This window comes from Rhipicephalus sanguineus, chromosome 4 (assembly GCF_013339695.2).
Source record: "Rhipicephalus sanguineus isolate Rsan-2018 chromosome 4, BIME_Rsan_1.4, whole genome shotgun sequence".
In the NCBI taxonomy this organism is placed as follows: Eukaryota; Metazoa; Arthropoda; class Arachnida; order Ixodida; family Ixodidae; genus Rhipicephalus; species Rhipicephalus sanguineus.
The window spans coordinates 164,776,780-164,898,675 of NC_051179.1; the positions used below are offsets into that span (position 1 = coordinate 164,776,780).

General features: G+C 46.8%; 1 protein-coding gene across 1 annotated transcript; it reads right to left on the reverse strand.

The window, feature by feature from the left end:
- Positions 1 to 58,882: 58,882 nt before the first annotated feature.
- LOC119390875 (uncharacterized) lies at positions 58,883 to 121,606 on the reverse strand. The gene is made up of 5 exons (XM_037658580.2): positions 121,367 to 121,606; positions 108,777 to 108,886; positions 80,873 to 80,938; positions 67,476 to 67,517; positions 58,883 to 58,978 (listed from the first exon to the last, which is right to left on the reverse strand). The coding sequence occupies exons 1-5, from the start codon at positions 121,500 to 121,502 to the stop codon at positions 58,883 to 58,885; spliced, it is 450 nt and encodes a 149-aa protein (XP_037514508.2). The 5' UTR covers positions 121,503 to 121,606.
- Positions 121,607 to 121,896: the final 290 nt, after the last annotated feature.

Here is a 121,896-nt window from a genome sequence, read left to right on the forward strand (position 1 = left end):
CAGTAAAAAAGTTACGCCACAGTCACCTACCCGCCGCATGCTTCGCATAACATCGACTCCCACGGTACGTGGGATCTGCCGAATTTTTTTCTTATTTCGTTTGTGACGTGATTTATTGACGCGTCTTCAGGTAATGTCAGCAGGCGTCTAGAGTAGGGCGTCGGAGAGCGGCGGGCGTCAAGCAGCCAAAATCCGGGCAAGCGCGAGCTGGAGTCTCCTGCTACTGTTGACACTGCGGCTTGCTTGCTTGCTAGCTTGCTCGTGTGTTTCTTCGTCGTCCTCTCTTCACTACATTGGCCCCCGGGGAATAGCGGAGCCATCCTGGCGACTTAAGGCGTTGACAAGATAGCGGGGTCATAATATGGCTTGATGCGAGACACGTGGACGATTTCTCGGCCGCGACGGCGCAAGTCGCCAGATGGTGTCAGGGGCTCGACCTCGTAATTGACGGGAGAAGTCTGAGCAAGAATGCGGTAGGGGCCGTGGTATCGGGCTAGTAACTTGGAGGAAAGTCCAGGAGTGTTCGGCGGTACCCAAAGCCAGACAGACGAGAGCACCTTTCTTGAAAGCAGCAAGAGGTCCGTCGTCGTCGCGCCTAAGCTTCAGGCGACCTTGGTCTTCTGTCGTGAATGAACGGGCCAACTGTCGGCAATCTTCTGCGTACCTGGCAATGTCGGAAATTGGGCTGTACTCACATGCGTCAGGTGTGTAAGGAAGCATGGTGTTCAGCATGCATGATGGCTCTCGTCCGTATAAAAGAAAGAACGGTGAGAATCCTGTGGTGGCTTGCGTAGCAGTGTTGTACGCGTATGTCACGAAAGGAAGAACGGTGTCCCAGTTGGTCTGGTCGGATGCGGTGTACATCGTCAGCATATCACCGAGAGTGCGATTAAATCTTTCGGTTAGGCCATTGGTTTGTGGATGATATGCGGTCGTCATGCGGTGAACGATATTGCGCTGAACGAGCAATGCTTCAATAGCTTCGGAGAGGAAAACACGTCCTCTGTCGCTCAGAAGTTCGCGCGGGGCGCCGTGGCGCAAGACGAAGTTGCGTAGAATGAAAAACGCAACTTCTCTGGCTGTTGCTGTGGCCAAAGCTGCAGTCTCTGCGTAACGCGTGAGGTGGTCTACGCCGACAATAATCCATCTGTTCCCAGAAGTGGTCGAGGGCAGCGGGCCGTATAAATCAATACCAACGCGGTCAAAGGGACGCGCCGGGCACGGGAGAGGCTGAAGTGTACCGGCTGGTCGTTGGGGTGGAGCCTTTCGTCGCTGACAGGCGGTACCAGTGCGGACATACTTGCACACAAATGAATACAGTCCGCGCCAATAGTATCGCTGACGCAGGCGGTTGTAGGTCTTGAGAACGCCGGCGTGAGCGCTTTGCGGGTCGGTGTGAAAAGCAGCGCACATTTCCATGCGCATGTGGCGAGGTATCACAAGGAGCCACCTCCGACCATCAGACGCGTAATTACGCCGATAGAGGAGACCATCTCGAAAAGCGAAATGGGGCGCTTGGCGACGAAGAGTTCTTGAAGCGGGGTAAGCCGATGGATCAGCCAGAAAGTCGAGCATGTGGCAAACCCACGCATCCTTGCGTTGCTCCAACGACATGTCTGCGACGTCGATTGGCGACAAGGAAGCTGATAGAGAAGCGGTGTCGGACGCTAGCGGTGAACGGGAGAGCGCATCAGCATCAGAGTGCTTGCGGCCCGATCGGTACACAACACGAATGTCATACTCTTGCAGCCGAAGCGCCCAACGACCGAGGCGTCCCGACGGATCTTTCAGTGATGAGAGCCAACATAGAGCATGGTGGTCCGTGACGACGTCGAAAGGGCGGCCATAGAGGTACGGGCGAAACTTAGCCAAAGGCCAAATTATGGCAAGGCATTCCTTCTCAGTAACCGAATAATTGCACTCCGCTTTCTTGAGAGTTCGACTCGCGTAAGCGATGACGTATTCTTCGTATCTCGGTTTCTTTTGAGCCAGTACTGCACCAAGGCCGACGCCGCTGGCGTCAGTATGGATTTCCGTTGGCGCATCAGGGTCAAAGTGCCGAAGTATTGGAGGCGATGTCAGTAAGCGCCGTAGCGTTTCGAAAGATGTGTCGCACTCTCTTGACTAAGCAGACAGGCCATTAGAAGTTGTCAAAAGATTGGTAAGAGGGGCGATGATGGAAGCAAAGTCGCGGACAAATCGGCGAAAATAGGAACACAGCCCAATGAAACTTCGAAGCGTCTTCATGCAAGTGGGCTTGGGGTATTCGGCAACGGCCCGGAAGTTTCGCTTTTTTCTTATTTCGAGCGATACTGGTAACGGACACCGGCGGCGGCGGCGGACAACTACGGCGCCAAAAACGGCCGGTGAAATGATCTCATAACAGCTTTCGCTGTAAAAAAGTAATAAATGTCGAGGTGTGAATGCAGAATTTTAGCGACATCATCTCGTGATGTGTTGACGATTTAGAAATCCTTGTGATACCGCAAAGCATGAACTAGCGTCTGCAGACGATGGTTAGCGGTAAAAAAGACCTGAAGCCACGCATTTCTACAGCAGTACGCGTATTCATGCAAACAGCATAGCAGGGTGCACAAACGTCTTCATCTAATTAATCAGAAATACAGGCTCTCTTTCTTTGTAGCCGCTAGAGCAAGAAGTAAATACTTCATTGGCTCAGTCGCGCAACACAGTTTATATTGTGGTGTAGGCAAAATACAATTTAAACACATGCAAGTAAAGCAAGAAAAAAATATTGAGCACAGTGCAAAACAGAAATGTGACTGAAGGCCAGTACCCCATTGATTGGCAGATTGCACTTTTATCGCATTAAATAGGTACGTTAGGACGGCTGCCTGCATTGATGTGGCAATGGAGGGCGCACACATCACCATTAGGCTGCAGTCAACGCGCTTTACTCGCCAACAATCGACTCAAACAGCCAACGGCGAAACGCCGCTGCGTACGTTTGTATACGCGCCGCCGACCGCCTATCCACACAAACGCGGCGACGGTGCTGCCACTTATAGCCCGATCTCGCGGCGAATAGAGTGCTGCGCGTTTGTTAGCGTAGCGTCGCTGTGCCGAGCGTGCGCGCGCGTCGAAGTTACGCTGGAGTATATCAGCCTCTTAATTTTGCGCGCATACGCATACGTATCAGTGAGGGTATACATATAGCGGGGAGGAGGAGCAGGAAAAGAAAAATGGAAGGATAGGGAGGTTAGCCAGTTGGCAGACCGGTTGGCTGGCGTTTGCCAGTGTGGTATAGCCATGGAGAAGGAGAGCGCGAATGCTGCTAAGCGGCGCAGAAAAGCGGAGAAGCTTGACAACCAAGAAAGCTAAGAATAATCAGCTGAACCTTAGCTAACGCTACGTATATCGTGGCATAGCCGAGCTAAGCCACTGCAATTTTTTTCTTCAAAGTGTACTACATGGGCACAAAAGACCCTGTCACCTGTCGCACTGTTTGCAAGAAGAATATCCACAATGGCTGCCCGCGTGTTTAACGCTGCCCTGAAGTAAAAAAAGACGGCCGTAGCTTGCACTGGTGGCGCAAGGCTAAAGGCACAGCGGAGCTGATCGGTTCCTAGCTGGTCCTGGCCATACGAAGTAATGCCACGTTGTACGAAGTGATTGTACGAAGCGATGTCAAGTGATGCCAACTTCCACTCGAGTCCAGCACAACCGCCTCTCGCCGTTTCGGCCGTACTGCGTCGTGGACTACCTCGAACGAGTCGAGTCCAGCAGTCTCGCTTGGCAGCGCGCCGCCATGCCCTGTAAGAGGGTTTCTCGTCGGCAGTGCTAGCCTACTTCAGTCTCCCCATGTCTGCTTCTAGCTCCGCGCACCGCCGCCATGCGCCCGCTTTACACAGAGCGAAGACGCGCATACGCAGTTGTCCGTGACGTTACGTCTGGCGCGATTGAGCGGTTGCGCGCAGTGTCCAGGCAGGCAGGCTCGTGGCGGAGCAGTGTATGGGATAACGAAGCAGGCGCACAGCTGTGCAACCGGTTGCTAAGCAACGCGCGGGGACGTCTTCGCGGCGCGGAGTTTTTTTGTTTTTGTTCGCGTTGGACAGATTATGGCCACCTTAAAGAGCTCTGTTTTAAAAAAAAGAAGCGTGGACATAGCGGCTTACTTACGATAGGCGCGAATTAAACAAATAAGCGCTAACCGTTACACGAAAAAGATAAGCCAGCAGATGGTGTACGTAAGATGACATGCTACTTTTAGGGACCAGGCGTTGAAGTGGTCACGCTTATTAAAATTTCTCTCCTTAGCGGCACGATGCGTATTAGTATGATGCAACAGTGTCGTAGTCATTCCTGCTCTCCTACCATGCTCAAAGCATTGAAATTTCATGACGAAGATGTGTCAAGTTGTGTGATACTCGCGGGATTTATAAAACATTCGACTTTCATAAATTGTGACGTCGTAAAACTTTTGAGTATATACAGTTACCTTCATGCTGAAAAACTAGTTAGCATATTTCTGTTAGCTACACTATTTTCAGTGTAACTTTATGAGTGGCAAAAGTTTTTCCATCTCGACTTGCACTCTGCCTGCGAAGACAAGATGTGGTAGCACTTTGATGAAAGAGACTATATTTCAACCCGTTGCATATTTTACACTGAGAAAATAGATGAAACGAAATCGAGCTTTGCGGACTTTCTACTACAACGTCGTTCGTGGAGAAGAACGTTGAGAGCTAGATTGAGGGAGATGTCCAGAATACTCACTGTGCCTGCTATCAACTTCACAGTCCTTAATGTTGGCGTAGGCAGCAACGATGAGCGTAAAAGTTACGCATAACGTGCCAGCCATGGATAGTTTAATCGGTAGAGCCTCCGGTGCAACAGCCCGCTTGGTGCGCATTTCCAAGGTCAAAAGCTTCCGCAGCTTGAGCTGCAAGTGGCCTAGTGCCCGGTATATCGTTTACATTCAGCGGATTGTATGCGCCCCGGTGCTCTGCTGCATATCTTTATACGACTAAGCAGCAGAGAAATGAACCAGTCGTCTGCAGTCGTATCTGTCAAATTGTTTGGCTACCTTGATGGATATGCAACGAATGAGTTTCGCCAGGCATTACTAGGTGCCAGATGTCCAAATATACGCTGCGACTTGGGGCAAGATATGAAATCGTGCATTCCTAGTTGTAAGATTCCTGCTTTCGTTGCTTGTTATTAGTATTGATTAGCATCCTTAGAATACACATTAGTCGTTGCATTAAACAGTTGTTATATCATTACTGCACTTAGAGGCGTCGGCAAAGGCGTGTTGGCGACAGAGGGGTGTCAGCGTAAGCACGTGCTTGGTGGGTTACGGCACCAGGGTTGCCACTGACTTTCGAGCAAGTGTCGCCAAACGACGAGCAAAAAGTTGCCAAAAGTCCATTGTTCTACAAATTTTGCCAAAAAACGTCGCCATTCTAGATGCGTGCGGCATGCCTAGTAATAAAAATTTCCACTCACGTATAGCGCCGTAGAATACAGTACCACCCGAAACCTTAAATTATATTGACGTTTCTCAATGCCAGTCATATCGCCCTCTTCACCAAGGGGGTGCATGGTGCTGCTTCTCCGACTAGCCGCAAAATGTGCGTGGTGGCTATAGTTGGTTCTAGTTAGTGGTGGCGCAAGGGTGAATGAATGAAACGCTCATGATATCCTTCTATCCCTGTCCGCTCGTTTCAAAGGTAAAAGTGCGGTAAACCTTGGGCGAAAACCGTGAAAGCGTTGTTTGTAGACAGCTTTACGTACCCTAATATGAATTAAGAGGATTAAAAGGCTTATTAAAGGTAAGACGACGGAATTCTTACAGGAACCGATCATTAGTGAGTGTTACACCTTTTCAGTGTGAACTAATATGATACCTGACGCCACCGACCCTTTCTTATAGTCTTTTATATCTACACCCGTCAATCCGATGCGTTATAATGAACAGGTACACAATGTAAAATGTTATACACCAATTGTTTTCATTGCACGCGCTTAATCAGAACAGTGGAAAATGCCTCAATAAATATTTTTTGACTGCACAAATAGCCGCGTGTCCGCCTCTCTTCGCTATTCCAAAACAGTCTTTACGAGCTGAATTGTTGGTACTGCAACAGTGAATAAGTCGCCAAGCAATTCAGAACAGTTCGAGCTTTGGCAGGACAAATGATCGCAACACGCGGCCAACCATTCGTCTAGCCTCTTCAGAAGCGAAACTTTAGAGAAGTTTCAAGCACCTAAAACCACAAACTTATTAAAACGTATAGTCAAACACTGCCCTCTCGTGATTTGCAAGGCAGTCCTCTTACTTGCATTTTGCTAGAATGTCGCTGGGAGACGTTCCAGTACCTTCTGCATCTAGATGAATTGATGAGATACGCACGAGTTACAGGACGGACATACCGAAGGACGCGTAATGTGCACATGCTACTCGTGGGTCTAAAACCTAGAAAAATACAGAGGATGTTCCCGCTCATTCGTTGGGAAGAGACTGATCTTAGGATGTATAACACAGTGGAGACCTAAGCCGAAAATCGCCAAAAGTTTGCCATGTCGCCACTCATAATTTTAGGCCTTCACGGGCCTCTCAAATTCGCCAATTTGGTGAAACATAGCCACCACTGGCAACCCTGTACGGCACACTGACCGAGCAAATGAGTTGAACGTTTTCGTGTGTAACCACCTTCGCCTCGTTCAATGAGACAGACATCCTGGGAGTAAAGTGTATGCTCGGATAATGTGAGAATTATGACACTTCCATTAGCCTGGAACATTCATTTAGAGCACCTAATACAGTGGTTCTCAGCCACAAATGTTTCGGGGACCCCTTGTGAACCGGTGGAAGCGATGAGGGACCCTTTGCAGTGAGAGATAAGGAGGGGGGGAGGTCATAAATTAACACTACATGTAGCGTTAGATAGATGCCTTTAATTTCTTCCTGGCAAAAAAAAAAATGAACGAGGAAGAAGAAGTTGCGCGGCGGCTGTGCTGCTTCGCTTGTCTCTCTTCAATATTTCGATATATCTGCCTCCAAGTCACTTCACCATCTACACGCTGAACTTCGGGGCATCAGGTATGCTTCCGGCAGCGGGTGCGGTGCCTTCGGGGCCGCACCCTGTCAAAGCTCCTGAGATCCAGCCAGATCAACTTCTGAAGATGCATGCGTCGGCAACGAGCCTCGGGACATGCTCTGCCTCTGAAATGCAGCCATCTGCCGAGAACTTCTCGCTTCCACCGGCTCAAGGTGCTCCGAGCAAGAACATCTCCTGCCTTGACGCCGGGCTACCTGAAGGTCAGGACGATTTTTCGGACATGTCCGATTCCTCTGCCACTATTACCTACATGGACGCTTCCGTAAACCCCTCTGATGACTCAGATAATGGCAGTGTAGTACTGCCACCTAAGCGATGTCGTGGATCGAAGAGATCTCGCATGCCACTAAGTTCAGTGCCTGTTGAAAATATGGCGAAACCAAACCTCACTGTTATATTCAAGCCACAAAATCCTGAGCAAATCATAACACGCTTCAACCCCTCACATTGAAAGCAGCCTTTGAAGCGGCAGTACCAGATGGCGTGCTACAAGTGCGACCTAATGAACGTTTAAATCTTCTTGCTGTGGACACACGCAGTGCAGAAGTCTCCGAACGTCTTCTGAAAATCAAAAATATTGCGGAAATCACGCTTCATGCTTACGAGCCGCGGCCCAACAACTGTGGAGTCGGCGTCAAGGGAGTACCTACGGACTTTGATCAACAGGATATTTTGTCGGCACTCCTTCAAAGAGCTCCTGTCAAGTCAGTACGGCGACTTGGAGCGTCGGACAATGTGCGCATTGTGTTTGCCACAGAAAGTGCTCCTCAGCATGTTATATTGGGATACACACGTTATCGCGTGTACAAGTACATTGAGTCACCGAGGCAATGCTCCAAGTGCCAACGTTTTGGACACGTGGCTGGTACCTGTCGGCTGCAAGCGCGGTGCTCGCGCTGCGGAGGTAATCACGAGCGATCCTCCTGCGGAACTGAAGAACCACAGTGCCCAAACTGCAAGAAAAAGCATGAGTCTACGTCACCTCGTTGTCATGTATTGCGCAAAGAGAAGGAAATACAGAACTACAAGAAGAATAACAATGTTGGATACTCTTCTGCAAAGGCGGTCGTGTGCAAGCAACGGAATGCTTCCAGCAGGGATAGTGATGAAAAGACGCCTCTGAACTACACAGGTGCATCAGAAAAAGCATTTGAAACAACACCACGAATTGACGACACGGATGAATTCCCATCTCTGCCACCTCGCCCAACGGCACAATCATCGACTTTGACTACAACTGCAGATGTAGCTCCGATTAATGTTGCGACTGTTGGAGTTCAGCAGAGCACAGCTGGTCCGTCGACAAGACCACGGTCCTCATATCCATGGAGTCGACCGCGAGAGCGCAGCACTCGGCAAGGCAACGAAACCACATTCTCATTGTTATCTCCTCTTCTCGACGCTACTCGCAGCTTCCTTGCACCCATGTCTTCTCCGGTCGCAAAAGCCATCTTCACGCTGCTGGACCTTATTTTGCCTGTTCTGGAAAAATGGCGCTAGCAACGCAACAACTCAGCTTGAACAACATCCGAAACAACGCCACCATATTTCATTGGAACGCCTGCAGCCTCCGCTGTCGTCTCTCGGACTTCAGGTAATTTATACACAAGCACCGCTTCCCGGTAATCACAATTTCGGAATCCCGAGTGCGCACCAGCATTCGCCTTTCTGGATACATTCTCATTTTTTCGTCGACTGGAGTGGATACCATTAGGGTCATGTTGGCGGTACGCAACGATCTGACTTTTAATGCTCATTACCTGCCAGTTGACACGTCAAACGAATATGTGGCAGCGACAGTAAAGTATAACAATTTTACATTTACGGTGATTGCGGCATATATACCTCCTCGAAGTACTAGATGCGACACTTGGACCGTACATTTTAACAGGGGATTTCAACGCGCATCATCCAGCCTGGGTTGGCAGAAGGTCGTCTGCACGAGGTCGGCGTCTTCTCGAAGTAGCTCTCAAAAATGACCTGATAGTTCTCAACGCGGTAGGCCAACCTTCTACCAGGGAGATCGATCCAGTGCGTTAGACGTCACCATGATTTCCTCTTGCCTTACGCGGGCGGCAACCTGGTTCCCAGATATTGAAAGTCACGGCAGCGACCACGTGCCAACGTACATCTCTTTGGGCTGCCCTCTGCAGCATATAAAATACAAGATTCTTCGCTGCACTGACTGGGAAGTGTACAGCGCGACTCTCGAAGACTCATACTCACCTGAGATGACCTACGACGAATTTGTGGATGCTATATGTCAAACAAAACACAGTAGCACTAAGCATCTCAAGCCGCCTGGGAATCGCAAAACGGCTGACATAGAGTACGGGAGACATCGAGCAATACGCCGCAGATCTGAGAGGCGTGCTCGTAGAACACTATCTCTAGACGACATTCGCGAAGCCAGGCGAACGCAGAAACGCATTCAACGTCATCTAGGCAAGCTGGACAGGCGACAGTGGCGCGCTTTCTGCTCCAAGCTTGATCCCAGAAAACCTCTGTCTAGAATATGGAATATATTGCGAAGCTTGAGGATCCCGCCGACACAACTGCATCCTTTTAGTTCTGTTGCACTATCCCGCAACATCAGTGAGTTGGACATGGCGGAGGCTTTTTGCTACAAGATAACTACAGCAACGGCGATCGCAACCATACCACGATTGGCACAGAATGTCTCTGCTGCTGTAACAGTAGACACTAGTGTGACGGACGAGCCGTTCTGGTTCCAGGAACTGCTCGGCGCCCTGGCTTCAGTAAACAAAACATCGTCTCCTGGACCTGACTCTATCACCTATGCTGAGCTGTCGCACCTGGGTGACAAGGCGAAGATGCACCTTCTTGCTATCTTCAATGCCAGCTGGAAGAGGGGCCGCCTCGAACCTAGTTGGAAACGGGCTCGAATCATCCCTGTCCTCAAACCTGGCAAGACTCCAACAGATATAAACTCCTATCGTCCGATAGCTCTTCTCAGCTGTGTGGGGAATGTCATGGAGAAGATGGTGCTGATGCGTCTGGATTGGGTTCTAGTGAGAGCTAACGCCTATCCCCCACAGATGTCGGGATTCAGAAAGGGCCGCAATAGCATAGATAACGTCATCAGTCTTGCTAACTGCATTAGGCTGAACAAACTTGCACATAAAATTACAATTGCTGTGTTCCTCGACATCAAGGGCGCATTTGATAACGTGACACACGAGGCGATCTTACACACTCTGAGGTCTGCAGGAGTCAGTGGCTGTATGTACAGATGGATTTCTGACTATCTCACTGACCGGTCGGTGTGCATGACTACGAAAGACGGCGACACCACTTTTCATACAGTGCCTCGTGGGGTCCCTCAGGGTGGTGTATTAAGGAAAAATGTGTCCCTGCATCAGTTGAATATCCTTATATGCAGATGACATCTGCATATGGAGCAGTGGCCGCAACCGTCGAGTACTACGCGGAAGACTGCAGAAGGCCAGTAAATCCATTGAGACTTCTTTACGAACACGTGGACTATCCATGTCACCCGACAAGTGTGCCGCCATTGCCTTTACCAAACGGGATATGTCGCACTACAAGTTAAAGTTTGCGGGCTCTCACGTCCGATACGTGTCAATACAAATTCTTGGGAGTGATCTTCGATAGATCCATGACGTGGTCTCCTCACATTCGATCACTAAAAGAGAAGCTCGCATCATACGCGAACATCTTCCGCATGATGTCAAGCAAAGCTGAAGGCTGCTCCGTGAGTGCACTACTGCGAATGTACACAGCATTATGTGAAGGTCTCCTGCGGTACAGTCTTCCTGCACTACAGGGCCTCACCAAATCAAATATTCAGGTGCTCATGAGCATGCAAGCCAAAGCCTTGAGGGTGTGCCTAGTTTTACCGAAAAATACATCGACAGTAAGGACCTTGACAGAAAGCAAACGTCTTTCGGCTGCCCTGCTAATGAAGCAAGAGTTCCTCCGAGTCTGTCTGCGTTTTGCGGGAAGGGTACAAGATCATCCACTTGCTTCAGTCAGCATTTCTGAGGTGCGAATGTTACTCCCCCCGACGTATGAAAAGCCGTCGATATTGACGGCGCCTCCATGGCAGCTTCCTTCCTGGACGATAGTCACGACAGTGCCGGGGTTTAAGAGCAAGAGAAACACACCTGGGCCAGCGTTGACATACTTCGCTCTAGAACACATCAACACCAACTATAGAACCCGCCGTCACGTTTATACAGATGGGTCTGTCACAGATGGATCATCTGCTATAGGCGTGTGGATACCGTCGGCGAATGTCACCATCACAGCCGCTCTCAGCCACCGTACATCCGCCGCTGCCACCGAGCTGGCTGCATTGCGGAGGGCGCTTGCATATATTAAAGATCAGAGACCCGACTCTTGGGTGATATTCTCCGACTCACGAGCCTCACTGCAGTCCCTGAAATCTCCACGTACGCAAGACCAACTAGTCCTAGACATCAGGCGCCTAGGCAATAATGCTCATGAAATACGCCACGATGTAGTATTGCAGTGGCTGCCCGCAAACTGCGCCATCGAAGGGAATGTTCGAGCTGACTCCGTTGCCAGAGCTGCGCATGACACAGCATCTGAGGAAATTGAAATTCCTTTTTCAAGAAAAGACGCAGCGATTGTGGTGTCTGCGTTCGCGCGTAATCTGCAGAGAACAATATGGAGCGATGCCAACAACCAGTACGGACAGCTGCACAGAATAGACCCGACGTGTAGCTTTCATATGCCACGGGGATTAACCAGACAAGATGAAACTTGCATTCATCGGCTGAGACCCGACGTTGCCTACACGAAATACTTCACTTGAAGCACAATATCAGGCAGTCGGACTCACCCACGTGCACCACATGTAACACTCGGGAAGACATAAACCACGTACTCTGCGACTGTTCCCATTACGACGCAGAACGACAGATTCTGAAGGAGGCACTTCATTTGCAACGCGGCTCGAGCTTGGAGCTGCGGCACCTTCTCGGCCCGTGGCAAGACAGCAGTTGTGCGATGCGCAGCACAAAAGCGCTGTTGGCGTTTTTGAGGAACACTCAGCTTAACCAAAGCCTGTGAAGGACTCTTCTTATGTATATATGTGTGTTTGTGACTGTATGTACTATTTGTGTGTATATGGTGTATATGTGATCATTGTATATGCCATGATCACCCGACACCTGGAGTAGCAAGCCAGCGACAAACCAGGCTAACCTCTCCGGGCATTTCATTAAAGAATCTTATCTCTCTCTCTCTTCCTGGCAAAGAATGGTCAAACTAAATTGCCACGACAATTAGATATCAACAGCTTGTCGATAAGTCGTGCGGTCTGCATCCATATTCAATGTGTTTCTAGCTATGCTTGTTTTTCAAATATGAAAGCCTAGAAAAAGTATGCTCGCGTGCATCTGCCGTACAAAACTGCAACCAAAGCCTGACACCCATCTTATAGAGAAGGCGGAAACATAAATCAGCTCCGCCGCAATGCAAAATTGTTATGCGGTGAAGCACGCCAATAAAATAAGAATGGGCCGCTGTGACAAGATATAGTGTGCCTCCAAAAACGAATTTTTTTTTTCGAGGATGGCTTTCGCGGACCCCAAAAATGACTTCGTGGATGCACTGGGGCCCGCGGACCCCCATATGAGAACCACTGGCCCAGACGAGATACCAAACACCTTCCTTAAACGCTATGCTGAACCCATTAGCAGGTGCCTCCATCCCATATTTACAAAGTCAATTAGCGATTGCCGTCTTCCGACGGACTGGCAAATCGCGAAAGTCGTGCCAGCGCACAAATCTGGTGATACTTCTGTCCCATCCAACTACCGGCCAATTTCTTTAACTTGCACTTGTTGTAAAATTCTCGAACCCATTATCTTAAAATAATACCTAAGTATGTAGAAGAAAACAACCTCATCTCTCTTTCTCAGCATGGGTTCAGAAGTCGGCTATCCACTGTCACTCAACTCGCAGAGGCTATACATGACTTTGGGCTGGCGATCAACGAACAATCGCACATCGATGTAATTTTTTTAGACTTCTCTAAGGCCTTCAACCGCGTGTCCCACACTAAACTCATCACTTTCAATCAGTGTTTATTCAATCAACTTAATACGAAAACATGGTTACAAAAGTATTTGGACCATTAGCCTGTGTGGCTAGTTAGTGGTCCAATCTATTATATGAGTATTTTATTACATGTCAGGAGCAGAGGTGCAGTTAATATGATTATGAATCTATAAACAGATTCAATGACAGGGTAGCTTTTAAGGTATATTTCATATAATAAATACACATGACAATAAATGCTGAATTGCTGCAAATATTCTAAGTACACAAGTAATAAAGAATTAAAGGCATACATTGTAACAATGCAGAAGATAGTGATACCAGAGAATAATTAGCAAAATTTGTGCACAAAATTAACTGCGTTGAAGAATCAAAACAATCGAACTTACATCACAACTACAAAGAAAAAGAAAGAAAGAAGAAACTCAGCCAGGTGAGTCGTACAAAAGTGTGGCCGAGAGCTTGACTTTGGTTAAGAACATGAATTATTTACAAAATGCATTTTACAAGTCATTTTAAAGTTGCGGGCAAACTTAATTTCAAGTGGAATTGTATTCTAGATTTTAGCGCCAGTGAACTGTATTAACCGTTCGCCATGTATATTCCTACAAGTAGGAAGGTTGAAGTTGCCATTGCCTGCGTGCCTTGTGTTACGGGTCGGTGTAGAAAACGTACTCACAGGTAGTGGAAAGTTAGTGTTGATGATAGAATTATCAACACCGCGGTTTTATAATTTCGCTGAGACGTGATAGGCAGTATCCGCGTAGATGAAAACAAATCTGAGCTTGGGCAAGAAGAGGACGATGACGTAATAATCCTTAAGGCGCGTTTTGGAGATCGTATGATCGGTGCGCTATACGTTACATAAGTAAAGCCCCATATCTCGCTACAATAACTGAGTTGAGAGTAAAATATAGAGAAGTATAACAATCGAAGCACGTTATATCGAAAGTAACATTTGGCTTTAATGAGTGTGAAGCATGCGAAAGCGAGCTTTTTCGATATGCAATTAACCTCATCCTTCCAATTCAGGTTTCCATCTATTAGAACCCCTCAGTATTTAAACGCGGAAACGCGCTCAATGGGCGCGTTGTTAATTTCTAAGTTCAGATGACTATAAAGTAGGCTTTTTTTTCTTCTGGTGTGAAATATAACATATTTAGTTTTGGCTATCCGCGATGCGCAGCGCCTATAGGGGCGCCACTGAAAGCCGCGTAGCGGCGGCCGTTGGAAGCGCTGGTGGGTCGCATAGCAGACGCTTCATTTGCGCGCGTGCGATTTGCCGCTTGTGCGCGTCCCAGATAATTACTTTTGCGGCGATAGTGCGCGCAAAGGAGCCGCACTTTATAATAGTGCACATGTGTCCGATGTCAAAGCTGTGTGGGACGACAATGTCACCATACGCGCCAAGTGTTTGCCACAGACAAGCGTCAACAAGCTTCCCTACGAAGTGGAGTTCATCGTAAGTACACCGCCTTCGCTATAACGTCGCGATCAATAATGCCTGCATGCGTTGACATGTGAACCAACATTTCTTCTCGACACAGTAGCTTCGTTTACGTGCCATGTGTTTATGTAGTAGATTTTGAGGGAGCGCTGTCGCACCGGCGTATATATTTCACAGGTGCGGACACGCGAAAGGTCAGCGTTGGTAAAACTTTGAAACGAGCACGATAAACTTGTGAAAAAATAAACGATACACTTGTGGTAATCAGTGCAGAAGTGCACAGCGAACATTCTGCACCGATGATCGCATTCCAGTGCCATCAATAGGTAGAATGCTGCCGATTTCTTCCAGCACACGTGTGATTCCACGGGGCTTTTGTAAAGGAGCCGTCACCTTCCCCATATTCTCTGGCATTGCGCGTCGCGCCATTTGTTTTTCAAGAAAGCCTAGGCATCGCGTCTTATCGCTAATAACAACCTCATGTGCATTGTAGCGCCTACAATGCAGGCGATGCGACCAAGTGTAAACTTACTAGCATTCGCTGAATACGTAGCGACATAAATGGAGAAATAAAAACACGATATTCGTTCGAACGCTGCCGTAAACAAAGCGCGATTGCTAACTTTCTACGTCGTACAGCCGCAATCCACCGCCGCCTTCGCTCTCGCTCATGAAATAGCACCGGAAACCTGCAGAAGTGCGTTCCTGCGATTTTTTGTGTGTGTTTGAGCAGCCGACAACGCAGCAGTTATTTTTCGACATCGCTGAGGTCCGACAGAGTCGTTGAATCACGACGAAAACAAATTCATCCGTGCACTCGCGTAGACGCTCGCGGGAACACTGCTCGCCGGGACCCGTCAGCGCTTCCGAGCCGTGGCGGCAGATGGCGTCGTCGGCGCTTTGCGCATCGCCTATATTTAATGCGAGCTTGTTAAGGGCGAACCATGCGCAAATCTGTGCTAACTCTGCCGTGATTTGTTCTTTTAGCGTGCACAGAGAGTTGCCTCGGAAAAGCCATGCGGTGTCATCAGCGTACGTTATGGTTTTGCATGAAAGAGCACACGGTAGGTCATTTATGTATAGTGAAAACAACAGAGGACCTAGCACGGTTCCCTAGGGTATTCCGCATGTTATTTTTCTAAATCCTGAAGATATACGATCAAACCCAACGCATTGTTTTCTATCTGCCACATAACTAGAATATAACTGAAGTGTCTTCTCGGTGAAGCCATAATAAATTTGTTTAGTAGTATGGAATGCAAAACAGTACCGAATGCTTTTTTATATTCAAGAAACGCTGACGGCAATTTCGTTATCATGAAGTACTGAGTTTACGAACTGTGCTAGAGTAAAAAACAGCTGTGGTCGTTGACCTATTTGTAATGAAACCATGTTGTTCAGGGCAGGTAATGTCGTTTGAGCTTAGAAATCGGCAGAGACGGGGCCTAATTACCTTTTCAAAAAGCGTGTTAACAATGCTGAGCACCGAGATGGGATGGTAAACTGCTCGTATTTTCTCGATCCTCGGATTTGTAAATAGGCACGACTCTCGTTCCATTCTGCAGGCAGTTATTCATGGTGCGGGAAAGAGGCTCCGAAAGAAGGTCTACATTTTCCTTCAGTACTTTTGTAGTAATGCCAACATGACCGACTGCTTTATTGCATGGGAGTTTTAGGATTTCTGACCTAATTTTCTCAGTGGTTACGCTTGCAAGCTGAATGTCTTCCTCACATATTTTGTTTTGGTAAGAATGTAGAGGATCTGCTTGAGGTTGAGCCGGAAAGTCGTTACCAACATTGGTAAAAAATTATTGAACTTATCAGCGGTATTTGTTGTAGGATTATCCGGAGCAATGCGCTTTTTCACGCCTATTCCCGTAACTTCACGCACTAGCTTCCATACCTGCTTGATGTCGCCGCTCTGTTGGACTATCCTAGCACTGTAATACACTGTAATACTGCTTCTTGGCTTTCCTTAGCATCCCGACTGATTCGTTTCTGAAGTGTTTAAACTGCTTTTCATAGTATTCATTTGTTTTGTTTTGTTTCCGTCTAGTGAAGTATGTATATTTTTTCTTTATCACATTCAGTATGTCCGGCGTCACCCAAGGACATATTGCTTCCTTGAGTCTTCGACCTGTATATTCTTTGGTTGAGTGGCTAACTGCATCCATTATATGGCAAATAAAGTTTTCCCATTCAGTGTGAATATTGCTGTGGTACTAGGCTTCAAAATCCGTACGCTCAAGTAATTTGCGCACTACAGCGTAGTTTGCCCGCTTGACTCGTTTTGAGCTATTATGACGGGGAGGTCCTAAATTAGCATTAGGCATAAACAGAAAAGTGGGGCAGTGATCAGCAATAGTAACGTCATACACTCCGGCGAAGACAGTCATATCACTTCCACAAATATCATGATCAATGAGTGAGGAACAGTTGTCACTTATTCGTGTAGGGGCATTGATTACGTTCATTAGATTATACGACTGGAGCATCAATACGTAGTCAAGGTGTTCATCTTTAAGTAGATCGACGTTAAAATCACCACATATAACCAGTGGGAGGTTGTAGGCTATCAAAGGGTATAAGACAGTTTCCATAGTTGAAATGAATGTTGCTACAGACGAGCTAGGTGGGCGATAAACAGCTCCGATTATAACGCCACATTTCAAATGCTCAAACAAGGCTTCACATTCAGGTTGGCTTGTAAGTGGTTAGGCATGCAGTGGTAACCATGTTTTTTTAGGAACAGAGCAACGCCCCCACCTCGCGAAGTATTCTTCCTAGGTAGCGATAATAATGTGTATCCTGGAATATGCGCAGATTCTCCTTCTTTCAACGAGGTTTCAGTAAGGAAGATAACGTCGTGTCTAGATGAATGACGCGACAAATGAGCGCAGAATTGGTCCGAGTTTCTTCGCGCACTTCGAATGTTGCAATGAACAACACACAAGTTTTCGTACTCATGCCAAGCTTGGTCGGTGCTTGAAAAATCAAACATCATTGCTCGGGAAATTTGAGATAGATCTTCTGCGCATGTTATGTGCAATACTCTCGAATTTTCTGTCTTCCTCATGAGAATTTCCCCGCTGGATACCCAAGTGAATTTGTAGTTATTTTTGCTCTTCGCCTTTAATGCCTTGCCCAGCAATACTTTGTTAGCTGGACGTAGGTGATCATTATTATAGAGCGGGGTAGAACTAATAGAAAAACTAGGCAATAGTTGAATGGATTAGTGATTACCTTTCAGATCGCTACCAGTTTGTGCACTATAATGGAGAGAATTCTGACACTGTTAAAGTCCTTTCGGGTGTTTCGCAGGGATCTGTTCTCGCTACGCTCTTGTTCCTTTAATTCATAGATGACATTGTTCAATCAGTAAGTGTTAAATCAGGACTGTTTGCAGATGACTGCATGATTTGCAGTGAAATCAAAGAGATTGGCGATCGGGTTGCCCTTAACAATTCCATAAACAACGTGACCCACTTGTGCCAAGACTGGCGGATGGTTATCAATTCTGAGAAAACGGTCGTGATGAACGTAAACAGGAAGAAAAGCAAGCTATTATTTCCATACTCACTTGACGGTGTCACCCTTCACATAGTAACTCAGTATAAATATTTAGAGCTTTTAATATCATCTGACATCAAGTGGACTGCGCATGTACATCAGGTGACGGAAAAAGCAATGAACAAGCTGTTTTTTCCAAAACGGACGCTACGTTACCCTACCACACATACGAAGCGCTTATCTTACATTACTTTTATAAGACCGATACTGGAATATGCGAATATAGTGTGGTTTCCTTCAACAAATACTGACATAGCTATGCTCAGAGAGTACAGCGCAAGGCGGTAAGATTGATCTTTAACCGCTATAAGCGAACGGATTCCCCTTCCGCGCTTCTGCACCGAGCAGAGCTACCTACGCTCCGCGATAGAGCAAAAATACATCAGTTGAAGTTTTTTTACCAATTGTTGAATGGCCGCTTAAAAAGGAATGCCCTCCGCCTTCACTGTTATAAAAGAAAAAGGGAAAGTGCGCCAAAAACACGACCTAATCTTCAAAGAGTATTTCTGCCATAACAATACCGTCCGTTTTTCATTTTTCCCTCGCATAATAAGAGAATGGAATGCGCTTGATTCAGCTACTGTAGCACAGCCAACACCAAAAATTTCTAGAAAGTGTTGAAAATCTCATTTCGGTGCTCCCGAGTTCTATGTGCTGACCTACTTGCGTACGGGTGAAAGCATTTATACTCTAACGTTTTATTTTATATTCTTGATGTTTTGGTTGTAGCCAATGTATAGGGCCGGAGACTGGCTTCATTTGTGTCAGCCCATGAGCTCTCTTTACTTAATGATAGGAGTCCTACATTTATGCGAGGACCAAGTACAGCACCTGCTTCGACTTTACGTTTGTGCCACGTCGCTTCGCCACAAGCGTTAAGTGTTTTCTAGGCATAGAGACACATGCTAGCGACGACATCCCCAGTTATCTAACCACCATGAGCTTCCCTAGCAGTAAGCCGTCGAAAACCGTCCGGAGGATCTATTTTTCAGCATTCACAACCAACATTGAAGTCGCTTGTGAAAAAGGTTTATCCGCGACAACTACACAGTTGTCGCACAATGACCGCAATTTGACACGCAAGGCGCATACCGTGACGTAACAGTAGCAGAGTGGCATGTAGGTACAGCGTACTGAAATATTACAGAACACGTAGTGTGGGTAGCATTCTTTTCCACAATTCGCGCGGTGTAGCTCTAGTTTCTCAACTGAAGTAATCGAGCTGCCGCGACGCCAAGAGCCACTGACATCGTTCTCGAAAGACTACCGTCCGGTGTGAGGCCATCTTGTCTTGTTTCTTCGCACGACCCGCGTTGTAACGTATGTATACACAAATGATACGGCCGTACCGCATCAGAAGCATTGTCATTGAAGGGCTAGCAGTTAAACGAATCCATGGCTCATCGTCATACTTGTGGTCAACGCTTAAATAGAATGTGAACAGATGTCAACGCTAAACCACTCAGCGAAATCGACGCGACGAAGGCGACAGAATCTGAACTGCATGTTGCCAATGTTGCGCCCTCCCACAGTAACTATAGAAAATAAAGAAATCGGAGAGAGAAATTTGATCTGTGACCGCTGTCAAAGGTGGCGCTACTTCAAAATGTCGTCGGAATGGTATGAACGGTTCTCAATATGGTCGTTTTCGCACTAACTTAATCAACTCTGTAATTATATCGCTCATTATTATGCGGCTTTAGACTAACTGGTGCGCTTGGCTATGCCACAGTAACAATTTAATAATGTCTGCGTATATTGTGATGCAGCCACGAAACGGTAAAGAGTTCAAGAAAAATGACACATCGCTTGAGCCACCATGGTCCACTAATTCAGTGACTATATAAGGGCCTGCGCTTCATAGAAGGGTATGTGTAAACGTCTGTACGTACGCGTCTGTAGTGAATTGTTCATGTTATAGGTTTTATACTTGAGAATGAATTGTGTATGTATTGAATTCAGTGTGTGTACTGTGTGTCGGCCTAGTGAAACGTGTGCATATTAATAAAATGTGTGTCAACTTTCCGGTGTCCTTGAGTAATCCATGAATGGGGCCACCTTGCCGAAATGCCATAGCGTAGTATCAACGTACGCCGCCTCAGTCAGAAATAACTTTTATTGCGATAGCAGTTATATGGACAGTCTCGGCTGGATTTTGCCGTCACCGTCGCCGCCGTCATGCACCGTATATGTATATGTATATATATATAAAAGCCCTAAAGAAAAATAATTCAGAAAAATGCTTCCGAAGCGCGGAATCGAACCAGGGACCTCCTGCTCCGCATCGAGTGGCGCTATCTACTACGCCACGAAACGCAGATCCTCCACGTAGCTAACGGCGAGCGTTATATACACATGCTTTACCGCTGGACGGACTCAGAGACGGCAGGCGATAATAAGCGTTTCTTCATTACCAGCGAGATGGCGCTAGGAGCCCGACGGGCGCATTTAAAAGTCGTCGGCGAGCTCGCTCGCTTCTTCTTATATTTGCGCATGGGAGAACCTTGCCCTTCCGCTGTCTGCTCGCGCGGTTTTCTCGTGGTGAGGGGAAGAGGAATGTTTCAAGCTTTCACCGTGACGCCCGCGCTCATGTTACGGCGCGTACGAATGTCACTCGAGCACAGGGACGCCGCTAAACGAACAAACAGAAGATGAGCGCGAACTATCAAGTGTCACAGCTCGACACTTGAAGCACGCTAATTTCCTTCGCTGCTTCGGTCGCCTTTGAAACAGGAGCGCTGTTCAAACTGAGAGTATCCATTGGCGAGCCTCACTTCGTATAGCAATAATTTCTTGCTATCGCATTCATTGCTTCGCCCTTGCGGCGAAACTGTGACTTTTTTAAGTGCGAATGCACTTTATAAGCGACCCTGAATCCGCCGTCCCATAGCAATGGCGCGAGGAGCGGAGAGGAGCGTCTGTAGCAACGGCGCAGCGACGTCACACCCCACGTGACTGCGCGCGCTCCGCCTCCTCACCGAGGTTTGCGCGGGCGCGCGCCGGCTCCGCACCGCTCTTCTAGGTGGCATTGGGTGCAGTGCTTCGCTAGAGTCACTGGAAAATCAGAGTACCGCAAAGATAGGCTGCACGCGGGCAACATTGGGTGGCGGCGGCCATGTCCCTTCCAGACCGTCCGGCACGTTGCTAGCGTGTGTTGAGAAGTGACCGATCTTTTAGCCTCAGTGCCGTGTTACGCTCGGCAGAACGGCATTATGTGTGTGTTTCTTCAAGAGGATATTAGAAGTGATTTCGAGTCATCGACAGGTATGGATCGACTACGCGGTTAGCGGTGTAACTAATGAAACGTACGGCGAATGTTGCCATGTGCTCGCGAACTCTTTTCATGGCTTCATCGGTCTCGTTTCGTGTCACGCCCGGGCGTGCTGGCTAGGTCTGGATATGTAAACATAGTTGCATTAGCGCAGTGACATCGTGCGAGATACCATTCACTTCGACATTTGGTGAATCTTGACTGTTTGCGCTAGCTTTGCAGTCGGTGTTCAGGTTCACTGCACTCGAGAACGTTATCGAACGTCGAGAACATTCAGCATTGCGTCCTTCGACTGATCGCTGACGCATACCTTACTTGCGCACCGTGCTTGCTGTTCAGCTGGTTGACATGTGTAATAGAAGTTGTGTGTGTACGGTAATTGGAAGTTGTGCGCGACGTCTTGATTCGGAACGCCAGCAGCCGAACGCACGGGCGAATCGGCGTGCGGAGGTAGAGAGTCTTACGAAGTATTGACATCACTACTTAATTGTTTCATTTCCTATTTCTTGTCTCCTTAATATTCCCAACGTTGCAATGAATTTGCAAATATTTTGCTGTGTTCTGACAAACAGTTCTTTTTTTGGCATTGCCAGTGCGTAAACAGCTGGGGTTCGGTTTCTGCACTGCTGCACTTTTTTTGCATAATGCACTCTTATTAAAACTTCCTTGGCACGGTGCTTTATGTTCTTTCGATCAGAAATAGTACATCCCGGAATTTCTAAAGCGCATGCTACTGCAACACAGTATGTATATAGACCTAAGGCTCGCATAAAATCGACTCCCTCAATACGTGGGACCTGCTTTTTTTTTTTTTTGCTGTGACCATTTCTCACCAACTATACAGTATTTTAATTGTACGCTTGGTACAATGCAGCATTAGCAGCATTTTTTTTTTGCAACAAATGTAAAAATACGCTTCATAACATTGCCTTATACCGAGTTTATCAACAGAGTTCCACGCTTCTGTTTTGTACAGTGCCAAAGATCATGCCACAATTGCCTTCAAGGTATACCAGTAAACAGTTATTATTTTAAGAAATCTTCGATTTCGCTCTCGTGCGTGACACGCTTATAACTCGGATAGCATGCGTAATCTGTTCAACAGATCGAGATATAAACAGCCGAGCAACTAGAAAGGTATGTAGTTTTTGATATCGCTGACCATAGCGAACCGAAAAGGTGAAGTATCTTGTCGCATAAGATCTTTTCCAGCAAAGTGAGTGTAGTTCACTGCAGGAAGGAGTGTTATTCGAGGGGGGCGAATTCGTTCAGGGCAACTATGCAGCCACGTAGAACGGCGCTCTTTGACATTAATTTTTCCCATACGGCAAACGAGATTCCCAGAGTAGCTCACCAGTAACGTTCGATTGATGGTGAGCTACTCTCTTCTAACATCTGCATGCAGTGGCGTAGCCAGGAGGTGGCACACCGGGCCCGTGCCCCCCCCCCCCCCCCCCGAAAAAAATGTCTGCTTACGCCCCTGTCTGCATGACGCGTTTAAAAAAGCGACGAAGCACGTCTGGGGACTGTGGTACTGCTAAATGTCCGGCCACGCTTTGCATTCATCTGAAGCTATCACCTGAAGCTATCCCCCGAAAAATGCAGTGTAATGAAGTTCTCGAGTGCTCGCCTGCCTGCCAAGCCCTCATACACTATGCGCGGTATCCCTCTTCCCACGGAGGACTCACTGAAAATCTTAGGTGTGACGTTCACCAGCACTCTGGACTTCAGCCTTCAGGTTGCAAGCGTCGTTGCTAGGGCTCGCCGCGTCCTCGGCTTCGTGTCCAGAGTCTCTAAACCATGCGGTCCCGCTACATTTGCCCTCCTGTACACATCACTCGTGTTGCCTATCCTTGAATATGGCTGTGCCGTATGGTCACCCAACCAACAGCACCTTATCGCCCGCGTCGAAAGCGTACAAAGAAGAGCCTCGCGCATCCTTTACGCACGCTCCATAAAGTCTCCGCCGGCGGACTACGCTACCCGCCTGAAGATGGCCAAGTGGCGTCCTCTGCGACAACGTCGTGCTGTGACCCAAATGCGCCTGCTCTGTCGTCTACTCGATGGCTCCCTGGCGGACACCCCCTTATCGTCAGCAGTACGTGTGAATAAACGCTCGGGTCAGCCGGAGCCTCTGCATACACGAACTAAGCGTCACGGCTCCTCCGCCATCCCAGCCGCCGTACGCGAGTTCCTCACTCTTCCCATGAGTGTTCGCACACCTCCCCCTCGCACCAGCGAAGACTCCAAACAGCTCTGCTCTCTGTACAGTCGCCATTTGTCCAGCGATTCGTGATGACCTCACCCTCCCCCCCCCCTTTTTTTTTTCTTCCTTCTTTCTTTCCTTTTATATTTTTAATTTTTTCTCTCTCTTTCCTGCCTTCCGGTGACGGGCTAGCAGACGCACGCGCGTAAGGGTCTTTCCTTTCTGTCTAGCCTCGCACGCCACCGGAGGGCTCACATTGTTGTGCAAATAAAAATTATTATTATTATTGAACGCGCCTGCACCCAAAGCGCATGGAAGGGATATGGCGGCGAGAGGTCACGTGATGCGAGTAAGCCAATCGCGTCGGCGGCGGCGCGCGGAAAACAGATGCGATACTCTGAAATTTTTCCAGTGACTCTATGCTTCGCCGCTTCTTCTCTCGCCGTTCGCTCTCTCTCCTCCCTGCGCACCACTCTCCCGTCCGCTGGCTGGGCGCCTCTCAAGAAGAAATGTGTGCTCGAGACGCCGCTGTGAAACGCCAACGGCGACCACAAGGCTGAGATTATGGCCGTCAGGTACAATGACAACACAAACAGGTGCTGATGAATGTGTAAATAAATGATTACGGTACAAATCCTCGTCTCGTCATTAATTTACGCCATTAAAATTACTGCGCCGTGTACTCTCGGCGCAAGAAATGCATTCGCATTTCCTCACGATTCCCTTCGGGGAGGTGGGGGCATTTTTAGTATTTTTAATCCCTCTAGATGACGCCAGCTGTCACCTACTTTACGGCTGCGGCGCTCTTAGAGCTCCACCTACTTATATAAAGTTGAACATCTATCTATGAAAACTGTGCTCTGCTGCGCCGGGATTGTTTCGATGCAACAGAATGTACATTTTGGAGGCACAAACGCGTGGATAACGCCGCTACACCGTGTGATGCTTCGACAAATAAAGACAGCAAGCCTAACGTACAGTCTCCGGGTGAGAGCCCCTTTGCAGTATCCGTCTCCTTTAATGTGAACACCGTCTCGCTGGCCGAGCGAAACGTACGAATTCCGTCGTTCCGTTTCGCGAGGTTTTCATCACTACAGGTTTGTCTGCTTGATTTTATTGTCATATCGTTCGACATTAAGCTCAGAGGGACCGTTTTTTGTGATTACCAGTGCCGCATACTCTTCATCAGTAGAGAATCGATGCACTCGCTAGGCCTAAATCTATTGCTCGCTTCACTGGCTTGGCGTCAGCCATCTTGATTTTGAGAGGGGAGGAACGGTTTCTCCGTTGAAAACGAAGGAAACTTCCTCCATTTGAAGACGAACAGTGGGGACATCGCCGTTTCTCCCTTAAAGGAGAGAGGGTCACTCCATTTTTTTAAGAGTGTACCTCTATATCCGAAACTAGCCCAAGCCACCACCATTCAAGCTGTTTATTTGTAGTTCGCTAGTTTTAGTACAGCCACTATGTTGCTACTGCGGTTAATAATAAATTAGTAACATACTAAACATTTGAGTTGGTACTATTTACCTAATAAGCAGGTAGCGAATTTCACAAAGCTGGGTTTTACTACCCTGACTTATTAGGGGCTAGTGTGTTTGGTTAATATTTATGGCTAGCGTTAAATGGGAAGCATTTCTTAGCGAACCAAAGGCACTTTGAGCGTTTCTATTTTCGTATCTATCTATATATCCGCCTACGTCTAGGTGCTCTAGTGATCGCTGCCTCAAAATAGTGTAGACCAAAATTGGCATGGGAGGCTAAGAGGTTTGCACGAATATGATTTTCTGTTCATGACATCAATTAACCCGAAAATCATGTCGCCTACGTCGTCAAACCCTTTCCTCCAGACACGTGTGGCGCATACCCGTATACACGGGCTGCGGTAGGCGGGTGTGCGCCACTGGTGATTTTTTTTTCGAAAGTCTGCCCTTAGGCATAATATTTATTCAGAAATACACACATAAATTTGCTTCGTGTATGAAGTCCAGTAACGAGCGGTGGTGAGGTCCACTAATCCAGCGGTCAAGGTCGGGTGGTCGGCCATGCCTGAGGCCTGTTGCACGTAGGTGACGGCGACGGCTTAATTGTAGACCGGTGCATGTCCACAATAGGTGTGTGACAGTTACATCGCTGATTGGGGCGTCGCAAAATGGGCACGATGTACCGTACGAGCCGCGGTACTTTTGCGCCCAAAGGATGGTCACGGATGGGGTAAGCGCAACCCCAACACGAAGCCTCCGCAACGTAACCTCCTCTCGGCGGGTTAAACCACCAGGGAGGTCTCACCCACACGGAGGTATAAGAGCTCGTGTGGTACGTCGGAGGCTTTCTTTTTCCCGTAGCATCTGTCCTTGAGCGTCCTCAGGAAAATGCGGTAGTGGGTGCGGTGTGACTTGTGGGTGGGTTGCCAAATCAGCTTGGACAAGGTCCGGCGAAGCGGCCCGAGGCACCCACTGAACACGTATCCGCACAGATGCGGAGGCAGCAAGATGGTGAATACTATCCGAGAGTGACGTTGACCGATACACTCGTCGTATATCGTGGATAGCTTGCGTCGAGTCCGTACGAATGATGAGCTGAGAGCATCTCTCAGGTATAAGAAAAGGTATCAGTGCTGCCAATCCGTCACGTATGGCAGCCAGCTCAGCAAGGTGAGCCGGTGGTGCGGGATCCGCAAAATACGAGCATGTCTGGCAGGCCTCTGGTATTGATGGGCATACAAGAGCGGTGTGAATGGTGGTGCCACTGACACTGGCATCAGTATAGGCGACGAGAGTGGCGGTATCTTGGTGATCGGCACGAAGCAAAGGGGAAACTTGGGCGTTCGCCTGGCGTGGAACCGGGTTGTAAAGGCGACCAAGAGGTTTGTTTTCAGTGAGTTGCATTTTGTTCCACGGGGCAATAGTGCTCGTCTCTGAAGGGGAATGGTGAACTTCTTGGCCCATGTACCGCGCCAATGCAGCAACCGAACAGAACGTTGATGGCTTGAGGTTGCGCGCACAGCGACGCTGGTGTACTAACTCGTCAATTGTATTTAGTTGGGACTCCTGCTGCAGTACTGTTAACGAAGTGATACGTGGCAGTCCAGTTATGGCCCGCATGGCTTCGTGGTTAATCGCCTCTAGACGTGCCCACTCTGCCAGCGTGAGGTGATGAAACTGGGCGCGGTAGACGAGCCTCGGTTGCAATATCGAACGGACAAGGAGGCGAGCCATGTTGGAGTTAGCGCCACCAGATTTCTTCGCAATCCGTCGTATGAGATGGATAGTTTCTGATGCCTGCTGTTTGGCACTTTTGACCCAAGGTCCCGCAGATCCGGTGGCGTGAATTTCCAGGCCAAGCACGCGGAGATTCGAAGTTTCATGTAGCGGCTGCTGATCCAAAAGTAACTGCAGAGGCCGAACCCCCAATTATACTACGTCCATACTTGTTCGCAACCGACATAAACTTCGTTTTTTCTTTGGAGATTTCTAGCCCAATCTGGGTGCACCAGTTATGAGTTATGTCGAGGGCCTCTTGCAAAGCTTGTTCTTGACAGCTGATTTCAGGGTGCACGGACCAAAGGGTGATGTCATCTGCACACATGATGTATTTTGCGTGGTGTATTAGCGCCAGCTTCCATACCAGTGGGAGGAGGGCCACGTTAAAAAGAACTGGTGCTAGCACAGATCCCTGTGGGACACCTCTATTGGAAACAAACCGTCCAACTTGTTGACCTGCTAGGCGAATGGAAAAGCTGCGATCGTGGAGAAAGGCTTTCACAAACGCGCAGACTCGACTGGGGAATTGGAGCCAGTGAAGAATTTCCACAATAGCATCATTGCTCACATGAGCATATGCTTTGCAAATGTCCATAGACAGAATGGTGCGAATCCGTCGAGAGCGACCTCCAACAAGAACCATGGATGAGAGGTAAGCAAGGCCATCCTCAGTGCCCAGATGCGGACGGAACCCAATTTGGCCAGGGTGATACCAGGAGTATCTCTCGAGCCACCACGTGATGCGTGTCGCTAGCATACGCTCTGTCAGTTTGCCCAATGTTGAAGTGAGAGCTATCGGGCGCATGTGTGCGATATTTCCTGGAGGCTTTCCTGGTTTGGGAATGGGAACCATTTCTGCATGCCGCCAAGAGTCAGGAATGGCTGATGTAGACCAAGCTTTGTTTATGGCCTCTAACAGGACATGTAGAATCTTGCCTTCCGTGTTTTTGTAAAGTTCATAAGGTATGCCATCCGGCCCGGGTGCTTTGCTCGGTTTTGATTGGTCTATTGCTGCTAGGAATTCGGCCATAGTGAAATCAGCCTGTATGCCCTCAATATCGGCGAGCGTAGGAAGCGTACCTGCATACGCTGGCAAGCAGTTCTGAGCAGTGAATGGAGGCGGTGCCATGTCTATCGCAGGAAAGAATGTGTGGGCGACGATATCGGCGAATGCTGATGGAGTCTGGCCAGAGGCTAACAGGGCGCAGGCTGCGGGGTCAGGAGGCCGCCGACCGCGTTCCATGGCTCGGAAGGTGCGCCATATAGAGGCACTGGACGCCGAAGGCCCAAGTGAGGAGCACCAGTCCATCCAACGGCCACGTTCCAGGAGACGTTCGTGGCGGCGAGCTGCTGCTTGAAGGCGTTGGGCTTCCAACCAAATGGCACTTGCTGTAGGGTCACGTTCTGACGCTACTTCTGCTTGACGGCGCGAGGCCCATACACGCAGAAGCTGCAAATCTGGAGCAGGTCGCGATTCATCCACCCATGACACACGTGTTGCTTGAGCTAGTGCCGCACTTAAACAATCTGAAGGATCCGAAAGAGAGTGAGAGATGGTGCTTTCTGAAACTACCCTGTACTGATCCCAATCCACCTCTCGACAAGGCCGGCGAAGGCGGTCAGTTCCTCCCGAATGTAAACCGAGGTGAATTGGGTGGTGGTCGCTACCCCAATAGTCAGGTTGAATTGCCCAGGAGACCGCAGTACCGCCTAGCCACCAAGATAAGTCCGGTGAATGAGGCAACGCGCGAGGGTGATCACGGCGACGAGTGGCCACTGACACATCATTAAGAAGCGTAAAGTGTGCGTCCGTAAATGTATCCAGCACACTTACGCCACGCGCACTGCAATAAGCATAACCCTATGTTGTGTGAGGCGCGTTAAAATCGCCTGCTACCTTTATGCGGCATCCAGGATGCTGTCGCCTTAAGTGCACCAACCATCCAAGAGACATCCGAGCCGCACGGCCACTGTACGGACGGGCGTAGAACGAAACAATGATAACGTCGGTGCGTTGGAGGCGAACTAAAACAGCCACGACTTCCTGCCACAAAGTACACCATCGCGAAAGGTCCACATGAGTCTGATGAAGAATGGACCGCACATAAACTGCAACCTTTCCAGGGGGAACATCCGGCGTTGAACACCGGCGATCCAACATTGAAGGCGAAGAGTACGCCACATAACCTGGTATGGGTGGCAGGCCATTAGATTCCTGAAGAAGTAGAGCCCATGCACGCAGCTTCCCATATTTGAGACGCTGTCGTAGCTCTCCCACTTTTCCGGCAATACCGCGGCAGTTCCATTGTAAAATTCCTTCCGGTGAATTTGATGTAGACGCCATCATGGATTGAGATTAGCCACGAGGACCGATGTGAGATGCTGGAGTTGCTGCGCAACGAAGCATAGCAGTTCTTGGGGCGATAGAGGTTTCGACTTGGGTGCTGAGACAGGAGTTTGTGCCGTAGGGGCAGTAGTTGACGCCGACGGTGTATGCAACGAGTGCGTTCCGTCTCGCCGACGCTGGAGCAATGCACGGTGTTGCTTGAGACGCTGGATTTCCTTTTCAAGGCTGGCAAGGCGAGAATCTATCTCGGACTCATCATTTGCCAAGGGGAGCTGCACGTCTTCTAACACTGGAGGAGCACGTCGGGGTCGCGAACTTGACGACCCAACCACTGCAATATGACTAGAAGTGGCAGAATCATGTGTCGTGGTTGCGGCGCCACATGAGTATCGTCGGCGTCTAGCGAGGCTAGAATTGACACTGGTGATTGACAGTTTATATCTACCTAGGAACGGCGACAACAGATATTAGTAACTTAAATGCTAGAGCGTTAAGGAAAACCGACATCGGCAGTGTTGACCTGACGAATGCAAAAAATAGAAGTCAGGATCCCAGCAGGAATTGAAACCAAGCATTCTGCGTAACGATAAGGTATTCTCCCACATGAGCCACACCAGGTCTTCAAGCTGCTTTAAAGTGACCCTATCCAGGCGTAATGTTGTTGCAACGTCAATTTTGGTTACTGGCTATCTAGAGAGAGCGAGAAGAGGGAGAAAGGAAAGACAGGGAGGTTAACAAGAAGCAGTCTCCGGTTTGCTACCCTGCACGTGGGAAATGGAAAGGGGATGTAAAAGAACGAAAGAGAAAAGAAGAGTTTGTTACGACAGCATGCAACAAAATACTACAGCAACAATAAAAAAAAGTAAAACGAAGTCATAACCGCAGTCCAAGTACTACGCAGCAACATTTTCTTCCATCAATCACAGTTTGACATTGAGTCAGGTTGCTTGGAGAAACCGCAACCATGCCTTCAGAGCGGCTCGTGCTGAAGACCGGGTAGGCCAGGGCCCTAAGATTTTGTTCTGCGTGAGAGGGCGGTTGTCCAGCTGGCCTAGTGCGGCTGAGAGGGCCCCTCTTTCGGAGTTGAAGCGGGTGCACTCAAGAGAAGGTGCGCCACTGTTTCGCTGCACCCGAACCCTTCACATGACGAGCTCTCCGCCATTCCAATAATAAAGGAATATGCGTTTGAGAAGGCCACTCCCAGCCATAGACGGACCAGCAAGGAAGAGTCACGTCGTGATAAGCTGGACGGGATGCGTAATTCAAGATCAGGGTCCAAGCTATGCAGCCGTGCACTTGTAAATGTCGATGATTTCCACAAGTTCGACGTTATACGACGGGCTATCACACGAAGTTCTTTTGCGGCATCCGATCTTGAGAGGGGAATAGTGATACCGCTGACACCGTCGTGAGCGGATAGGTCAGCTGCGTCCGCTTGGGCATTTCCCTGAATGCCACAGTGACTAGGCAGCCACTGGAATATTACTTGGTGCCCTTTTTCTATTGCTGCATGGTGAATTTGCCTAATTTCCCCGACGAGCTGCTCATGTGAGCCATAACGTAAAACGGAGGGTAGACTTTGGAGGGCTGCTTTGCTATCGCAGAAGATAGACCACGAATTAGGTGTACTGCTCCATGACAAATTGAAGAGCAGCACGGAACGCTACTAGTTCAGCAGCTGTAGCTGAGGTTGCGTGAAACATTTGGAGCTGTATTGTGATAGCTCTTGCAGGAATTATTGCGGCGGCGGTTGAGCTTGCAGTCATAACTGAACCATCAGTGTAAATTGGGTGTGTAGGCAATGTAGGCACCATATAGGTGAGGATGGTCTTGCTGTAAGCGTATAGTTTGATGGCAGAGAAGTACTATGGGCGGCAATAATGCGGCTTAATGTTGTATGCGGCCTTTGTGCAGGTAAAGATGCCAGATAGTGCGAAGGTACCCGGGCAAGGTGTCAAATATGCGCCCTGAGGGTATCAGTGGTTACGTATGTTGACACAGGATGATCTCCTGCAATTACGATTGTTGCCGCTGTAGACGCACATTTCGGAAGACCGAGGCATGTCCCTAAATCTTGAGCTTGCAGGCCCTGGAGTGCATTCAAATTTGTTTTGCAGGTATTTCCAATCACAGGAAGACTGTATTTCGCAAAAACCGAGAAATAAGGCATTGTAGAGCTGTAGCCTAGACCTTACTGATGTGCCCCATGACTTTCCACACAGAAACGTGAGAATGTGCGCTATTGTAGTCAGCCGTCTCTTCATGTACAAAACGTGTGGCGTCCATGATAAATCGCGGTCGATGATTACGCCTTAAAAACGGTGCTTCCGGTCGTGGGCAACTGCGTGCCCATTGATCGTTATTGTGTACTGCCACATTGTCTTGCGTGTGAATGCGACAAAGCAGCACTTCTCCGGTGACAGTTCTAGATTTTGATTTTTCAAGTACAACGCGGTCAGCGTAGCTGCCTTTTGTAGCCGGGCTCGTATTTTTAGGCGTGTCACTGCAGATGCCCAGATGCAGATGCCGTCTGCATATATAGACACATGGACAGTATTGGGCAAGCATGTCGTGAGGCCAAGGTTGAATAGTGTCGGGCTTAACACACCACCTTGTGGCACTCCACGTCCTGTCTGATAGTAAGATGTGGCGCCTACCTCAGTGACCATGAAAAAACTTCTACCAGTCAAATAGCTGCGTATCCACTCGAATGTTCGGCCACCAATTCCGACTTCAGTCAACGCGTCTATTATTGCGCCATGTGCTACATTGTCGTTGGCTCCTATTGACAACGTGGCTAAGTCAATCACGTTGTCAATAGAGGAGCGCCCACGTCGGAAGCCTGTCATGGAGTCTGGGTAAACGCTGTACCATTCCAGATATGCGTGTCAGCACCATCCTTTCCATAACCTTCCGAATACAGCTGGCTAGAGCAATGGGTCGGTATGATGACAGAACTAGCGGCGATTTGCCAGGTTTAAGAAGCGGAACCAAGCGGCTGCACTTCCATTCTGGCGGCACCAAATCCTTCCTCCAGGACTCGTTGTACATACTTAGCAGCATGTGTCGCGCCTTCTCTCCAAGGTTTCCGAGCGCTGAATATGTCACACCGTCAGGCCCTGGAGATGATGAGCGCCTGCAGCTTGCCAGTGCCGCTTCAAGCTCCTCCATTGAGTACATGAGGTCCATGCGGGAGTCCCGAGACGCAGGAGTGGCGCATTTTATAGGTGCACATGTAGCCTGAGTGCCAGTTAGTTTCGCGCAGAATTATTCAACCACCTCAATCTCTCTTCGACTCTGCTTCAGAGCGAGAGACTTCAAAGGGAAACGCTGATGCGGTAGATCACGAAGTCCGCGAACGGTCCTCCATATTTTAGACAAACGCTGATGTGGATCCAAGGACTCGCAGAATACCTTCCATCTTTTAGACTGAAGTGCGTCAATGCGGCGATGAATCTTCTGTTGCGACTATCTTGCCTCTCTGAGGTCGGGTATTGATTTGGTTCGTCTGTACCTTCATTCCGCGCGTCTGCGAATCGCCCGTAGGCGCTGTAATTCGGCTTCAAATTCATTGTTTTCGGAAAAAGGCTGAAAGGTGTGCGTAGCCTCTTTTATGGCATTGCGAATTTCATTGTCAAAACCCGACGGAAGCGTACCTTCACAGGTTTCCTCCATGGGCAGCCGGAACGCCGACCAGTCAGTAGTTCGTCGGAGAACGGTAGAGGTGCCCTTGGATAGTTCCTTTATCTTCAGATAAGTAGGAAGATGGTCACTTCCATGAGATTAGATATCCGCGAACCATTTTACGTGACTTTCCAAATGGCAAGAGACCATGGTCAAGTCCAAGCAGCTGCTGTATGTAGTTCCCCGCAGATATGTCGGACTACCACCGTTGAGGCAGCATAGATTGTGCCGTGTCGCAAATAATGCACATCTTCTTCCCCTAGAATCCATCTTCACGCTGCGCCATAGTGGTTGATGGGAATTAAAATCTCCAGTGAGAATCCGGGGACCAGGCGTTGATGTTAACACGTTATGCAGACGTTTGAAATCAAAGCGACTTGAAGGAGATATACTGCAACAAGAGTGAATGTAACTTCCTTCGTTTTCACTGTTAAGCAAACGTACTGGTTGCTATTGTCAGGTGGCACTGGGTGCTCCACGTATGCAAGTTCACATCTAATATACACAACAACCTTGTTTCGTTCACCGCTGGTCGATGACAAGAATGTCTCATAACCAGATATGCGGAGAACGGTCTGAAAGTTCGGTTCACAAATTACGAGAATCGGGAACTGATTCTCGAAGACGAAGAGCCTAAAGTCAGATATTCTGGGTTTGACGCCACGGGCATTCCATTGAAAAAGAGACGCTTTCTTGCCTTCACTACGGAAACACACCGATGAGTGGGCCATGGCTTCAAACGATGGTCTCAAGCACTGGGGTCAGAGCATGCAGTACCTGTAGAGCGCCGCGAGCAGCCGGAGTATCCATGTTCGTCAGTAGTAGGCGCATGACATTTGTGAGAGACCTTAGCATGGTGATCACTTGTGAGTCTCTCTCTCTCGCATCTCGTCACCAGCCGCGACATTAGAGTTCAGCGGGCGAATGCCCTGCTGTGTCTCCGATGCTTGACATGTCTGCGGTAGTGCTGGCCATACCTCACCTGACGAAGCCGCGGCGGCATAACCGCTTTTCGTACGGATAGTCTTGTCTATATTTGGGTTGGTTGGAGGAGGAGGACGTGGAGGGGTGGAAGGAGTCGCTGGAGGACGTGACCTCTCCCTTACGCCAGACGATGCCCTTCGTTTACGTGGACGTCGACGCCTTATGGCGGTGGCAGCATCTCTGTCTGATGATCCGTGTGACGATCTTCCTCAATATCTGCTGCTCCTTCTTTAGCAGCGGGCACTCTTTCGAGGATGCAGCGTGAGGACCCTGGCAATTGGGGCACTTGAGCTCTGTTGCACAGCAAGTGTCAGAGTCGTGTAACTCGGAACACCGTGGGCATACGGCTGAATGTCCACATACTGTGCTGACGTGTCCGATCTTCTGACATCCTCTGCATTGCAGGGGCTTGGATATGAACGGCCATACCGCATGCCGAAAGAGGCCCACCTTGACATGGGTTGGTAGGGAGTCACCCTTGCAGATGAGTCTCACACAATTCGAACTGCCAAGGCTTCGAGTGTGTAGTATGGTAACGCCATCTGTCGCTGGCTGGATCAAAATCGGCAAGTCGCTGCCGATAATTGATGCGTCAATGTCGTAGACATCCCCGGCGGTGGTGCCGTTGCTCTGTGGAACGACGTAGTGGACGTTAACATCGCCGAGGGTTTTTATTTTCATCAGAGCGTCGAGTGGCTATCTAATTTTATAACAAAGCAATGGACATCAAATGTGCACCGCTATGATACAGGCGTCATGTCGCGTTAACGTCAATTGCGGTTCGAGTGTTAGCTGCAGTGTTATAGCACTCTCATAAATATTATGTTTGCATTCCTATGATTCAGCAAGCTATATTCAAGCGTTGCTCGACCCCTGAGGAGTGTGCTATCGAAAGTTACCTAGGATATTCACATCAGCGCACCCCAAAGTGCACTTCGTTTTCATAATACTGACGTACGCGTTCTAACGTGAGTGTTGACGATGTGTCAAACCATAAGTTACCCTTCAAACGCCAGTGTAGTAGACGTGCCTGGTAAGCCCACGATTAGCACAGAACTACTACACCCATTAAAACACGTCGATCAACCTCCTAACGCTTGCCTCAACGCCAAAAATGAAGCATATATAACTACTAGCTGACTGCTTCGCATTTCACCGGTTCTGACGAGGCATGGGGTCTGCCGATTTTTTTATTAGTGAATATGTCCACCTTTATTTCTAAGAGTGTGGATAGGAGGCTGGAGAGACCGGTGGAAAGACGAACAGGAAGGGGAAAACATAAAACAGCCGGTGCCTTTGGTGTATGGTAGAAGTGCACTATATGGCTAATGAAGGGCAGCTTGCCCCTCTGAAATCTTTTTTCTTTGTCTTATTGCTCTCTCGAATGCGAGCCGTGAAGGCGAAAAAAGAAAATCGCGCATCTATTAAACGCAAGAAAATGAGCAGAATCTTATTTTAAAGAAGATATCTCATAATATGCTCGACGCCAATAGCGCTTCCGGTTGCGACGTCATTTTTGTATTTGTTGCTGTTGTCCCCACGATACGCAGGTTGCGACGGTTGCAACGATCCTCCTCTGTCAATTGACATCTGGGTTTTTATGGCAGCTTGGCTACCAGTTTGCATATACCTTGGCCGGAACAGCTGCCTAGCGAGGAAGGATATCCAGGAAACGCTTGCCTATTGGCCACGCTTGAAGGAATGGATAGCCGGGTGTGTTGGTTCTGCATAATTTGAAGTGTAAGGCGCTGACGACCACAACGGACAGGGCGCCCCGTGTGTGTGTCGCCAAGGTCTGTGTGCACGTAGACTCTTCTCCGTTGTTGTCGTCGCAAATGACACTTCAAAATAGGCTATGCTTGGTTATTCAGCCCTGGGATATATTGCGCCAAAACAGACGTGTTTTCCTATAGGTAACCACAGAACAGAGCTGACGCGCTCGCTGGTTGCCATTTGAAAAATGACCATACTGTTACCAAAGCGGAACACCTTTATTGTCTTCCGTAGAGCTGCTTCAACTCCGATTCCTGTAGCAGTACTGTCTTTGTACCAAACTTCATCTTCCTTAACTGTAAAGAGTCAGACAAGAGTTCTTTTATCAGCCGAATAGTTACATGTAGAAAATAGCGAAGTGAAACACTGAATACCTTTCGAATGATCAATCTTTCTTCGACAACAGTGCTGAACTATTGATGTTAAGTCGCTATAATAGATTTGTTAAAACAAGAGAAAGTAAAAGTCACTGTTTCATTTTTAATGAGGCCACAACCGCAGCACCCGAGTATTAGTATGGCATCACGAATTTTAGCCTCTTTTATCCTCATTTGGCAACGTCTCAATAAGGCATTCTGAAACTTGCCACGTTAAACCTATGGCTCCGTCAAAACACTTTGTAATTGACGATGTTATTCGTTTTTGCAGACGTACAATAATGTAGGGCCTAGCAGACGCCGTCAAAATATGCGACTTCACAACGATTTGCTGGGGCACTTCAAGATGGTGTCACCACCAGCAGTACTTTCATTTTGCGCGAATTCTGGGTTACCAAGCGTCTTGGAGCGGCGACAGTGGGTGTTTTTCATATTTTCAAAGGATAACTTACTCATACAGGTTAAACACATTGTGTTACACGTACTTAAAGTGCGCGAAAAGACCAGTACAAAAGCAAGAAAACACAGACAACAACACTGCGCTCGTGTCGTCCTCTGTGTTTTCTTGCTCGTGTCCTGGTCTTTTCGCGCAGTTTACGTACGTATAACAGCAATGAACCAACTAGCCCACCAGAACGTATTATTAAAACACATTTTATCTGCTGTCTCCGTTTAACATGAGCGTAGTGTTGGAGCCTTTACTGCTCGTTTCACAAGGTCATACATTATCACTACTAGGTATCCTCCACCGATATATAGTTCCTAGCTGGCCACAAGACAGGCATAATTTCTTACGGCGTGAATTGACACTACACTGCTCTCCAGTTAGCGTAATGTGGCTGTATACTTTCAACAGGGGCAAAAATAGTTACGGAAAAGGCAGGGTACGGAGACTACGCACATCCTTTTGCTCATTTTAGCGTTCCGTGGCGATAAAATAAAGCAAAATAATTGCAAAAAATATCATTGACGCAATTCTTTCTTTCCCTCGTGTTTAGTCGTTCCCACGGGCTTGTAGTGTATCATGTAATCGTGGAAATGCAAGGCGTGTGCAAGCGAATGAACGAACTTATCTCTTTCTTTTAGTTGAGATCTCAGCAGCCGTAAGCAACCGAAAGTTTCGAAGTCAGCATGCCACTCTGTTGTCTGCAAACAACGCACCTTGCAGAATGCATCACGTAGTGCAAGACAGCGGAAGAAACAATACAGTAACAGTGGTGAGGTTGACTAGAATAAGTATGTGTCGCAATGTCTTTTTTTTTTGCAGAGACACTTGACAGAGAGGCACGTTCCACAAACGCTAGTCTTGACACCACAACCTCAGATTCCGTGGACCAGGTCGCGGGAACGAATCCCGGCCGTGGCGGCCTCAATTTGGTGAAGGCGAAATGCTTGAGTCCCGTGTACTTAGATTGAGGAGCACGTTCAGAACACCAGTAGATAAAAATTTCCGGAGCCATCCACTACGGGATCCCACATAATAATATCGTGGTTTTGGGACGTAAAACGCCAGCATAATTATTATTAGATTCCTTGGACCGAGCCATAAGCCTCGAGAGCAACCTACGGCGGCCGCGCAAATGGCGTTCTGGTGATAGAAGCAGGGGGACACTTCTTTTGCCACCTGCTACATTCCGAGCAGCATAGCTGCATATTATTTATACTATGCCGCGTAGCACGACGCTCTTGAATGATTAGCTGCATTTCTTTCTACTGTGAGTTCTAAATCACCTCCACAATCAAGAACTTAGGAAACGGTTAAGTTTGATGTACAGTCGCAATCTTTTTGAGAGTGAACACAGCAGCGCGTGGCTTTGTGTGCTGCTAGTGCCGTTAGACGTCACGTCAATGTATGTGTGCGCATGCGCGAGGAGGGTAGCTTCCTTTCGCGCGCATCACGTCATCGGAGTGCTCGTTTGTCGTCTGCTAGCTTCGGTGGTGACCGCATTATGACGGCTACTAAAATTTTGCTGCTCTCAGTTGAAACATTGTGCTTCTTATGTTTGGCGTGTCACCTGGCTTTCGTCCTTGTCTTTGCTCTGTCTTCTTGTAGTCGTACAACGAACAGGCAAGGAAACACGAACAACGAACTGTTATTTGGCGCACTTTTCAGAAAAATTGACGCGTTTAAGGAAGGAGTATCAGTAAACTGGTGATAATTTTGTTCATGTTGTATTAGTATTTTTTCATGTCCCCCTTTGCAAAAACACTGCTGCCATTCTAGAGGGCAGTGACGACTACAGCGCTGGCACAATGTTATGGTGCGCTCGAAGATTCTCGCACTCTTCGCGAGCGGCTACCGAGAGCTCTTGCGCAGTCGCCGCGTTAAAGGGTGTCGCACTATCGCTCCTTTTATGTATATTCCTGTGTATAAATTTCACAAAATGTTTGCGCAGGCCAGAAGAGCCCAGCGATCCTACTGTTGTCTAAGTGATATTTCACTACTTTTGCAGTGTGTACCGGCATCAGGTCATGCTAGAACACAAAATGCGCGTCGGGGAAAGCGCCAAACTTAAATAAACGATGATCTCCAGAATGCAAGCAAACGATAACGCATTTTCAAGTTCATTTTCGCATCGTGTGGAACGTAACCGCATGTTCTACATTGTTACTACTTTGAAGCCAACGGCTTTCTTACTGCAGTATATGTGTGCAGCAGACGACACGCGCTTGCTTACCTGAGGCAATGCGCACGGTAGAATTCTCGCACGCAATGCTTCTCGCTGCGGCCTCTTAACTGCGCTGCGGGCTCGGAAAGCCGCGCGCTCCCGTGTTCACTCTCAAAAAGATTGCGACTGTACAGCCGTCAGCACGCTTAACACGAACGCTCCTTAGCCTGGCTTGGACTGGTTTTACTGGTGCCTGCCGCGAAGTGCTGGGCGCTTTGCTTGGACAGAACGCTCGCTATGCTTGGACAGAACGTAAACATGCATTGATAACATCTCGGCAACAGAACTCAAAGGTACGCGGCTCTGGCTTCAATGAAACTGTTTCGGCCCACGCTGCGGAGCGTTCGTGTTAAGCGTGCTGACGACTCCATCTTCTATATACCCAGAGCCGTCCCAGAGAGGGTAATGATCTGGAAATAATAGTGTAGCTCACTGGGCCAGGTGGTGTGAAAATACCGTATGTTAAAGAGCGGACGTCTCGCCAAGCGTGTTAACAGGAGTCTACGCATCTTTAAAAGCAAAGAGCAATCAATCTTGGGCTTTATGCGGGAGACTTCGAGCTCATGTAAGCATCATTTTAGTTGAAGGAAAATTTACACGTCACTCACATGTGCAGGCTTGTGGTCTTAGTCGCCGTACGGTAAGTACATCGAATAATGTGATGTGCTGGAGACGGCAAAGAATGCAGCAAACAAACTGGGAAATACTGAAATATTTATTGAGCGAACTGCGAAGCAAATAAAGCTCACTGCGCAAGCGAACAGCAGGTTGAGTGCCCGATAGCGTCGGTGGTTGATAATTTGATCAGCTCGTGAAACCCATCGGCATGGCCACATACATCGGCGATGTGGCGTCGTACCTTCCAGAATTATTACCAGAGCTCGCAGAACTTGCCCGGTAAACTATACTGGCATTGTGCGGATGATCTTATCAGAACATTCAAGAATAACCGTGAACGTTCTCATAAAAGCTGGCGTGGCCTGTGCCGAGCGATAGTTCTTGTAAGTGATCTAGGCAGTAGTAGACGGTGAAAAAAAAAATTGTAGTGACTTAGTTCGGCTATGGTAGGATATACGTAGCGTGACCTAAGTTTCAGCTGATTATTCTATAACCCGCGCCACGGTTTCACCCCACTCAGGCGCCGCCGCTTACCTCAACGTTTCACACACGGCACTACTTAGCGGCGTCTTCCACACACCTCGCACACATATCCAAACGGCTTGTTTACGAAGTCCGTCTCGAAGGTCTGAGTCGCACTGGCGCTTTCGCATAGTTTCACCCTATAGTCAGTCGATCGGCGAGCGTTGACGTCATCGACGGCGTCTTGTTGCTGCTGCAGAGATGGTCGGGGTCGTCGCTAAGCATCCTGGCGATGCCGCTTTCCTAGACGTTCCTCCCTTTCCTGCACTTTCTCCGCAGCACGTTTAGCCTTGTGCCGTTCATTGTTCCTTCGCTCAACCGCTAATTGCCAGGCAACCACTTCGGGATCCGATGAGTTTAGCTTCTCCGCTCTTCTGCGCCGGTGAGCAGCATTTGCCCTCTCCTCCTCCACGGCCATAGCACAATGGCAAACGCCAGCCAGAGGTGCTATCAAGGGGCTCCAGCATAGCGTCAGACTGCGACTGCACAGCGAAGGCGCAGAGCTGCGCGCGCGCCGTCTGCCGCAGCTATGACGTCACTCCTCTGGAATGCGCAGACCGTCGAGTCAAGCGCGACGGCGGCGGAGAGCGCGGAGGTGGCGGCTTCGTTGCGCCTGCTGTGTGACATCACTGCTTCTCGCGCATGCGCAGCGCGGCTCTTGTAAGCGCACGAGAAACTGCTCCGGCTCAGCCAGTGTAGCTAACGCTACAAAACAAGTACGCGTGTCTATGCACCATTCTGAAATACCGTTGAATCAATACTGCAAATAGAACACAAATGCGAAGAAAGAAAACTCGATGTGCTAGAGAAACCAGAAATGTAAAGTAAGTAAAAAGTAATGCTGGGTGTTTTCAGATGAGAACGATGGTGCATGTCCGTGGACCTCCTTCAATTTCGCTGACAAAAAGAATATTTTGCGTTTCGAGTCCCCAGGGCCATGACACCATTCCTGGTTTTGCGAAAAAAGAAATTTCGCCTTAGTAAGAAAAAATCGGAAATGTCCATATACTCAGCAAAACCGTCTTTTGGGGGGAATTGCGCGAAAATGGTATTTTGACGACGTCCTAAAAAATAAATATAGCAGCTGTGAGTCTCAAAAGTTTGCTTGGCATACTACTAGTAACGTATGTTTACAAAAATTGTAATCTTGCAGTTTCTGTCCGGTATTTTATGGGAACAAAAACGATCGCAAGTACGGCACATTGCTCAGTAAAGGTCTAGTAGTCTAAGATTTTTTTTTTCTTCGCGGGTATAATACTCAGAATTTCTAAACTTTCCCAGAATGTTGCCACCCATTAGCTTAACAATTGCGTAAAATATGATTGCCGATAACGGTGTCAGACGCATACCAATAATGTATAAGTGAAGGCATGTCTTTAGAATGCAATACTTCGAAATGCAATAAAAAAGCCATCGTTGATTTTCTTTAATTTTCCCAGAATTAACTACCAGCATGTGCTCTAACTGAATCTGTAAAAACATGTGGTATTACTTTTGGGAGGTCGGAGTCACAAAGCCGCAAAGTGCGCAAGTCCCGCGCAACGACTTAAATGAGCGAGCATGTAGCGATTGTTACCATTGTCATGATTTTAGGTGCGAAGCATCTTATGGCGGAGTTCAATCCGGTGGTGGTGGTGTGCGGCGTGACCACCCTAACTGCGCATGCGCAAACCCTCTCCACACACCTTCTCTCCACTCCTCTTCCCCTATTCCCTCTCCACTCTCACTCCCCCTCTCCGCTTCCTCCTCTCGTGCGCCTCGTTCTGTCCTGCGACGAGTAGGCATCAGCGACGCATCCGGCGTCTTGACGTGGCACGAGCGGCTGATGGCCGCCTCTGCTTCTGTGGCTCTAGACGCGGAGCGCTCGTGCTCTCCTTCCCTCGCTGAAGAATCCCACGACGACACCAATGGCATTGACTGAAGAGAGGGTCAAGCTAACCATCTCCCCGCTGCTTTGCAGCCACACTTGGTTCCCTTTAGCGGGAGATGGTGTAATTTTTAGGTTTTAAATATGTTCTCTCGTCTTCATGAAACTGCAAATCGAGAGGTTGAAATTGCTAAAGGGATTTCGGTCTGTCAGTTTGCAGAATGAAAGCGCTACAAATTGACAGCTACAAATTGATTCAAACCGCTGTTAAGTTGACAGATGAAATCGCTACAGCGATCTCAGTATGGCTATCTGAATATCGTATTTATGGCTCAATTGGACAACTTAATAATGACAATAATAATAAGAATAATAATAATAATAATAATAATAATAATAATAATAATAATATAATAATAATAATAATAATAATAATATTATTATTATTATTATTATTATTATTATTATTATTATTATTATTATTATTATCGTGCGCCAGTACAAAGACCTTACGGTTGTTCCTGGGTACGTTAAGTAAACGTTTGATTATTATTATTATCTAAGGTTTAACGTCCCAAAACCACAATATGATTACAAGGGACGTCGCATTGGCGGGCTCCGGAAATTCCGACCCCCTGGGGTTCTTTAACGTGCACCTAAGTCTAAGTGCAAGGGCCTCAAACATTTTCGCCTCCATCGAAAATGCAGCCGCCACGTCCGGGATTTTATCCCGCTACCTTCGGGTCTGCAGTAAGCGCCACAACCACTAGACTACCGTGGCGGCAGTTGGACAGGTCAAAGCGAGCGTTTAGCGCTATCTGAACTAGCACAAGAAAAAAAATTACCTATAAGCGGAATATTCGTAGTATAAAATATTTGGATAACGCCTTGTTTATGAGCTTCGTGCCAGAAGAAACTCTCTCCGTCTTGGAAACTGCTCCAGCCTCTTCAAAACAGATCACAGTAAAATGTACAAATGCATCTGTGTCGGTCGAAAATTTTGTTCCTCTGCAAAATGCTGTCGCGGAGATAAACACAGACATTTACTTAAAAGAAATTTCTTCTCTCAAGATGGCGGTGAAGGGAAACGTCATTGTCGGACATCCTACGCCAGGCGCAAGAAGCCGGAGATCGTTGGTGGCGTCTCCAGGACACTTTCTGCGCGGACATTATCTTCCTTCATTGCCTGTCTCGCGTACTGTGCGTATTAAGGCTGAGGAAACTTGCATGCAAAAACCCGACTCGAGTGTGCATCTAGACGAAGTTTTTTCCATAATTGCTCTCGCCATGAAATATACTACGATCACCACAAAGACGCATATATAAAATTTGCACCTTCTCCGGTCTTCTGTCAATTTCATGTTTCGTGAACACGAGAAAACATACTTAAGACCTAAAGATCATGAAAGTGGTAACAATAGCTACATTCTCGCTCATTTAAGTGTTCGCGCAGGAACGTCAATTTGGACACTTGGGCACAAGAATTTTATCACATGTTTTTAAAGATTCAGGTAGAGCATGCACTGGGCTTTAATTCTGGGGAGATTAAAGACAATCGAAGATAGCTTTTTTTAAAACTGCAATTGAAATTATTGCATTTTTATAGACATTCCTTCACTTATATATTTTTGATTTCCGTTTGACGTTATTCTCGGCAATAATATTTTACACAAGCGTTAAGCTAATGTGTAGCAACACTCTGGGAAATTTTGGCAATTCTGAGCAATATACACGCGAAGCGAAAAAATCTGGAACTAGAGCGTATTCAGCAATGTGCCGTATTTACCATTTTTTTTTTCATTAAATACGGGCAACAACAATGCAAGGTAACAATATTTGGTAAACATACGTTATTCGTAGTATGCCAAGCAAAATTTTGAGACTCACAGCTGCAATATCTATTCTGTAGGACCTCGTTAAAATTCCATTTTCGCGCAATTCGGAAAACAAAAACGGTTCTGCTGAGTAGAGACTTTCGAAGTTGTTTTACTAAGGCAACATTTTTTTTTTTCTCAGAACTAAGAATGGTTTCGTGGCCGATGGGACTCTAACCGCAATATGTATTTTTTTTTTCAGCGAAAGTAAATGGGGTGCGCGGACATGCACTGACGTTTTTACCTGAACACAGCCTGCTGCATCAATGCGACAGCGCACGTAGAATGGCCGATGGCGTACTAAATGGAGGACCTTGCAGCCCAGAGCGCCGAGAGTCCTGAGCACAGGGAGTAAAGCGTCATGTTGTCCAAAGCGCCACACATAACCTAGTAGTCGAGAGCGCCAAGATGTCGAGGTACCTTGTATGGCCCGATGGATCGTCGAAGAACTTTTTCACTGAGCCCACGTCGGTGTATCGACGTCTCTACACAAGCAGGGTAGCCGGCCTGGTATTCTACGTAGCACTGTCTAAAGTTCTAACGACGGCTGTCTGTAATCTTCTAGTCAATACATGTACAGGCGGTCGCCTGATTTGTTCCCCGCGCTGAAAGTAGGCGACAACACTCAGATTGTACACGTTGGTGTCAGTCGGCAGCATGACGTCAAGTGCGGTTGCTGGGCTCCTCCGTTAAAGCAGCTTGAAAAGCGTCACGTTCGTCGTTTCTTGCACTGCGGTGTTTTAGGCGAAGATTATGTATGAAGGATGACATCCGAAGTCTAGTGTAGGACGTCGACGTACATTGCTAGCATGGTCGCGAGTGTGTTACTTAGACGCTCGGTGAGGCTATTTCTCTCTGTGGGGGGGGGGGGGGGGGGCAGCCGTTCTCTGGCCATTTGTGTGGCAGTGCTGTAGGATAGCTTAAGTCGGCGGTAAACGATGTTCCCCTGTAAGTGATGATGACTATTGTGGTACCATGCCGTAGCAGGATATTCCTGACGAGCAGTTTCACCACTTTCGCCGTACTACATTTGCGCTTAGCGAGTGAGAATGTAGGCGGCCACAACAACGCGCTTATTGTCTGGTGACATTCGAAAGACTCAGTAAGACCGTCCCAATTTGTTGAAACGCTGGACAGGGTGGCTCGATGGGCTGCAGAAAACCGGCAGCCCTTTGCGCTGTGTCTTGTGTCGCTGGCAGAGTAGGTATGTCCTGACGTAACGAGCAACGCCAGCTGTAAGAAGCAGACAGTAATATTTTTCTTGCAGCCTGGTTAGCATGCACTAAAAACGTAGGTGTAGAGCCGTGATGTCGCCATGCGGAGCATGCATGATAACCCGATGATTATAGTGAGGTAGCTGGCTAGCACGGACAAGACGCGCTTCTTTACGAGAACGTTGTTTTGCAAGCAATGATATGCCGTTCCTTGCCTAAATACTTCGTGGACAAAAGCTGTCGCGCCTTCCAAGTGTGCGTATTCCACAATGCCTTTCAGTTTTGGGTGTGTCTGTTGCTTTTGAGAAACTGGTCTGCGCTCACAGTTCCAAAGACGACGTCTTCACCCTGATCACTTTGCGGCTGCGGGTCAATGGACGTGCAGAACAACTAAGGAGTCAGCAGCATAGTGCTTCTCTCCGGACTTGCATACCACGGCGATTTCATATTCCTGGAGTATGAGACTCCAGCGTGCGAGGTAATCTGAGGAATTTCTGAAGTTCGCCAAAAACAAAATATGTGGTGGTCGCATACGGCTCTGAAAGGCCTGCTGTATTGGTAGGGGCTAACCTTTCATGTAGCCCAAATGGGGGAAAGGCCGTTGTGGAATAAATTTCCAATCATGAATAATTTGGTTCCTTCGATAGCCGCTGGTTACCACACGCCATGGCTCTTTAAGAGTCCATCAGTCCTTCATAAAAAGCGTGGCCCTACGCAGCTTGCATCGGTATAGATTTCTGTCTAGGAGTACACGTTGAAATGTGCCCGAATCGGCTTCGACAGCAAGCGTCGTTTCAGTTCTTAAAATGATTCAATCTGCAGATTTTCCCACTTAAACTTCAAGCCTGATTTCGGTGACTCAATTAGTGGTTCGGCGATGCGGAAAAAGTTCTTGACAAAATGCTTTTAATTTGCGCATAGACTACCAAATCTGCGTAGTGCCTTCATGTAGGCGGGGTGCTGGATGGACTCCGGGCTTAGTGAATACGTTGCCCACGAACAGTAGTTTTAGCGCGCGAAGCAGCGATTTTGATGCTTCAAGGTGAGTGGATACCGGCGACTGGATTTGTAAATGTACGGCCTGAAGGCAGAAGAGATGTTCGTTAACGGTTGCGACGGAGCTCACGGCTCTTTCCCGGGGTTTCGAAACGAATCGGCTATTTCGGGTCTGCGAAGGCAATGTTCACAACACGCTGAAGTACTGCTGACGCCGAGCAAAGCCGAAATTGTGCAGCAGCGCTTTTCCAACTGCGAGAATGACGGCTGAAGCGACGCCACTTGCTCCCCTGAGACGACACTGACTGTTCATACTCGGAGCGCCACCGGGCTCAGCTTTAGTTCTTTATAGGCAGACGCTCCTCTACTAACAAATGTTTAATGTTGGTACGTAAAACCACCAAACAACTATTCTTTAGTAGGAGATCTTGCGTAATCGAACACAGCGAGTGAGGTTCGGCAAGAGTTCCTGCGGTTTTTGTTTCAGCGTTGAATTATCTATGTAGAAAACCTGTGAGACGCGCCGTCATAGATTTCTGCCAGCTGCTCCGATTATATTGCCTGTTAATTTTCGCCTGACAGGTGCCGACACTCCCTACAGTGCTGATCTTCTCTTACACAAGAACGTAGCTTCTCTGGCGCTCTTACGCTGATACAGTGCCTTACTTTTACGCTGTTGATGTATTGTTAGGTTTAGGTGACCGTTAAAAAACCTCATCTGGTCCAAGTTTGCGGAGCCCTCCACTACGGCGTCCCTCATAATCAAATCGTGTATTTGGGACTAAAACCCCCAACAATTATTACTATGCTGATAAAGTGCAATGTTTCGGATTGTGATGTCCCCTGCTGATGCTGTGTTCATAAATGAATACCATGAAATGCCAAAAATGCCGGTATTGTTTACTGAAAACATTGCACGCCACAGGGGCGTAGCCAGAAATTTTTTTCGGGGGGGGGGGGGGGTTCAACCATACTTTATGTATCTTCGTGCGTGTGTATGTATGTGTGCGTGTCATGTATGCAAGCAAAATTGAAAAATTTCGGGGGTGGTTGAACCCCCCAACCCCCCCCCCCCCTTGGCTACGCCCCTGGCACGCCACAACCCACCTATAAATGGGACATTCATATAGAAGGACGGAAGTAATCTTTGTATCTAGAACCACACTAACTTTTTAAGCCCGCCTTCAGCTTACGAATTTCGCGAACCTACTCGTGGGCAGACTAGATTTCACACATTTGTGCATGACTTCGTACCACACGCTCCTTCACGAAACTACGCCCTTGATGAAGCCCTTTATGACGTCACAGTGATCTTGCCCGAGGTTTTGAAATGAGCCTGGCTACTTCAGCCCTAAAATATCGCGCTCCAAAATAAACGCACTTACGGACTGAAAATAAAACACATGCCCCCTGTGTCAGGCACTACACAGCAGGTGATTTCGTCTCGGGCACCCAACTCACGTAATCATTAGATAAAGACAATATTTAAACGTCTTTGCACTATGCACTTCGGAAGTGGTGTGATTCCAACAACCCTTGCTTGCCGGATGAACTTTTTTCCAAGTAGCTAGTGGACTGACCTCACCGAAGGGGCATCAGTTATGCACGCTACCTCAACTTAAAAGATTTCGGTTATTTCATATTGCGGTAAGTAACCCTGCACATTAGGTTGCACTAAACATAGACGTAACGTGTCATTATTATTCCGTCAATGGGCGGGTGTTAAATAGAACAATTTTGCAGATCTTAAAAAGTTTTGTCTGTCTAAAATCATGTACGCTGACAATTATTGGTTTTAGCTGTTTATAATATGCCCTCTGCCCACGGGCTGTCTAAAAAAATGCAGATCTCCAACTGCACATTTCCAAAATGCACAAGCTGTGCACGTCTACAACTGACATGATAGCGTGCAATATTTCGAAAACAACTACACGTACCATGCTGGAAACGAATCAATTAGTCTAAGAGTGGGTTGTCGCTAGATAAGAAACGAAACATAATAGTGTCTGAGAAGCTTGCTACAACAACACGGATTAAGGTGGCGATCTCCAATATTATAAAGAAGACGAGTGTGAGATACACATGTCCACCAGGTCATTCAGACAGGATGCTTCTCTTCCCGAATGCGCTAGCAAATATTTATTCCATGTGCAGTCGCGCTCAATATGACTTGCAGCACGGGAGCGCGTGGCCTTGCGAATTCAAAGGCTGTTCATGGCTTCCACTAGCCATTATTTGCATAACTAAATGCTGCTCTCGCTTGGGGATGATTCCAAATAAGAAAACATTATTTATTTGGGGAAATGAGAACAAGTTGAATGCACGCCCAATCTATGAATTCGTGAGACCACGCGCTGCCGTATTGCAAGTCATATTGAGCGCGACTGTACGTCTCACGACCGTCAAAGCATCATGAGTCTCGGCTGTCCGTGACCCGCCAAGTAAGAAACGTCAGGAACAAAGGCGAGTACAACATACGCACGCTCAACCGAGAAGCTTCCTGAGGTAGGACACCAGCATGCTGCCCACTTGCAGGCTTGGTAGTTTTTCCATGGCGCAATCCTGGAAGAGAGGAAAAAAAGTTATGAAGAGAGGAAAATGTTGAGTTGAGTGAATCTCAGAGACACGAAAGTAATTTCTCTGTAGCATTCGAAACGAAATCGTGACGTCTGAAGGAGCCACTAAGCGAAAAATGATTGAACCAGTAAGCAGGCGTTATGGAGTTACGCAAAAGTCAATTTTCTCTCACAAGGACGCATGGTAAGCACGAAAAACCGCAAAGTCAAAACAGGTGTATTGATCAACAGCGATCAATCACTACCATTCCAAATAGCTTTGTTTTGTAGGATAGCCTGATAGGATTTCTTAAAAAAAGCAACGCATACTAGTATCGGTAACAATCATATAGGATCTACCCGACGAGTACAAAAACACCCTTTCATATTACTGAAATAATAATAAAATAACCATTATAGCTGTTTAAGCTTTGTTGTTGCTTACAATAATCAGCTACAGAACCGAAACTGGTGTTTGAAAATATAATAGCAACCTAAACTAACGGGAGTGTGGTTAATGTCATGACTTTGCCTCATGACATTAACCGCATTCCCTTGTGGTTTTTCTACTAGACATTGCATAATACGCGAGACACTTTATTAATGCGCAGCATTTCTTAGCGAAACTTTGACAATTTGAGCGTTTCCATCTACATATCTATCTATCTATGTATCTATAGGCGCCTACGTCTGGGCGCTCTCGTGGTCGCCTCCATAACTTGGTGTAGACCAAAATTGGCATGTTAGTGTAAGAGCATTTGACGAATATGACTGTCGGGTCATGACATGAATAACATGAAAATCCTGTCGAGTACGTTATCGAACCCTTTTCTCCAGACACGTGTGACACATACCCGTTTACCGCGGGCCGCGGTGTACGGGTATGCGCCGCAGGTGATTGACAGTTTTATCTACCCAGGAACGGCGAGAACATACATTGGTCATTTAAATGCGAGGGGGTAAGAGAACCCGACATCGGCAGCGTTGGCCCGACGAATGGAAAGAATAAACATTAGGATCCCAGCAGGAATCGTACCCAAGCGTTCTGCGTCGCAATCGGGTATTCTTGCACAACGCCACGCTAGGTCTATAAACAGGTGTGGAAAAACAGCCTATGCAGCCATAATGTCGACGCAACGTCGATTATGGTTGTGGTGTTGGCTATCTAATTATACAAGAAAGCCATAAACACTACATATGTACTCCTACGATACAGGCGTAATATCAGATTAACGTCGGTGGTTTGAGTGTTGGCTCCGATTTTAGATGCGAAAGCATCTTATGCTCGGAGCAGTGCCCGATGTTCCGCGTCCGCACCCATACTGCGCATGCGCCAACTCTCCCCTCTCTCCTCGCGTGAGCGCGACGAGGTGGGAGGAGGTGGCCTGAGCGCTGCCTGCGCTTCGTTTCTCCTCTCCCGTTTCTCTCTCTCCGCCACAGCTGTATATTGGCCGCGAGATCGAGCGGAGTCGCCGCCTAGCGGCATCTGGCTGAACCGCGCCTAGTGTGGATTGCTCCATTCGTCGTCTGCTAGCCCCGTTGTGTTTGCATGTACGCGTACGTCATGCAGATCCTCAAAAGGCGGTTTGTTCCGTTTCATTAGTGCAACTTTAACCGCTCGTACGTATGTCTAACACGATGTAAAGAAGCGTTTGACCTTGATCGGCTGTATATGTACTGTAATAAGATCAGAGAGTGCACTTGTCGAGAGTGTTGTGTGTGGTCGTCGTACCCTCCGTTCACGAGAGTCATATCAGTGTAGGTGCCACTCTGTGGTTTGGTTCAAGCTCATTGCAAAGTGCACTTGACGTTGCCCTAACAATGAGAAGTATTAAATCTCATGTGAATATAGCCTTTTAGCGGCGCGGTGGTAAAAAGAAAGGGCTCGCATGTACTTGAGGGTGATTCCACGAGAGATAGAACATGCCTGTCCGGTCGCAATTTTTTTTTTGCCTGGACTTTTTTATATGTTATGTGGGCACATGCAAAGTGCACGGAACCGAAAATTTTATTTCCAAGAAACGCTCCCAGCGCACCAAAAACTTATTTGAAGGTGGCGGCGCGGGCCTCCTGTTTTTGCTCACAGCAATGTTTTCGGATTTCACGGCCGAATTTAGCGCGAACTATAAATGATGTGTCCTAAATGTTTTTTGCTGGTTTTAATACGCATTACTGTGAATTACATCCATGCTTTTTTTATGCTGTCCTCAAAAAGAAGAAAATGTGAAAAAATGGCAAACACGGCCGAAATCAAAAAAGGGTCCTGAGTTTGAGGCGCCTTGGCGCCTTTGCTATTACAAACAGAAACTTGAAAACAATGTCAAAATAGAAAAGAGCATTTGCAACATTTATACGGAAAATAATTTTCCTACAGGCAGCGCAAAAAAAGAAAAAAATAGTCAAAAGAGCGAGTTTCTTCAAAAAAGTACATTTTCAAAAATAAAATAAAAAAAAACTCCGGTCTCAATTTTGATGAGAATTTTTTATCGAAGAGCGCTTATGTCAGTGAACACACGGTTTTATTATCATATGTCCTCATTTGCTTTGTTTACGAGATATATCTGGCCAAAATGACCCTTGCTGTGTGTGCTCACTTCAGTGCGACTGATGGTTGTTATTAGCTTGCATAGTGCGTAAATCTGTTTTAATTATTCTGCTGCAGCAAAACCTTGCTGTGGTGGCTTTTCGTCAAGAAAAATGTGTTCTCAGATTTTATTTGTGTCTAGCGTGTGCAAAAGCGGGCTGCTGCCGCCCTCTAAACGGCTCACGTGTAAACAGTTTGCAGCCTACAACCTCGCCTATAAATAATCAGAGGAAAGATGGGCGCGCCTGTTCAAGATGTCAACCGCTTCTTCTTCCTGAAGGAATGCCTGGTCTACCTCATCGCCGGTTGGATGTAGACAGGTTTTCCTTGAGGAGCGTAAAGCAATGCAAGCAGACTTCGCAGGTGTCGCGAAGATCCTCAGCCTATGACAGTAGCTTCTGGAGGTAGGCAACAACAAAAAGAGCAAAGAAAGAAAATTTGCGCAACGAAAATTTTCCTCAGCAATCTTCTTTTTGTGAACGCGTAAATAATCGGCCCAGAATAATAGGACCTAGCCATGGGCCACGGGCATCGCGTGTAGTGAACAGCTAGACCTAGAGCAAGTCGAAGCGTTCATACTGAACGGCGCCGCACAAATTATCTCACATCTGCGCAGCTGCCATGAATGCGTTCCCAGAGCTACTGACGGTTTAACATTGTATGACTAAGGGTGTCTAAGCGCTTTGGGCTGTAATAATTAATTTGTAGGGCACACTCATTGTCAAAACTAAGGGTAATGTCCGTCTGGCGCCACCAATGACCTCTGCTGTCCTCGACGTGGGAAAGCACTTAAGTAAAGTAGCAACAAAACATCATCAATTGGGCAGCTTCGGCCACTCATGGCTTAATCATGCCGCACCGCACGTTTTCTGGCTGTTGAAACGCTGAGGTAAAGGTCGAGATGATACAGGAAGACGTTATCTGCGACGCCGAAAACATGTGATAGCGGGAAGTGAAATAAACGGCTCGGAAATGATTGAGCTAACTTTTTACAAATGTTGTTTAGGCACAGTGTGCGTCGAAGGGGAAGATGGTTAGAGCGTACAATGCACGTAATGGAAGGGAAGCAAGCAGGCAGTGAGAAAACAACTGCAATACAGCGCACCTGCTGATTGTGGCATTTAGTTACAGATTAAGTTAGCCTTCGCTGCATAGAGATGCTTTATTCTGTGTGCAAGGAGAGTTTTGACAAAGTGACCTAAACCATGTGTTCGCGGTGTCTCGCGTTCTTCTGATTAGCGAATACAGGCGGGGTAAGTTGACGTTATAAGCTGCAAACTGCGTACGCGTTAGGCCTTTAGAGAGCGGCAGCAGCCCATCCCCGCACACGCTAGACACAATTAAAGTTTGAGAATACATTTTTCTTGACGACAAGACACCAGAGCAAAGTTTTACTGCAGGAAAATAATTAAAACTAGATTTACGTGCGATGCAAGCTGATGACAACTATCAATCGCACTGAAGTGAGCGCACACAGCAAGAGTAATTTTGAACCGTTAAATCTCATGAACAAGGAAAATGAGGACATACATATTAACATGGTGTTTTCACTGACATAAGCACTCTTCGATAAAAAGTGTCGTCAAAATTAAGGCCTGAGTTCTTTTTATTTTTTGAAAATGTACTTTTTTGAAAAAAACTCGCTTCTTTAACTATTTTCTTCTTATTTTGCGCTGCCTTTCGGAAAACGATCTTCCGCATAAATGTTGCAAAGGCTCCTTCAAACACTTGACACTTTTTTGAAGTTTCTGTGTGAAATAGAAAAGGCGCCAAGGTGCATCAAACTTAGCAAACTTTGTTGATTTGGACCGGGTTTGCCACTTTTTTTCGCATTTTCTTTCCTTTTGAGGACGGCATAAAAAAGCATGGACACAGTAATGCGTATTGAAACCAACAAAAAAAAACATGGCTGATCCCTCCGTCATAGGAATCGGTATAACACGAAAGTGAAACGTGTCTTCACAGAAGTAGTGCTTATGATATATGAGAGCTTGTACAATGTCTATTCGTGTTTGGCAGCTATAGCACCGTTTGACGTGGATGCACCCATGTTGACAGCATGTCTCTATCGCGAAGACTAACGCCCATGATCATGATTAAACCGTTGAGGTAGCTGACGGTGTGAACATGTATTTGGACACAGCGAATCGTGAATTGCGCGTAAGGATGTTATCAACAAGTTCATAACCAACATTGGTACCCGGTATGCACTTCTTCAAAGCGTCGTCAATTAAGGAGAGAAATGGCACGGTGTGCGCTTTCTAGTAATGGGTAGCCGACGCCTGTGCTCATGCATACATAACACACACTGCACTTCAGCAACGCGGGAGGTAGAGGTTCGTAGCCTGAGCCGCAAACGCGTGCGTCCCGCTGGCCTCTGTCTCGCAGGCGCTGCTCTCGCTCCACCAAGGCACGACATTCGCCCGTCGAAATCGCGTCCTTTCTGCAACGCATATTGCAGCAGTTTTGTTAGTCGGTGCTCTCGCAATTGAAGCAGTCGGCGGCAGAGAAATCCCGTTCGTGCACGTGGAAGCTGCACTACTCCGATGAGCCGACGCACGCTAACACGAATCCAAAGGCAAAGAACGTAACTGCGTCAAGGGTGCCTCGGCGACGCCAGCGCGGCCAGTCTACCTCTCTGGTATCGAGACGCTTTAACCATGACCTCCGATATCACGTGCAATCTCGGAGTAAGCGCTAGTAAGTGTCGATCGTGAAGCATTACTTCTTTTCACCTCTCACAGACGGCGGCACCGGCCCGCTCCGCCCGCCGCGAAAGAGAAGGTGTGAAACATATAAGGCGCGTTCGCGCCGTGCCTAGCATCTCCCGAGTTGGCTTAGTCGGTAGAGCGTCGGGCGCTTGCCGTCGCGGCCGCAACGTCGTGGGTTCGATTCCCAGTGGGGTATCTTTTTCTTGGTTTTTTTCTTTCTCACCCGTTGGCGTCCATTTTATCAACGTCATATCCGTGACGGATGTACTTGGTGGACCCCGGCATAAAACACTTTCGTGTTAAAAAATTTTCGACACATTATTTATAGTTCGCGTTAATTCGGCCGTGAAATCCGAAAACATTGCAGTGAACAAAAACAGGAGGTCCGCGCCGCCACCTTCAAATATTTTTTTGGCACGCTGTAAGCGTTTCTTGGAAATAAAATTTTCAGTTCCGTGCACTTTGAATGTGCCCACATAACATATAAAAAACCCAGGCAAAACAAAAAGATCAGCCGGACAGGCATGTTCGATCTCTCGTGGAATCACCCTTTAGAAGGCGGCAGCAGCCCACTTTCGCACACGCTAGAAACAAATAAAATCTGAGAACACATTTTTCTTGACGAAAAGCCACCAGAGCAAGATTTTGCTGCAGTAGAATAATTAAAACTGGGCTTTACGCACAATGCAAGCTGATAACAACCATCAGTCGCACTGAAGTGAGCACACACTGCAAGGGTCATTTTGGCCAGTTATATCTCGTAAACAAAGCAAATGAGGACATATGATATTAAAACCGTGTGTTCACTGACATAAGCGCTCTTCGATAAAAAATTGTCGTCAAGATTGAGACCGGAGTTTTTTTTTATTTTATTTTTTGAAAATGTACTTTTTTGAAAAAACTCGCTTCTTTAACTATTTTTTTATTTTTTTGCGCTGCTTGTAGGAAAATGATCTTCCGTATAAATGTTGCAAAGGCACTTTTCTACATTTGACATTGTTTTCAAATTTCTGTTTGTAATAGCAAAGGCGCCAAGGCGCCTCAAACTCAGGACCCTTTTTTGATTTCGGCCGTGTTTGCCATTTTTTCACATTTTCTTATTTTTGAGGACAGCATAAAAAAAAGCATAGATGTAATTCACAGTAATGCGTATTAAAACCAGCAAAAAAAATTTTGGACACATCATTCATAGTTCGCGCTAAATTCGGCCGTGAAATCCGAAAACATTACAGTGAGCAAAAGCAAGAGGCCCGAGCCACCACCTGCAAATATTTTTTTGGCGCGCTAGGAGCGTTTCTTGGAAATAAAATTTTCTGTTCCGTGCACTTTGAATGTGCCCACATAACATATTAAAAACCCAGGCAAAAGAAAAATTGCGACCGGACAGGCATGTTCGATCTCTCGTGGAATCACCCTTGAGCGTTGTGGTTAGGTGTTGTTTATACGTTACGTCACGAGCTTTAGTTGTGTACGGTCCTAGTCCCACTAGAGAGAAATATTTCTGTTAAGTCACGTCTGACACTTCGGTACTTAAATTGTCCCCTAAAAAGAACAGAAAATTAAATGACACGGAAATGGCAAAACTGAGTTGTCTTGCGCAATTTTAACTTGTGGCGAAATTTATACAAAAACACCCGTGTACTTAATTAAGGTGCGCGTTAAATAGCGCTGATGCTCAAAATTAATCTAAATGGCGTAGTTTACATTTATGTCGTAGTAATTTCACGCGAAGCCACATCTTTTTTTCTTTACATTATCTTGAGCGTTTGTGTTGCGTTGTTTAGATTGAAGGAATGCAGCGGACATTATTCGTATGAAAAAGCGTACTTTGGTCCCGTAAAATAACCGGACCTTTGTTCCATTACTGTCGTGCGAGTAATCAATCGGAGAAATTTCCGGGCTATACAGTTACCTTTGTGTACTGTTACTGGAGTAAAAGCAAGCGTGTGCGTGTTAAACGTCTCCGTAGCGCTAAGCGCTGCCTGCCACGTAGCTTTCCTCAGTAAACCTATCAACTTTCCTACATTTCATGGAGAACTGCATAAGGAATGCGGATGAATATTTGAGCACGCAGGGCACAAAGTGCTCTTTGAACTCATCGTGAAGGAATACGGGCTTTCTATTTGTTGGGGGATATCCAGATCAACAAGAAGTAAATACTTAATTCAGTCGCGCTATAGCAGTGCGTAGTAGGTGTTACACAAGTTAAAAATGTACAAATAAATCAACAAGAAAACATCACCCATTGCGAAAATGCCGACTGTCGCCGAAGGCGAGCAACCCGTTCGTTGGCAGAATGCGCTTTTCTCACAAGTAATTGTAACGTTCGACGCGCTTCGTGCATTAATTCGGGAATGAAGAGCGCACATATTACTACAAAGCTGCAATCAAAGCATTTTGTTTGCCGGAAATCGGGTCACATCGCTCACAACGAAGCGCTGTTGTGCACGTTTGTATACGCGCCGACAACCTCCTATCCACACTAGCGCGGCGACGGTGGTGCCACCTGTAGCCCGATCTCGCGGCGAATAGTAGAGTGGTTCTTGGGGGGGGAAAAGGAAAAGGGCGCTAATTTCTGGCTGCCTATAGGCGACACGGCTAAGCGCCCTGTAGGGGTAAGGGGATGGGGATAAAAAAGAAAAGTAGATAGAAAAGAGAAAGAAGTGATAGGTGGTCGGGAAGAACGACGAAGAGAGAAGAAGATAGGGCCATAATTCAAGACTCCGGCAAAACATTAATCACTCATCTAAACGAATATCGACACCTCTTGTTCCCTTGGCCTAGGAATTTCTGTTCAACAAAAAAAGATGAAGTTATTTTTACTAAATTACGATGTCGCGTTCCAAACTAAATTTTTATATGCATAGATCTGGTCTGGCTCCCTCCCCTCTTTGCGCGTTTTGTAACCAGGACGAAACAGTTGAACATTATTTCTTATCATGTAACCGTTTCAATTTACTAAGGAAAAACATTCTCAAAGCAGCGTTTAATCGAATTAGATTGGATTTCACTACTTCTAATATTCTATCCTTGGGAGCCTCCTCATTAGGTCACTGTCACCGGGATGTCTGTTCCGCTGCAGAAAAATTCTTAATTGAATCCGGACGGTTTTAATTCGGAATTTTAAATTAGCATTATGCATTTTTTCTAACTACTCTATAATTCATTAGTCATAGAAATCATATGTGGTCACTTCTACCTAAAATTAATCGTTTCTTGGCCAATCCCCCAGAGTGGGTGTGAGCCATGCATCAAGGAAATCATCATCATCATCATCATAGGAAAGATGGGGAGCCGGTCACAAGAGTTCAGGGACGGCACCACTATTCAGCCAGGGGCACGATGCACGTCGGTGACGAGACGACGAAGACCCCGTCGATGAGAGGCGCACGGCATGGCGGTCGAGGCAGCCGTCACGGGGCGTCGATCAGCGAGAGGCACGAGGAGATATCCAGGGCGTCGCGGACGATGCGACCGTTCTTCATGAAATCCCGCGAGCAACTCCTCCCACAGCTATGCGCTCGTATATAATGCGGCGTGCGCTCGCTCCTGTTGCACTCTCCTTCGCAACGGCGCTATGGACGCTCGCGAAGCTGAACACAAACGGCAACACCGGCAAGCAAATCTCGAAGCTGCGAGGCTGCGAAAGCGCGCGTTCGCTGTGCTTCCGTCATTCTCTCTCTGTGCATCGATGTGGAAAACGCCATTAACAACGTCAACGTCCGTGCTAGTTGCAGTGGCAGCGCCACCGCCGCGGAGCAGAGGAAGGCTCTGGTAGCCGAACGTAAACATCAGCGTCGGCAAGCGGTAATTCAAACGCCTCGACGACCACTCTCTCATAAGTCACATAAGAGAAACGGAAACTCGATGCGCACCCTCCGCGATGCTTTCGCATTCCACCATGGTTGCCCGAAGGGGGAGATGATGTGTATTTTTATAGCAACCTAATAAACATTGCATTTGTATTCCTATGATTCAGCAAGCTTATGTTGAAGCATTGCTCGACCCCGGAGGAATACATTAACGAAAGTTTCGTATGACATTCGCGTGATTGCACCATAAAGTGCACTTATTTTCGATAATACTGACATATGTACTCTAACGTGCGTGCTGCTGTTACGTCGCACCATAACTTATCCTTTAAACGCCTGTGTTGTCGACGTGCCTGGTAAGCCCACTATGCGCACACAGCTACTACACTTACAAAATCACGTCGATCCACCTCGTAACCCTTGGCTCGAAGCCAGGAAGCACAGCACAGACGTACTCGCTGACTGCTATGCAAGAAACCGATTCCCACGACGCGTGGGATCCACCTATTTTTTTCTTTTTATGCTACTACTTTTTAACAGACTGCCCATACATGTCTACCTTATATTGTACTTACCCTCGTTGCCCTTGCATTCTTCCTGATTATATATTGCGTAAGGCGCATGGAAATATGTGTGGCAACACGAGTGCATCTTTAACACAGGCATATACTGCAGTATTATTGCCGTGTTTTCAATTTCGTGAAGTACAGTACGGTACATTGTTAAAGAGAACACTCGAATGAGCAACTTTCAGTTTGTTGGCCCCTAACGGCTAGTGCATGCGGACAGATTCTTCGTGGACGTTACTAGTCTATGATAAGGGTTCGCAACTGTCAACCACCAGTAGTGTTATGCAAATCTAAACCATTACACTTTTGTAGGAGAGCGAAATCCGGACATACCCGAAACGCAACTGTTCCCTTTAACATTGGACCCGTCTGTACATATCGAGTCTACCTGCATGCTCCCCGATGCATCCAACAAATTCAAGGTATTTGGCGCTCATTTCGTCTTAAGGCTACTTGTACGGACAAAGATGTCGTAGGCTTTTTACAAAAAATCTAGCTTTCTATAAATAAATCATAAAGCGTGCCCTGGATAATTTCTCCTTAGAGACGTTTGCACCCGCCTGATTAAGCAAAGCACCGCTGATAATCCGCCATTAGTGCAACGGAAGGTACACACCAGACAGAGTATTAGTGGTAATAGTGACATCGCAGCGAATATTTTCACGATATAGAACGAAATCCTTGCGAAAGTAATTGTTCGCTAACGTTGACTTCCACACTCGGTTACGAGTTTTCGTGCATTTTGTCATCCGATGGCTGCATTTGTTGGCTCACATCATCATTAAATCAGTCACGGTAATGCATTCAAAATATTAATTCCTATATCCGGCATTGCTAGTACATGTAGAAGCACTCACCACCGCCGCCATCGAGGGCTCTGTGTAATCCGCCAGCTCTGGCCTTTGCTTCTGATGCGAATAAGGAAAACAAAGAAACTTTCTTCAAAACTTGCTTTAAAACATTTTAGAAACTTCTTATAGAGGGATTGTGAATTAAATCTCAATATTTTACGACGACAGGCATGCTGTCATTGATTAAAACTGAGCTTGCCTGTATTAAAATCACGGGATTTGAATGTAAAAAAAAAACGGCAGGAAGGGGAACATTCAAGCTTGCGATGAAAACAATCCGTATACAGGGGGTGGGTGCTCGAGCCGACGTTTCGGCAAATGGACTTGTCTTCTTCAAGGCTGGAACTCCTGAAACCTTCGAGCCTTGAAGAAAGCAAGTTCATCGAAACGTCGGCTCGCGAACCCACCCACCGTTTACGGATTTTTTCATCCGAAGATAAAAGTACACTTTCTTCAGAGAAACTGTTGAATATGTTACTGTTAAGCTAATAATGGGGTTAACAGTGTCATGAACTCAAATATAAAACAGTGTGCCATGCTGCCCGTATAACCATAGGCGTGCGCACAGGGGGGGGGGGGGGGGGGGGGGGCAGCGGGGGCGGCCGCCCCCTTTAATCATCTAAGAGGGGGGGGGGGGCGCAAAATCTGCCCCGTACATTGACCCTTCTAGTCACCTAAGAGGTGGGAGGGGGGCGCAAAATCTGCCCCATACATGGACTTAGTAGGGTGGGGGGAGAGCGCTGCGATGAACCTTCGCCCCCCCCTAATGAGGAACCCTGCGCACGCCTATGCGTATAACCATGCGACGTGTCGTTCTCTGACGCCTTGAGGATAAACGAATAACTTATTTTGTTAGGATGGGGGGGGGGGGGTGTCTGCGGGAAGAGTTGGTTAGGGGTTCTGAAGCAATGCTAGATGGTTTACGGGGGCTACAGCGGAGGCCTGCAGGGGCGTAGCCAAGGGGGGGATTTGGGGGGGTTCAAACCCCCCCGAAATTTTTCAGTTTTGCTTGCGTATATAGGCACGCACACATACAAACGCACGCAGGAACATACATAAAGTATGGTTGAACCCCCCCGAAAAAAAATTTCTGGCTACGCCCCTGGAGGCCTGCACATTATTTCGGCCACACTGATTTCTTGCTTACATTGCGTTTTATTCTATGGGTACATGGGCGTCATTGAATTTCCAGGCTCATCAGCCAATGCTTCCGTGGCCCGCAATCGAACCCACCGCCTCCTGCTCCACAGTAGAACCGCATAGGAACTGTGCCAGACTTACAGGCCTTTACAGTGTATACAAACACGAATGATAAGGTGTTCTTGTGTTTTCGGCTGCCCTTAATATCTGTGATAAAAGGGGGCCACCATCGCAAATTGACGCTTTGCTAATGGTTTTCAAGAAGCGATTATACTGCCGCAGTAAAACTTCAAAACCGGTTATTCCAGTTAAGTAAATCACCTCCATGCTGAAGAACACACAGAGGCACGCTGCAGTAAGCGTTCGAATGAGGCACCGAGCGTTCAAGCATTTATGCCATTCGTTCTGCGTTCCTTCACCAAAATGTTGGTTTAGGTATACTTACTAACCATGCGACGTGTCGTATTGACCATACGACGTGTCGTATTACTTGCTAAGTAAGTTTTCAGTGTCAATGCGGCTTTCACTAGAATTGTTACACCTTTATAAACGGGGCAAATCCGTGGCCCCAGACGATCATCCCGCCCGATGTAGATATACGTGTGATAACAGTTATGTTTAGTGGTTGTTTTTATCACTCGCCAGCATAAGACGGCAAAAAGATTAGAGCTCACTCAGACTATATCAAGAAATATATTTTGCTCAGACTGCTCACTGGGACTCAGACTCGCCAAAATTTTCATCAATCGGAATTACTCGGACTCAGACAAACTAAACTTTTTCTCAACCGGACTCAATCGGACTCAAACTCGCCAACATATTACTCAGTCGGACTCACTCAGACTCAGACTTGGCTTGAGTTTGAGTGAGCCTCAGTGAGTCGACTCATGAGTTCGTTAGCGTAAAACTGGCTTTTTCGATCATGGTATCAATGCTCTTTAACGCCAATATGTCACATAATCGGCGGTCTACGCAATGTCTTTTGTTCTTGTACCTTCAAATACGAGTTACAGTGGTTTCAATCCAGTATAAGGAGATTTTTAGAAAAGAAATGACTCACAAGAGATATGTTTATCAAGAGCTTCTCGTGAAAGAGTTTGCGGAGGAAGGTCATGGCCCCCAATAACTCACACTTGTGATAAATAAATATTGTGGTGGCGCATAAAGGCTAGTGTGTCGAGATATGTGTGAATATACGAGTATAAATGTAAGCCGATGTAAGGCTGATGGTAATGCTGAAGCGCAGTAGATAGAACCGTAGGTCGGCTATAAAGGTGGAGCTCACTTAAACTCAGGGGCGTAGGCAGAAATTTTTTTCGGGGGGGGGGGGGGGGGGGTACCTTCATGATCTGAAGTGGGGCAGGGCAGACAGATGTAGTTGAGTGTCATTTTGTGCTGTGTATGTGGCATGAGAAAAAAATCGGGTGGTGGGGGGGGGGCACGGGCCCGTTGTCCTTCCCCCCGCCCCTGGCCACACCACTACTCAGACTCATTCACGACCTACATTTTTCGCTTAGGGCTCACTCGGACTCCGTCTCACCAATATTTTGCCCAACCGAACTCACTCTCACACAGAGTCACAATTTTCGTCAACGAGACTCACTAGGGCTCAAGCTTAGTCTCTAAATTTTCCTTAACCGGGCTCACCAGGACTGAAGCTCACCAAAATATTACTCACCCGGCCTCACTGAGACTCAGACTCACAGCCCGATCTCAGTCTGGGTGAGTCTCCGTGAGTCGACTCATGAGTGAGTTTGTCGACCTATGCTCACCATTTTAGGTGCGAGCTTGTAGAACTGTCAAGAAGCTATTGGTCCCTTTCGACTAGTGTTCAAGTGTAATAAAGTGCGTCACATGCCTGACTTTGTGCAGTTGAGAGGAGATAAACATTTTGGGACACACATGGTAAATCGGCGAAGCGTGGCTGTGACGATCGTTTGCCTTAACGCTCAAACGCTTCCGAGGGCGTATATCGACGATCATCTCAGAAAAACCTTGTGTGATTGCTACAGCAGCATAGGTATGACGTATAACCAAGCTTTGCTGCATTGCTTGCCTTTTATTGCGCGCTCATTTAATTCGAAACGAGACGACTGTCAGCAGTGAGGTTGAGGCATCTGCGAAGATCCAACCCTATCAACGCTTCCGCTCTTCGGAAAGCAATGACACTCTCGTTACATTGCCTAGAACATACTCGCAATGCAGGCGCATGAAAGTACCAAAATTTTCTACTCATTCCAACGCGGTGGATCAGGTTTAGCTTGCAAAGCCGGGTTATTTATGAACACGCTGTATGTGAGAACACCACTGGGAATAAATTCGGCATTATCGGTGACATAGCGTGCAGGAGTCTGCTACACAGGGAGATCGTCTATACGCGGTTATTCTGTATTTACAGGACAGAGGCACATAAACACTGTTCGCAATCATAAACGGAAAGGCTGAAACTATTTACTGGCAGAGCTGCTGAGTGAAAAAGAATGATTAAAACTCGATAGTAGCGGCATGCACAGTCGGCAGTCGTTGAGGTGTTCAAGTATCACTGCTATCGATATTAATCCAGGCTACCCGATCTCGTGAAACTGCCCACCACTCGCTCGTGATACTGCGTTTCGTTCTATAAGATTGTCATTCCCCTGTGTCGCAATAGCTGCTGCACACGCTTATTTTTGTTTGTGACATACGTCGTGAATAAATCTTCTTTCTTAACACTAACAAAACACTAACTAACAAAACAAAACCCGGCAGATCCCACGCACTGTGGGAATCGATGTAACGCGAAGCAGCCAGCAAAGAGCTGCATACATCGCCTTGTTTTTCTTTGAGCCAAATGAAATCATTCATGCCATGGCATCTAGTCCACCATATATCGCATGTTTGCCATGCACGCATGCATGCACAATCTAGTGTACACCATGCCAATGAAACGCATATTCTGGTATATAAATGCATGACCTGTCGTTTATGTTCATCACGCACTCGTGTCACGCCATACCAATTTTGGTATATATCACGTTAACAAAACGGCCGGAAGCGCACCATGACAGTGGCATGTATCATACCGTACATGACATGCATAACATGATTCGCATGTTAAGAGCTCTCATTTATGTTCGTCATACAGTCACATCGCGCAATACCAATTTTGGTGTATATCAAAGGAGCGAAATGGCCGCGAGTGCACCATGAGCAGAGAATGTAAATCATGCTATACATGATATGAATATTATGGTTTTTCATGTTACCACCTGTCACTAATGTTCATCATATAGTCACATCGCGCAATACCAGTTTTGGTGTATATCAAGCTATCGAAACGGCCGCGAATGCACCATGAGCGTGGCATGTAAGTCATGACATACATGACATGCATGTCATAGTTGTCATGTTACCACCTGTTATTCATGTTCTTCATACAGTCACATCGCGCAATACCAATTTTGGTGCATATCAATCTAGCGAAACGGCCACGAGTGCGCCATGAGCATGGCATGCAAATCATGACGTACAATTCATGCATGTCATGATTATCATGCTACCACCTTTCATTTACGTTCGTCATACAGTGGCGTCGCGCAATACCAATTTTGGTGTATACCAAGCTAGCGAAACGGCCGGGAATGCACAATGAGCGCGGCATGTAAATCATGACATACATAACCTGCATGTCATGATTTCCATGTTACCACCTATCATTTACGTTCGTCATGCAGTCGCGTCGCGCAATAGCAATTTTGGTGTGTCGAGCAAGTGAAACGGCACGAGTGCGTCATGAGCATGACATGTAAATCATGTCCTGCATGTCATGCATGTCATGATTTTCATGTTACCACGTCTCATTCGCCGTCGTCGTACAGTCGCTTCGCGCAATAGCAATTTTGGTGTAGATCGAGCTAGCGAAGCGGCCGCGAATGCATGGCAATTAAATCATGACATACATGACATGCATGTCATGGTTTTCATCTTACCAACTGTCATTCATGTTCTTCATGCGGTCACATCGCGCAATACCAATTTTGGTTTATATCAATCTACTGAAACTGCCGCTAGCGCATCATGAGCGTGGCATGTAAATCAGGTCGTACATTACTTGCATGTCATGATTTTTATGTTACCACGTCTCACTTACGTTCGTCATACAGTCGTGTCGCGTAACACCAATTTTGGTGTATATCACGCAAGCGAAACGGACGCGAATGCACCATGAGCGTGGCATGTAAATCATGACATACATGTCATGGATGTCATGGTTTTCGTGCTACCACCTGTTATCCATGTTCTTCAAAAAGTCACGTCGCACAATACCAATTTTGGTGTATATCAATCTAGCGAAACGGCCGCGAGTGCGCCATGAGCGTGGCATGTAAATCATGTCATACATGACATGCATATCATGATTTTCATGTTACCACGTGTCAGTTATGTTCGTCATACAGAAATGTCTCGTCATACCAGTTTTCGTATGTATCCCTTCATTTAAACGGCCGCGAGCGCCCCGAGACCATGTCATGTAAATCATGCTGCACATGACATGCGCGTCATGATTTGCATGTTAGGACTTGTCATTATGTTCAACATGAACTCTTGTCACGCCGTACCATTTTTGGTATATATGAAATTAAGGGAACGGCCGCAACAGCCCAAAGGCCGTGGAATGTAAATCATGCTGTTCATGACGTGCGTATCATGACTTTCATGATGTGACCTGTCATTTATGTTCGTGATAAGGGCATGTTATGACACACCAATTTTGGTATACATCCGATTAACGGAACCGCCAGGGAGCCAAAAGGCCGTGGAATGTAAATCATGCTGTTCATGACATGCGTGTCATGATTTTCATGATATGACCTGTCATTTATGTTCGTGATAAGGCCATGTTATGACACACCAATTTTGGTACACATCCGGTTAACGGAACGGCCAGGGAGCCCAAAGGCCGTGGAATGTAAATCATGCTGTTCATGACATGCGTGTCATGTTTTTCATGATATGACCTGTCATTTATGTTCGTAATAAGGCCCGGTTATGACACACCAATTTTGGTATACATCCGATTAACGAAACGGCAAGGAGAGCACAAAGTGTAGGCGGCTTCCCTATTGAAAATTTATCCACCATGTGGGATGGTGGATTCCACCATCCACCATTATGGTGGAATATGGTGCTGGAAGATGGTGGCACATGGTGTATGCTGGATGCTGGCGTATGATGGATGCTGGGAATAGCGGAGCGTAAAACGGCTCTACAGCGTCGGGACCATCGTGATTAGCTGTTACACATAAATAATTGTATAGAAGGCGATGTAGAAAGCATTAGTACAAAAAAAAAGAAAAAAAGCCGTACGCAAAAAAAAAAAAACTGCCGCCACCGGGAGTCGAACGTGCGACCTTCGGATCTCGAGCCGAGTACTTTACCACTACGCCACGCTGACAGTTGCTTTGAATTCTGCAAAATGACTAGTCAACATACGAATACACCGTTTGGCTTCAGCTTTGTATGTCTCATACTGGACTAAAATTTGCATAGTTATTAAACGCGAACAAACTGCTGCCGGTAACGAATGGCACGTCGATAATGGCAACAGCGCTAACTTTCTTGTAGAATTCACAACGTAACTCCAAAAAAAGTGTGAAGTGGACCGAGGAGCGGGTATAGTGAACCGAATGTTACAGCTAGGTTTAATTGCCGTTTCTCGCTTTTTCCAAAGGGCGACATGTGCAGACGCTTTATGTCGACTCAAATCTCATTCGATAAATACGCGCGTACAGTTGATTGAGTATTCTGATGCTGTTTTCGCGCAACCTACAGCGCAGCCGTGCCAGCGCACTGATCTGACGCTGTATCATTAGCTACAACTGCAGAACAGCTCGGCCAAACGCAAGTGCAGTGCGCGGGAAAAATATGCCATCATATTGGTTCAGTAAGGCGTTCAAATTGACAAGTCTATGTTCTCGCATACGTGTCAGAGAAGCGCCGGTGAGTGCGACCGGCGGCGGTTGGTGAGCGGAGGCGTTTGCTGGAAGCGCGTCGCATCTATGCTGATCGCTTCTTGTGCGGACCCCGTACACAAGAAAAAACGCTTCATTTAGGTTAGCCGATGCCACAGCTGTGCTGTAAAGTCATTCGTACTCATCGGAATCGTGTATCCTGAAACCCAGAAGTGCCGATAACACGTAGACGGACTCTGTCGGTAAGCTATGCCTAACCTTTGGTGGCAATCATGGTGGTAGAATATGATGGTGGAAGTGATACTTGGTCGGGCTTATCTCGACGCAGGCCGAAGGTAAAAGTTTGTGCATTTTAGCTTCGCGCGCATTTCCACTGTTACCTTAAAGTGCCGCTGAGGTAAGTGAGTGTGCAAGAATTGCCAGAGTTGCGTTTCTAGCGTGACGGTATCAAGCGGCGGCTGTTTTCTGGTCTACCCGCTGGAAGGGCTCATTTACTTCTCGGCAACTGCGCGCCGATGTAACACAGATACTGTCGCTGTTCACACCGACACTTCTAGACTTGTAAACATCACAATGGAGCAGCACATCGCGGATGTAAACCTGATAAGTACGTGCGTAAAATGTAAACATTCACGGCTGCTGTGCTCCACAAATCTTGAGGCGGTTACGCCGCATGAATAAAAAGAAAGCGTGCTGAAAAGCTTAATGATCGGCGTTGGCTTCCTTGAACTGTAAACATATTTTTCTACACATTGAACAGCAAAACATTAGAAGTGACAGTGATTTCACATAATGTGACGTGCACTTCCATCATGCCACCGTCATCCAGCTTGTTCACCAAGCCATCCACCGAAACACATTTTGCTCGCCACCATCAGCCAGCATTTTCCACTTAACACCAAAAAAAGCTCGCCACCACCACCACCATCTGCCACCATTTTTCCACTCTCGCCACCATCAGCCAGCATTTTCCACTTAACACCAAAAGAAGCTCGCCACCACCACCACCATCTGCCACCATTTTTCCACTCTCGCCACCATCAGCCAGCATTTTCCACTTAACACCAAAAGAAGCTCGCCACCACCACCACCATCTGCCACCATTTTTTCCACTCTCGCCATCATCAGCCATTATGACCACCACAGTTTCCACCACATCCACTATTGTTTCCACCTTGTCCACCAAGAATTCCAGCATCCACCAACCCACGATTTTCAATAGGATAGATAGATAGATAGATAGATAGATAGATAGATAGATAGATAGATAGATAGATAGATAGATAGATAGATAGATAGATAGATAGATAGATAGATAGATAGATAGATAGATAGATAGATAGATAGATAGATAGATAGATAGATAGATACGCTTAAAGTCGCAGAAGTTCGCTAAGAAATGCTTCGCATTTAAAAACACTATTCACAATGCGAAAGAAATGTGTCACGTGTGACGCACTCACCAAATAATGAATAAACAATGGCTTCGCACAATCCATAATTATCTGCAAAACAAATTGAATCGCATTCATTTTATCATTCTCGCAGAGATGTAAGGGCACACTAGGAGTTGCAGAAGGTCGACTGGAAACGCGACTTACGGTGAAGCCTTGCAGTCGACAAAGCTCCCCTCCGTAAAGAAAAAAAAAGCAGCACACGCTACTGAATAAACATCAGCTGCGCAGCGGGGCAATAACATTCCACACGGCATCTCGATATTGAGGAGCCTGTATACGGTTCACCACATAGTGCGCATTAAGGCAAGAATACATACCGCATTTGTCCATAAACAATCTTTCTTATCTCATTTTCTTGATAGGTTAGAAGCTTACGTCACAACCCGGCACTGTGGCCTTTTACGACACATGCCGGTAATAAGCGTCGTAGATACCTGATAAATATTTCATAAAGCAACAAGTCGAACCGCACTTTTCGTATCAGTTTCGTATTGCATTGTCTGGGCAATGTAAGAAGAGAACACGGGTACCATAAGGGGGAGTGGTTAGGTGCAATCTTTTTATAGCGTAATTTACTTTTTCAGCGCTACTTGATTTCCCGCAGCGTGGTTTATCTGGTATATGGTGCTGACGTGTTAACAGGAACTAAATAATGTTACCTCGCCATATGCAAGTAGCAAGCTTGCGTTGGTCGAAACAATTGTTCTTATGCGAGCCACTAAAATGTAGTTTTAATGTAAATACCTGCGAAAAGCTTGTGAATGTTTATTTTTATTCTTGAAAGAGCGGACTTTTAAATCGGGAAGTGCCTATAGTATGCTGCATGGACAAAAATATTAATAGAAAAGTTTTTAGAGAAGATACCTCGTCGTAGCCCATCATGAATATGTTGAGAGACACTCCTACTGCACAGGACATTGAACAGAGTCCGAAAGTGTTCACTGAACCTTTACGAGAGCCATGTACGAACACTCTTGGTTTACGGGGCAACGGTGCATCACACATCTGCGCACATAGCTTTAACAATTCTGAACCTAGTTCACTGTATAGGCCTCCGATAGGCTGCTGGTGAACTCAAGGAAAGTCGTATGGAACATCTCAATACGGAATCAAATGAATTTCGCTCTAATTACGATGATCATGTTCTTGTCGTACATATTTAGTGAAAGTAACTTCGTTCATCGGAGGAACCTTATCATGTTCTTTTTTATTTGCGAAATAGATTTGCCATTAAGACATACTATTTGTTGTGTATATTTATCTTAACACTCGACCTTTAATAATGATGCTGCATGTGGCACGCTATTCCACATTTCACACATGGTGAAACGCGTTTCCAGCAGCTGACAAAGCTCATCGAACAAACAGGAGTACCTCTTAACAAAGCAACGTGGCTCAGGGTTCGCCGGCATCGCCTTGGTAGTGGCAGATTGACAAATGTGACAGATCATTTGTAAAAGGCATGTAGAGTGCTCCAAGGACCTATATAATTAACTTTGCTCGAGCTTCGCGCTAAAAACGCCTGCGAAGAATTTTACAAAGGCGTATCAGTGTAGTATGCTGGCGTGCGCAGCCCGGCAATAGGCGTTAGGGTTTGATGTTCTACACCATTGCACAAGTATATTTAGAGATAAGGCATGTGCATTGTTGTGCACTGTGAAATACGTTCAACTCTTGAAACTACGACAGACATTTTCATTCGCATATTACTGAAGGTTCATTATCGAGTCAGTGTCACTATGGCTCTCCGGCCGCGCAAGCATCGAAGGTAATAGGCTAGTTGAGTGACTTGGCCTACCAATATAATCTAAAGCACGCAACTGCTCTCTGGCCATTCTAGATCTGCGGATAAGACTGATAATTTACTAGCAACTTAGGGGGATTGTGAAAGCCCTCATTAGCTTTACCTAAGCCAAATTTAGGCAGCTAACCATCGATAATGAAGACACGACAAAGTGACGTCCTCTTCTGTATTCTGAGACCACAGCAAACTCAGATTTCTCTGCTGCCTCGATAACTGCTGTAAATGTGCCCTGTAAATGCCTTTTAACTGCTGTAAATGTGTTGAACTTCTGAGGTCCTGTTTAAACCTACCTATGAGGAGGCGATGGCGGTAATAAAACCCCAAAAGTCAGTTCGCTTTGCCGCCTGAGCGGTCGGAAAAGCAATAAGAGAGCCAAAGCGGTTTTGCGACAATCTTTTTCGCCGGGATGCGAGCGGGAAGGTTTTAGGCTTCAATGGAAGACGCAATTTGGCTGCACGTGCACGTAAACATCCGGTTGTTATTTGAAATGGCACCCAAAGTGCGGCGGCGGTTCGACATAATGAAGGGCCACACCCTGTGGCAATACACAACTCACAGCCTCTAGAAGAATGTGTTCCTGAAGAAGCAGATTTGGATGAAAATTGATAAGGCAGGCAGGTAAGAACATAGTAGCAAGGTAGTAGACATATAAGAGAGCTTAAATCCACTCGAAATAGATATTGTCAAACACGGCCTTATATTTTGCCCTAAAAGCAATGCAGTGAACGAGAAGTAGCTACACATACACTGCAAACGCAAACTAGCCGAATTGGGCGTTTTAAGGGCAACAATCCTCCTTAATACTACCTTCGTCTGGACAGTACTACCTTAGGGTGTAATGAGTGGGTGTAATAAAGTTCTGCGTCCTCAATTTTACTTCGTTAAGAAATTATGTGGAAGAAAGGAGGTAAATTCACTATCTGACGCCGTTCGTCGAAAGGGGTTCAAGAACAAAAAACTCCCATCTCATTTCCTCCATGGCATGTTTTCTCTATTTTTTCCGAAGCTTTCCATAATGCCTTCAGTGCTGGCGGGCATGTATGCAGCTCTGCGGGGGAAAAGTAAAAGATAGAGGCGGAATGCTTCAGCGCACACAAATCCCTTGCACATATAGCCCAGAGAAAGAGATATACGCGACCCTCTGAACGGCTGCTGCATATGTTCGACAGGAAGCGAGGAAGCCCTTTGACCTTCGCGGCTGCAGCCTACTGCGGCCCGCCCCCGCCAGTTCAAAAGCAAGCCAGACGAGGCGCTACCGAAGTGAAGTGAGACAAAGCTTCGCGCCGCATGCGCGCGCGAAGAAAAAAAAAACATAGAAAAAAAGAAAGAAACGCGAGGAGGGAGTCGTTCCTGCGGCGGCGCGATCGTCGTAGCTAGGCTGGCTAGGCCTTGTGAACGCCACTTCTCAAGTGATCAGCTGTGTCGGCCGTGTGTGCGCGTTTTGTGCCTGCAGCCTCACTGTGTTCTCGCCGCTGGATGTGAACTGCGTGGTTTGACGACAGTGCAACATGCTGCGCTGCGAGTGCGATAATCGCGACGGCCTGTCGACTCAAGCGAGCGTGCCGCAGTGCATTACCAAGCAGATTATGGGCACCCTGCGTGCTCGGCACAGTCAGGAACAAAAATGGTAAGTAATACTGATGTTCTCTCTCTTTGCGAGCCCTTATCGTCGCTTATGCACCTGTAGATGACCTTCTGCACATTGCGTCGCGTGAAAAGTGCTATGAAAAGCAAAAAAAAAGAAAGAAAAGAAAATCGGCATGTTAAGCTTGCGAAATGCCCGCCAGCGCACCATGAGCGTGGCATGTAACCCATGATGCTGTACATTACACGCATGTCATTCGTTCTTTCCATGTTACCAGCTGTCATTTATGTACGTGATACAGTCACGTCACGCTATACCAGTCTTGGTATGATATCAAGTTAGAGAACCGGACGCGAGTGCACCAGTCTCCATGCCGTAAATGACATACATGTCATCGTTATTTTCATGTTACTATATGTCATTTATGTTGGTCGCACAATAACGTCACGCTATATCAATTTTGGTGTATGTCAAGCTAGAGAACCGGCCGCGAGCGCACCATGAGCGTGGCGTGTGTACATGACATGCATGTCATTATTTTCATGTTGCTAGCTGTCATTTATGTTTGTCGTACAGCCACACTGCACAATACCAATTTTGGTGTATATGAAGCAGGCGAAACGGCCACTAGCGCCCCCGAGACCATGTTGTCAAAATAACGCCATACATGACAAGCGTGTCATGATTTGCACGTTAGAAACTGTCGTTTATGTGCGTCATACGCTCTTCTGACGCCAGAACTATTTTGATAACTATCAAGTTAACGAAACAGTCGCAAAAAACGCCAGGCCTGCGCTGAAACCGCAGCACAGTCACAGCGAAAGCTGGAAGAGCGGCGTTTCTAAAGCACCGTTGTAAGCTCTCTTGGGGCTACTAATACAAGTACACTAGCAAGGTACCCACTACGCCATAAATCACAATTTTTGCGAAGTTGGGATGCACCTACTAAGCCATTATTCTTCATTCTGCGGAGAAGCGAGGCACCAGCTACACGTCTGTAAGGCATTATGTGCACTTTGTTGATGCGACGACTGATGATAATAAATTATGGCTCAGCCCTTTGTAATGGGTTGGAAGCTTTAAACGGCCCACCAGTTATGTAATTTGCATTGGGTGACGCCCGGTCGCTATTTCCCTCTCCAGTCATGCTGTATAACATACGTTGACGTGGGAGAGAGAGGGGGGGCGAAGACCTTTACTGAGACCCCGAGGAAATGGATCATGCGCTTATGGGCTTCCTTGGCAACCAATACAAGTGCACTTGCGAGGAACCCACTGCGCTATAAATCATTGTAATTTTACTGAGACCCCGAGGAAATGGATCATGGGCGTATGGGCTTCTTCGGCAGCCAATACAAGTGCACTTGCGAGGAACCCACTACGCTCTAAATCATTGTAACTTTACTGAGACCCCGAGGAAATGGATCATGCGCTTATGGGCTTCCTTGGCAACCAATAGAAGTGCACTTGCGAGGAACCCACTACGCTATAAATCATTGTAATTTTTGAGAAGTAGGGCAGCAGGCACTGTGCCATTTTTCGTCATTCTACTGACAGCCGTGGTACCTGCTAAACGCATGTAAGGCATTATGCGCACTTTGTTGATGCTGTGCCTGATGACGATCAAGAATTATGACAGAGCCCTTTGTAATGGGTTGGAAGCAATCAACAAGCTAGTCGTTGCGCAATTCGCATTGTGTGACGCCTGGTTACAGAATTCGCGTTGTGCGACGCTTGGTGCTTATTTTACTCTTCTACCACGCTACATCGCATATGCTAATGTGGTTCCTTCCCGACATGAAGCCTGTATAGGACCTTTTTGCAAAGCAGTTTCAAGCACCGGCATGGCTCAGAGGTTGAATACTGGGCTCCCACGCAGAGGGCCCAGATTCGATCCTCGTTGCATCCTGAAATTTTTTTTTCTTATTTCGTGTTTTTTTCTTATTTCGAGCGATACTGGTTACGGACACCGGCGGCGGCAGCGGCCGCGGCGGCGGCGGACAACTACGGCGCCAAAAACGACACGGCCGGTGAAATGATCTCATAACAGCTTTCGCTGTAAAAAACCAAGGGAGTGTCGTGTAAATCATGTCGTTAATGAAATGCATGTCATGATTTTCAAGTTAAGACCCATCATTCATGTTCTTCCTGCAGTCGTGTCATGCCACACGAATTTTGGCCACACGAATTTTGGCAAAAGTCGTTAAACTCAGATAGTAATAAGGTGTGATGCATGTTTTGGAACTCCAGTGAATATCACTCATGCTTCATACGACCAGTCAATCGACCCAGGAGTGCGCCGTGATAAAGTTGTTTGCACGATATCATTTTCTTGTCTGCGATAAAGCATGAATGAGGCATGATGCTTTCAGGGAATATACATTAGAGCAAAAGGCCACGGTTATCACATTGTCACATTTTGGAATGTGCATAAAGGTCAACTTTGTTTTCGATTTATTCTTTTCTCCAACTTCATTTGTTTGTTTTAATCCTTCGTCATCGTGTCAATTTGCGCACATTGACATGTGACAAGACCGTGCGCTCTCATTTTGCAGCATCTACCTTGGATGCAGTCAACTACCCGGGACATCTTTCTCCTGCCATGCAACTGTCAGAACCCACCGAAGCACAGATTGTCAGGAAGTGAAAAGACTTTTCGGCAACAATTTTGCATTGTGCACTCTGCCCGTCTCCTGAAATAGCATATTAAGGTACATAAGCACTGTAACTTCATGCATATGCATCAAGGAACAGTTAAATAGCATGTCAAGATACATTAACATCATTAGCTTGGATTCATTTAGCTAGAATGAATAAATCATGTTAAAGCTATACAATGACGGCCATATCATGTGACAGACATCTACTAAGCGCAGTGTGTATTGTGAAGCACGTGCGTTTTATGATATTGAATGAATGGATAAATGTTTATTCCAGCAAAATACAGGAAATGGGCCTCAAGTGAAAAGCGACAATGGTAGCTTGAGAAGTGCACAAGGCCCAGTAGAGCAAAAAGAGAGACAGAGCAGCAGAAACGTGTGCACGTTCAAAGACAAAACATATACGCATACAAAAAGAAACATGAAAGACAAAGCAAAGAAACGTGCACATTCAAAGGCAAAGCACCTACGCCACCTGCGAAGTGACAAGATCAAAAAGGGTGAACATTTACGCTAGTGAAAACAATGAAAATCAGAAAACAGTGAAAACAAAAAAGAAGGAACGGCCATTAAAAGGCATGGAAGGAATGCATCTTCATTGGTCACGTATCAACAGTGGAATTTGCCAAGGTTACATGTGCATATTCTTAGCCATTAGGAGATGTGCAAGGCTAATTTAATCGCATTGATATAAGTCAGCTGTTGAGTCTGTTGAACCAGATTGTTGAATCATCTTGTTTATTCCCTCTCGTTAATTTGCTGTTTTGCATTAGGTTGCCATAGTTTTCAAGGTCAATACATAGTATCATGACTGTTGACACAATTTGACAAGGTGAAAGCGCTGTTATTGTGGCCAGGCCTTAGTTTATCCTCACTAGAAGTGCGCTGTTTATTTTTGCCGTGGTTCAGTGCCAAGTTGCCCAATCTTCACTCCTAAACAGAGTAGGTGCGGTTAGTCAAGACCTTGCTAACATTCACAACCCTTTTAAAGTGTACTTATAATGATAACTTTACTGACATCAAAAACTACCCACATAATGGTAAACGTGACAAGAGTACACTTCTGGTGATGTTTCGCATTTTTTTCATATCCGTCTGTTTTTCGCCCTGTGCACACTAAGTGAAAAGCTCACAAGGAAATACTTAGCAGCATCTCAATTTTGATTTTATTTCGTGTTTTGACAAAATGTCTGCAATAAGGATAGTCAAGTGCGAATCTTCGGTAAGACATTCATTTTTATGTATACAGAAATCTTAGTGGACTTCTTTTTGTGTAATTTTCAGGAATACACTTCTGGCAAAGCAGCAAGTATTGCTTGCCCACCAGTCTGTGTTCAAGACAAGTGTATTGTGGGCATGAGTGTCGGCAGGATTTTGCTTGGGGGTGCAAGGCGGCGTAACGTGTCGGCCTGGTGAGCAGGAGAGCATTTGTGTAGCTTGGGTGGGGTCAAGTGCTGGTGTGTCTTGAGGGCGGCAGGTGCCCATTGTGCAAACCCCTGCCAACACCCATGATTGTGGGAACACCCTTATGTGCCTCACTTCACACTATGTCGAACAGCTCGTACATCTTACCACATTTAGGCCAACACTGGTATCGATGCAGAGTGTTATGCGCAATACTGCGTGCAACCTTTCTGATATCGCGTGCATTTGAAAATTTCGCATTGTTTAAAAAGACACTGAGTGGACCCAGTGTTATTCAGCAAACATAAGTCTTAACAGGGGCAGTTGGGCGAGTTGGTGTATATTCATAGTTATAGAGGGTGCAAAAAAAATCACAGCACAGGGAAATGAAGGGGACAGGATGACGCGCTACTAGCAACTGAAGTTTAATCGAAACCACAGAAAGATGTAAACACACATGACTAAAAAAGTCAAGCACATGTTCAACTTCAGTTGTTAGTAGTGTGTCGTTCCGTCCCCTTTGGTGCTATGTGTTGTGATTTTGTTTTCACGTTTTCCTTACCTGTGAACTGAACTCCTGACTGTATTACAGCCTCTATATATGTGTGGTCAATTTTTATTCATCCTCATGGCATATCAAGTCCCAGGATCCAATGGGCAAAGCGACCAGTCACTATTTACAGGAATTTTTTTTCATTTATTGCCTGTGATTGCCTAATTACAAGTTGACGTTGCAGCCATGGTGCTTGGACTATTTTCAATGTGGTAATTATGCGTAAGTCATCAAGTGAGGAATTAAGGATGAACTTTTCAGTTACAGATGGCACTAGCTGGCATAAAAACATTGAAGCATGGCTGTACTTGTTATGCATATTAGAAGTATTTGTACATTGCAGTCATGTGATTATGCCGACAAGTTCCCAAGCACACTTCTAGAAATTTACGATGGCTTCCAGGTATCTGTGAGTAAATATGTACAGCAACATATGAAGGCAACCTTGTAATTTTGTGGGCATTGCTGAATGCTTTTATGCACCTTGGTAAGTGGACCTACAGTCAACACCACAGGTCTATTTTGGGCTTTTTTGTAGGAAACTCAACTAGAAAATCAGGTGCGACATTTTCGGATGCCATAGGGCAAACTAATGCAATAAAAAGCTGTACAACTGCCGACCTACACGGTTTCATATTTCCCAAAAGTGATCCTAGCCTTATTGTACTAATTAGTTGCCTTCGTGTGTAGGCTGACACCAAGTTCCTTGGGTAGCTTATTTTTTTGGATTGTACTTGCATACTGGCACGGTGAAGTGCACACGTTAGTGCGCCTCATGATGAGATTTTACACCCTACTTTCGTATTGCTTTACTGCTGTGAATTATGTATAGTGCTTAGGCTGTACTGTATATGTTGTTCCACGTGTTCAGTTTTGGGAGTAGGTTCTGTGCACAACGATGGAAATATGTACCTATATCCTTACATTGGCACGAGAACTGCTGCTGTTTTGATTCCAATAAAATGTTGCAACCGCTGGTTCTTGTATTAAAGGAAGTATGACCACTTGTCGTGCATGCAAATTGAAGAAATTAATTTGTGCTTGCAAAACAAATTGCTGAAACACTGCCTGCTCAATGTTACTGCTTGTGTTTTATTACCAAACACATTGAACAGATGATTCACAGATTATGACACATTATAGAAGATAGGCAACATAAAGTTAGACAGAAAGTCATCACTGTGTTCTAACGTAGATTGGGTGATCTTTTATCAATAGTAGCATAATTGAAGGTTGCTGTTGTATAAATAAAGTTTAACGTACTGTGCAGGTGGACGAGGGAGTGCACATATGATAGTTTTTCCAGTTTTCGGCATATTTGCTACGGTCCTCGTGTTTCTGTGTTACGATTGTGAAATTCTGAATTGCAAACAAGCCAACCTCTCTGCTGCTGTGGTGAAGTAATTCAACAGAACCATATTTTCTCAAGAACAGCTGTTCCTTTGAGGAAGAGGGTAATGCTTTTTTTTAATGGGCACTGTATCATCTGTCTGAGGGGAGGGCCAAGTACACATGGACGTTCACAAGAGAGAAGTGCAAGTACATTAACTTTTTCGTTTTGTGGGAGACCTGTCACTGGTAAACTGGGGAGGTTGTCCTTGACCTTGGGGCACGCGTTAGGCATTCGCTTTAACGCGGTGGCGTGATGCTTACCAATAAAAGCTAATTAGTAAGAAATGGAGGTAGTATCCGAGTATGAAAGCAAATAAATACTGAATATGCGTTATAGAGAATCATTGAATTGCCGTGCTGAAGCGTGCATGGCGAATAAGCGCTAATTGCGAATATATATAAGCGTTCAGCTGCTCAGAAGGCGCTGCTGCCCCTAGCTGCGTGCAGCTCGCGGCTGTACGCGCGCATTCAACGCACTTTATGTAGGCGCGTTACACTGTCCTTTTAACTCTGGAATTTTCTGCGCGTGTAATTGTCATATGCGAACGCAAGCGGTCTTCGAACAGCTCAGAACACGCTGCCGCCTCTAGACGCGGTCAGCTCGCGGCGGCAGTAATAACGAGAGTTGCTCCACAGCATACGCTCATGGAATGCACATACGTTCGCTCATCTGAAGGTACGTTTGTCACGCTGGTATTCGCGAATTTTGAGCGAGCGAAGCATTGTCGGTATATGGAGAAGCACTCGAGAAGGCACACGTTTATCATTTTTCTAAAGGTACGACACGACGAACCGACGAATTCGGAGCCGAAGGTCTTTACGTCGGCCTGTATGACGGCCCACAAATTAGTTATCGACCTTACTGAAGCGCAAACGCACGCCGGTGGTACAAGAACAGAAATTCGGTGTTCCGCCGACGGATTACCAGCCGCTGCGTACACACATTGGTGCATATATAAGCCCATGAAAAATACACGCGAGCAAGCGGTGGCGCTGTAGTGTAATGGTTATGGTGTTTGCTTGCAGTGCGTGTGGTCGCGAGTTTGATTCCTGTGTTGTGCGTACTTGTACGTAAGTGACGTAACTGTGCATAAATACACTGATGTCATTTTCTAATATGTCCTAGTGATAAATAATAGCAGAAATTGTTCGCGAAACGCTAATATAGTGCTAGAAATATTTTTTTTCTCGAGACCGCTCTGGGGCCGCCTATAAAAGGAGGTTTTAAAAGCTCTCAAAAGAAGCAGGAAAACTCTCAATGCGTTCTGTTCAAGCCCCCAAAATGGGTTACATAAAAACACCAACTTTACCTCCAAAAGGAGGCTTTAAAAGCTCTCAAAAGAACCAGAAAAACTTCCAATGCGCTCCGTTCAAGCACTCAAAATGAGTTCAATAAAAACACAAATTTACCTCCTTAGTTCCGTCTAATCACTCCCTTAAAGGATGTAAATAAAACCTCCTTTTGAACCTCCTTTTGAAGGGGGTTTTGCGTAGTACCTTTTGGATGCACGTTATGCGTCGAGCCCGAAACTCCCTAAAAGGCTCAAACCCGTTTGCAGTGTAGATATACCAGTTTTTTCAACACGCTTGCGCATCAAGGAATTCTTTCTTGATGAGCTAGATGCAAAAAACGCAAAAAATGACGCTGTGCGACCGCCAAGCACTTGCCCACGAGACATGGACGATTGCCGAGACTTAGATCAGTACATAAAGTAGTCTCAAGGGAAATTATGAGCACAATTAGACAGAGTCGCAAGCCCAAGAACTTACGGAGATTACGATGTTGTCAATAATCTCACTAACAGAAAGGGCATAATTATAAAGCCTACGGACAAGAGTGGCAGTATGGTAATCTGGCGTATGGAAAAATATAAAAACGAGGTTATTGGGCAAGTCAGCACCAACACTCATTCTCGAAAAGCAAGAACACACATCGTATATCATAACGGATTTTCTAGCTAGGGAATTTTTCATACATTTGTTGTACAGATTCTTGATGCCTAACAGTAAGCAAGCAGGCCGCTTCTACGTTCCTCAGAAGATTCATAAGGTTTCTATGGACGAAATAGTCATTACGCCAATTCCAGGCAGACGCATAGCATCTAAGAAGGGCATACCTAATGAGCAGCTATCAAATTTTCAAAATCGTCATTTACGTAACGTACCAGACCACTCTTTCATCCTTTATTTACGATACAGCTCACTTCCTTCGGATTATATATTTCGTTATTGAAACGCAAAGACTATCGAATCAGGCCATTCTGGTACAGTTTTTTGAGTAAGGAAACGCAAGGAAGGCAGATGTCTGTTATTGTTGTATAACAATAGGACTGCTTAAATACGGCAATTTGGCTTAGATTGTACCATGCTGTGGGAATTTCGGATGATTTCGTTCATAGATGCTTTGCAGTATATGCATTCCGTCGGCGAGGACACGTTCAGCCGAATCCGCACCCTGTACGCAGAAGTCATAGACGCTCTTTCAGTGCGCTGCTACCTCCTATGTATGTACCGCAATACTCTCACGATGTCGAATGGCGGGAGCAGGCACTATCAACGCGCGTAATTCGATTAATGCGCATATTCTCAGAACAGCGGTCCCCAAAACAAAGATGGAATCAACAAGTTACACAAGAAAGAATTGTTTACCGCTTCTGACGCTAATCGACTCAGGCTACGGTTAAACAATCGGGACGACGACATTTGTGGTCGAATGCACATTTTTGGCCATCGTGAAACGCGCCACCGTGTTTCCCCACCTTTCTATTCCCGCCCAAAAATTTTGCTCATAAAGATACATGCAGCCGCACTTGTTTCGCTTGTTCATCGTTCAGTTGCTCGATTGGAACGCACAATATCCTAGAACATCTTTGAGAACTGACCCTCATCATCTAGCTCTTAATAATCAATCAGCTATGCTTATGTGCACCAAGGCACTAGAGCTGATATCGCTACTCATACTAGTGAAGAGCTCTGCAGCTGTTAATGTATAACTCTATAATAAAAAAAACTGAAAGAAGCACACCGACCAAGAAAAAATAATACGAAAATATACGTTTCGGCTCCCCAGGCGGAAGTCTTGTTCACAACCTTTGTGAACAAGACTTCCGCCTGGGGAGCTGAAACGTCTCTTTTCGTGTTATTTTTTCGTAGTCGGTGTCCTTATTTTAAATTTTATGCTGTTACTTCCCGACTTGACTGGCTTCCATGAAAACCTCGACTTCACTCAATAACACTGTGTATTCCTTCAATTATGTGCCCCTTGATATCCATAAACTTCAGGAACTTCTTTTTGAGCGAAATGTCTACTCTCCAATATCCATGTCTCGAAAGGCCGTTCATTGCGTCGCAGTGGCCTTCAGTCACCAGAGCTCAACGCAATGCTCGCCCAGGCGGCATTGGCAAAAGAACAGCAGCACGGCTCGAGGCGCGAGCCAGAGAAGTAAGAGGACGCTCTTGGCTCTCCGCCAGCTCGAAGGCTACAGCTTGAGCTGCTGCTATTTTTGGTCCCTGCGTCTCTCTCACTACAAGTTACCACACGTGGTCCACTGCGGTGGGTGCCTCGCCGCTGCGGTACCACGGGACTAGGTCAATGTTTAATGGCTGCTTCGCCGGCGCTTGAGGGCTCAGTCTCACCATGAAGGGATTACCGGTTGGGCCGTCTGTGCGTTCGCTTCAGCGCAAGCTACAGGCTGAATCCAATCACCTAGTATATATGGCTAGATGCCAGGCTTCGAAATCTCAAGCAAAGGCACAGTTGCCTGCTGAAACACCGGAGCAAAGGGAGGCCATTTTACAAAAGCTTACCACGCGCGGAAGCGTGTCAAGACCGGAGCTACTGCCGCCGCCGCCGAGTGCATGGCCCTTGCAGAACCAAGCGAAACTTATCTTTCGCTCATAGTAACTAGGCCTACAATAGTTAAACCTCAGCCAATGTTTCCGTGCGCTTCAACTTCGAGGTTTTTCTGTCGCTGCAACTTACCAAGAGTTCATAAGAACGCTTACCTGCGTGTCATTGACTTGCAGTTTTTTTATGCAGTCGGTAATTATAATGCAGCCAGCATCAAGCACCTGGAAGTTAACAAAGCAGTAGCATGTACTATAACAGTTGTGGGGCTAAGTGTACACGGGAAAGCTTTAAGAAATAATATCTGATGGAGACATCAGACCAAACATGATTTAATTTGGCGTAAGCATACTTTTGCAGGTAATTGTGAGAATTAATAAAAGACGTTCCCCGGGTCATGATATTAAGCTAGTCTTGGCTTTAGAAGAGCCAAGGAGAAAGAAAATGCCCCACCTCCCCGAAGGGAATCGTGAGGAAATGCGAATGCATTTCTTGCGCCGAGAGTACACGGCGCAGTAATTTTAATGGCGTAAATTAATGACGCCGTCAGACATTCGCGTCAGCGAACGGTCGAGAGTGGGGCGCGCGCTTCACTCCAGTGGACGGGAGAGTAGGGCGCAGGGAGGAGAGAGAGCGAACGGCGAGAGAAGGAGCGGCGAAGCACTGCACCTACCCTCTCCTACACTCTCTCCGCACACGCGGGAGCTCCACCGAGCTCCCGCGATGCGAGCGCCCTCACACGCCAGAGCGCGCTCCTCCTCTCCACTCACTCTCCGCTACTCCGCCCACACCACCTGCTCCGGTTGCTAGGGGCGAGGATAAGCGCGCGCGCCCGCAGCTGTTGCTATGGGAGAGGGAGTGAGAGCGGAGAGATAACACCTGCCGGCGCGCGGACACCGACGCCTGACATAGCCCGACTAAGAAATGCATTCGCATTTAAAAACGTAATGTGCGCGATTACAGAGCACCACAGTGATGTTTGTGGGAACTGCATTATTTAGAAGCCCGGATGAGCCTAATCGTTTAAAGGGGCCATGAACTACTTTTCCAAGTAATGAAGTAATGACCTCAGTATCGGAGTTTACTGCCTCCCGAATCGATTGCCGCAACAATGTTTCGAATCCGTCAAGAACGAGCGGAGTTACGGGGGTTTGGCGCACGCTCCCAGCGCTTTCTCTCTTTTCTCGTCCCAACGACCGGGCTGGAAGCTACACAGGGAGGGATGGCACGGGGGAAAGAAGTTACGTCAGCGCGCGTCATGAAACGCGATCGCTCTCCCGCTATGATTCGAGAACGCGAGTGCGGCTACCGTGTACTGAGGAGTGCGGCGCCGGCAAGTGGCGACACCCCGTGGCAAGAAGCGCATCTGATCCGAACGCCGCTCTCGATTTACGTCGGCTATCGGCCAATAAGCATGCTATGTCTCTTGGACGTAAACAGGCAGATCCGCGACGTTAACATGCAGACGCCCCGCCGCCCCGCCCACCGACGAGAGTGAGAACCGGCCTCTGTTTGAAAAGAGGGCGCCTGAGGAAACGGCAACTTCGCGCTCCGCTTGTGGCCTTTACGCGGCGCGCACGACTGTAATATTTGGCAGAGCAGTTCATAGCCGTGTCAGCTTTCCGGAGGATGTGTTTTTTCAACAAGCCCAAGGGGTGCTTCATGGCCCCTTTAAGCTTTATAGGAACCTACGTTGGACTTTAAAAATAAACGCTTACCGTCACTAGGAGGTTTTAGTATAGCGGAAAGCAGCAAACGCAAGGATTAAGCGTTAGCGTCAGCGTTGCGTGTTCCAAACTGCGCGTGCGCAGTACGTAAACGTAGCCCGAGCTCTTACGTACGTACGCCATGTCTGGAATATAGCATTCAACGCTAACGCAGGCAAGGGATTCCGTATACGTAGGGCAAGATGGCAACGCCTGTTGAAACGAGCGCCGTCCACTTTGAACCTTTCGAGTCGTCGGCCTGCATTATTAAACTCACTTATTCGCAAATTATGCTCATATTTGATTTATATTTGAGCAATGATGCTTCGCCCGCCGTATGCTGCCAATAACACAGCTCCATTTTTTAGATGCGCTGTTGATTAGCGGTGCAGGGAGCTTAAAAAGGTTTGTTGACAGCGTACGCTTATGTTTGCTGCTGCCGCGCAGAGATAGCGACGCTGTCTTCATTCGCCTGTTTCCAAGATACGACCAATACGGCCAGAAGTCAAGCCGAGATCTGTCACGATTCGCAACCCTTGTAAAATTCTCCGCGGCAGTGCACGAATCTGTGGTCGGCGATAAGGGACGAGCCCCAACGTTGACTTTGAATCAGCTCGACGTATACTGGCACACTTGTGGATTCTACAGTGAATTTAGTGTTTCTTTGTCTAGATGGCTCCGTATGTGATTGCGTTAGCGTGAGCGGGAATGCCTTCCGCGGTACTAAAAGACCACCAATTGACACGCAGCCCGTTCCGTCTTAGCGTTAGCGTTGCAACGCACGCTGACGCTAACGCAAGCATTTCGCGCTATACTAAAACTCTCTATTTACAGAGCAGGTTCCTTATAATGATATTCATAAAATTTGATATTGTAACCCCCATTCGTTGGATTAATCTTCTATGAAAAACTATTGCGTCTGCCACGAAGTGATCTTCATGCTCTCCCGTCACGTCGAAACGCACTACATCATTGTAGTCTTGGTATTCAGCACACATGTTTAGCAAACATTAACAACGATGATTGTATATCATTAAGTGGCCACTCCTTGCTTTAGTAATAACAGCAATCTCAGGGGATTGACGCGCCAAAACTGCGTTATGATCACGGGCACGCTGGGGGGGGGGGGGACCCATATAATAGATACACAGGGGGTTCCTTAACGCGCACGGGGGAATAGTTTAGTTATTCGCACTCTTGGTACTGACATGGGAATTAAGAAGCTTTGTTGGAATCACTTGAAATGTTTCGAAAGCAATGAAAGTGCGTCAAAGTGTTTGTTGCAGACACTAATAATTGTGATGAGTAGTGACGGCTGACTGATCATGTAGCGCAAAATTTGACACTGGACAAGAGAAGGGACAAAGACGAGCACTCGCCTTCTTCCCTTCTCTTGTACAGTGTCAAATTTTGCGCTGCGTGATCAGTTATGCTTCACCAACATGCAAAACTTCATACTATTATCCACTACTGAGGAACGACATTCACTGTGTATAAATGCTTGCTCCGTTGGAAGGAGAATTTTTGAACTTACTAGTTGCAGAACGGGGTATATATATATATATATATATATATATATATATATATATATATATATATATATATATATATATATATATATATATATATATCCACCAGATGAAACGTTAGTGAGATCATACGGCGCGAAACCAAGGAAAGTCGTACTTTTTTTCATAGCTATATACTGGGCGTTTTTTTAGACGATACATATTTTTTATAAAAATTCATTGATAGGCTCCTGTCCTTTTCGCACATTAACTCTATGCCGAGGCGGAAGTAGGTTTCCGCAGTGACAATGAGGTTGACGCGACTAACTAACAAAAACGCGTTAATTATTTTTTTCATTATTAACTTGAGGACAGGTGTTTATATAACAAAGTTGGGGTGCATGCCAATTTATGGCATATCTGTTTTTGAGAACTCACAAAAGTTGCATGTAAATCGAGATATTTATCATCGAGATTCAAGGGCGAAATCGAAACTGATCGCGCTCGGCGCGCACAAAGTGCGGCGAAACATCGGAGTGACACGTGACAGGGAAGTGATGAAATTTGAATGAAGACGCGCCACAGCAGAGTCTGGTCAGAAAAATCGGCAAGCATTCTGAAATGCACCAGTACACGGCTTATTGTTTCCGTGCGATGGGTAGTGACTATCTGTTTCTTTCTTAAACTATAAAGAGGCGCGAAAAGCTTTTTTGCTGCCTGTCTGCAAAATGAAGCGCCGCAGTGGCTGCCTCCGAGTTTTATGCTTCCCAGACAATGAAGAAGGTGGATATTGCGGTTTTCTTGCGCACAGTTCGAAAGAAGTAGATACGCACGAAACACTACGCGCAAAAGAAAGACAATGAGCGGGCACAAGTGCGATGACTTGCAACATTTCACGGAAACATACGGCCGCGGCGTGCCGTCATTGAAATTTGGACACTCCCATGTGACGAGTAGTTCCGGTCTGACGTCCCAGAACAGTCGCGCCTCGTGCGAGCCGGGCTCGATCAGTTTCGATTTCGACCTCGAAATTCGATTATGAATATCTCAAATTACGTAGAACTTTTGTTATTTTGTAAAAAAAACCGGTATGTCATAAATTGGCATGCACGACAACTTTGTAATATAAACATCTGCCCTCAAGTCAATAATTAAAAATTAAGTTAACGAGTTTTTGTTAGTCGCAATAGTGTCATTGTAACTGGGGCACAGTATTTTCTGAGGTAAAAGATACAGCGCAAACGCAGAAAACGCCCCACATAGAAAAGACACTGCAGACACGCCGCCTCGACGTGGAGTGCCTGAGCGAAAACGGCATTAGCCATAGCATTTTTATTAAAAATCTTTATCCCAACCAAATGGAAAAAGGTAGCTGTCGCCAAGAAATGACAGCTCCCGCATTTATCTTTTAGTTCAATAAAAGAAACAGGAATAAAGTATTTTTTAAAAGGCTGCAGTGCAAACATTCTTATTTCGTAGGCGGTGTGGTGCTTCGTTACTACGTATAGCGCAGCGAATTTTCTTGTTCTGTCAATTTTTCAATGTACTACATCTAGCGTTTTTCCCCTAAATGCGTCAAATCCAGAAACCGGAACTGGGCTAAATTTCATGGCAACATAAAAGACGCCTAAGTGTGTTTCACATTTAAAACGTTCATAATCGAAATGGGGTAATTCCTGATGGTGACGCGGACTCAAAAAAGCAGTTTGGAATCGAAAATGAGCCAAGCCCTGTAAAAGCTTGAACGAAACTGAGCCAGATCCATTAAACCAGCGTTGATCAACAATCGTGGCCAAATCAACCAACGTTGCCGCATCTAATATGATATTATTATATTATTCGAATTAAAAATGTTTAGCCCCGCTATATGTTTGAAGTGCTTTGTTGACAGGGCAACATAGGCCAAAATTTTTTGGAGCAAGCCCCACCATATTGCCAGTACCAAACTGCGTTTTTCTCTTTCACTCAAAGTGGACTTGGTACTTTTAGACAAAAAAAAACGCCATTTATATTCCTCGTCTATTTCTGATCATTGCTTTTTTTCAAGCGAAGCATTTATTGACTGACCTGTGAAGCTGGTGTCGGTGGTGTTCCAAAAAATCCAGTGCCACGGAAAAAAAAAAACACGAGACGCGCTTACCCAAAATCCTGCCTCACCCACAACTGGAGCGCACCAAAGAAATAATTAAATAAAACTAAATAAATTTTCTCTCCGGGGCTGGAGTTCGAGCCCGGGTCCTCCCAGTCGGAAAGCGAGTGCGTTTACCGCTCGTTGAGGTGTCCATGCTTGTCCATTGTTAAGTAATTAAGTATAATACTAATTGTAATAATACGAGTGTATTCTGTAGACAATGCAAAAAAAAATTGCGGGTAGTTTACACTAATCGCGCAAAGCTTCGCACAGCGAAGCACGGGCTTGTCGCCGCTCGTATTCGCTGTCAACCGATACGTCTAGCTTCGAGATGCGCGGCTTTCTCCCCGGAAGCACGCAGCGAGGTTATCCACTCTAGAGTGGTGCTTGCGCGCAATGTCTCCGTCGGTGGGCGTGGCTTAGCCACTGCGCACGCCCGGCTTCGTCAGGTGGTGCGGTATCTCGTCGCTAGACGACGCGATGCTTGCTTTATCTTCCTTTCTACCTTTTTTTCTCTCTCTGCTTCTTTATCTGACTTTCGTTGTCTCTCTCTCACTTTCTTTTTCTTTCTGCATTTCTTACTGTTTCTTTCTGTGCTACGCTTTATTCTCTCCCCTCCTCCTCACCATCACATCTCTCCTCCTCACGCTCGATTCCCTTTCCCAACCCCTAACTATACCATACCTTGTATAATGTACACAATACTATGCAATGTTATGCTATGCTCTGCTAGCGTGCATGGATAGCATAGTGGTTAGGACGGTCGCCTTCGCTTCTATAGGACGCGGGTTCCTCTCCTGCCTCGTGAAACTTTTTTGCGGGAAGAATTTTTCTTTTTCTCCTTCTTTTTCATCTTTCTTTTTGTCCCTTTGTTTGTTTCACTCCCCGTTTCTTTCTGTCGCTCTCCGTACTCGTTTATAGGGTTATTACACACCACGCCGTAGCGGTGAGTAGATCGGATCTGCCCAAATTCTGTGGCACATACCCGTTCATGATGATGATAGTTTTTGGCACGGTCACACAGTTTACGCCGAGCTAGAACAGTTTCACTGTTACTATAAAAGCATATGGGAAGAAGACGGTCATGCGCGAGCCGCGTGTTTGAGATCCCTCTTCTAAACGATTGAGTCACGCAACCTGTGGAAGTGCTTCGTCAACCGCTGATGCTAAACAAACTGCCGGAGCAGGGTCTCACATCCGCATACGCGAGAATCCTGCTGAGCTCTAATTTGGCGTTGCGTTGCATCGTAAACGTGGGCACCTTTTTCGCATCGTAATCACTTGACATACATTCTACACAAAAGGACGCCTTTACGTGTCGCTGTCACAACGTTATTACAAATATATGGACACTATCAGCTGGTTTTGGCGTCGCCGTCGCCGTCATGTCCCGGATATGTATGTGTATGTATATATAAATAAAAGCCACAAAGAAAAAGACAAGGAATAAATTTCCCGAAGCGCACCACCGGGATTCAAACCTTCGATCCCTCGCTCCGTAGCGCGCTGCTTAAACAACTCGGCCACGCGCCACCGGCTGTTTAACATAACAACGGCGAACTATTTATACACACCGTTTAAGGCTAACTGCACGTACAGCTCGGAGGTGCTTCAGTATGTGTATTAAAGACGATAGTCTTTCTTGGGGAACTTAAACGCAGAAATTTTGGTCTGTCTTTCTGTCTGTCTGTCTTTCTGTTTGTCGGCACGTCCCTCGATTCAGACACTCGGCCAAAGTTGAACCACTTGCCCAAGGGCCAGCCGTCTTCAACTGGTACGACTGTTCATACTTGTGAACGTTGTCGATCAAAAAGTAAATATCATGCATATCTGAGGTGCAACATCACTAGGTAAGTATTAGGTGGCGTGTTCCTTTAATAGAAAATGCATACATACGTAATTTTAAGGACCCTAGTTTCTTAAGCTGCGCTGAAAATGCATAAGAATGGAAGCTTGAGCGAGTTGGTATGCGTTCATCTTTGTTGAAACAGCGCTCACTAGACGACGACGAAGTAAAAGAAAGCACAGGACAGGCGCTGCCTGTCGTGTGCCTTCTTTTACTTCGTCGTCGTCTAGTAAGCGCTGTTTCAACAAAGCTGAAAATGCGACTGCGCTGAAATTTGCCTTCCTCCGTGCCCTTCGCACGAGCTCATTGTTGTGTTTCGGTTTAGGTTCTGTATTGCACTGTACGAATGCCATGGCTTGGTGTTGAAAAACTTTAGTTTTGAGAAGGCCAAGAAGGTGAAAAAAAAATATTTAAAAAATGAAAAAGCAGCGTTTGGGCGGCCTTCAGGCTGCCGGTTGTGGGCGCCGCTCTGGCGTTCCTGTTTTACCCAGGCGACGTGTAAATAAAAGAGTGTGTGGAGAGTACTCGTTAAGTGCGGACGTTTCTCTGCTTCAGCGCTTCGCGCCAAACCGCGTTTTCGGGCTGGCTGGCGTCCCCGCCGGTCGCGTTGGTCACCGCTGGTCTTCGCCTGCTGCTGCGCCGGGACTACCAGCACGCAACACAGCACTCATGTTTCCCGACGTATTGCCACATGGCGTCCATATCTCACACAGCGCCTCTTCTATCGTCTTTACACGACATTTGCAGCGAAGCACGCAGATACGCGGCCAATTTTATCACCCGCGAGATTGCCCGAAGGGCGCGCTTTAAAGCAGCGCTCCTACATTTTCCTTCAGAGGCGCACTGACAAATTGGCCGCGTATCTGCGTGTTTCGCTGCAAATGTCGTGTAAAGACGATAGAAGAGGCGCTGTGTGAGATACGGACGCCATCTGGCAATACGTCGGGAAACATGAGTGCTGTGTTGCGTGCTGGTAGTCCCGGCGCAGCAGCAGGCGAAGACCTTTGCAGAGAAACGTCCGCACTCAACGAGTATTCTCCACACACTCTTTTATTTACACGTCGCCTGGGTAAAACAGGAACGCCAGAGCGGCGCCCACAACCGGCAGCCTGAAGGCCGCCCACAACGCTGCTTTTTCATTTTGAAATATTTTTTTTCACCTTCTTGGCCTTCTCAAAACTAAAGTTTTTCAACACCAACCCATGGCATTCGTACAGTGCAATACAGAACCGAAACCGAAACACAACAATGAGCTCGTGCGAAGGGCACGGAGGAAGGCAAATTTCAGCGCAGTCGCATTTTCAGCTTTGTTGAAACAGCGCTCACTAGACGACGACGAAGTAAAAGAAGGCACAGGACAGGCGCTGCCTGTCCTGTGCCTTCTTTTACTTCGTCGTCGTCTAGTGAGCGCTGTTTCAACAAAGATGAACGCATACCAACTCGCTCAAGCTTCCATTCTTATGCATTTTCAGCGCAGCTTAAGAAACTAGGTCCTTAAAGTTACGTATGTATGCATTTTCTATTAAAGGAACACGCCACCTAATACTTACCTAGTAATGTTGCACCTCAGATATGCATGATATTTACTTTTTGATCGACAACGTTCACAAGTATGAACAGCCGTACCAGTTCAAGACGGCTGGCCCTTGGGCAAGTGGTTCAACTTTGGCCGAGTGGCTGAATCGAGGGACGTGCCGACAAACAGAAAGACAGAGCTCTTTGAGGAGTACTCCGCTCTCTCTGGCGCGTACTTGAATACCGACAAAAGCAAGGTGATGCGCTTTGGAGACTTCGCCGATGATCTCCCAGGTGGAGTTGAATTCGTGGACGCGGTCAGAGTTCTCGGAGTTATCTTTGAAGAAGGGAGCATCGCAAATAGAACATGGGAAGACGCAATAGCCAAAACGAGGGACGTGATAAACAGGACATCGGAATACAAGCTGCCACCGCAGTGAGGGCAGGTGTGGTGAAGACGCAGGCGTGCGCGTATGCTCACTACATCGCACACGTTGCGCTGTTGCCGCGCAGTTTCGCACAGCGCCTCAGGACACTTACGGGAGCATTTATATGGGAACATAAACCTGCCAAGGTTAAGACTAGTTGCCTCAGTCTGCCCGTAGAGCGCGGCGGTCTGGGTCTACCGGATATTAAGATCTTCTCTAGAGCATTGACAGCAAAAACAGTCTCTAGGTTGTTTGCTGATCCGGACTATCCAGGAAAGAGCCTTCTAATGTACTGGACAAGTACTCTAAAGGCTACGTTTACAACGGAGAGATGCAGTGGACCGCAAGCTGAGAAACCGCTCGAGTTTTACAAGAGTGTGTGCGACTTTAGGCGCACAGTAGATCAAAAAACGGAGGGGAAAGGGTTTGAAGAACTAGCGCCCATAGAATTAAGTTACTTTATGACGAAAGAGACACTAGTAGACGAAGATAAAAGAAAAGCGAACCCAAGCCGATGGAAGACTTGGAAGAAAAGCAAAGTCCCTGAAGTGGTTCGCGAATTTGACTGGCTGAGAAGATGGAGCGTGTTGCCGACGCGTCAACGCCTCGCCAGATTCCACGTGACACCAAATGATAGATGCGTGAACTGTGGGCAATCCGAGACCACTAAGCATGCGTTATTCGAATGCGTTGCTACAAAGGGTATATGGTACCTTGTTTGGCGCACCTTTGGAGTTAGAGCTACATCGCTGTCCCAAAAGAATAACGGCAAGTTTGCCCAATTGATACTATTGGTGACAATGTACGTGATCTGGAGACGTCGGTGCCAGGCAGAAGCTCGTCGGCAACCACAGCGTGCAGCGTTTCCAGCCATGCACCGTATTTATCAAATTGTATTCGGATACCTAGTTGACGAGCTGGAAGCGAGTGGTGTTGATGCCTTCTTAAGGCGCTGGCACACACGGTTTTTCGCATTACGTAGGGAGAAACTGGAATTTCCAGCAGCGCCATACTGAAGTCAGAAAAAGAAACAAGTTACCCGACTCCCCGTGCTACACTCCCCCCCCTTTCTTTTTCTCCCCTCTTCTTCCTTTTTTTTTTCCTCATCTCCTTGAGAAGATGCTTTAGTTAATTTGGTTGTTGTTTTATAGTTCCTCGGTAGCGTACAGTGTATTACCCCAGCCACTAATTGCGTCTAGCGTTTGTATAAGTTACACTGACGCAATTTATAAGTATTTAGTTTATAACTGTCTCTCGCGCTTGCGTGTACATGTTCAATAAACTTTCCTTTGTGACAGAAAGACAGACCAAAATTTCTGCGTTTAAGTTCCCCAAGAAAGACTATCGTCTTTAAAAGTGGCCCCTTTCTGTACCCACTGACGATGTGGAACGCCGAGTAAACGGAGGGTGCCTCGACGTGCTCGTTCGGAAGAGGGTGGAGACACTGCTTTTGTGGAGGCCATATTGGTTCTAACGTTCGCGTTCGGCGGCTATGCCTCGCATGCAAAGATGGAAGGATTTCAGCGAAATGCGCGGTAATTTGTCTCTGTTTATCCCTTCTGGCTGTAGGTCTTGCACATATAATGTTGGTAAGAAATAGGTTAGGCACTTATTATTAGGCACGAAGCATATGATGGCGAAATAAAGGTATTTAGAGCGTATCAATCGGTCTATCTATCTCACTGGCTGCGTAGGTCCTCGTGCTCTCGCAGCCGATTGATTAAGTTGACGAGTACGAAAGTTGACAGGACATAACAGCGTAAGATGAAAAAAAGACTTAATAATTGGGATTAGCTTACTCTGGCTTAATCCGGGTGGGCTTAACGTGACCATGCTCCGGCATCCAACAGGCTAGACAATCTCAACTCGTTCAAAATTCCCTTGCTCGTGATTACCTCAATGTGGATTAGCTTAATCCGGCTTAATCCACATTGCCTTATTGTGGTTATACTCTCATCCAACTGGCTAGGCAATCTCACCTTACTCAAAATAGCTTTCTTTAAGATTAGCTTAATCCGGCTTGATTCACACTGTTTTGTGGCCATACTCTCATCCAACTGACTAGACTAACTGAATTTACTCAAAATGGCTTGTTCAAGATTACATTAGTCCGGATTAGCTTAATCTCACTTAATCTCTATTGTCTTATTGTGGCCATACGCATCATCCAAATGGCTAGGCAATCTGAACTAAATGATAAGAGACTTGCTCACGACTAGCTTAATTCAGATTAGCTTAATCTGTCTTAATCCGGATGGGCTTAACGTAGCCATGCTCCGGCATTCAACAGGCTAGACAATCTCAGCTCACTCCAAATTCACTCGCTCGTGATTAGCTTAATGTAGATTAGCTTAATCCAGCCAAAGGGAGAGTTGGGCTAGTTGGTTGAGGTTCGTCCGGCTTAATCCCTATTGTTTATTGTGGTCATAGTCATCCAACTGGCTAGACAATCTCAACTTACTCAGAATAGATTTCTTCAGGATTAGCTTAATCCGGCTTAATCCGGGCTGGCTTAAATTGACCATGCTCAAGCATGCAAAAGGCAAGACAATCTCACTCCAAATTCACTTGCTTGTGATTGGCTTAATGCGGATCAGCTTACTCCGGCTTAATCCACACTGTTTTGTGGCCATACTCCATCATCCAACTGACTAGACAAACTGAATTCACTCAAAATGGCAGGTTCGAGATTACATTAGACCGGATTAGCTTAATCCGGCCTAATCCGGGCTAGGTTATTCCGGCTTAATCTCTGTTGTGGTACTGTGGTCATACTGAGTCATATAAATGGCTCGGCCATTTCAACTTACTGATGAGAGACTTGCTCACGATTAGCTTAATTCGGCTTAATCTGACTTAATCCGGATGGGCTTAACGTGGCCATGCTCCTGCATCCAACAGGCTAGAAAATCTCAACTCACTCCAAATTCACGTGCTCGTGATTAGCTTAATACGGATTAGCTTAATCCGGCTTAATCCACATTGCCTTGTGTCCACCTTATTGTGGCCGCCTTATAGACTTATTGTGGCCATATTCTCTCATCCAACTGGCTAGGCAATCTCAGCTTACTCATAACTGGATGGTTCAAGGTTCGCACTACCTTAATCCAGCTTAATCGAATTGAATCGGATCGGCTTAATGTGACCATACGCAGTGACCCAAACGGCTAGACATTCTCAATTCACTCAACATTGACTTGTTCAGGATTAGCTTAACCCGGTTTTATTTAGTCATGCTTAATCCAAAAGAACATAGCCTAGTTGGAAGAGCTTGGGTGGGGGCTAGTTGGAACATACTGTAGAAATTTTTTTAGTGCTGCAAAGTTGAGGACAAAAAAACATGGACAACACAGACGAAGCGCATCTAACGACTCGGGTCTGATCTACCTCATTGCTATGCCATCTCATCTTGGACCGGATGAGGATGATCCCACATAATCTCCACTAATCTTGCCTAATCCCATTTGATAGGTATCTATCAGTATTGATTGGTATCGACTAGCGTTAAATTGGCTTGTCCAAACTCAATGAGGCTGCGATATACTGGCCTAACTAGGCCTTTTCTAAGCTTACCCTGGTTTAATCCGGCAGCTTAATTGGTATGAGTGAGTATCAATCAGTAATGATTTGTCTCGATTGCTATTGATTGTTTTGACTATGCTTATTTAGCATGAGCTATGATAAACTTGTCTTGACTAAGCTTATCTAAGCTTATCGGCAAGGTAGCCGAAGCATCTATTCACTCCGCACGGCTTAACGCCAAGCTTAACATCCTCTTTGTAAAAGCAGCTTCACACGATGATTATGTGATGCAGCTATAGCGAGACAAGCTATCATTTCTTTAACAGCATGCTCACTGCCAGCAATAAAAGATGCACGGTCACATGCTCGACAAGTCAACAACTAACCTCGTACACCTTGGTGCTGTCCGTCGGATGCCAGCGGTCGCGTTTCTCTTGTGCTTCCCATTTTTTTCTTCGCTCGCTGTTACGATGGAAGCAAAACATCCGCTGGCCTTTCGCGTGTGAACTAGCACACAGTTGCACACAGTTGCACACAGCAGCCTGTCATGGCGGCCAAGGAGCGGATCTCAATACGTCAAGTACAACGTGTTTACAGCACCGTTCCCGCGCTAGCCGCTGCGCGCCGCCCGACACTTTTGAACCAATATGGCCGCCAGGCGGTACGGAGTCTTTCAAAAGGTGTCTCCACCCTGAAGCCGAGGCGCGCGCACATCGAGGCACCCTCATTAAACGTGAAGCCAACATCAAGGGGTTTTAAGTAAACGATGCGTCAGACGCCACCGTGCGGCAGGAGACGCGGAAGGGTCTCTCCACGCGCCGCAGTTTTAAAGAAAAAATCACAGCATATCCACTGAGTGAATGATGATGAGTGAGCGAAGCTGCGGAGGTTCATCGGTAAACCGTGAATCTTCCGTGAATTCTGCCCAGTACATCATCACCGACGTGAGATCGGGCGCGTTTATACTAAAGGTTCGATGAGAGTTATGACGACTTGCAACTTACTTTAATTTTACATGTACGCTGTGAATTTTCATTGTTTAATCACGCCCAGGAGAAATCGCACACACGCACTACCTTGGAGGTCAAAATCCAGTGCCTATATATACGGGGTGGTCAGTGAACGGTTGTGCAGCGCGAGCGGTCGGTTTTTTCAATCAAGACGCTGCCGCGACGCTGCCTGCGACGGCGCCGCTGCGCCGCGAGGCCAGATAGGGGGGGGGGGGGGGGCGTAGGAGAGGAGAAACATCTGGCGTCTTTCGTTAAGGAGCTGGCGTCTTTTAGTTTTGCTTTAGAAACATCTGGCGTCTTTTCGTTTTGCTTTTAGAAAACATCTGGCGTCTTTCGTTGGTTTATTTCATCAATCAACGACGTTTTGAACAAAATTTTTATTGTTTAATCACGCACAGGAGAAATCTCACCAGGCACTACCTTGGAGGTAAACAATGGCTGCTAATGGGAATGAGAGACAGAAGAAGTCGGCTTTTAGCTAACACTTACATTTCTACTTCTACTAACGTTTCCGGCTGCTAATGGGGAATGAGAGACAGAAGAATTCGGCTTTTAGTTAACGCGCACGCTGCGAATGTTTTATTGTTCAACAACGCACAGGAGAAATCTCCCACCGGCACCACCTTGTAGGTCAAGATCTGGTACTAGCGTTAAGACTGGTTACGCACTACGACGGGGACAAACGGGTGCCGCTTTAGGGAGCTTCGCCCCTAAAAGAAGTCTAAGAGCGTTGTTTTGTAGCGATCTGCTCAAGCATGAAGACGTAACTACCGTAAGAGTTAGTTCGCGCTCGTCCTGTTTGTACCTGTGCGTTCTTTTCCAGTGTCCTTCCTTGTGTTTGAGCAGTGCGCTGCAAGTGTCCAACTGTGACCGTTGTTAGTTCGCGGTCGTCCTGTGTGTGTTCTTTTCGTCAGACTTTTGCGTTCGAGCGGCGCGTTGCAAGTATCGAGCTGCTTGTAGTTCTTCGCGTGACATTCTAATTTGTTGCTATCGCATTCATTGCTTCGCCGTTGCGGCGAAACTGTGACTTTTTCTACATATCCTTTAGCTTTTATTAGGGACTGAATTAAGGTATTTCTACAGCGATGTTTAAATCCCGTCATTCTAATCCATTGGGCACCGGCGATACGTCGTTCATAGCCTTGGCGCTTTTCCGTCGTACATCGCCTTTGTGCCAATAAAGTCGGTCACTTGGTAGATCTCAAGTGCTATAAACAATTTCATATTCTTTCGTATTTCGCATTTCGGTCGCAGTTATGATAAGTATGAAGCTCACAGTACTTGGCTGGGATTCTTATGAAGAACGGGTCTGCAATATTTTATGTGCTGTGCATTTTTTTCTGATGAACAAAACTCTAAATGGGGGAGTGGGGGGGGGGTATTACTGTAGCCAACGTCTTGACAAGTGGACATGTCTTCGCCAAGGCAGCCACTACTAGCCTGCCCCTTTCTATTTATCAGTGATGTTCCGTATGTTTACGTGAATAATAATAATAATATTAATAATAATAATAATAATAATAATAATAATAATAATAATAATAATAATAATAATCAATCATTTATTTAACGTGCCCAGGAACAACCGTAAGGTCTTTGTGCTGGCGCCGCAAAAAAAAAACAATAAAAATAAACAATACAATACAGACATTTTCAGAAATAAAAAGAGCAAAAACACGTAGACAAAGAGAAATGAACACAGAAGGGGAGGAGTAAAATAAGACAACACGAGAAATATCGACGGGCAATAAAAAATTAGATTACATATATACAACTATGTGGAAAGACTGAGAAGGCAAGACTTTGTACATTGTGCCACACTATGTCAAAGCAGTGCAAAGCTCGGATAAACAGAATGATTGTGGGCTATGAAAAACGTCAAGATCAAGAAAATTAACATTATAGAGACTTTGTATTCTGTGAACGGTAGAAGTGTTGGAAGAAGCAGGCGGGTACATGAAACGGTCTGTTCTCTCTGGTTAACTTACGCGGAATTCGAAAATTTACACAATTGAGAAGTACAGGGCAGGATATCATACCGTGGACTAGCTTGTAAAGAAATAAGAGATCAGAGCGATTTCGTCGGCAGTGAAGTGATGGCAGTGATAATAATTAAGCAGTATTTGAACGAGATCCAGAGTCATTTTTAGCGAAGCGATGGTTATATATGCTGAGGAATTTTTTATGGACTCGTTCAATGGTGTTACCGCTGGATTGAGCAATGCCATTCCATATCACGGACGCATACTCAAGTTGCGGAAGACATATTGCCGTGTACAATTTGTGTAGGGCCATGGGAGACCTGAATTCTCGAGATATTCTATAAACACATCCGAGAGAACGAAGGCCCCGCATAGCAGCACGCTTAACGTGAGAAGAAAAGTTTAACGCGCTGTCAACAACAACACCAAGATCACTGATTTCATAAACCTTGCATAACGGTACAGAACTGACAGAGTATTGAAATGACACGCTAGATGTTTTGCGAGTGATAGACATGAATTTTGTCTTCGAGGTATTCAGAGAAAGGTTATTACCGTTGCACCATTCGGAAAAAGAGCGCAAGTCTGACTGCAGCAAGCGACGGTCGTTAACTGAATGAATTTCCTTAAAAATCTTGATGTCATCGGCATACAAGAGGAAAGAAGAATTACGAATGGCAAAAGAAACATCATTACGTAAATTAAAAATAGGAGTGGGCCTAATACCGACCCTTGAGGGACTCCACTAGTCACTTTATACAGAGAAGACGTTTGGCCATTTACGGCTACATAACAATATCTATTGAGCAGATAGCTCTGCAGGAGATTCACAACTGACAAGTCAACATCAAAGTGCGCAAGTTTAACCATAATCGGTGTGTGGCTGACTACGTCAAAAGCCTTTGTTGCAAAAAAAAAAACGGAATAAACGCGTGCAGGCGAGCACTGCAGTAGAAGAAGAAGTTGGAACGATGAACGGCTGTCTGTGTGGTTCCTTGGCTGATCGATAGTTTCTTTACATTTTGGTGCCGAAAACCCTCGTGCGGACACGTCTCTCTCATCGCACGACTCAAGGGGACCGTCTACTCGACCGCGTCGCTCTGCGGGCGGCGAGGACTCGCAACGCATCTCTCGTGATCAGCGTGGGCCCGACACTTCGACATCTGCACGGATGGATCGCCTAAAGATCAAGCGCGCAGCTCGACGAGCCCAGACTACCAAGCTTATACAGGAAGCACGGTCCCTGCTGACGGATCCTACCGCGGACAATCCCAAGCTAACAGGTATTTATGACCGTTTGTCGGCTAGCAACAGCGAGTTCTCGAAGATTAATGATGCACTAGAAGAGCACCTAGCTGACGAGGAGCTCGAAGCGGAGTACGTAGCGGCGGCGGAGTACAACGACCAAGCCATTAGCATGCTCGCCGAGATTCGATGCAGAGTAGCCGATTTGGGACGCGGAAACAGTACAGCGGCGACTGCTCCTCAGAACGCAACCCCATCGGCTCCTGATGCTCCGACCAGAATTGGACCAAGACTGCCGAACCTTGGCATGCCAACATTTAGAGGAGGCATTCACGAGTGGTCAGCTTTCTGGGAGCAGTTCGAGCAGACTGTTCATCTCAACAACGCTCTATCAACTACGACGAAGTTTTTCTATCTACGGCATTACCTTGCGGGTGAAGCGGCAGCGGCGATATCTGGTTTTCCGACTTCCGAATCCTGTTACGCAGACGCCATAGAGTTGCTGAAAGAACGCTTCGGAGATCGGAAACGGATAGAGCAACACCACCTGTCAGCGCTTCGCAGTCTCCCTCACGTGAAGTCAGGAAGCGACGTTCGAGGCCTCAGGCGATTTTACGATGCCGTGCAGCTCAACATCAGGTGTCTGACTGCGCTAAACGTTCCCACGCTCAGTTTCTCAGCGATGCTGATCGACATTTTACAGCAAGCATTGCCGTATGACATCGTTTTGGCCTATACACGTGGAAAGCGCAGTCAAGCGTTAAGGGAAAGCGGGTCTTCTGCAAACGTCTTCGAGGCAGCCGCTGCAGCTGCGTCATCGGATGCAGAGTTAAAGGAGCTGCTTACCTGTACACGCGTCGAACTAGAAAGCCGGGAGCAGTGTAAGCCATTTGCAGAGCGACCGGTTGATGACCGTGCACAGCGAACTCGAGGCCGCAGCACCAGCACCGCTTCTGTACTACACAGCGTATCGTGCAACTGGAACGAGTGTTTTTTCTGCAAATCGAAGAAGCACGGCACACGCGCCTGCGACGCCGACCTCTCTGTCACTTCTAAGAAAGAGATGCTGACTAAGGACAACCGCTGCTATCGATGCACGTCACGAGGTCATCAGGCACGGTCCTGCCAAGTCAAACTCACGTGCTCGAGTTGTCATGGGAGGCACGCATCAAGCATGTGCGACCCTAACTACAGGAAGAACATGACAGTGACACCTCGACCAGTGGACGCCTCCGGAAGCACAGTAGGAATGGTGTCATCACAGTCGGTTATGCTATGCGACAAGGATTCACTGAGCGGAAGCGAGATAAATGACAGAAGTATACTTGCAGACCTTTGCCGTGAAAGATAACAGCTCAAGACATGTCCGAGGGATTCTCGACGGAGGCAGCCAGCGATCCTTCGTCACGGAAGAGCTCGTCAGGAAGTTACACCTGCAGGTACTGGGAGAAACACGGATTGCACTGAACACGTTTGGCTGCGCATCATCAAGTACTACGGAAAGACGGAAGGTTGTAGAAGTTCCCCTGCGCAGCCAGCACTCTTCCGACACCCGCATAGTGCGTGCGATTGTTGTCCCAGTTATTTGTCACGACATTGCTTCCCCGAAAGCTGACAGCCACTTCCTTCAGAACCTGCGGCTCGAAGGGAAATTCATCGCGGACGAAAAGAAGTTCGACGCGGACACGGCAAATGGCCTCAGCTTGTTGATAGGAGCTGACCATCTTTGGCAAGTAATGTCTGGAGAAATTGTAAAGAGCGCAGAAGTTCCAGAACTGGTAGTGATCGACACAGTGTTTGGATGGACGCTACAAGGACCCAGTCAGCAAAAAGCCTTCCTGGACTGCAACTCCAGCCTCATGGTCTGCATTCTAAAAGTACAAGCAATTGGTGATGACGAAACAACGTCACAGATCTTGCAATCGTTTTGGCAACTAGAAGCCATGGGCATTACAGATTCGGCGGAATCTCCGTCCCATGAGTCTGTTGCAGGATTCCGTGGATCGATTAGCAAGAAAGACAACAGATACACCGTGGCGTTGCCTTGGAAAGAAAATAAGAAACCGCTCTTAGGAAACAACCGGGAAATCGCGCTGTCACGTCTACAAAGACTAACACGGAGGCTATCGACGAAGGAAGGACTGTTGCAGCGATACGACATAGTCATCCGGCAATATCTGGAGTTGGGTCACGCTGAAGTGGTGCCTAAGGATAGTCCTCTGGATCGGGATCGGGTTATATATTATATGCCACATCGCGAAGTCATAAGGGAGGAATCGTTAACTACCAAACTGCGGGTAGTGTTTGACGCATCGTCGCACACTCAAGCCCTTAACGATTGCTTGGACAAAGGAGTGAACCTCAATCCCGAAGTTGCAAGTCCTCCTTCGCTTTCGGTGGTTCCCGGTCGCCATAAACTCGGACATCGAAAAGGCATTCCTACAAATTGAGATCCAGGAGACTGACCGAGACGCCTTCCGGTTTCTGTGGTTTGATACTACTCCCATAAGCCAACACAGCAAGCTTGTCGAATGGCGCATGACACGGATGCCGTTTGGATCAACATCAAGTCCCTTCTTGCTCATGGCAACTATACACTACGACTTGGATAACGCGTGCAAAGATAAAGCACTCGCTTCTACATTGAACAAGGCATTTTATGTCGACGATTTATTAGTGGGTGCGGAGACATTCTATGAAGGTCTGCGCATCTATGAACAGTCAAAGGCAATCATGAGAGATGCAGGCATGAACCTCAGAAAGTGGAAGACCAATAACCATCAGCTGCAGAACATTTTCGACAACAAGGAGGAGCAAGTAGAAGGAGCATCCAGAAAAGCAGCTGCGGTCTTGGGAATGCAATGGGATATAGAAAAGGACTAATTCAAGTTTTCTTCCAAATCTGTGGTATTATATCTTCGTCTAAACAGGGGCGAGACCGGCAGGCAGCACACGGTGGCTAAGTGCAACACATGTTTATTCGGTCACACAACCAACTGTAAAACAACCAGGAAGGAAAAGGGGCGGTTGCTTATATACATGCTCGAGCCACTATCACACCGAGCATTGACGTCACGAAGCCCAACAGTCCGAGTCCAGGTCACCGCTGATAGCGAAGCGCGTCTGCGTCAGCACCACGATGCACAAACACGATAACACAACATGTGGCACAATATTTAGTCGGTGGCCAGCCCGACACGAAACGTACTCTACTAAAGGCTGCTTCTCGAATTTATGACCCGCTTGGCATTCTATCGCCTTTCACCGTAACAGCGAAGCTTTTGTTTCAACGCCTTTGGGTTTTAGGCCGTTCCTGGGATGATTAATTACCCGAGGAGATCAAGACGCTGTGGACAGCCTGGTGTGCGGACGTGATTCAGCTTGGTGACAAAGATTCCGCGCTGCGTGAGAGACGGGCTTCATGGAGCAGTGGAAGAGGCTGAACTGCATATATTCGTCGACGCCAGCCTGAAGGCTTATGGAGCATGTGCCTATTTGAGAGCATTCGACGAAGACGGCAACTCGGCTACTTCACTGATAGTAGCGAAGTCAAGAGTGGCACCTATTAAGACATTAACGCTACCAAAGTTCGAGCTTATGGCCGCGGTAGTGGGAGCCAGATTGCTAAGGTACGTTTGTTCCTCATGGGATTCAAAAGATTTCCACTGCGTCATCTGGACTGACTCTATGATCACATTGAGCTGGATCCGCGGTGACCATAGCAAGTTGAGTCAGTTTGTAAAGCACAGAGTAACTGAAATAGCAAAAGCTACTGAACCAGTGCTATGGCGCTACTGCCCGGGTGAAGACAACCCGTCAGATGTACTGACTAGGGGCATACCTTTGAACACTCTACGTGCATGTCGCTGTTGGTGGTATGGACCTGAATGGTTGTCCCAGCCGAAATCAAACTGGCCTACCGAACCGAACCAGTGCACACCGATCAACGAAGAGGCAGAGATTGACACGCAGCATGTATTTCTTCAAACATCATCCAGGAAATTACACGCTGTGATTAATTTAAGCAAGCATAACAATTTGCAGAAGCTCCTGCGCGTCACCGCCTGGGTCTTCCGCTTTGTGGATCGATGCCGTGGTATTCAAACATCGCTCAGCGAAACAATTTCGACACTGGAGCTATGCAAGGCTGAAAGGTTTTGGGTACAACGATTTCAACTCGAAGTATTCGCGAAGGACGCCGAACAGCTTCAACTTGGAGACACTCTCTCAAAACACTCGAAGCTGCTTGATCTTCACCCTTTCTTGGACCAAAGCGGTCAGCTTCGGCTTGGCGGACGACTTGAAAAAATCGACGCTACGTATGACGAAAAGCATCCGGTCATACTACCACAGAGGCATTCCTTCACGGCTTTGGTAGTGACAGAGGCTCACTGCAGAGCTTTGCATGGTGGTGTGGCAAGCACTATGATGCAAATACGACAGCGTTATTGGATTATCCGCGCTCGACAAGAAGTTAAACGAATCATTAATGCTCGCTTCCTCTGCCGAAGGTACAACATGAAACCTGGAAACGTACAATATGCGCCGATGCCTGAGGACCGGCTTCTCTCGTCACGACCGTTTGATGTAGTGGGATTGGACTTTGCAGGTCCACTATATATAAAGCAACAGGAGCTACATGGTGATGCATCGAAAGCTTACATCCTGCTGTTCACCTGTGCGACGACGAGAGCAGTACACCTTGAACTGACGAGTGCGATCTCGACAAGCGCTTTCTTACTAGCGTTCCGCCAGTTTCTGGCTCGCAGAGGGGTACCAGCAACACTGTACTCCGACAACGCTCTTGCCTTTAAGAGAGCATCACGGGACCTCAGGAACATCTTGAATGTCATGAAGAGCTCTCCGTTCGCGTCTTTCCTACTGACCCATCGCATCGAATGGAAGTTTATCGTTCCGGGTGCACCTTGGTGGGGTGGTTGGTGGGAGAGGCTTGTCCGAACAGTGAAGTCATCGTTGCGCAAGGTGATGGGAAAGAGCAAACTCACCAGCGAACAAACCGAGACGATGCTACTGGAGGTTGAAGCAGTTGTTAACTCAAGACCATTGACCTACACGTATACGGACGCCAAAGAGCCTTCTCCGATATGTCCGGCGCATTTTCTTGTTGGACGTTCCGTGCTAGCTTCTCCAGAGCGGCCCAACATGGACTACGATGCTATACGTCCTCAGACTACTCGAAGTGACACCAGCAAGAAGTTGAGACACAGACAGAAGCTTATTGATCACCTGTGGATGCGATGGAAAAAAGAGTATTTGCTAGAACTGCGGGCACTTCACCTATACCCTGCACATCCCAGCAGCTGTCTACGAGTAGATGATGTGGTAATCGTCGAAGAGCCTGGCATTTCTCGAGGTGTTTGGCCCCTTGGGCGAGTCGCAGACGTTTACCCGGGTCAAGATGGAATAATCCGAGCTTGCCGGGTGAAAGCCCAAGACGGAAAGTTTTTAAGAAAGCCAGTACAAAATTGTACAAGCTCGAATTGAGCGACACTACTGGGGGGCGGGAGTATGTTGAAAAAGAAATGGAATAAACGCGTGCAGCCGAGCACTGCTGTAGAAGAAGAAGAAGTTGGAACGATGAACGGCTGTCTGTGTGGTTCCTTGGCTGATCGATAGTTTCTTTACAGCCTTGCTCAGGTCACTGTAAATTACGTCAACCTGTCCTCGCTGAGAAATAGGTGTGGAGATCTCCGTCAAGAAACTAGCACGATTTGTGGTAGTTGAGCGGCCAGCGAGAAAACCATGTTGATTAGGAATTAATGAGTTTTTCACACTAAAAGACAATATGTTGCGAAGAGCCAGCTCGAAGATCTTTGATGTGGCACATAGTAGAGAAATCGGACGATATTTAGAAGCATCTGTTTTAAAGCCCGACTTAAATACTGGAAAAACACGAGCAGTTTTACACATGCTAGGAAATGTGGAAGTGTCCAGGCAGTTATTAAATATCGTAGTCAGTACTGGGACAAATATACTACCATATGCTTTTAGTATGGCGGAGGGGATGCCATCTGGCCCACATGATAAGGATGGTTTTAAGCGCTTAATGCATTCACAGATAAGATTTTCACCCAGCGACAAAGCACTGGATGAGCTAACCGCCTTGGGCTGTTGTCTGATATCAGTGCTAGAGTATGAGGCCTTATAAACGGATGAGAAATGCGTGGCGAAACAGTCAGCGACGGCATGCACTTCTACACCATTTGAGTCCAGTAGTCTGAAGGACTCTCCGCTTTTGCTGGACCGTTTACGTACATACTTCCAAAACTCAGCCGGCCTGTCAGAGGCTGTTTTTTGTAAGAATTCAATATACGAACTATGATCCCGTTTATATAGGCGTTTAGAGAGAGTTCGAAAGAAGCTGAACTCTTCCTTCCACTCGCTGGATGGAGAACATTTAGATTTCCTGTGTGCGTGATCTTTATGCTTCAGTGCACTGATAAGTTCAGATGAGAACCAGTGGGGATATTTACGTTGTTTAGGTGTATATTGGGGAATAAAATTACGCATGCTGCTCAGTACAAGCTCCGTAAACCGATCAACCTGCTCATCAACATTTGGTTTGTCAGTAACCTGTGACCACTCAACGGTGGCCAAGTGATGATAGAGGCCCGTGTAATCACCTCGCTTGAACGCGAATCTTGGAGATTTGTTTACGTAACTGCTGAAGCTCGTTGTTTCGGCTGATGCGGATAATCTTACGTTAAGTGGCGGGTGGAATTTGTCAGGACTTACAAGAGAGATGTCGGAGCGGGAAACTTCAAGGGGTTGATCGTTTGACACGCACAGCTCTAAGACGTTGCCACTGGAATTGACGACTGAGTTATGTTGCAGTAGGGAGTTAAACGCCAGAAAGTCCAAGAACAGGCTGCACTTTTTCTCTATGAAATGATTGTAATGAGAAAAAGTAAGCGTGCTCCAGTCAATTCCAGTTGCATTGAAATCCCCAGGAACAATAATTCTGTGCCCGCTATGAGAAGATACAAGTTCAATGGAAGACATGACATCATGAAACGAGGCAGGGGACATGCTGGGCGGTAAATAGAAACATCCAATCAACAATTTTTCACTGCGCTCAAGGTTGGTTTCTAGCCAAATTGATTGTTCGATAGTTTCTAGGTCTTTCCGTCTAACGGATTTCAGTGAATTGTCAATGGCAATCAGCACGCCACCGCCTTTCTGTTTGGTTTCACTGAAATATCGGTCACTGCGGAAGGTGGTGTAGGTCGGGGGAAAAAGTCAGATGAGGGAATTTCAGTGCCTAGCCAGGTTTCAGAAATAGCAATAATAGGAAAAGAAGACGAAAGAACATTAGAGAAAAGCTCTCGTGTCTTGGTACGTAGACCACGAGCATTTTGGTAGAATATGTCTACGTTACACGGCACTTTCAATTCCAGTCACTTGCTCAGAGTGATGAAGCATGTCATCGCGCAGTTCCCCACGAAATGGCTTGAAGAGACATCCGAGGGGCCACATCGAAGGGTCATTCAGGCGTTGTAGTGTTTCCTTGTCGACTTCGATGTAGAACGAAGAATAGGACTGAAATTTGGTTTGAAGTCGCCGGCAGGAGATGGGAGACAGATCGAATGAAGCAATATGTTTTTTGATGTCAGCAACAGTGGTGTCCGGGCTGAGCTTCGTAACAAAAATGGCCTTTGGCCATTGTGGCCGTTGAACTACAGATATATTCGATGTTGTCATAGCTCCAAAAGAGGCGGGTTTCTTCTTTCCTTCCCCCTCAGTCACCGCTGCATAAGAGGCTGTCGCAGGCATCACACTGCCACGCTCGGACGTGTCTACGTCAGCTGGCGGCGAATTCGCAGATGAAAGAGTTTTGGAGAGAGGTGGTTCAGGGCAGGCAGGTTGCTCGGAAGTCACTGATCGGTCAACGATCACATGCGCTGTGGGGATCACAGGTGCCTTCACTGCCACTCCGGCCGTGCGGCGCGTCAGCTCCTCACGCAGGAAGCGGACCTCTGCACGAAGGGAGGCGACCACGCGGGCTTGTTGTTCAACACCGCGGGAATGATCCTTACGGAGGCGCTCGTTTTCTTCGCGTAGTTGGGATACCTCGTCGCTAAGGAACGAGATTCCCTCCAAAGCGTCGAGGAGAAGGCGGCGCAGCCCGGCGAGATCGCCATCCGGAGGGGTGCACGTGGAGAGGGAACCGGTTTGAGAGCTGCAATGCTCATCGCTGCACACCGCCGAGTTGTCTTCGCTAGGCTTACCAGCAGCACGGCTCAGATCACATAAATTGCAGCAAAACGAGCGTGATCCAGACTTCAGAAGCTGCAGCTCTTCATCAGGCCAGGTTACACACTTCGCATGAACACGTTTAGAGCAATTTTCACAGCGGAAAAACTGCATCTTACCGAAAAACGGGCAACAACATAGCAAGCATGCATCCCGACTGGGATACATGCTTGCATGCATGCATACATAATAATAATAATAATAATAATAATAATAATAATAATCAATCAATCGATCAATCAATCAATCAGTCAATCAATCATTTATTTAACGTGCCCAGGAACAACCGTGGGGTCTTTGTTCAGGCGCACGCAAAAAAAACAATAAAAATAAACAATACAATACAGACAGTCTGCAGAAATAAAAAGTGCAAAAACACGTAGACAAAGAGAAATGAACACAAAAGGGGAGGAGTAAAATAAGACAATATGAGAAATATTGAAGGGGAATAAAAAATTAGATTGCATATATACAACTATGCGGAAAGATGGAGAAGGGAAGACTTTGTACATTGTGCCATACTATGTCAAAACAGTGCAAAGCTCGGATAAAAACAGTGATTGTGGACTATGAAAAACGTCAAGATCAAGAAAATTAATATTATAAAGACTTTGTATTCTGTAAACGGCAGAGTGTTGGAAGAAGCAGGCGGGTACATGAAACGGTCTGTTCTCTCTGGTTAACTTACGCGGAATTCGAAAATTAACAGAATTGAGAAGTACAGCGCAGGATATGATACCGTGGACTAGCTTCTAAAGAAATAAGAGATCAGAACGATTTCGTCGGCAGTGAAGTGATCGCAGTGATAATGATTCAGCAGTATTTGAACGAGATCCAGAGTCATTTTTAGCAAAGCGATGGTTACATATGCTGAGGAATTTTTTCTGGACTCGTTCAGTGGTGTTACCGCTGGATTGAGCAATGCCATTCCATATCACGGACGCATACTCAAGTTGTGGAAGACATATTGCCGTGTACAATTTGTGTAGGGCCATGGGAGACCTGAATTCTCGAGATATTCTATAAACACATCCGAGAGAACGAAGGCCCCGCATAGCAGCACGCTTAACGTGAGAAGAAAAGTTTAACGCGCTGTCAACAACAACACCAAGATCACTGATTTCATAAACCTTGGATAACGGCACAGAATTGACAGAGTATTGAAATGGCACGCTAGATGTTTTGCGAGTGATAGACATGAATTTTGTCTTTGAGGTATTCAGGAAAAGGTTATTGCCGTTGCACCATTCGGAAAAAGAGCGCAAATCTGACTGCAGCAAGCGACAGTCGTTAACTGAATGAATTTCCTTAAATATCTTGATGTCATCGGCATACCAGAGGAAAGAAGAATTACGAATGGGAAAAGAAACATCATTAACGTAAATTAAATATAGGAGTGGGCCTAATACCGACCCTTGAGGGACACTACTAGTCACTTTATACAAAGAAGAGGTTTGGCCATTTGCGGCAACATAAGATCAATTGAGCAGATAGCTGCGCAAGAGATTCACAATCGACAAGTCAACGTCAAAGTGTGCAAGTTTAACCATAATCAGTGTGTGGCTGGCTACGTCAAAAGCCTTGCTCAGGTCACAGTAGATTACGTCAACCTGTCCTCTCTGAGAAATAGGTGTGGAGATCTGCGTCATGAAACTAGAAAGATTTGTGGTAGTTGAGCGGCCAGCAAGAAAACCATGTTGATTTGGAATCAATGAGTTTTTCACACTAGAAGACAATATGTCGTGAAGAGCCAGCTCGAAGATCTTTGATGCGGCACATAGTAGAGAAATCGGACGGTAATTAGAAGCATCTGTTTTAGAGCCCGACTTAAATACTGGGAAAACACGAGCAGTTTTCCACATACTAGGAAATGTGGAAGTGTCCAGGCAGTTATTAAATATCGTAGTCAGTACTGGGACAAATATACTACCTTAAGCTTTTAGTATGGCGGAGGGGATGCCATCTGGGCAACATGATAAGCATGGTTTTAAGCGCTTAATGCATTCGCTGATAAGATTTTCATCCAGGTACAAAGCACTGGATGAGCTAACTGCCTTTGGCTGTTGTCTGATATCAGTGCTAGAGTCTGAGGCCTTATAAACGGATGAGAAATGCGTGGCAAAACAGTCAGCGACGGCATGCACTTCTACCCCCATTTGGGTCCAGTAGTCCGAAGGACTCTCCGCTTTTGCTAGACCGTTTACGTACATACTTCGAAAACTCAACCGGCCTGTCAGAGGCGCATTTTTCTAAGAATTCAATATACGAACCATGATCCCGTTTCTATAGGCGTTTAGAGAGAGTTCGAAAGAAGCTGAACTCTTCCTTCCACTCGCTGGATGGAGAACATTTAGATTTCCTGTGTGCGTGATCTTTATGCTTCAGTGCACTGATAAGTTCAGATGAGAACCAGTGGGGATATTTACGTTGTTTAGGTGAATACTGGGGAATAAAATTACGCATGCTTCTCAGTACAAGCTCCGTAAACCGATCAACCTGATCATCAACATTTGGTTTGTCAGTAACCTGTGACCACTCAACGGTGGACAACTGATGATAGAGGCCCGTGTAATCACCTCGCTTGAACGCAAATCTTGGAGATTTGTTTACGTAACTGCTGTAGCTCGTTCTTTCGGCTGATGCAGATAATCTTACGTTAAGTGGTGGGTGGAATTTGTCCGGACGTACAAGAGAGATGTTGGAGCGGGAAACATCAAGGGGTTGATTATTTGACACACACAGGTCTAAAACGTTGCCACTGGAATAATAATAATAATAATAATAATAATAATAATAATAATAATAATAATAATAACAATACCTGTTCCTTGCCAAACGTTGTCATCTGTGCTTTCGTCTAAGCGATTATCTATTATTCATAAACGCACAACTCACCTCTTTTACCTGTGTCACGTTAGGTCGAACAGCCAGCGTCATGAAGTGTTTCATACACACCGTCATAAAGTGATTCACAGCTCGCGCAAAGTCGGTTGCGTAGATGATAGCTGCAATTTGTAAAGATAGCATGCTATAAGTTCACTGCTTTGAGCGGTGTGGGCTGACACTTTCATGGTTAATATTGCAAACACAAAGGCAATACATGGCTTTGTGGGATAGCTCTCCCCTCGCTTAATCGGCTTTCTTTAGACGGATGATATCGCTACGCAATACAAAACTTTCTTTTTTATGCCAGTAGGAGAGGCGCCACCAAGATCTTACATCTCCCACGCTTTGTTGTATTGCTATTGTAAATAGGAATGGAAGCTGAGGCCGCTGAATTCAGCGATGTGCAGTTCCTATCTTTGCGCAACTGCGCATCGTCATACCGCGCATCAGCTAATTCATGCCATCTAATGAGCGTCCGTAGCTACTTGTGTGGCCACGCCGGCTTTGTGAGACTGTTGCTAATTTCAGTGGTCCCAACAAAGTGCCTGACTTTTATTCCGCCGTATAACATTAGCAGAATCGCGTTACACATTGCCTTTGAATTTTTTTTGCTAGGTGTCCCGCAATTAGGTGTCCCGCAAATAATGCCGCCGTTAACTATGCTGAAATTTTTATCCAGCACTCTTTATGTACGTTGACAGAGCTTGTACCATTGGAAATACGCCGGTTCCGTGTTGTCACTGATGCGCCTCGCAGCGCTCTTGAGACCGTAGATGTATATACAGCCGGTTAACTCGAACGCTCCGCTGCGTGGCCTTGACCCGCTTCGACTGACGGCAGCGCCGCCAAGCGTTGGGCAAGGTACGTTTGCTGCAGCTAACGATAGATGGCGGGCGGGTCGATTTCACTAGTAAATTTCTCTTTCACTTCTGCCTTACCGTCGGGTCGAATACACTCACTAGGCAGATCCGTTTGCGCAACGTTCCGCTCGTGGCTATATTCTCACGCGCGCCCATGGTATTCGTTACTATTCGTTACTAAACCACTGTGTTTCATATTCATTTATTGTGCGACGTTTACTAGAGCCGTGGACGTGTGCTTGCTGTTTTTTTCATTATATCATTTTGTTTTCGAGTGGCAGCTGCGATTTCAAACTCGAAAGGTGTGTGAGGTGTCGCACGCAATGGTTCAGTGCCGAGATAAGCATACGACAACGAACTTCATGGGCGCGCTTGAGAATATAGCCACGAGCGAAACGTGGCGAAAGCGGCCCTGCCAAGGGAGTGCATTGGGCCCGCCTGTAAGGCAGAAGTGAAAGAGAAATTTACTAGTGAAATTGACCCGCGCTCGATCTATCGTTAGCTGCAACAAACATAGTTTGCCCAAGGCTTGGTAGCGCTGGCGTCAGCCGAAGCGGGTCGAAGCCACGCGGCGAAGCGTTCGCGTTAAGCGTGCTGACAGCTGTATATGCATACGTACCTTCAGCATAATGTGAAAGGCCACTGCATTGGTTTAAGAATAACAATAATAGAGCAATATGCCGGATCTGTTATATTCTTCATCTTATATAGACAAAAGTACGAACATTTTCTGGCGTTCGTCAGAGAGTAACGCTATTAAGTAATATATAGATGAAATTCACATGAATAGGTGACAAGTTTGGGATCTCTAACGGTGCAGCACGTATGCATTACATTTGGCCATACAAACGTCAACTCTACATCGCACACCTGTGTTACTGCTCAATCAACATTACCGCCTTCACTTCTACAAAAGCTACTGAAATGTTCTACTTCATAATGCACCGCGCAGTATTTCGTTCCATCTGAAATTTCTTTGTATTCCGGTACTGTCCGTGTCTCCGGGTCCAACATACGGGACTTATAGCAACTTGAACGACTTATCAGAATTTGACGCAGAAAAAGAATTCACAGCATCTCCACGGGTGAATGATGAAGAGCTTGGGCGAAGCTCCTGAAGCAGTCATGGTTACACCGTGAAATCTTCAGCGGTTTCGCCCAGCATTAATCAAAGCGATAGCCCAGTACATCATCAAATACATGACAAAGACTGTATACATTTATACAAGCATCTATATTAATCGTAAGTGGTAGCTAGACGTGGCTTCCGTTCCCACTTCATTATAACGGTTTTATGGTCGGTGAAGTGATGGATCAGTGATGGGTCGTAGTGGGATGTTTGCAGAGACGAAGTAGTGGGCAGTTTGCAAAGGATCGGTGATGGGTCGTAGTGGGATGTTTGCAAAGACGAAGTAGTGGGCAGTTTGCAAAGGTGATTACGCCGGACAACGGAGACGTGACAAGATTAGAGTAAGAGGAGCTTCGCCCCTAAAACAGGAACAAAGACACGACCACACGTACACAGCGCAAACCATGAACCGAGTTGTATTGAAAAGCACACACATATATACTCGTGCAAAGAGTCACGTGGTCAAAATCTAAACAGGAACAAACAAGATTTGATTTAGTGGCTTACGATCAAGAAATCTAATGCGGTGGCATGCAACATGATGGAGGGCCTCGCTTCACATGTCTCGCCAGATCTGTTAATAAAAAACGCTTCTTCAATTTTTCGCGCAGCTTTCTCTTTCCATCTTGAAAGCACCGTAGCATCTGACAGCAAGGGCGAGCAGCCGCATTCCCTACAATAAAACAACCGGTTCGAACAAGGTGGTCCCCTCAATGAAGCCTTACGATCTAATATTCTGTTATTAGAACACCGGCCCGTCTTCCCGACGTAGCAATTGCCACACGATAACGGTATATGGTACACCACTCCCCTGCTGCATTCAACCAATTTTTCGCGGTGCTTGATATCATACCATGATGCCGCTTGCTCTGCCCCAACAACTTCTTATGCACAGCCAGGCAAATCCGGCCAAGCTTGTCATCAGCCGAAAAAACCACACCGCATCCGAACCCAGTAGCCACGTTTTTTAATCTATGGGATACCCCGCGAAGATACGTGATGCTTACAAAAGGTGAAACGTCTTTACTTTTAAGTTGATTTATACCCCCCGCTTCCATCTCACCTTTTCCAAAATTCTTTCGCCTAGGACGGCTGAACGGCGCCCAGGTAAACAATGACTGCTTGAGCTTTGTTTGTTCCTGTTTACATTTTGACCACGTGACTCTTTGCACAAGTGTATATGTGTCTGTTTTTCAATAAAACTCAGTTGATAGTTAGCGCTGCGTTCGTGTGGCCCTGTCTTTGTGCCTGTTTTTTGCACTTAAGTCTACTAAGATGCTAAACCAACTCGCCCAACAAGCCACTCTTTCCAACTTGACCGAGTTCATACATCTTCATCGTGCGTAAAGTGCAGCGCGCACGGGAACGGCGGACGAAAGACACGAAGCAAACAGGACCAGCGCTATAAATTGTAAGAGATGATTGTATCGAAACGCAAGTTGTCCAGTTCACTTCTGTATATTTTTATGTTTCATCAAATGCGAAGCATTTCTTAGAGAACCTCAGGCACTTTGGCCGTTTCTATCTATCTATCTATCTATCTATCTATCTATCTATCTATCTATCTATCTATCTATCTATCTATCTATCTATCTATCTATCTATCTATCTATCTATCTATCTATCTATCTATCTATCTATCCAGCCGCCTGCGTCTGGGCGCTCTCCTGGGCGTCTACATAACTTTTAATATACCAAGATTGACATAGCAGGGGAATTGTGTATGACGAACACGATTCACTGGTAGAGACACGAATAACGCAAAACGCCTGTCGCGTACGTCATGACATCTTTTCCCTAAGTCACGTGTGGCACACCTCGCATACCACAGTTCATGTTATGCAGGTATGTGCCACAGGTGATTCACAGTCTCAATAGACACATCAACGGCGAACATACGCATTGAAATGCAAGGCAAGTGAGGGAGCTGGACACAGAACACCCCTGGAAGACGCTCGACTAGAAATCTACTCGTCCCCGTGGTCCGCGAGAATGACGCAGTGTTCTCCATTTCGCACGAGGCTGGGCGTTGGCCTCATGCTGACCGAGGATGACGCCAGATTGATTGAGAGCTGCTTTGTGACACGCGAAGAAGACGCTGCTAATTGCAATTAGCAGCGGCTTCTGACGGCATACAGCTATACTACAGCAATGCCGACGTCGACCTCTATAACGCACGTTGCTTCGACGCTTCGGACAACGTGTTATGTCATCCCGCATGTGATAACATAACTGAAAAAAAGAACGCGCAGGTACCCAGGGATTCCCTGACCAAGGTGGCCAACATGAACGCAAGCGACATGGTTAGCCTGTCGGCCTCCATTTACCTGTCCATAGGCAAGCCGTACATGATCACGGCCAACATCGACGTAAGCACCGGCCTCTTTAAAAAAAAACATCGGCACCTTGTGGTACGTCGAGCGTGATGAACACGGCAGCCTCTTGCGACTGGGGCTTGAATTTCCAACTTCCACGGCAGGCATTGCCTTCCCTGCCAGTACGAACCACATCACTACCGCACACCCTCACTAGCATTGGAATGAGTGCCCATGGGACTGCGAACCACCACAACCACGACATACGACAGAAAAATATCTCTTGTAGGAGGGCAAAGTTTGCCTTTGCGCAATAAAACGCAATAACTATATATAAGTCACAAATGGCCACATACTCCCAGACAGTCTTCGGATACGATAAGCACCATCCACTGAAGTTGGTCTACGTAGCACTTTCCAGGGCTACCAGCCTCGATGGCCTATACTTTACCAACACAAAAGGTGACTTCAGGTACCGACATGTCGCCGGCTCTGCCGACACAGCCTGTCGACGACATGACCTGGCTAGCAAACAGGCCTCTAGACATTGCCTTGAACCGGGCTACAATCCTAATTCGGTTCCACAACCACAACAATCACCTCACGTTCGCGGCTCTCAGCGTACAGTCTTTGCACGCGCACGTGCACGACCTCAAAAAGACGCTCTGCTCAAAAAGACGCTCTGCCATCCAGCCGCATGCTTCGCATTACATCGATTCCCACGGTACGTGGGATCTGCCGAATTTTTAAAATTTTTTTGGTGTCTTTCGGCCGACATGGTTGTGATAATCTAGATCTTTATATTGTTTCGTTTCCCATAAAAATTTCAGTTGAGAGTCAGCTCTAGTCCTGTTTGCAGTCCTCTCCGCCGTTTCTGTGCGAGCTACACTATACGCATGATACGCAACTTATCTGAAACAATGCTCCGTCTGCGACAGCGGGCATTGCGCGTTACGGTATTTTCCCCGTTACTTAATCACAGTAGTATGTAGGCTCCTTCAGGAATTACTCGCGCTGTAGTTTGCTATGCTTTTCTGAACTACCGTATAATGAAGCGGGAGGGAGACATGCCCGAAAGTTCTTTATGGACGCTGGAACGAGCGACACGCGAAGCACCAGTTAACGTTCGAAACGCAGGGCCGAGAGCCCCGATAGCAATAGCATAACATCTTCGTTATCGTCACTAGATGAACTGTTTTGCTATTATTGACAGCGACACTATCCCAACACCGATGGTGCGCTGTTTTTGAGCAATGTGTCCCGGGCAAGACGCGTGCACATGGCTTCAAGAGGGAGGCATGCGCTATGTCACTGCTTAGTTCCACAAATTATGGGCACGCGAAATATAGAGAAATCTCACAGGTGACATCAGAGAGTCATTGCATGATTCAGTTGGGACGTGAATAACGCTTAGGAGGTTGTATGTTTTGGATAACACGGCAATGTGATAACGACAGGAGTATACGATGACACCCTGGACGTCACTAGTTCTTATCGTAATGTAACTTGTCGGAGGCCATCGAGGCAGTGAGTGGAAGTGAGTGACCTGACGGGCGTTTCTTGCCATGAAAATGGCTTCGCGGGCATGCGCAATGGGCGGTGCCATTCTGCGTGCATGTCTAGTCACTAGCGACAAAATGGGATAGCGGCCAAAGTTGTAGGTAAAAAGGCGAATAACTAGCAGTGGTGGCGAAACTGCTAGAAGCTCGTGAACTTAGATTTCGGGGCTCGTTGAAGAACAACAGGCTTTCGAAATTTCCGAAGCTCTCTACTACCGCGTCTCTCATAATCACACCGCGGTTTGGGACGTACAACCCCAGCAATTATTGTTATACTGTTCTCCTCGTGCAATGCCTGGTGCATTTTGCTTTTCACAAAATGTACATCGGCACAAAAGATCCTGTCAGCTGTTGCAATGTTTCCAAGCAGAATATCTGTAATGCCTGCCGCGAGTTTAACGCTGTCCTAAAGTGAGAAACATACGTAGACATGTCAGTTTTATTACGATAGGCGCTAATGAAACAGGAAAGAAGGAAAACGGGAGAGAGAGGAAAGGCAGAGGTGTTAACCGGTTTAGCATAACCGGTGTGCTACCCTGCACAGGGGAAAGGGATGGGAGAGACTGAAAAAAGAGTAAGGAAAGAGAGAGGGGAGTACACACACATACACACACGCACACACACACAAACAAACGCGCACACACACACACCATCACAGAGCAGAGCGGCAGTCTTGCGCGGTATATGACATCATTATGTGTCTACAGCCGCTCGTGCAAGTCTTTTGGCCTTGAGAATTTTAATAATGCCTTGGTTGCTTGAATTCTGTAGGAATGGAGAACAGTTCCTGGCAGCATCGGTCTGCTGTCAAGGCGAGCGAGAGCAATTGCGAGTGATTGTCTCTGCACAGGGTAGCGAGCACAGTTGCAGAAGATATGCTGCAAGGTCTCCAGGTGCGGCAGACGTCGCAAAGAACGTTATCGGCAATCCCTATACGAAACGAAAATGACTTTGTGAAAGCCACTCTTAGCGAAAACAGGCATAGCAGAGTGGCCTCGCATCGGCGGAGTCCACTTGGTATTTCAAACCTCAGCAAGGCGTTCACGTCGTGTTGCCGATAGTTTTGGCTACTTGTTGTATTCAGTGTGGAGTGCGTAATATCCTTCGTGATCATTCGAAGCATGGCAGCAGCATCGGACTTTGAAAGAGGTATAGCTTCATCATTAAACAGATAAGCGCTAAACGTTACGCCCAAAAGAGAAGCCGGCAGCTGGTGTGTGTAAGACGACATGCCAACAAGGCTTTGAAGCGATCGCCGTTATTTCGTTCCCGATCTTCGCGAGCCGTATTAGTGCGATATAACGGTGCGGTAGTAATTCCTATGGGATACTTTCCAGATTACTAAAATTATGGGATACTTTCCAGATTTATAAAAAAAAACAACTTTATTAAATTCGGAAGTCGTAAAACATTTTAGCATGTACCGCTACCCCTATGCTGAAAAATTACCATCTTTCTGTTAACTATAATGTTCTCAGCGTAATCTTAGGAGTGGCAAAGTTTTCCCACGCCAGCGTGCACGTCCTCTGCGAAGACGAGATGTGATAACTTTTTAAACAAAGGATCTACACTTCACGAAAAAAATTGGCAGATCCCAAGTACCGTAGGAAACGATTTTATGCGAAGCATGCGCGGGATGGTGACTGTGGCGTAATTTTTCACACTGAGCGAAATGCTACAGAATGACGCTTATGGGGGCGTTCGGTGGCTGTGAGCGCGTAGAAGACAACGACGATCGCATGTGCGCTCGTGTCACGCGGCAGCCGCTGGCAGCGGGCGGTTGCGGCCGAGGCTTGCACCAGTAAAGACGTGTCTCTTTGGGTCTCGGCCTCATCCCTAAAGGGTTCAGGGCTGGTTGCAGCCGTAAAACCCTACACGCTATAGAAATGTGGAATTGGTATACGCACACTCATATGTTAAAGAGTTGCACATGTATTGTGCAACCAGTTGTTTACAGTTGCGTAACGATGCCAACAGCAACATGGCTGTTACCAACACCAGACACGGTAAGCTGATATGTAGTGCTTATAGTCTTCAGTACTGGATAGCGCGAATCCGAACAGGATAAAGAAGGAATACAGATGCGCAGGACAGGCGTTACTCGCAACTAAGCTTCGACCGGGGAAGTTTCCCTAGATATATGGTAACTAGCCGAGTGGCACGCGCAGACGCACTGCACGTACGTTACAGTCACAGTTGTTACAGTTGCGTTACAGTTGTAACGCTCGCACGTTTCATGAACCTGTATGTGTAGGAGGGGTTCTTGACAGTTCCTGAACGAGGTCATCATCACCGTGATCAGTGAGCACCAGCAGCTGCACCGGACTTTTTATCGGATCCCTTCGTGATCGCGGCTACGAGGGGTATAAGTGTAGTGAAGTGCGAGGTATAGTGCAGATGGTGGAAATTCTGGATGCCTCTTACGATGAAATGATCTTTGATAACTCCTGTCCTGGACGTGGCAGCGAGGTCTTTTGATGCCCGGTCCAGATTCAAGCCGTCTAGCACGTAGTATAAGGACCAGGCGTTTTTGGGTCTTGATAAGTCAATGTTGAAGTCAGGTCAGAGGCCATGGTTCTATCGGCGGATTTATTATAGGCTTCCCAAGCAAAGCTTAGCGGCGCCGCTGCTCTTGACAGGCAGCGCCATCTCTGGCCGAAAAAGAAAAACTGGGGTGCTAGCAGCGCGCGTTTTCCCTTCTCTCCACCGCGTTGCCGCTCGCTTTGCACGTGCAGAGCTCTCGCGGTACACTTGCGCCGCCTCACAACGTACCGCTTGCAGTGCGGCTTCAAAAGGATTTTCAAGCTTGACTGGCACTTCCGAAAGGCGAACTTGATAAAATGAGAAAGGCTTGTCAATCACGTTAACGGTGAAGAGCAGACGATCGACAACAACGACGCCCAACTCAAAGCGAGATGCATTTCCGAAGTCGCGATTACACCGTGTAGGACGTATACCTCGAGGTGAGTCTCAATCTGTCATGTTAAAGATGAATAATGGTCCACATGCACTCCGAAATGAAGCTGTACACGCTATCGTTGTTCTGCGGCGTGGACTACGAATCATATGATTGTTGTTTTGATATGGCATGCTTACAGTAGCAGCCGTGTGCTTTCGTGAACAAACGTTTGCGGCGTGCGAAAAAAAGATTATACGGCCATGGCACTGCTTCCTGAGAAGGTTAGAGTCAAGTCCTCCGTGCCGCTGGAGAATCACCCGCCGATTAAGACGCGAGGCAGCTAGCTGAGCTTTAACCACTGTGAAGCAAGATGAACTGCTCGCCTCGTTTTTTCGGCTCTCGCGTCATGCTTGCACTCTCTTTTTATGAGGATATCTACTTGGCAGGCGTATAAAACATGCAGCGCGAACGCGGCTAGAAAATCACACAAAGTCAGAAGGTGGTTACTTCAAGGTTGCAATTGCAAAGCATGTATTTGGTGCCAGTTATATTTAGCGGCTTAAATATATATCACCCTAATAAAGTGACAAAAACAAAGCAAACCTGCAGAACGATGTCAAAGCTTGCTGCAAATGCACAGACGTCCGCTCCGGCGTGATAAAGCAGCCTTCCCGACGCGTGAAATGCAGGCGCCGAACTTCTGACGATGTGGCGAGTTCAGTTGAATTCAACCAACCGCGCAATGCTAACGGTATAAAGCGAATGTGAACGTTCAACAACGACGGGTAGGTCTCACGAACACGGGGAATCAAAACACAAAGTTGCTTCACCTACAACCGTAACTGGACATTAACAATACGAGAAGACAGCGAGTAATCGATTAATGTAGTCGCTGCGTGCATGCGCCGCGTTACTTACCGATTCAGGTAGTCGGAACGAACGAAAGCGATGAACTCAGACAGCCAAAATAGAAGGCGAGACAGCGCTGTCAGCTATCCACGCTTGCCGCCTTTATTTCTTGTACGACACGCCCGGGAAACGACACAGTTTAACACCTGAATCGCGTGCCTTGGTGTGGTCTGCACTGTGGTGGCTGGCCGCTAAACCGCAATACTTCGGACCACGCTTGCGCTTCCGCGGGGTCGCTTCTGCCATCGCGGAAATGCGCAGCTTCGCACAGCAAGCATCTCGGTTCAACGTGCCGATCTGACGGCCCCCCATTTATACGCACCGAGAGAAGAACGCGTGCGCACGTGCGCTACCGCTACCGTGAAAGGGGCTGAGTCGGCCGCGCTACGGTTCAGAGCTTTCCGACAGAGCCGCAGCGCGGCTGGCGCGGCGCTGTCGTCGCGCCGCAAACTTGAGCTTGGGTTCCCTATTGGCCGCGAGATCGACCTATAGGTAGCAGCACCGTCGCCGCGTTAGTGTGGAGAGGCGGTCGGAGGCGCTTATACAAATGCACACAGCGGCACTTCGTTGTGAGCGGTTTCAGCCGATTGTCGGCGAATAAATGCGTTGATTGCAGCTTACTGGTAATATATACGCTCTTCATTGTTGAATCGATGCACGAAGATCATCCAACGTTACCATTACTAGTGAGAGAAGCGCAATCTGCCGATGAAAGGGATGGTCGTCTGTATGACAGTCTGTGCTTACACACTATATGACGTTTTTTTTTGTTGTTTTCTCTGTACGTGTTTAGCTTGTGTTTTGTGTACTACGCACTACAGTAGCATGACTGAACTACTTAGGTGTTTACTTCTTGTTCATTAGTATACCAGCCCATATTCCTGTACAATGAGTTCAATAGCACTGTTCACGCGAATACGCATATATACGCAGGTAAGAGTTTAGCACAGAGCTTTCATCGATTGATTACGTGCACGACGATGGTGCATCAAAGGTCCGGTTATTTTATGGAACGAGTGTCTTGTTTTTTTTTTCAAACTAATAATGTCCGCTGCATTCCATCCATTTATAACAAGTCCACACAAACGCTCAAGATAATGTAAAAAGAAAGGATGAGGTTTTGCGTGAAATTATACGACATAAATGTAAGGCACGCCGTCGGGATTAATTTTGAACATCTGGGTACTTCAAAGCGTACCTAAATCTAAGCACACGGGTGATTCTGCATATATTTCGCCCCAAGTTAAAATAGCGCGCGGCAACTCCTTTTTATCACTGCCGTGTCATTCCATTGTCTGTTTTTTCTTTTCTTTTTTTTTAGGGACAGCTTGGGTACCGAAGTCTCAAACTTCACTTGATAGAAATATTTTGCTGTTGCGGGACCACGACCGTACAGTAAAAGGACATCTTAAGCACAATTAAGCTGATATGAACTGGAGTGCCGCGGTTATACACCTAACAACAACGCGAAAGTGCATGAGCCTCGTTTTTGTTTACCACCGAGTCGCTGAAACGCTGCATTCACACACTATTTAATGTTCCTCATGTTTGGGACAATGCCAAGCGCACTTTACGACGTGCTTGAACCAGAAAGCGGCACCAACACTGAAATGATTTTGGAAAACGAAGGGTACGACACCAGTACACAGCCCTCTCGAAAGTCGCAGTCACTGATCTTATTACAATGCGCATGCAGCCGAGCAAGCTCATTTGCTTCTGTACACCATGTTAGATATACGTACGAGCAGTTAAACTCGCGCTAACATAACAAAACAAACCGCCCTTTGAGAACGTGCAGCACGCACGCGCACATGCAAACACGACGTGGCTAGCAGACGACGCAGGGAGCAATCCACACTAGGCGCGCTTCAGCCAGTAGCCGCCAGGCGGCGCCTCCGCTCGATCTCGCGGCCAATAGGGAAGCATTGACCCCGGTTTTATTATAATCCACGTGGTCCACCTTGCGCACCAGATGGACGAGTGGATGGTAGCTGAGCGTCTTCCAAGGCTGTTCTGTCATCAGCTCCCTCACATTCCTTGCGTCAGCCGCGGTGGTGTAGCGGTTACGGTGCTCGGCTGCTAAACCGAAGGTTGCGGGTTAGATCCCGGTCGCGGCGGTCGCATTGGGATGGAGGCAAAAGGCTAGATGCCCGTGCACTGTGCGATCTCGGTGTACGCTAAAGAATGCCTGATGGCCAAAATTCCCGGAGCCTTTCGCTATGGCGTGTCTCATAATCATATCGTGGTTTTGGGACATAAAACCTCAACAGTTAATATTGTCATTATCACTTTCCTTGCGTGTCAAAGTGTGTGTTCGCCGTTACTGTGTTGATTGAGACTCTGTATCACCTGTGGCACATACCGGCAGAACATGAACTCTGGTATGCGGGTATGTGCCACACGTGACTGAGAGAAAGGGTTTCATGACGTACGCGACAGGTATTTTGCGTTATTCATGTCATGGTCAGTCAATCGTGTTCGTCATACACTGATCCCCTGCTGTGCCAATTTTGGTATATTACAAGTTATGGAGACGATCAGGAGAGTGCCCAGACGTAGCGACTAGATAGATAGATAGATAGATAGATAGATAGATAGATAGATAGATAGATAGATAGATAGATAGATAGATAGATAGATAGATAGATAGATAGATAGATAGATAGATAGATAGATAGATAGATAGATAGATAGATAGATAGATAGATAGATAGATAGATAGATAGATAGATAGATAGATAGATAGAAGCGGCCAAAGTGCCTGAGGTTCGCTAAGAAATGCTTCGCATTTAGAACATGACAGTATATTTTTCTTTGAGAAAATACACGAAATAAAAATGAGCTCTGCCAACTTTCTACTACAAGGTCGCTTGTGCAGAACAACTTTGAGGGTTAGAATAAGCGAGCACAGATACCATGGATACTCACAGTGTCTGCTGTCAACTTCACAGTCTTTAATGTTGGCGTAGGCAGCAACGATGATTGTAAAAGTTACGCACAACGTGCTTGCCATAGATCGTTTCTTCGGTAGAGGCTCCGGCGAGATGGCCAGCTTGGTGCGCATTTCCAAGGTCAAAAGTTTCCGCAGATTGTGCTGCACTTGGTCTAGTGCCCGGTATATCGTTTACATTCAGCAGAATGTACGTGGCCCGGTGATCGCTTACATATCTTTATACGAATAAGCAGCACGGAAAAGAACAAGTGGTGTGCCGTCGTATGTGTCAAATTGTTTGGCTGCCTTGATGGATGCCTGAGGGATGAGTTTCGCCAGGCCATACTATGTTTCAGCTGTCCAAATATGCGCCGCGATTTGTGGGAAGATATAGAACCGTGCTTTCGCAGTTGTAAGTTTCCTGCTTTCGTTGCTTGATATTAGTATTGATTAGTATCCTTAGAATAGACTCTACTGGTTGCATTAAACACTTGTGATATCATTATTGTCACTTAAAGGCGCCGAC

Coding starts and splice junctions, on each gene's coding strand:
- LOC119390875 (XM_037658580.2), bottom strand. CDS start 121,502: ATGCGCACCAAGCTGGCCATCTCGCCGGAGCCTCTACCGAAGAAACGA. Junction 108,887..121,366: donor TGAAGTTGACAGCAGACACT/GTGAGTATCCAT, acceptor TACAAATTGCAG/CTATCATCTACGCAACCGAC. Junction 58,979..67,475: donor CATTGTTTATTCATTATTTG/GTGAGTGCGTCA, acceptor TATTCGCATCAG/AAGCAAAGGCCAGAGCTGGC.